This window comes from Rhinolophus sinicus, chromosome 1, assembly GCF_057876585.1.
Source record: "Rhinolophus sinicus isolate RSI-liver-muscle chromosome 1, RSI-T2T, whole genome shotgun sequence".
Lineage (NCBI taxonomy): Eukaryota > Metazoa > Chordata > Mammalia > Chiroptera > Rhinolophidae > Rhinolophus > Rhinolophus sinicus.
Window position 1 is genome coordinate 125,039,792 of NC_142501.1, and position 123,902 is coordinate 125,163,693.

The window sequence follows — 123,902 nt, forward strand, 5'->3', positions numbered from 1 at the left end:
ATTTCCCCCTTGGGATATCTGGGTGTGGTTTATTTTCTTCTCTGGATGGAACAAAAATATGCAGGAAAATCTTCTTTTACAACTAAAAATTCCTTGTGCTTACAAGCAAGTTTAAGGAGGAAAAAAAAGCAGCAGATCAAGCCTGTCTTAATCGTTTGCTTACACTGGTGCATATATTGGATTTTTTCCAGGTTAACAAAAATAAAGCCACAGGGAAGATATATGCAGTAGTATATTTAAGCTACCAGCTCCCACACATTTTAATGGCTGAAAGAATATAAAAAATATGAAGGCAGAAGAAAAACAGTAAGCAGTTATGAAACATAACAAGGTTTCTTATTCTTTATTAGTTTAAAGGAAGCTAGAACCTGATAACAATAGGCTGCATATGGTTCAGAACCAAACAAAGACTGCTTAATTATTTATTTTGCATTTGCTCCTTTTAGGAAGTGAGAAAAAACAGCTCAATTGGCACTCAAGTTTATTTTCAATTAAAATCTCCATAAATTAGAAAACATCTCATAAAACAGGGAAAAGGGAAAAAACGTTATTCAGAAAAAACTTTCTTATGTATGCTTTTTTTCTGTAGTGCCTTGGATTGTGTGCTCAGTCTCAGAAGGCCACTTAAAAAATAATTCAACCTCTGTGTTCCTGTTTAGGATAATACATAATAGTGTTTTTTCCTTTGGTGCAAATAAGAGGAAAAATTTAAACTTGCTTAGTTTTGAGCATTGAAAACACTTGCCCCTCCCCCCAAATTCTGCCATTTGCTCATGTCCCACATGAATAAAAGGATGCCACTTAGAAAGCAGGGCCTTGCTGCCATTGTATTTTTTCTAATTAAAATTCAGAGTATTAAGCACAGTTGAATACATCCATGCATACATGACATACCGTTATTACATACCGGAAGCTCTACTCAAGAGCACTGAGCAAAGCCTCATTTCATAACATCATTAAGATTCATTGTATGCTGCGGTTCAGAAGGGCTTTGTCAAAGCAGATAATAATGGCCTGTCAGAAAAGCGCAAACAGAAATTTATATTAAATTGTCCTTCCTCTCCTGTTTTAGTATGGAACTCTAGTTCCCAGTATATGGATTCAGAGCTCAATTTCAAAGGCTTCCAGGTACTTAAGACTGTGAAATGTTACCAAAATAGAGTATATACATATATAAAAAAAAATTAAGTGCGAAATATTTGAGTAACTAGGTGGGGGTACAGCAATCAAGCACAATGACTGTATCGACACAAAAGAAGGTGTGGCTCAGCAGTGTGAAGGTAGATAGAACTCTTAGTCACAAGGTGGAGTGTTTAATTTGGAACAAGTCAAATAAAAGTCTTGCTTTCTTTTCCTTGAGAACCTTTGATACTCTTTATGTTATAATCTCAAAAAAGAAAGCTCTCTCATTAAAACATTTTTTTTCTTTCCTGTCCTGCTGAGTGAAGACGCCCGGGGAGACAAACTTTACATGCTGGCTTCCTGAGTGCAGTCGTAAGTCATGATGTTATCTGGAGATTCGATGGGGAGAATTTCATTCTTTAGACTCGATACTTTTCTTTTCCATGTTCATTGATCACACATATGTGCTGAAACAATAAAGGATTAATTGTTTCAATTAATTCTTTTTCAATTTCAGTTGACATACAATATTACATTTCTTTCAGGTGTACAACATAGTGATTAGACATTTATACAACTTACAAAGTGATCACCTTATAAGTCTAATACCCATCTGACACCATACATAGTTATTACAATATGCATCAGTTTCTTAACATGAGATGCAGAAAACTTTGTGCAGTAATAACAGAATGTCATCTGGTAATTGGTTACTGTTCATTTAAAAATACATGTGTGTATTTGAGTGTGCGTGTGTTTATGTAAAATCTAAAGAGACCCATTCAAATGCTTGACAAAAATTTCTTTGTTGTTTTAGTTTTGAGCCCTTTTCTGAATTTAGCTCTCTGGGTCTATGACAACCAGAAATGCTGAGGGAGCAGTATTGGTTAGTAAGAGTGGAGATAGAAATCTCTTACTGGTAAAATTACAATCTCTAGGCTGAATGGAGAAAGAGCCATAAAAAAATAATATTGACTCTTATTTGACCCTTTTTGGGTAGCAAGAAATGTATCAGGAATACTTTGATTGCAATAAACAGAAATGGAGTCAGGCTAATAATGTAAGTAAAAAAGGGGGTTTTATTGGTAGGATACTAGGGTAGCTAATAGAAACAAAGGAAAGGCTGAGCAAGAAGCAACTGGAAAGCAGGAACAGGGGTAGCTCTGGACCTTAGCCCATGGCTTAAGCCCAAAAATCCCTTGGCCTCTGTGACTTTTGGGTTAAGTTTCTAATTCTTAGGAGAGAGAGAGAGAGAGATATTAAACCATTGCTCCCAAATTGGGAACAGTTATGAGCTGCTGCATGCCACTGTAATTGGCACCTGCTAGATTTCAAGCACAGACACAAAACAAGTTATCGGATGTTGAGTATTACTATGGATGGGTGGGCATAGTCAGTGACTTGGAGAAAAATCAACATCAAGCCATAGTTCTGCTTTTAGCTTCCTTATTTCTTTAGTATAAAATAGAGATAATCATAATGGCTTCTATCACCCTAATTCCTATCTTGTGGGATACAGGAGGAAATGAATTGAGATTATGCATGCAAAGTGCCCAGAATATTACTGACATAAAAGATAATCAGGAAATGGCAGCCATCGTTACTACTATTTCAATATTTTTTAAACTGATAAAACTGTTTAAGAAAAGGAAGGTAGAGATTTGCACGCAAGACTTACATTCAGATCTCTGAAGTATTCATTGTAATCTAAGGCATAACCCACCACAAATAAGTTCGGAATCTCAAATCCAGCATCTGAGGAGAGAGGGGTAAAAAAAAAAAAAAAAGAAAAGAAAATTTAGATAAGTATAAATGCTATTGTTGGCACTTCAACAGTGAGGACTTTTTATTTAGGCAGAAGCAAGTGAGAAAAGTGATGAGCAACACATAGGATGAGCCCAGTAGGGACCTGGACCAGAGTGAAGTACTAAGGGAGACAAGACAAACAAGCAGATATACAATGAAGAATGACTGTACCCCTGGTATCCAGAGCTGAGGAAGGGCTTGGGCAGCCCAGTGGGTAACAAGAAGTATGCATGAGCTAGTCATGTAGCCCTGTCGTTCCAAAGCAAGCTGTAGCCAAAGACACAATGCCAAAGGAAATACTCTGGAAAGCCCAAAGTGCAGAAGGTATTATTACAATACTGCAGTATGTGGACAGGTAGATGCATAGGCTGTTGCGACTAGGAGGTGATCCTCCCACTGTACTCTGTGTCCTCAGCCAGATAAGGGCTGCAAAGCAAAACTTGGGAGACAAGATGAAAGGAAATGAGATTGTTCAGCTTGAGGAAGAGAATGCTAAGTGTTTTTCCATGCTAGTCTTGGAGTCCACAACGCAGATGACACTAATGCGTGTTTTATCTCTGTTAAGGGCAGAAGGAGAGTAAATGAATTTAAATGCAGTATGAAGTACTTAGGTTAAGCAAAGGAAGAATGTATTGAAAAGATGACATTTATTGAAAAGGATCCTTAAGGAACAGACAGTAGCTCTCCTTCTTTGGAGGTCTTAAAACAGAATAAATGTGCTTATGGTCCAGTGGTTTTCCAAAATCAAGTTTTTTGGAATCTATGTTTGTTTATACAGTATTGCAGATGAGAGATGTTCTTGCTTACTTTTACAAAACTGTACTTTGGTGCAGCCAGTGGACTTACAGCACAGAAGAAGTTACCTCCATGGTGACTGCTCACCGCCATTTTGATCCCTATGACCAAAGATGCTTTCACATGGAGAAACCAACTGGTTCCTGCTCACAGAAAGTGCTAGAGGTGAGGGACTTATTTTCTAGGGGATTGCATTATGTGTCACTGTTAGAAAGCCCCTTTGGTCCTTTCAAACTGTAGGTTCTTGAGAAAAATAATCAAAGAGGAGATGCACAAGCAGAAGAAAAGATTGTCATTGAGCATATAAAAGGTGTCGAGTATATAGGAAAGAATCAAACAGGAGAAAGAAACAAAAAGCACAAAGTCTCAGAAATCCAGGGAGAAAGAAGAAACAGAGATTCTGAGCTGGCTAAAAGAATATTAGTAACCCCCAGGGAACCCCGGTTGTAACGATAATGACTTTACAGTGAGCAATCAAACTTGAGACTAGGCATGGCAACTCAAACTGGGAAAAGCTAGTTCAGAAAGCTAAATCTTCAGAGCTTTCATGGAATAAAAGAAGGGCATTGTTGGATGAGTAGGACTGGAGAACTGTCAAGAATCAGGGGGATCTATCTCTCGCTGATAAAGGGGTGCAATTCCTACACTGATATTTGCAATTGCAGATGTTACTTACAGATATAGCGCAGCCAGAAGAGCAGTGATTGGAACCAGACTGGTTGGGTTCAATACTGACTTACACCTATAGCTATATGACCTTGGCAGGCGATTTAACCTTGCTGTGTTCAATTTCCTCATCTGTAAAGTGGGCATAACAATAAGAGCAATGTTGAGAGGATTACATGTGTCAATCTCTGTGTAGCTCTTGGAATAGTGTCGGGCACATCACAACCTCTTACTAGTGTTTACTGTTACTACTTTATTAATGTTGTTGCTATGAGCGACAAGAAATTTGTAATTAGTTGGATGCAGCTGAAGTGAGTACCTTTCAATTTCAGTTAAAACCTTTTCTGTATAGTATCTTACATTATTTCCTTAGAAGATTTCTGTTTATTAACCTGTCCAAGCTTAACTACATCCAGAATATATTCCCCAAGCCAGTAAAAGGACAGGAATACACGAATACGTCTATCTGCCCAGAACTGACACTGCCTACATTGAATACATCCAGCGTAGGAATGAAACTTGTTTTTAGAATAGAGTCACTGGCTAAATGTCACTGGCACATTACCCATCCATAGCATGCTTCTCTTGCTGTAATGTTTGTTCAGCTTGCTGATGAGAACTGTAGCCAAATTATCTCGGAGGCTTTAGAGCAAATGGAAGTTATAAAAATCAAGCTGAAGTCTGCCTATGCAAGTGAAAAAAAAAATCACCTCCAGTGTTATAATAATAAATAATCAAGCTGCTTGTTTATCCTTTTTGCCCTAGAGGAGGAAAGTCTTTCAGAACACATGTCTGAAGTCAAGTGTGAAGATAGTATCTAGAGATACTTGATCTGCTAATTCTCTGTGTTATTTTTTGTGTGTCTGTGAAGTTATATTTTATTTTAATTTTTTATAGAATTATAGTTGACATACACTATTATATTAGTTTCAGGTGTGCAACATAGTGATTTAATGCTTTTTTTTTTTTTTGGTAAAATAGTAATTTTTTCTTTTCTTAATTTTATTTTATTAAATTTATTGGGGTGACAATTGTTAGTAAAATTACATAGATTTCAGGTGTACAATTCTGTATTACATCATCTATAAATCCCATTGTGTGTTCATCACCCAGAGTCAGTTCTCCTTCCATCACCATATATTCGATCCCCCTTACCCTCATCTCCCACCCCCCACCCATGATCACCACAGTAAGTCTAGTTATTTCCTGTCATCAAAGTTATTACAATATTATTGACAACATTCCATATACCGTACATTTAATTCTCTGTGATACTAAACTTTTGTTTGGAGGTGGTAGGGAGATGTTTCAGATTTCCCTTTCTGTGTGCTAAAAGTTAGGCTCACTGAAGGTCAGCATTGTGCACTGTCTGGTTGTTCCAGAGATGGTATATGAGAATCCCCCTAAGGGGACAGTGGTCATGGCAGGATTCCTGTGTGTCCGAGTGAGTCCAGCAAGATCAAGTCTCCCTCCACCCCCTAAAACTTATTAGCTGAGTTCTTTGGAGGTAAAGGGCTATGAAAAACATAAAAATCAAAATGTCCATGCACACAATCGAGTTCCTCTGAAAGATGTAAATTAGAATTAAGCCCCTGTTGTAAAGAGTTCTATTCTCACTGGCAAGGCTGGGGAGACCATAGGGAATTTGTGGGACTACCAGTCTTATACATCTCCCATTTCACATAGAATGCCATAAAATAAGAATTTCTTAAACATAAACCACCATAGCCAACCAACCAACCCATCAACGAACAGAAACCAGAAACACTTACAGTCAGGTCTAAAGCCATCACTTCTAGGTGTTCTCTTCACCAACAAACTACCGTTAAAAACAAAACAAAACAAAAAACTTTAGTGATCCAAATAAAATCTCTGTGAATTGCAAATAGAATCAAACATCATTAAAATATGTATTTAAAATGTGTTCTTTTCTCCTTGAGCAGGTGGGGCATGATCACAGCCCTCTAACTCATGCTTCTGCTACTGCGGCACCACCGCAGTGATTCTGGATAAAGGGGGGTGGAGTGAAGGGCACTGGCACCACGACCCAGCCAGCTGCTCCTGGAAACAGCTAGAGGCACAGCAAGGAGGGACTGAGCCACCGCAAAACACGTCCTCTTCCCTTTCCTCTCTCTCAGGCAAGCTGTCAAATCGGATATTTGTTCAGTGTGGTCAAACCGGCTATTTGTTCAGTGTGGTCAAACCATAACACTCCAGAGCAAAAGGTCGCTGGTTTGGGGTAGACTGCACTCTTTGAAAACAGCACCCTGTGTTAGCAGCCCTCTTGGACAGGTTTGAAAAGACAGAAACAATGATGATGTGATTGTCCTACTCACCTGGCCACCTTAATCATGTTGGGCTTGTATTTCTCTAAGCGACTGAGCAGCGCTTTCATGGTCCTCCCTGTTCCAACAACATCCTTTGCAAAGAGGACAGACAAATTCAACCAAATGCATTTGGGCAGCATAATAGATTTTTCATCCAGACAGGTAATTATATTCCTTATTAATAATGCATCGTAATTAGAATTGCCATTGAATTGGAGTGAAAGGAGGAGGCAGAGTTGGTTATATTTTTTAGACAGGTGCTTCCTTCTGGGCTTGGGAGAATATATTGGTATTTCCTCGAATCCTTGAGCTGTGTTAAAAGGCTAAATTCGGCCTTTGGAGAGCATGTGGGGCTCCTCATTGAGTACATTTGGACTCGTGCACGCATATTCAAGGACTAAATTTGGCCCCGAGGTTATGTAATACAATACAGGACGCATGAATTTTCATGGACATGGGATGTACATCTGAATACACTGAATGGATAAACACCTTCCCCTTGCCCTCCCCATTCAAGAGGGGACTCTAAGCCTGGGAAGTGAGATGTGTCTGGACGGCAGCTGGTGACAGCCCTTGAATTCTGAGGGTACGAGGCTGCAATAAGCTGAGGCTCATGTCCGCTGATGAGCTGCTGAGCAATTAGAGTAGAATGGGCAGCACAAATTTATTGTCCTTGGGACAGAAATCAGCTGTCAGGAGCTGATTGTCAAAACAAGAGGTCTGAATTTAACCAGGGTCGGGCAATTCATTTAGCTAGAGGGTCTACTTCACGGGTTATGTCTCAGCCAGAACTGCAGATACATATGGCACACACAGGCAATTGTGTAACAAAAGCTTGAAAACAGGCTCCCTTGAATTTTTGCCATCTGATAAGCCAGGTGTGCTCTTGAAGGAAACATGGACATTTGCTATATTAGTCCACTGCTGCCATAAAGTCTGTTTTTTTGTCCTCCCTTCCTCCTTCTCCCGCTCCCTGTTCCCTCCCTTTTGTTCTTTCTTTTTTAAAAACACAAAAAACAATTAAATTAAATCATAGCTTTCCTTTGGAATGCCATTCTAAAATTGACTGTATTTTTTATTTGGATGCTGAAGGTAGAAATGATCAAAGTCATTAGAGGTTATTAGCAAGAACACTCACTTAAAGGCGAAGAGAGTTCTAACCTTGGCTTTTCTATTAAATAAATTGGGTTCTCAGGGCTCGTTTCCTTTTCTTTAAAAATGTCTGATTCACAAATAGGCATAAGAACAAATTTAGACAGTGTGAAACTAGATATAAAAAATGACAAAGTACCACACAACTTGCAAAGCTTTTTTTCTTGGTTATTTCAAGTCCGAGATTCTAGCTGGCTCCTAGTCAACAAATCTGGACAGCCAATAGGAATCCAATAAATCCCTGGCCAATTCAATGACAAGTTCTATATTTTAAAACTCACCATTAGATTCTTTCAACTTTCAAATATGGATTAGGAAAAGTCGGCTTACCTCAACAATGAGGACATTCTGAAAAACAAACACCAGTTATTTAGAATATGATGCAAATCTGGCTCACAAGATAAACACACATTTTGCTTACAGTTAGAATTTCACAATTTGCTTAGCTGGACCGCCCCACTCTATCTAACCCAAATGCTTGGAGACAATCTCGGTGTTCCTGACTCATTTCTACGGTCTCTCTGGGATTACTTGGTGTTACAATATTAATATCTTTATTCGGGTTAGGAGCAGGCTTATCTTAGACTCTGTTACCTGTCTGAGGAACTACTCATAAAGTGACCCCACCTCCACAATTCTTGCCAGTGCCCCACCCCGCATTCTTTGAGATACAAAGCTTACTATGCCTTTTACCAGGGAAGCAAAGCTGACATAAACTGCATTGTTAATGGAGACAATGCACAGTAGAGGGATCCCATACTCAGCTGTGACAGAGCTAATCCTGAGTAGCCACCAAAATCACTGGGGATTCTGTACTTACTTTTGAATTTTCAACCCCGAGGAAGGGGGTGGGCTAGGGAGAGGGCTGTGAGGTGCCTGGTTTTTAATTTTAGTGACCTGGTGAGATTCATTGCTATGTACTCTCAATACATTCATCGACTTCTCCCCTAAGAACACTGATTATGTTTCATTTTAATTTCTTGTTTGATACCCGTCTTCCCCACTAGACTATAAAATCCATGAGGGTGGGAATCATGTTTGTTTAGCTTACTACGTATTCTCAGTCCCCAGCATAAATACCTGTAGATAGATGCTCCATAATTATTTGTTGAATGAAGGAATAATAACTGATTACACTTATTAATGAGTTAAAATCAACCAATTAAATGGATTAGTAGTTACATGTCAATACTGTCCCACCAAATTAAAATATGACTGTGTTAATATGCCATTCCAATTAACTAAATGGTGTGGATAGTTCCTCAGTGTAATGGTGCCTTTCTTTAGATGACCTTTCATTTATCCCTATGATTCATATAATACTTTAAAAAAATTACATTAAGGCTTGCACCTTAGGTATCTTACTTATATCTACTGCAAATGAGATTTAAGGAATAAAAATGTTAATCAACCAACCAAAAAGTCTGTTAAATTTGCACCATATTACTTTATGTGTCAAATGAATTCTGAGGTAGAATTCTTTCAGGAAGTGTTTTTCTCTCAGGTATGGTATTTTATTTCGTCATTAAATTCCCTGAAAATCTTAATTTTACCATTAAAATGTAAGATTATTTTGTCCACTTTTGAGGTAATTCATGCTCCCAGTATCCTCTCTACCCTAGGAATCACAATGACAGAGGACTCTCCTTGGTATTCTAACCAGATTTGCTATGATCTTAACCATGAACCCATAACATTTAGTTAGGATGCGCATTTCTGGTTTGACAGAGAGTGACCAACCATGCCTATTAACAAAAGAGAATACTGGGAAAATAATTGGTAAATTTAATCTCCTGGTTTAGGATCTCTTTTTGTTTCAGTCTGACAATGAAAAACCTTTCTAAACTGTTAGTCTGCATTTTTGCCTAATTAAGTGCACTGATTGTAATTAAATCTTTTTTTTTGAAAGTTCAGAACCTTGCAAAACAAAAGAGTCATCTTTGAGAAGATTATCTTCAACTATAAGATGAAGTGGTGGCTAAGAAGTGGGACACGGATGTGTACAAATCCAGATATATATTGTCAAAATTACTTAAACACACTTAAAAATCCACGTAATGCATACAAAAGTTAAAAATCAAATAGAAAAGTCTATTTTCTAAATGTTGATGTCTGTCTGTTTAAAGTATTTTACGATGTTTATGTACTTTAAAATAAAGGTCATCGCGATATTCTTTATTATGCATAGCTAAATATTGTCACATTTAATAAAATCACAATTTCTTTTTAAAAATATCTTTATTAAAAATACAGCTAACATACATTATTATATTAATTTCAGGGGTATACCATAGCTTTCAACATTTATATACCTGAAGAAGTGATCACCATGATAAGTCCAGCAACCATCTGACTACATACCATGCTATCATAATATTATTATTGACTATATTCCCGGTGTTGTGTATTACATTCACATGTTTTGTACATGGAAATTTGGACCTCTTACTCCCCCTCACCTTTTCCGCCCATTTTAATTTTTTCAATTACAGTGAACATTCAATATTATTTTATATTAATTTCCGGTGTACAGCAGAGTGGTTAGACATTTACATAATTTAAGAAAAGATTCCTCTGACTAGTCGAATACCCACCTGGCACTATACATAGTTACTGTCATATAATTGATTATATTCCTTATGCTATACCCTACATCCCAATAACTACTTTGTAACAACCAATTTATACTTCTTAATCCCTTCCCCTTTTTTCACCCTCACACACTACCTCCCATCCCACCCAGCTACCATCAAAATGTTCTCTGTATCTATGAGTTTGTTTCTGTTTTTTGTGTTTATTTTGTTCTTTAGATTCCACATATAAGCGAAATCACATTGCATCTGTCTTTCTCTGTCTTACACTCCACTCAGCACAATACTCTCCAGGTCCATCTATGCCACCACAGATGGCAACAACCCATTCTCTTCCATGGTCAAGCAATATTCCACTGTATATATAGGTATCATCTCCTCTTTATCCATTCATCCATTGACAGACTGCCTCTGCATCTTGGCCATTATTAACAATGCAGCAATGAACATATGGATGCACAAGTCCCTTTGAAGTGGTGTTTTGGGTTTCTTCAGATAAATACCCAGAAGTGGGATTATCGGCTTCTTCTTTGTCTCTTCTTATAGCTTTTGTGTTAAGGTCTATTTTGTCTGGTATAAATATTACTATTCCAGCTTTTTTTTTTTAATTTCTGTTTTTATGAAATATCATCTTCCTTCCCTTTACTTTCCATCTGTGTGTGTCTTTTGATCTGAAGTGAGTCTGTTGTAGGCAGCATATGTAAAGGCCTTGCTTTCTTATTTTTTTTTAATTCAGCCCTCCTATGTCTTTTGAGTGGAGTATTTAATCCATTTACATTGAAAGTAATTGTTGATAGATAATGTAGCTATTGCCATTTTATTATTCAGAATTTTGATCTTTTTCCCTCCATCTTAAAAAAGTCCCTCTAACATTCCTTGTAACACTGGTTTGGTAGTGATGAAATCCTTTAAATTTATCTTGTCTGGAAAACTCCTTATCTGCCCTTTGGTTTTAAATGATAGTCTTGCTGGATAGAGTAATCTTGCTTCTAGATCCTTGCTTTTCATCATGTTGAATATTTCCTGCCACTCCCTTCTTGCCTGCAAAATTTCTGTTGAGAAATCAGCTGACAGTCTTATGGGAGCTCCCTTATAAATTACTAGTTGCCTTTCTCTTGCTGCTTTTAGGACTCTCTCTTTGTTTTTAACCTTTGCCATTCTAATTATGATGTGTCTTGGTGTTGGCCTCTTTGGGTTCATTTTTTGGGGGACTCTCTGCACTTCCTGGGCTTGCATGTCTATTTCCTTCTCCAGGTTAGGAAAGCTTTCAGTCATTATTTCCTCAAATTGGTTCTCAATCCCTTGCTTTCTCTCTTCTCCTTCTGGTACCCCTATGATGCGAATGTTGTTACACTTGATGTTGTCCCAGAGGTCTCTTAAACTATCCTCATATTTTTTTGGATTCTTTTTCTTTTTGCTATTCTGATTGGGTGTTTTCTGCTACTTTGTCTTCCAAATCGCTGATTTGATCCTTTGCTTCATCCAGTTTCTAGTGATTCCTTCTAATGCATTCTTCATTTCAGTTATTGTATTCTTCACTTCTGACTGGTTTTTTAAAAATGGTTCCTATGTCCTTTTTTTATGCTTGCTATCTCTTTGTTGAAGTTCTCACTAAGTTTCTTGAGCATCCTTATAACCATTGTTTTGAACTCTCTCTGGTAGGTTGCTTGCCTCCAGTTTGCTTAGTTTTTTTTCTGGAGTTTTCTCCTGTTCTTTCATATGGGACGTATTTCTTTGTTTCCTCATTTTGGCTGCCTCTCTGCGTTTGTTTCTATGTATTAGGTAGATCTGCTATGTCACCCATCAGGTGGCCATATGTCCTGTGGGGCCCTGGCACCATCTCCTCCAGGTGTTCCAGGAGTGTCCCTTGATTGGGCTTTGTGTGTCCGCCTAGTTGAGCCATGATTGCTATTGGCAGGTCAATGGGTGGGATTGACCCTCAGGGTGATTGGCTGTGAGGTTTAACCACGTCCACAGCTCATGAACTGTTGTGTGGGGGACTTACCCCACTGAGTGGGATTCACCCCAGTGGGCTCTGTTACCTGTTGAGATGACTCTTTGGGTGTGCTGCTTGTGCGGCTAATTGGGCAGTGCTCTGAAGCCAACCTCCAAGTGTGTTAGTTTTGGGGCCTCTTAGGAGGGGCTCTGGTGCAGGCCCAGGCAACTACCTGGTAGGAGCTACAAAGTGATCTGCAGTTGTTTGCTGCCTGTGCTAAACCTAGAGGCATATGGGTGAGGCCACGCTGTGAATTAAGGACGTCTGCCACCAGTACCAGGCCTAGGGTTGCTCCACAAAAAGCCAGGACACCCTTAGGCCTGCTGTCACCTGCTGGCTACCTTAAGATTCAGTCACTGATAGAGCTTCATGGCACACAAGTTGGGTGAGGTAGGGTCTCAGGGAGTCACTAGAGTGGGAAGACTTGTGGTTGCCAATTAATGTAGATTCTGGTATCAGTGTTGAGACTGGAGCTACTTGGAAAACATCTCAGAGAACATCGAGGCCAGTCATTGCCTGTGTGGGGCCCAAGGATTCCAATAGTTTACCAAGGAAGAGTGTACACATAGTGCGGGTGGGACTAGCTTCTCACCAAGAAAGTGCCTCCATTGATCCTCAAGTTGGTTGAGAGAAGGGGGTCGCAGTGAGTCAGCAGGGTGGAGCAGTGGAGCTCACCAGCCCAATCAGATTCAGCTTTGGCCTGTGGGTGTGGGCTCAACACAGGAAAGATGGCGTCTGCCTGTTGGCTGCATGGAAGGAAGCCCCCTCACAGGAAAAATGGCAACTGTCCTTCAGCCCTGGCCCCATAGCCACACACCTCAGTTTGCCCTCTCCGTATGCCTCTGACTCCCCCCGAGTCACTGTCCCTCTGCTGGAGCCCAGGATGAGTGTCTGAGAGTGAGTCTGTGTGCGGGCCCCTTAAGAGGATGCGTTTCCCCTAGGCTTCTGTCCCACTCAGACAGTAGGAATCCTGTTTTTCACAGCCAGATGTTGTTGGGGTTCCTCTTTCCAGCACCAGTCCTGCAGGCTGGGGAGCCTGATGTGGGGCTGAGGTCCCTCCCTCCTCCAGGCAGTAAGTTCCGTTAACCACCCTGATTCACAGCTGCCACATGGAGGTTTGGGCCAGCCTGTTTCCTGTCTCTGCCCCTCCTACCAGTCTCGACGTGGTTTCTTTTTTATATCCTTAGTTATAAAATTTCTGTTCAGCTAGACTTGAGATGATTCTTTAGGTTGATTGTTCTGTAATTTAATTGTACTTTTGATGTGTCCATGGAAGGAAGCAGGCACAGTGCTTATCTACTCCACCATCTTGGATTTCTGACAATTTCTAAATATGATATAAAACTTAGCACATATTTAAATTTCTCCAATTGTCCTTAAAATAGCCTTTGTAGCTGGTTTGTCCAATATAAGACCACACATTGGATTTTTAATTCTCTTTTAATTCATAATAGTCTCTTTTTCTGTGTTTCTGTTTCTCAATTTAATAATTTAAGACATTATCTATTTACTATATTATATAATAGATAAGGATTTAGTTCTTTTATACTATTCCACTTCCTTTCCCCATTGCCCAATGCAGTTACTTTGTTACAACTGTATCTTATACTGCTTACATCCCCCCCCACTAAAGATAATATAATTACAGTGTACTATCATTATATTACCTTTTAGAGCTTGTTTATTCTTTTCTTAGAAGTCCTAATTGTTTTTCCTATCATCTTCCAGTGTGTTATTTTTTTTAGGCAAGCTCTTCTTTCTTGGAAGGATTAGTATGAGAAAAGTATTGGTTAAGTATAGTTTAACTGTATTTCTCAGTGGGTTTTGGAGTATTAAGAAATGGGTTGATAAGGTGCTGCAACTTATAGCTCCTTGCTGGAGCCCACTTGGTTTTGTGGCGGAGGCCACTGAGTCTCGGGGTGGGGTCCCTGTCCCCCTGCACTATGTGTCCCACACGGCGAGGCGCCCCTGCAGTGTTGCGCCTCCTCGGTGGGCTGAGCGTGTTGCTGCTGCTGCTGTGTCCACAGGCTGCGAGGAGTGACTGCAGCCTTCCCCCCCAAGGTGTACCGAATGCCCAGCCAGCTTTGGAAGGTTGTACTAGTTTTCCTGAACGAAGCACAGTAATGTACAAATGTAATAAGGGCTTTGTAAAAGTTCCTGGCAAGCCAGACACAGTGATCTGTTTTAAGGACAATGAGTGGTCACAGACTGCAGAATTCTGTAATCATAGCTGTGATGTTCCAACCAGGCTACTCTTTGCATCTCTCAAACAGCCTTATAAATAACAGAATTATTTCCCAGTGGGTTCCACTGTAGAGTATGAGTGCCATATGGGCTACAAAAGGGATCATTCTCTATCAGGAAAACTAACTTGCCTTCAGAATTTTATGTGGTCCAAACCAGATGAATTTTGTGGGGGAAAAAAAAATCATGTCCGGATCCTGAAGAAATAATAAATGGTCATGTTAATATAACAACTGACATATTATTTGGCGCATCCCCCTTCTTCTCATGTAATACAGGGTACAAATAAGTTGGTAGAACTTCTAGTTAGTGTATTCTCGTGGGAAAAACTGTTGATTGGAGTGATCTATTGCCAGAATGCAAGGAAAGTTCTCAAATTTCCAAGGTCACACCAACTTCTCAGAAAGCTACCACAATAAAATAGTCCAGGTACCGAAGCCCTATCAACTCCTCAGAAGCCCATCACAGTAAATGCTCCTGTTACAAAAGCTATACCAACTCCTCAGAAACCCACCACAGTAAATATTCCAGTTACAGAAGCCCCGTCAGCTTCTCAGAAACCACCACAGTAAATATTCCAGCCAGAAAGCCTTCACTAATTCCTCAGAAACCCACCACTGTACATGTTGCAGCTACAGAAGCCTCAACAACTCCTCAGAAAACTATCACAGCAAATGCTTCAGCCACAATAGCCAAAACATCCCATGCATCAAATGTTTTAGTGACAGAGACCCACCAGCATCCCAGACTCTCATCATGGCAAACACTTCTGCTACACAAGTCACAGTAACACAAAAGTTCACTGCTGTACATGACCCAGTGACTAAGGGTCTCCACACAACACAAAGATTGACCTTTGCTCATATTATAGCAACACAGATTTGAGCCGTTCCCAGGGCAACCACGCCTTTTTTTTATGCAAGATCCACATCTTTTCATTCAGGAACCCTTCCGGCAGGGGTCAGCATCATTGCATCTGGACACGCCTTTACAACATTGACAGTTTTGCTATGATGCTAACAATCACTGGCTAGCTGACTTAGCCAAAGAGACAAGAAGAAAGCGTACACAAGTACACAGAATATTTCTAGTTCCTTATAAATTTCTGGAGGCGTGGACACAATATATGCAGTAGTGCTTTTTGTTTTGTATATAATCATTGTCTTTTAAGGTGCGTAGGAGTATCAGTGAAGTGAGGAGAAACGAATCTGTCCTGGAATCATATTCTCAACACTCCTAACCCTCTGGGAAATAGAACAACTCTCAAGACGGAGCGTGATTCCTTTCCTAAAAGTGTAGGAAAGTGTAGAGATTTGTTCATGCTTAAAAGGTGAGCCTGAAGAAAAGGAACAAGTAACTTTTTTCCACTAGATATGTAATGCTATTTTTACTTACAAAGGAAATAAAAATTAAAAACATTAATTAGATATTGAAAACAAACAAAAAAGATATGGTCTAGTCTTTTCTAAGCAAAATTGCCAAAGAGAGATGAACCACATCATAAAATAATCTTTGTTGACTCGAAGGCATTTTTATATTCTCTAATTCTATTAACATGAGTCCGAAAGTGTTGACAAAATATTTTAAATGAAAAACATGCTAATGACCCAGAGTGTTGAATTTCGTGGGTTAGTTGATGGCAATGGAGAAATATAGAAAGAAGGAATAATTCTTTCTTTGTCACACAAGCACAGACAATTAACTAGGACTTAGCCCCTTAATTGTAAGATGTGTTAGCTACAATTTTAATTTTGTTTTTAGGATAATCCTTTTTTTTTTTTTTCAAAACAGTCCTGTAAAAGGGTGAAAGAATGGAAGGTATCTTTTTATTAACTTAATGTCTTTAAAAGTATCCAGAGATACTATAATATTAACATAAGAAAATATTCTATATTTCTGAATTGATCCTAAATTATAAATCTTATTCTTTTGTAATATTGAGATTACTTATATTAATTTACATCCATGAACACACTGGTTTTACATGTATAACAAGAAAAGTTCAAGAAGATATGTAAAGAAAAATTTATTTTCCCTAAATGAAATAATTCATTACAAAAAAAAAAAAAAGAAAGAAAGAAATGGATTGATAATATCTGTAACAATACAAATAACTCTCTGAGTTACTTAAAAAGTAAAATTATTTGGTGGGCTCATGAATGATGGGCAGGGAATACTGGTACAGACAAACCGACTGCTATTAAAAGGGAACTGTGGAGAAATCTAGAGTTCTTTAATGAGTTATATAGAGTGGTCATTACATATAGACTTATTTTCCTTTACTTAACATCACACTATGTTTCCAAAGTTTTTCATTAGTAATATATGCCACTGTCTGGATTTTCAGTGGCCTAACTGTTGTGTGAAAAGCTTACCTCCAACAAAAGCAATGCCTTTAGTCCCTTTGGAAGCTTGACTCAGCCATGTGACACAAGAGGTAGCCTACGAGGAGAGAGAAAGCGACTACCTCAACTCGGAAGCATTTTTACTAGTGTCTAAAAGAACTAAGCTATTTACATTTTCATTCATGTACTAAGAATAACTCCACAAACTAAGGGACAAAGACTAAGTCATGTTTAAACAATCAATATATAACATGGAGACTGGTATATAGTAGTTGCTCAAGAAATGTCTGTGGAACAAATCAATAATTCTGACCTTATTTCTTTCATTTTCTCTAATTCATTATGCTTTTGATACATCCCCTCCACTTTTTCCTTAATGATGTACAACTCCTCCTTAATTGAGCTATAATTAACGTTTACTGCTTAAATTGCCGCAAAGAAATCTTCTAAAATTCCCATTTTTTTTTGAGTGGGCAGCTTTGGAAATTTCTTCAGAACACACTGTGCCTCCTAGACACTTCCAATCTGATAACTCTGATCACTGAATCTGAGCTGTCCGCCAGTTTCTGTCTTAGTCATCTCATCACACCTAGCTCACTTCCTCCCAGGAAGCCAGTAAAATCTGCAGCCTGGGGGCTGCAGGCAAAAATTCTATGGGGAATCTCTGAAGTGTGTTCTTCGTCTGCTATTGTACGATCCTAATCAAAGGTAATCACATCAAGCTTCCTAAAGAAAAAGGAAGGAAAGAAAGAAGGAAAGAATCACACAAATCTAAATGATTTTCTTCAACTCGTTATTCCTACTTTTAATCTTTTAAAATGCAAAGTGATTAGCACACCACAGTCTTATCCCCAGCAGTGCCCTTTTGTGGCTGTCACACCAAGCAGAGGGATGGCAGCAGTGAGGATAAGCTGATTGCGGATGCTGAGCATGAGTAGGAAGGAGTGTGAGTATAAAGCCCATGGAGAAAGGAATGTAGTTCAGCATTTCATTTTATGTGATAATTCACAAAATTGCCAGAATCGTCAGTTGGTGGGCATTTTCATGATTATTCTCAGCCTAGTCAGATGCAATAAAAAGGAATGAAAGAGCTAAGGCAGCCAAGGAGGGAATGTTGGCAGGTTCCGATGCTTCGTTCTGGCATTTGATTAGAAACTTATTGGGGGGCGGGGGCCACGTCTCCCGAAGTCTTGTACTTAACCTGCACATCTGTGTTTTCCCGTTGCCAGATTTGAGCTTGTTTCCATGCATTTGGTTTTATTTCACCCTTTCAGAGATTTCTCTTGAACATGAATAGAATCTTCTGGCTTTAATGGATATACATATGTTATGAAGTGCCAGGATTAAATCAACTTTGAAAAAAATCCGCCAGAGAGCATGGTGCACAGACAGCTTAAACGCACCGAGTAAAATGCTTTTAACATTGTGAGCAAAGAGAGGCCATTTAACTTCATCATTGAGGGCTCCCTTTATTCAATAGCAATGACCTATTTAGAACCATGACTCAACCAGCCTCCCATGTGAGCGTCTCTCCCTTTAAAAAAAAAAAAAAAAAAAAGAAAGAAGAATAGAAAGAAAGAAAAAAGAGAGAAAGGAAGAAGGAAAGAGAGAAAAACAAAAAAGAAGCAAGGAAAGAGAAAGGTGCACGGGGGCTGTTTAGAGTCTCCCTTTTCCAAATGTTTTAACTTGCTCATCCTTAGAGGGTTTAAGAGTTACATAGGACAGTTATGGGGCTTATCATGCCTCCAACGTACAGCATGGAAAATTACACAGGTGAGCTGTTTTCCCACGTTTTAAAAAGTTCTTTTATAAACACATTTGAAAACATTCTTTCTAACCCTTCTACCTTCATTTAACCATTTAACTCTGTCGCTGCTCCTTGGAGAACTTATCCCTTCTCTTCTACTCCTGCTTTGCTCATGTAGTTCAAATACAAACTCATGCTGGCTCTCCCCACACCGCCTCCTAACTGGCTTCTCTACCTGAAGTCTCTCTGCCTCCTCTGTTAATCCTACCCTCCTGCCAGTTCATTTTCCCAAAACACAACTTTCATGGCTCCTCCTTGTTTTTCTGAGCAAGTTAAACTCTTTATTGGGACATCCAATGTATTCTACAGACCAAATCCAATTTACATGTTCAGTTTTTTAAATTATTATTTCCCTATTGCTGACGAATTTCCTTCAGTCACACTTATCCACTCCTGTCCCCTGGCTTTCCTATTCCCCTCCCTTCATTCCATGCTGCTCTTCCTCCCTCTTCTGTGTTATTCCCAGAACTGGTCCCAAAGAAAACTGCACCCTCCTCTAGATAAGACAATTACAGTCCCAAGGAGTCATTCCTTCTTGGATTTCTTTAAATTCAAGAAAGAGTCTCATTTGGAAAGACCCCTGGAGTGCTTCTCTGGGTACTGAGTACTTAAAAAGAGAACGTATGTACAGTTCATGGCAGAAAAATAATATAATGGTTAATGTAACTTCAATGTAAATTCATTGATTGGGAAATGATGTGATGACTATATGAGAAGGGAGAGATTAGATGATGACCTACCACCCTTCCAATGCAGATATTCATCCAAATGCAGACATTTATTTGCAGTTTCAGACTTTCTTCTACAGCCATTAGAAAAGCACCCACTAATTGTTGGCTGCTTTTTCCTTTTAAGTCTTTTCCCAGCTGGTGTATGGTCTGCATGATTGAAAGATTCTGAAATTTATTTTTAAAGTTCTCTTAACTCTTAATGGTTAGCCTTTCTCTGACAGGCTAAAGAAGGGGCAAGCAGGGCAGGCCATTTCATTTGATTCCTTTCTTTGTTTAAGGAAAAAGAAATTCCAAAAGTTAAGCCTTTTTTTTTTTTTTTTTTACACTCCTTCACCCTCAGCTATGTAGCATTCACCAACTCTTTCCCCCTTGAATTTCTTGCAACACTAAATCCCTTCTTCCACAAAGAGCATGCTCCCTTCTCTCCATTCAACACCTTTCTCCTCCAACTCTAAACAAAACCAGCTGGTGGAGGTGTCCTTTGTTGTGACCAGGGGGCTTCTATTTATGCCTTCCTTCCACCATGTCTTCCCTTTCCCAAACTGAGTGGAAAATGGCTTTCTGATTTCCACCTAAGATTAAGAGGAACCTGCGCAGACTCAGTCACCAAACACTTCTTGTGACCTGCCATGCATGAGGCACTGAGCACCATGCTGGAGACAGGATGGTGAGTGAGACAGACGTGGTCCTGTCTGCGTCACACTGATACTTGGGGGGTGGGTGGGGAATAGGCCAATAAAACATTAGCCCCAAAGTACACACTGCAAATTGTGGAAAGGGCTCCAACGGAAACAGGGTACTGATACAGAGAGTAGTGGGGAATGGGGGGAGTATAGAGCGGGAGAGCATGTGCTCATTTTGGACAGAAAGTCAGGGAATGCCTCCCTTATACAGGGAGACCTGAGGAATCGTTGGGAAATGGATTCCAGGTACAGCCACAGTTTGTCCAAGGTCCTGGCAGGAAGGAGCTTAGCCAGTGTGGTCATGGAGGAGAGGGTGGTGTATGATGCTGCTGGGAGAGAGGCAGGGCCAGATAACACAGGCCTTACAGGCTGTGAGAAGGAGTCTGGCTTCTAATCTCAGAGCACTAGGAGTGGGGTTGTCAGGTAAAATACTGAACACCCAGTTAAAATTGAATTTCAGATAAATAACAATTAACCTTTTAATGTAAGTATGTTCCAAATATTGCATGAAACATAATTATACTAAAAATTTATTCATTGTTTATTTGAAATTCAAATTTAACTTGGCATCCTGTTTTTCGTTGGTTCTTTTGTTGTGAAATCTGACAAGCTAGTTGAGAGGCCACTGAAAGGTTTTCAGTAGGCTAGTGATGTGATCCAATTCGTATTTGAAGAAGATCCCTCTGGCTGCTTTGTGGAGAATGCTTTGGAGGGTGGCAAAGGTTAAGTGCAGGCAGAAGGTCAGGGAGACTTGTGAGGCCATATCATAGCAAACCAGAGAAGGTACAGTGGTGGCCTCTCCCTAGAAGACCAGTGCTTCTCAAACCTTAATGTTCATAGGAATCATCTAGGGATCTTGTTAAAGGAAGACTTAATTCAGAAGATCTGGGGTTGGATCTGAGATACTACATTTCTAACACATTTCCAGGGGGTACTGACCGTCCTGGTTCCCAGACCAAACGTCCGCAAACTATAGCTCATCAGCCAAATCTGGCCCGCTGCCTATTTCTGTAAATAAAGTTTTACTGAAACATACCACTTGTTGCCATATTATCTATGGCTGTTTTCATGCCATGATGGCAGAATCAAGTAGTTGCAACTAGCCCACAAAATCTAAAAGACTTACTACTCTGTCCTTACCTGGAAAGTCTGCTGATCCCTGCCCTAGACAATACTTTGAGTAGCAAAGGGTCTAGACTTGGGTGATTACCAAGGACATGGGTCAAAGTGGGCAGATTCAAGATATATTTGAAGGCAGAGAGTGTGGTTTACACTGGCATATTCAGCATTCCCTTATGATGTGAGCCTACACACCTTGAACTGCAGGATTTTAACCTTAAGCTGTTGTGACAGAGAACCTGGCGAATCTATGTTGATGCATCTTAGAAATATTAACCCAGTGCATTCAAAGCCCAAGAGGTTCTACTTGGCATGCATTGAAACACATACAGAAGTGCATCTACACATACAGGGAGGGTGTAAATATACCACAAAACCGCACCTGGTAATTTGGAAGACTCATTTGTCATGTGAGCAAAAGTTGAAGCTGACTCCTGCTTGCTCTTACTGCTGGCTGGTTTTCCATCTCTCCTACCTGAACATCCATGAGCTCTACTTTCTCATGGGTGGGGGTCTTTGCAGTAATTATAGGCGGAGATACTGAGCCACAGCACTTTCACCCCTTCTGCTCACTCCATCCCCAGTAAGAAACTACTTTTTCCTCAGCCTCCTCTCTATCTCTTAAAGGAAGGGACTAGCCAGTTCTCATCCTAGAGGGAAATCACTCTAAAAGGAAATAGAAGATGATGTTAGAAGGAAGGAGAGAAGGACCACAAGTCTGTGTGCAAGGTTTTTCTTGGAGGCATTCATTTGAGATTCTTAGAGTTGCCAGTTTGACAGACTCCATAGTAAAAGCACAAGGTGTGATATTTCTCTTGTGTAATAAATCTGTAAGGCAATGTCATACAACAAAGTACTAAAACGACTTATCATGTTCACTAGACTTATTGTGGTGATCACTTCGCCATATATACAACTATTGAATCTTTATTTTGTACATCTGAAACTAATACAATGTTATATGTCAATTTTACCTCAATTTAAAATGTGCATTAACTTAGCATACAGTTGCTATTCATAAACCTATCTACCTGATCTTTCATCTCAGATCTTAAGAGGAAAAAAGCACAGTAATAATGTTAGCTTGGTATAATGACGTAACAAATTATGTTTATCTCATCTTTCCCTAAATGAAAGGAATCCTTCAATATTTTGCACATTTTACTTCATAGTGAACTAACATCTGCATACAAAAATTACATAAAACAGAGTTTAATATTGAGCCATGCTCAGTATCACTTGCTAGCTTTTGATCTTCAGGAATACTGATGATATAAGAGGCTGCAACCTGGCTTTACCTATGATGTTTACTTCCCCAAGTGATACAAATGTAATATTTAAGTTGGGTGATCTGATATCACACACATAAGTTAACGTGTTACTATAAACATACACATACATACATTTGTAATTATAGAGATACTGAACTTATATGTGCCAATTTTCAAATACTGATAAAATTATACATTTCATAAAGATAAAGGTAAGTTAAAAGATAAAAAAAATAAATTAAATGACTTATTTAAATACCACTCCAAGAGTGTTAAAAAGTTATGATTCTCTGGAAATTGCTTTGAGTATTTTAGCATTCTAGGATGCTATTTTATACACTGTAATAGCAACATCAAATGGTGGGCTAGTGAAACATTAACATCAAGTTAATTCCAATTTCTATGGAACATAATCTACTACTAGATAGCAATCTAACACTTGAATGCAACTATGCTGTCTTCGGAGTACAGGGAAGTGAGCTATTTTGCAGGTAGAGTCTTTGTGGTGTGGGAGTATCCCTAATGTTATTATTCATCTTTTTATTAAATGTAGTTGCTATTCCTTTTCACCATCCGGGCATTGCGTAACAATAACAACCACAAATATGAGAGATTGAGCTTGTGTAACAGACTGAGCCATTTTACTTAAGAGAGCTGAAGTTGTTCAGGGATAATGAATACAAGATATGTCAGTAGAGCTGAACAAAAACAGATTCTGTGTTGTTTTCATTCACAGCAAAAATTGCATTTCAGGTCACATTTCCACAAAGACCATCTGCTTTATGAAACAACTCTTCTTTCCGAAGTATGTATTTATGTCTGAATCCAAACAATTTTTTCACTTGATTATTAAGCACTGGCATGTTTAAAACTCCATTTTAAAACTGGCGGTGTATGCAGCATGATCTAACGGGTTACATTCTTTTTAATGAGGTGGAAAAAGGCAGAGGGCTGAAAAATGTGCTGTCTCGAAGTCCTTTTTATTCTAACCCCAAATTTTGTACATTTCAACAAACCTGTTTAAATGTGTTACTGAAGGGCCTGGGTGAAGGCATAGATGAGAGACATAAAGCAGACAAGTAAAGGGAAAAGCTTTCTTTTCAGGAGGTACCTGAAAGGGTGAGCAGAAAAGAAAGAACAGGAGTGCCAGTGGGGTTTTGTAATACGAGGTTGTCTGAAATGAGATTGGAAGGAAGCTGGAAGACGAAAGATTTGGTCTGCATCACATCCTGGAAGCACTGTAAAAGGAGTGTTTTATAAAGGAGAAACCACTAACAGGACTCACACATCCACTTGCATGAATTAGCAAACCCGGGACAGTGTCTGAACTGTATTGCAAGAGCTGACCTGAAATGAAGGTCACTGATTTCCCCACGACATCAGACATCAGTGTGAACCGAGCAGAGTTCCATTTACAAACCTTTCCAGCCAGTGTTGAAAGATCGTTGCCTCCAATTATCTGCATCTCGCCCATGGACTGGTCATTCTGAAAACAGAGAAGCCAGTATTTTACTGTACAAGAAAAACTGTAGAGCACATGTTCCCATCTACCCAGCCAGGGGCTAGATTGCATCTTACAAATAAAGCACAAATAGCTAATACAGGTTCATGGTTGCCTATGGTTACCAAGAGCCACTCTCCTTCTTGCTCTGGTGCTTGAGACAAAGCATTCTAATGGCTGGGGTGAGAGACTGTGGACAGCGGATGGAAGGAGTGGAGAGAGAACAAACACGCCTAATTTTGGAACAAAAAACTCTGATGGGTGCCTGAACCCCTCCTGAGCAGACAGAATTAGAGAAGACAGTCATACTCCTGGACTCCCTGAGGGAGAGAGGGCTACGGGAGCCCCAGGAGGAGGCCAAGTGCTGGTCAGCTGCACCAACATGCCCCAGTCACAGCTCTGCAGTGAGGAACTGTGGTTCTCAAAGATGTTAGAAGCCTCCCCTTCGCCCTACCAGGGCAGGTCCTCACCTGACGTCAAGGGCAATTCTAACAGGATCAAGGATGACTGCATTTAGACCTTCAGACACGAATGATGAAGCCTCAGGAACTTTCTGCAGTTCCAGGAATATGAGACCCAGAACCCTGTTTAGGAGACTTCATTCAAATCCCATTAGAGGTTATAAGCATCCATTTCCATAGTTTTTATGTATGGTACATTATCCTGTCCTAATTAAATCATGCACATGCGCATGTGGACACATACACACACACCCCTACACACACCCCCCCCACACACACACACACATCCTACACACACACCTACACACACACACCCCTACACACACACACCCCTACACACACACACACCCTACACACACCCCTACACACACACACCCTACACACACACCGCCCTACACACATCCCCTACACACACCCTACACACACACACACAACTACACACATACACACCCCTACACACACAAACACAAAATAAAATGTAGATCGTTACTTAGTGAATGGCACCATAGAATAACATGGAGGCAAAACAGGAAACAAAGCAGGCAAGTTGTTTTCTAGCCTCATTACAGAGATGCATTCAAGGAACTGAAGCAGATATCCTACAGGCATTCGGCTTGTGATCAAGCAAGACTGCTGTAATGTTGCAACTCCTTGATGCAAACGATAACCTAAGGGAGAAGATGACAATCTCGGCACTATGTGTATGACGTGTGGAACCAGGAAACATCTTCAGTTACTGCTGTGGACAGCTGTTGCTTTTGCCAGTTCAGCGCTTTCTTCCCTTATTCTGGCAAGAAGCCCTGCCTCTTTCTGGGTGGAGTTTATTCCACACAGATCAGGTGGGGTCAGGCCTTACCCACGTAAACCAGCTATGCCTGAAGCTGTACCCAGCCTTGGACCTTCCAGCTATGTAAGCCACTTTATTCTCTTAGAAATTTTCTTGGGTTGGCTTGAGTTGAATTCTCTCACTTGAAACTAGGAGTCTTGATCTAGACATAGAGTTACTTTGTCATAGAATGGTCATCTGGGAAGGGGGAAAAAAGCCCCAAAGCCAATAAACAGGTTTACCAATGAAGCAGCTTTTGACTTTTTACCTTATTGCTTAAGAAGGAAAAAAAATGACCTTATAATGTTTTTACATCCACTTGGTAAAGCATTTACTCCTTACTGCAAAGGAGTGGACAGAATGCTTAAAAGTGGCCCAGTACATTAGATAAAACCAATAATTTTCTTCTTACGGGAACTGATCTCATAAGGAAAAAAAAAATCAAAGAATATCCAGAATTCCCTGATGTTTTGCTGTTTTTTGTATAGGCATATATAATCAGATATTAACAAGCAGGTATGTCAGTAGGTTAAAAACTTGTCAAAAATGTCAAAGGAAAAAATTTTCTTGTCACTTCCAGAAGTGCCGATATACAGGAGTTAACATAGAAGTTAACACAGGGAGAATTTCTGCATATTAGACTCAAATATGTTAACAGCAACAGGAAAAATAAAATTTCAGTACCTCTAGAGGACTGAAGTATGCAGAATTGGATACAACTATTAAACCACAAAGTTTAATGTAAAAAACGAGATTTGTACTCTGCCAGATCAGAGTATATTTCACAATTCTATTATCATTTCCTTTCTATTGATTAAAAACAAAAAACACAATACATCAGAAAGCTAAATAATGTGCTAGTCACACAGTAGTGTATTGCCAACCAAGTCATATTTCAGAAGGTCTTACTTAGTCCAAGTTTATAACATGTTTTTAATATTAGATTTGTCCTTAATTCATCTGGAACTTATATTTTCCAAGTGTGTATAAGTCTATTGTCCCAATACCATTTATTGAATTCTTATTTTTCCCTACTGGTTTGAAATGTCATTTTTATTGTATCTTTCATTCTCATACGTGAGGGTCCGATTTCTATATTCTTGTTTCCTTAAGCTAACATGTATATTTCAGCATCCAAACCATACTGTTAAATTACCGTAACATTTTACTATGTTTTAGTATCTGGTAGAGCAAGTCCCACTGTTCTGTTCTTTTTCAAATTGTCTTGGCTACTTTTGTGCATTTATTTGCCTGTCTGGTATGTTGTTACGAAGAGCAAATAAATTGATACATATAGAACATTTAGATAGAACAGAGCCTGGAACATGGCAAGCACTCACTAAATGCTAGTTGTAATTAATTTCCTTCCCTCTGTTCCTCCCTCCTTCTCTCCCTTCCTCCCTTCCTTCCTTCCTCCCTTCCTCCCTCCCTCTCTCCCTTACTTCCCAGGAAGGTCACTCCTCAGGCTTTCCTGGTACAGTGGAGTCTAGAGCTTCCCCGGTTTAATGACTCCAGAGAATAAGCCTTTGTCTCTTGCCTGGATACAGAAGGGAACTTACAGGTCTAACTTCTCCATTCACATGCTTCCCACTGCTTTCAGCTCATTCCTCCCTCACCCCATCTTCTAAGAACCTGGTGACACTGAGCCTTTCAGGAATTCTGGCACATGAATGCTCTACTTCTCATTGACATTTCTCTCCACAGGCTTTCAGATTTTCACTTTCTCTATTCAGCTGAGTTAGTGCCCTTCCTTAATCAGTTTTGCTTCCTAAAAAACAATGCCATCTCTTACCCACAGAAGTCGTTTCCCCATCCTCTTTGTCCGTGTGTGTGTGTGTGTGTGTGTGTGTGTATGCACCTTACTTATTTTTTTTTTTTCACCATAGTTTCTGTGAGATTTCAGGAGGGAATAGAGTTAATTATATGCATTCAATTCACTATGTTCAACCATGATATTTTTCTAATGGTTCAGAAACATCCTTCTATTCCTAGAACTGATATATTTTTTGTTAAACATCATTGGTTTTGATTTCATAATATTTATTTGGGATTGTTCATCTTATCTTCATAAGTAAGGTTGGCCTATAGTTTTTTCAAAATGATACTAGCCTCATATAATGAGTTGGGTGGTTCTTTTTTTTTTCTGTGCTCTAGAAGAGTTTGCACATGAATAGATATATCTGTTCTGCTATAGTTCGGTAGCGCTCAGAATAGGTATTATTTAATACCCAATTTATAGATGAGGATCTTGAGGCAGTAAGAGTTGAAGTAACTTGTCGAAAGAGGGCAAGTAAGTGACAAAATAGGAAGTGAAGGAATGCAGTTCAGTCCTAGAATTGCCTGGTACCATACTATTCTGGTGGAACACCCATCACCCAATATTCCTAGAAGAAAGAAGCGCATAGTACATCTTGATAGTAACACGCAGAAGGAGTGGGTCCTGGTTGTACTAATGAAGTAAATACATGAGCTGAAATGTCTCTGAGAAATCAAAATCTTGGTAGAAATGTTGGATTTGTTTAAGTAGCAAAGGAAATCTCTGACATTGAGTCTAGCCATCCTTTGGAATATTTTGGAAATTATATTACCTTAGATGACCTGATCACCAGGTATAAAAAGAGAGCATGCCAAATAGCCCAGCAATGGCGATTCCTCACCCAGAGAATGTGGACTGCTTAGATAATGTTTAGAAGAAAATATAAATGAGGAAGAATAAATATCCTGAATTCCTGTCCCTTTGAGGAAACAGAAGGGGGAAAATCAAGAAAACAAATAAACAAAGAACCACTCTCAGCTATTTATCTCCAAAGTCAGAGAGACTTATTTGAAAATCTATACATGCAAAAGCTTTCTCAATATTCTCAGTCCCCACAGAAGCCTTAACTTTGCTTCACTGCCAAATTTCAGCCTAATCCTTCCTCTCAGCTATTTCTGCGCTTAATAAGGTTGTCTAGACTATATAAAATGGATAGAAATGCAAAACCAAACCAAAACCAGTTAGTTATAAGAAGTTTTAATGATCAAACTAGAGAGCTTATAATGAAAATTTCAGTAGTTTCAAACTACTGAAAAAAAATTTTTTTTAACTCTAACATTTGACACCAAGTCAGATTATGAGAACAGGTAAATTGCTATAGTTTGGTAGCGCTCAGAATAGGTATTCTCCAGAATACTTTTCTCCAGGTATTCTCCAGTTTTCTTTTCAACCAATGGTTGGTGTAGGACATGACACTGAACTGGGTGCCTTAGTCCTTTAAGCTGTCTGGGGCTAAAGTGGAGGGCACAGTGCAGTCAGAGCTGGTGTGGCTTCTGGGCTTCAACCAGACCAGCTCCACTTGTCCCTGTCATATTGAATGGGTTCAAAGTAAGATGGTGGGGGCAAAACAAATGTTTGAAAACTATCATGTTGTCTGCCCTTAAAATTGACTTACTTTCTTTTTGTTTTCCTGTTCATTGAAATATCCATTTCCTTCTGAGACTGTTTTTGTTTAGAGACTCATTCTTTCAACCAATGTGGGGTGAGTTGTGAGAAAGAATACAGAGCTAAGTGAACAGGCAGCGGGTGTCCCCTGCACTCTGGGACCAGACTGCGGGCTTCCCATCACAGCTCCAGCTTCCACCGGTTGTAGGACTTTGAGAAAGTCACTCCACCTCTCTGTGCTTCAGTGTCCCTATCTATGAAGAAAGTATATTAATATTTCCTATTTACAGGATTATTGGGAGAACTGAAAGGATTAATATGCATTAAGCACTTAGAAAAGTGCCTGCCATATAATAATAAACAGTCATAAACTAGGCACTGTCTTCTCACCATCTACATCTAAGAACGATGATTATATGTACTTGAGTTTCTTCACATTGGCTTTGTGATGTATCTTTGTTCAGCTCTTAACTTAGCACATTGCAATAATACATGTATGCCACGTGCTCTGTGGTTAGGGGTTCCTGAAGCTGACCACTACCCTTGAGGCATGTGGCTAAGAAGGACTCATGTCTTTCCATTGCCATTCTGTATCATGGTGAGAGCCCTGGTTAAAAATGACCTTGTTTGTGTGTTCCTTTGGGATTCCTCAGTGACCCCCCCAGTTCCCATGCTATGGTGTCTGGAGCTTTAAAGTGGACCATTTGGTGGGCATAATTTCCATCATCCCCTTTTCCCTCAATAGACAGAAGCCACCTGGAGATCATGCTCTGATCTACTTTGGAATCTATCATCTCTTATCAGATCCCTGATGGCTAGTCTACGGAGCCATTTATAGTCCAACTGCTTCATAAGACGGCAACAGTTGATCTGTGGTAGAAGATGAGAATGGATGGCTGGGTTCCTTCATATTTTTCCAGGCCTGGCTGCATTTTTACCGTAGGGATCATGAGATACCCCAACTATTTCCTACAAATCCACCATTTTAGCTTAGGGTAATTTAAAATAGACTTACACTACTTGTATACAAAAGAAACTTGACTAAGATATCATGCTGTTAGGTTGGTGCAAAAGTAATTGCGGTTTAAAAGGTTAAAAATAATTGCAAGAACCGCAATTACTTTTGCATCAACCTAATAATTTACAGGAAAAGTCAGTATTTACAAATTTTGGTAAATATTACTAATGACAAATCTCACTATTTTGTCAATGAATAATGCACTGCACTGAGACCCTAGGAGTTCCCGGCATACAACACTCTGCTTTATCCTCCATGTCTTAGCTCGTGGTAGTTCGTGCCTCACCTCTCCATCTTCCCTCACAAGGGTAATTTTTACTGTTTCTTCAAGACTCACTTCAGGCATCACCTCTTTTAGGAAGTTTCCCTGGAGTCCCCTGGACTTCATCTGTGTCCCAATAACACTCTATACATATCTGCATGTTAACAGACCACGTCCAACTGGAACTTTCTGTGAATGTAGCAGTTGCCAATAGAGTGAGAACTCCTTCAATGTAGCAGCCTTATTTTCACCCTAACTATGCGCTCAGTAGTTGGCACATTTTGGCACCCAATGTTTGTTGAGCTATCAGATGTTGAAGCATTTGAGTACATGGGTTAGCTATATTTTTAATACTTTTTCCCCTACCCACTTTAGACACTAATTGTTCTCAGGCAGCATTTAGTTTTTTTCTTGCTTTAAGTTCTTTCTCTGGCTGTCTAGCATCCTAAAAGAGCTTACTGCCCAAAGGGAGACAGAGAAAAAAACAACAAACACATATGAAAGAATATCTGTAAAGCTCAATTGAGAGGGACATAAAGAAAGCTAACCTGAGTACCTCGGAAGACAGAAAAATATAAACTTTCCTGTGTTAAGTCTGAGTGAGTCCCACCCAAACTGTATTTCTTTATTCTCATGACTATTATTTTATTATCTCAGTTTCCAAACAGCCTCCTCAATATTTTTAAATGCTTAAATGCGATGTGAATTCTGAACACTAAAAGTGTGAAAATTTGCATTATTAAGATATTTTAATACCAGTAGTTCATTTCATGATTAGTAGAGGATACATTTTAAAATCAAATCAGTATTTTAACCAGGAAAAAATAAATAAATAAATAAACGTTGCACGCTCAATTTAGTCAATTCAAAGTGTACGTACCTTTTGCATTTCCTGAATTTGGTGTATCTAACTTTGCAAACATGATGTGACTTTATTCAAAGACAAAATGGCTTTCTGTTTCATGACAATGATTTATTACTCTATTGTGATTGGTATTCTACTCCACCCAGTCTCCAAGAGGGGTATTGGTTAGCTAAGAGTAATCTCCATCCAATAAGGAAAGGCTCTTTTCTTATGAGAAATAAAGGGATATGGGTCAGAAGAAGGACCACAATCATATAAAGAAGCTATAGGCTAGTAGGAATAATGCCGGGTCACCAAGAAAAAGGAAAAGGGAAGGGGAGAATGAAATAGACCTTTACTTCAATTTAGTTATAACACACCCCAGGAAAGAGGAAACTCAGTTTAAAAACAGATTCGGTGACTTTGCTTTACATGAACTGTTTGAAACCTTGAAGCAGGATATCCTTCTGTTTTGAACACTGGTATGGACTTGTTTTGGTTTAACTTATGTTTTTAAATTATGGATCAGAATGACCAACAAGCCGAACCTCCTGACACATCTGAATGACCCCAGAAGATGTTAGTACAATCTGTGTTTTAAAATGTGTACCACTATATCCCAGTGGTGACTATTTCTTGAAAGGCATTTTCTCCACACAATTTTTTCCCTTAAGTTATCCAGAGAAGATTTATAACTATAACAAAAACAAACAAACAAACAAAAAAACAAAACAAAACAAAAAAAAAACTAAGTAAAAATCATTGTTCAACAGTAATGAAATCTTATACCAGCCATCCAGAAACTGTTTTAAGATTGCCAGGGGATGAGAAGGTGAAGAGAAAGGGCCAAGGGAGGGAACTGGTGGCAGTTCTAGAACACATACCACTCTGGGGCATTACACTGGAACTATCTTCATCCCTACCCAATTGTACTCTAGGTCCTAAAAGTTTGACTATCTTGTGTCATGTCTCAGCTCAAAACGTTTCTGGACATGCCGAGGCCCTCAAAATAAAGTCCAGTTTTGTCATCACAACGGGCAGTGCCACCCTGAGAGCCAGGCAAGAGGGGCTCTGCATATCACAAATACTGAAACACAAACACATTTGCTTTGTTCTTTTTGGTCTTAAAACGAAGTTTTTTGCAAAGGTCTATACCAATTTGAACTAATAGGACTTATACAACAAAGACATGTGTGCTGAACAGGGCCTTGCCCCGTCTCCCCTCACAGGACCAAATTTGTGGTGGGGAGGGTGGTAATAGAGAAAAGCACAGCATTACCTTGGGATACCAAAGAGTGGCTGATATTTTTCAAGTTGGCTACCCTAAATCACCCAAGCAGGCGACTCAGAGACCAGAGTCCCCAGATAGCTGTGTTTCCTCCTGCCTCTGCTCAGAAGGCACAGTCTGCATTAGAAGGAGGCATCTGAGTTGAGTTGGAAGAAGAATACATGAAGGAGAAGAACCTAACTGCCCAGAGCCCTGAAGAGCTTAACCAGGTCCTGTGCGGGGTTCAGGCAGGCTCAGTCGCCACCCAGGAGCTGGTCCTGGGCCCAGAGTTTGCCCTGCCCTGCCCCGCAGACACATCGCCCTGCTCAGGCTTGCAGGCTGTAGGGATGAGCGCGGCTCCTTTAGTCTCCAGCTTAGCTGATCTGGGTAGAAACATGAGCAGGCCATGGACAAAGCGATACAGTTTTAAGGTGCAATATTTCAAACTAACTATTTAGTCATATGGTTAGGGGATCTGCAGTCGTGCTCTTGCCCTGAGCCCCCTAAATATTAGAGGCAAGTCTGATGATAAGAACCATTTACTGAGCACTTACTAAGTGCCAGGCACGATGCTAAGCACATTATTTACATGGATCCTACCAAATCCTATGAGGCATGATCTAGCCACTGTGCTCCTGGGTATTTCCCCAAGGAGTTGAAAATGTATGTCCACATAAAAACCTGCACATGGATGTGTACAGCAGTTTCATTCGTAATTGCCAAAGCTTGGAAGCAACTGAGATGTCCTTCAGTAGGTGAGTGGATAAACAAACCGTGATACATCCAGACAATGGACTATTACTCAGTGTTAAAAAGACATGAGCTGTCAAGCCATGAATAGACAGGGAGGAACCTTAAATGTACATTACTAAGTGGAAGAAGTCAATCTGAAAAGGCTTCATACTGTCTGATCCCAACTGCATGATATTCTGGAAAAGGCAAAACTATGGAGACAGTAAAAAGATCAGTGGTTACAGGGAAGGGGGAAGAAGGGATGAATAAGTGGAGCACAGAGGATTTTTAGGGCAGTGACACTGGTCTTTCTGACACTATAATGACAGGTCCATGTCATAATACATTTGCCCAAACCCATAGAAGGTACAACACCAAGAGGGAGCCCTCATGTGAACTGTGGACTTTGGGTGAATATGATGTGTGAATGGAGGTTCATCCATTGTAACACATGTCCCACTCTGATGGGGGATGGTGATAATGGGGGAGCCGGTGGGTGTGTGGGGACAAGAGAGATATCAGAACTCTGAACCTTCCCCTCAATTTTGCTGTGAACCTAAAACTACTCTAAAAAATAACGTCCATTGAAAAAATCCTATTAGGTAACCAGTACTGTTATCACTCCAATTTAAGTAACTTTGCTCAAGGTTCCATAGCTGGAAAGTGACGGAGCTGAAGGTTGAGCAGAGATTAACCCTCTTTCTTGCTCCAAAGCCTCCACCTACCCACACGTCATACAACTTCTGTCCTGGGTCTGGCCAGACTTTATCTCCTCATGTGACGCACGACTATATTCCCTCCTCCCCAGTGCTTCACAATGGGCGCAGGAATCACCTGTGCAGACGATGAGCCTGTCTGGGATGGGGCCTGACAGCCTGCATTTCTAACAAGTTCCCAGGCGATGGGGATGGAGCAGGTTCCACACTCTGAGTCCCCAGGGTCTATGTCCCACCCACGCCAACCTGCTGGCTAAGTCCAGTGCGCACCCTGTATTTTATCACCTTTGTATCTTACAATGCTCCCTTCACCCAGAATGTCTTTCTGCCACATCTCTGCCTCTCAAAATCATAATCTTCCTTAGATACACAAATGAAGGTTGACTTTCATTGTCAATCATCACCGATGCTCACCTCCCACCCCATCACCATCAGCCAGAATTCATCTCTCCCACCAATGTGTTTCCTGTGCATTTAGCACCAAATGCATGCAGCACCTGCTTCTTCCCTATTATGCTGGCTATTCCTTGCTCAGTGTCTCTGCATCTGTTCATTTCTGCTATTTGGAAAGCAACTTGAGGATAGGGACTTTATATCATGCACCTTTTAGGTCCCCTGACACTGAGCTGGGCCTTGTACGCAGAAAGGAACAAGGTATGTTAAGGAAAGGGGCTCAGACCCCCTGCCCTGCCTTGCCTCTTCTTTAAGTTCCCAGATATTGGTCCCCTCTTCTATAAAATGAGGACAGTAAACCTACCCTTTAGGATTGTTGTGAGGTTTAAATTAAATGTCATATGTTAAATGCTTCGTCCTCAGTAGGCCCCTGATAAATACTTATCAAATTAGATTTTCCTCTTTTATTATCTGTATAAGGGAAGGCGGAGGACATGGGAGTGAATTAATGACAGAGCCAGGGGTAGCACCAGGTGTCTTAACTTTTATTTAAATAATTTTTCACTCTATCAAGCTCTACTTCACTTTACGTTGGTTATGTGAGTAACTCCAAGCCATTGAAGGAACTAAAATTAATCAGTATTTATGGAAGAAACCCAGAATTTTATTCCTTGGTTCACATTTTCTATGCAAATCACTGACTAAAATTCAAATAGAGTTTAGAAATAATAGGCACTGATGTATCCTTACGTCTTGGTAAAGTCAAATAACACAACATAATATATTTAATATACATCTATAATATAGCGGTATGTTCATGGTGGTATGTCTATGTAAGTCAAAACGACCAAATTTAAAAATAGGTAATAGTTTTCAGATTAAACATGATCATACAAGGAAAAACAAAAAACACAAAATGATTATGATCATGCATAGTAATTGCCTTAACCAATTACTCACCGAGACACCTTGGCAAACTCACCTGATTTGTCATTGACTTTACCTGGAAAATGGAGACACTACTAACTGCCTTACTTGCTTTTCATAGTTCATGTGAGGAGCAAACAAATTGCCAATATATGCGAACACTATGGAAAATACAGCAAAGTTTCTATGCAAAAAACTATTAGCAATATCTTTAGGCATAATACAGAGCTGTGGGTAAAAGCAATTTATGTAAAAGATACAGAAAGTGGAAGACTCGGGGAGGGCCAAATAGCAAATGTTTCATCTACTATTATTGTTTTTTAGATTCAGTCTTTGCTCAAACTTCTCCGGGTAGCTAATGAGACATGAGTAATATGTAAAGAGGTCAGAGAGTAGACTGCTTCTAGAGCCACCTTCCACTTTCCAGAATAAGATGGTTTATTTGATGTAGGCATGTTGATTGGCAGTGCAGGCTTGCAAATTCCTTCAGTATTAAGTCATGTCTTCAAAACTGGGTGGGGCGCTGGGTTATTATTTTTTTTTCTTTTCCTCTGGAGGCCTGGGCTTGGAAGTAGCTGAAGACTACATGTGAACAGAGTTGGGTGGTCTCGGGAAAATTCTGTGTAAACAGCATTGCTCATCTAAAAGTAACACAAAACACTGCACATCTGTCTGTCCATATTATACAAACAGAATCTGGACTCCATCAATGTGCCTGAGGAATAAATTATTCTCTAATAAATGTTTTTATAATCACAGTGGAAAGGAAGGTCCCGGACACCAAAGGAAATGAGACTCCGCTGTACCAATTTGTTGGTGGAAGCCTGGAAGAGGAGTGGCAGATGGAAGGAGTCCATAGCTATGTGTGATGTAGAGTGGTGTTGCTTCTTCAATGTGGGAAATGTGGGGTTCAACATAAGAGGCTACTATAGCATACCTTACTCTAGACTGCCAACGAGGAATGCCTAATCACTGAGGGAGGGTGGCTTTTGCTCTCAGCTTCTGCTGAATGATCTAAGAACAATGCTTCAATGAGACATTCGGCTGAGGCTCCAGACCCGACAACCTCTGTGCATGTCAGAATGTCCACATGACCTGGGCTAATAGGGGCCAGCAGCTACGGAACAGTGCATGTGAGCTGTCTATTTCTTGCCTCTAGATATTGCTCATGCATAAGTACCTACTACTTTCTCTTTGCCCTTGTCAAATATTTGCTGTCATTGGCTGATGAGCACAAGGGCCTTTGTTTTGTAAGGGGGAGTGGGTTGGGGCAAGAGGAAAAGTTTGATTGAGTCGGAGGTGGCAGGAAAGAATGAAGAGGGTAGCGGGTGATAAGAACACTGTTCCCTGTCTCGTTCCTTTGACTACCTTTGAGTCCTGATGCTAGAGGATTAAACTGCTTTCACTGGAGCCTGTAAGATTCTGGGAGGGGTGAAGGGTCTAAAGCAAAATTTGGTAACAGACTTAGATAGACATCTCTCCAAAGAAGACATATGAATAGCTAACAAGCACACTAGTCATTAGGGAAATACAAATTAACACCACAATGAGACAGCTCTGTTCCCTTGAATGGCTAAAATTAAAAACCATACCAAGCGTTGGTGACGGTGCAGAGGGACTGGAACTCACAAACTGCTGGTGGGCTATGAAAGGAACAGTAGCTTTGGAAGACGTAGGGCAGTTTCTTATACAATTAAATATGTATTTACTATAAAGTCCGGCCATTCACTCCTAGGTGTTTACCCAAGAGAAAAGAAAGCATATATTATACAAAGATCTGTTACAAATATTCATACCGGCTTTATTTTATAATAGCCCCAAACTTGAGACTATCCACATCAATAGGTGCCAAGGAGGTGGGCTCAGGAGATGCTAACACTAGACAACAGAAAAGCCTCATGCTCCTTACTGATTGGCCATTTTCAAGGAGGATTGAACATCAGGTTTAAGTATTTGAAAAGGTTAAAAAAATTAAAAAAGCTCTCATTAAAAAAAACCTCAATAAACAGACTGGAATAATGTTAACTAATTTACACTCTACTGTAGCCAAAAGTTCTAGGAACTTGCTCCAAATCCTCACAACCACCCCCCATAGAGACCAACCTCTTTCAGATGTCTTTTAAATCAGGTCAAGTTACCAGTGTTCTGATGTAAAACTCATGTAAAACTCCTAGCCTCCTTCTCTTTTACTCATCACCCCCTGTTTCTTCTGCATGTCCATCCCTGCTTCTCATCTGCTTAGATTGGCTATGCACTATTATTTTTGCCCCTACAGTTAAAATAAAGCCTCTTTTTCCATTTACCATATGTGGGGGCAGAGCCAGGAGTGCAGTTTCCAGGCTCTCGGCCTCCATGCAAAGGTGCTCACTCGGGTAGTAAATGGCCATCAACTGTGATTGGATGGCCATCAGCTGTGGCTAGTTGGCAGTCAGCTGTAACCAGTGAGCCACTGGCCACTAATATAACTGACGTGGCTACGCTAGCAAGAAAAATGGGGGCTAGCAAGAAGATGGTGGCTGAGCTAGCAAGAGCGGATTGCAGCTAGCAAGTGAGGTTGTTTGGCAGAGAGAAGTGGATGGCAGGTTGCAGATAGTGTGGCTCCTGCTTCCTGTGTCTCCAACCCAGCCACCAGCGAGACTATAGTGCTATGACTCCCCTATCTATGGCTCCGTGGGTGTTCCTTTTTGGCCTAGCCATATCCTGCGTTCTTATGTGGGGAGCGGGAGCAGAGACCCCGCATGACACCATAGGATGAATGCCACTGGGGCCAATTAGGTGATGCAGCCGTGGGTCTATGCTCACACGCTCTCCCAGCAGACCTAACTCAACAACTGAAATTCAATAACAAAGTGTGGGTACTATAACCACACTGGTTCACAAGTGGAAAGGGACTGAGTATTTCAGGAAGCAAGTGCTAATGAAAGCAATATTCTTTACTAGAAAACTGACATTTTTGATTCTATTAAAAGCATTAGTTATTTTTGGAGCACTGAAAACCTAAAAGCAAACTTTGTTACAATTAGATAACCTATATATTTACAACATTTTTTAAAACAGTGGTTTTTCTCATTTTCTTATAAAAAGAATGTAAGTTTCGTTAACTTATAATATTACTATTAATAGCTAACCTTTATTGTGATAGATACTGTGCTGGGTTTTACTTATCTTATTTTCTAGATGAGAAAATGGTGTTCGAAGCCTATTCAGTAATTGGCAGGGCCAGATTGGGAACCCAGGCCTGCCCACAGATAGCAAAGTCTTCCCACTTGTCCTTATGTTGAACTTCAGGAAAACGATACAAATCAATACTAACTGAGTTGGCAATGCGAGTGGCAGTGGTGCTCAAAACTGAAGGCCCACAGACTCCTACCTTATCATGTCTGTTGGAAATGTGATGGGGTCGAGACAGAGGAAGTGCAGAAACTGCTTGTCTCCTGATAACATGACTGTGGCCCTCAAAGGAAGCGTTAAGATAGGGCAGCTCTGCTGGCACTTTAGCTGTGAGTCATGCGGCTTAAGCTGTGAGTCATGCTCTTGAGCCTCTGGTTCTGTGGCCTCTGACCACTTTATCTTCACCCAGAAACTCTGAAGAGGAGGCAAGGTAGGATTTGCTCTGTCATGGTTGTGCCGAGTCCCGGGAGTGTCCTGGTGTCTTTCTCCACTTCATGCAGCTCGGGGTTCTGTGAAAGCACCTAGGCTTGCAGATGAGGCAACGTGGCCGACACCCAGGTCCCACTCTGCTTTACCTAGAGCAGCTCCACTTTTGAGGTTTTATGGAAGATAGCACTTAAAAAGTTTCAGTGCTTAAGAAACGTTTGAAAACCACAAGCCTGCTGGGAGACGGCACAGCACAATGGTTAAGACCATAGCTTTGGAGCTTGATAACACGCGTTCAAATCCAGGTCCAACCACTCCTGGACTATGTACTTTCCAGAGTGAATCACTCCACCCTTTCTGAACCTCAAATATATATTCTGGTGCAGAACTGACACAAGAAATGTTAGTTATTTACATTACTGTCTGGTCCCGTAAGTGGGTGAGGAACTAGAGCGGAATCCGGTTAAAATCCAGAAAGTGAAGGGAAAATACCTAGTGGTTTGTGAAAGATAGTGGTTTGTGGGGGAAGACAGGTCTGGAGTAAGGAGGGGAGGGTTTACCTGTGTTATGTCTTTTAATTATACAACTGGATGTCACTGTAGAGAGAAAATCCAATCCCTCTCCTATTATAAATGTGAAAACTGAGGTCTAGAAATCTATGTGTCCTATAAATCATTCTATTTCTGTATCCATGTGGTTTTTCTTATTTCTTTTGGAATCTCTAAACTTTCATATTCAAATAAATAGACTAGATTTCTATACATTGGGGTGGGAAACTGATGTGAGCTTAGGGAAAAGGTACAAGCACTGGAATACAATTGAAAGAAAACCTCAAAAGATTAAAAATGAAAATCAGTATGCCTTAATGTAATCGTTTTAACCTGTTACTACCTACATAATAATGATATGTTAATACAGACCCTACTATATTCAAAAAATTTTTCACTTAATAATTTTCAGACCATTGGAAGCTAGGTCAACACATACTTATCCCCTTCTTTTACTATACTGACACAGTGAAAAACCTCAAGTTAGCTGAAAAATCTCAGCCACATCACACTCGTAACACATATGTACAGAAGGGCTTTTGGTCCTGGCCCCCAGGGGCACAGAAGGGAATAGTACATGCGCTGAAGGGTGCTTCCTCAAGCCTTTAATTACAAGACGCGGCCTGTCTTCAGTGGGAGCCTCTTGATGAGAATCTCAGAGTCCACTAAATTCAAATTTTGACAACGTAATGCTAGTTTTAGTCTGATTCTAATGGAAGGGGAGAGAAAGATGAGAGCATATGTACCCTATTTGGAACCACTACAGAGGAAAGAGGAAAAGTGTGTCATTCGGTTTCTTGTGAGAAGTACTGGGCGGTCAAGCTTTGCAAATGCTTTGGAAAAGGATGACATGGAAGCGTCCTGAAAAGGGCCTCTGGGAAATTCAAGGTCATTCCAAGTCCTCACCAAAAGACAAACTATTGTGAAAACAATTTTGAGAAACTCTGAGTCAAAAGAAAGTCTCCTTAGAGTCAGTTTCAAGGCTTTCCCATCCACCTTCAAATTGCCAAGTCTAAACTTAACAAAACCAAACAAAATAAATCGAAAATACTCCTGCTGCCTGCTATCATCTCTTAGGATGTTTACTGACTGCTTTCTCTTCACGTCCTCCCAGAATGAAGAAGGTTGTTGGTATTTTGGATCAAAATTAGCCAATGTGATGTTTTGACAAAACCCTCCAATGGCAGGAAACTGTTAGCATTTTGACAGAGTGAGTCAGTCAGCAGTTGAGACTCAGTGCAGTGATAAGGGTGCCATCAGCATGTACTCAAAAACATGATGTCCATCCTAGGCTTTTTTATAAGAATGACCTCTGTTTCCCAAGAAATGGAAACTGAAAAAAAAGAAAATGAGGTAGCACTTTTTGCCTGTAAAATTGGGAAACATGTTAAAGAAACAGAATGATCATATCCTGGGGTGGTGACAATGAGAAAAAAACAGACACTTTCGGAAACTGCTGTCAGAAAAACACTTTAAATACAACTGACAGGGAAACCTAGTGATACAGTATCAAAAGCTTTCAAGGTACACACAGTTGTAGGAATAAGTCTAACAAAATGACCAGAGATGTGGACATCATTTTATGAAGGATGACATCACATTATTTATGATACAGGAAGACTCTAAGCAATCCAAATGCCCAACATTAAAGAATTATTTGAAAAATTTGTAAATATATGCATGTAACAGGATGCTTACTTGCCAGTAAAAGTGATATTGTAAAGTACTTTTTGATATGTGTTCAACTCAGGATTTTCTTGAGTGAAGTGACAGGAACCTCATTTGAACTCATTTAAATAGAAAGGTGACTGAAAGGAAGAGTTGAGCAATCAAGCTTAGGAAGGTAGGACACAGAGAAGTTTGTGGGACAATGAGACTCTAGAACCAGGGGCTCAGATGGCCTCAGGACCCTCTCTTGTCTTGTTTCTGGGCTCACATCCTAACAACCAAATCCACCCAAGAGAAGAGGATTTTCCCCTGTAAACTCCAGTGTGAAAAATCCCAAGGAAGATTTGATTGGTCTGGCTTGGATCACATGTCTATCCCTTGGACCAGTCACCGTGGCCAGGTATACTTGAGCTCTAAGGATTAGCTGCCTTGTGTCAGATACCTACCCTTAGATCAACCGCTGTGATGAAGGGGGCAATGTAGACGCCCTGTGAGAGGAGTGGACAGACGGACTAACACAGGGTCACTGGGGCAATGGCTGGGACTGGGGGACCCACTCCAATTTGTCTCCTATAGCTTCAGTTGATAATATTATTTGCCAATGCTTTCTTTCCACAATTGTTGACCTTAGTCTTCTTGTGGGGTTAAAGAGTAACTTTGTCTTAGTTTGTTTCAAGAAAAAAGAGTCCTGTGTGATTCTGTGGTGGGGAAGTACTCTGGAGTACAGGGCACTGGGTAGGGGTTATGCTGTTGTTCCTGTATATGGCTAGCCCCAGCCACATGGTTGGAGTGGGATGGGACAAATGAGCTGCCACCCTGACAAAAGACTTCATATCCCCCAGAAAGCTTAGTGGGTAAGAAGTGGTTATGGGAAACAACAATTTCTCTATTATACAGAAATCTAGCAGAGCATTTATAAAACATACTGATTCCTAATTAACTAGAAAATGGACTCAATCATTCTATCATTAGAGATGGCATATGTGAACCATATACTTTACAGAGAGAAATACAACATGAGCCTTTAAAAATCCAAGCTCTCAATATAATAGCGACAGATGGCTATGACAAATGATGGTCATTTAAAATATGTTACCACAACAATGAGATGCACTGATTCTGCAGAGAATAGCCAACAATGTTGCAAGCGGTATTCTGAATTAAAGGCTGCCTTTATGGATTTTCTTTGTGATATAGACATGGATATCTGTGGATTATCACCTATTAGAGATACTTACTGCCCATCAATAGGCAGAAATCCACAGTTCACCTAATTTACTGATGTGACCTAAGTCTCCCTTTTGAAAACCATTGATCATATATCATTTCTCATATTGCTAAGTTGAGAGAGTTTAAATATTTGCCCCATAAGAGTTTCTTTCCAAATATAAGTTACTGTGAAAACCTAAACCAACATTGAGCAGATGTGAGAAACAGAACATGGCACTGGTGTTGACCTAGAGCCCCTTCACACCCAGGTGTGTGTTTCACACGCCATTTCACACCTAAGTTCAAAAAAGGGATGGAAACCAAAAAACTGAAACTCTAAAGCACGACTCTGTGGCTGACTTTTTACAGAAACTTAGGTCACTTGGCATTTTTGTAATTGAATGTTCCCCCATTGACTTCTGCAGCTCCAGAGAAGTTGCTCTCCTATTCTGGTCAATTAACAGAGAGCCAATACCTCAGACCCTTCTAGAATCTTGAGTAAAGATAGAGAAGAATATGCTAACCAACCTGTGGAAGAGTAACCTGGTGAAAAAACATATATGCTCTTTGGGATACGTAGCTCTTTATTCGTTTAAATATTCTCTTCAAATCCATTCATTGGATGAAAAAAAAAAATCAGCTGTTTCTCCTACAAACCAAATCAACAAAGCTATATAACATTACTTGCAAGACCAGTGAATTTGGATTTTAATTGCTAAATTTTGTGCATGCTTATTTTTAGAATTAAAAAACCCAATAACTAGGGTGAGTGCTTTTTACAAAGACTTAGGATGAACATTTTATATAAATAAAATCTATGCATAAAGACTGTTTTTAAAAAGGAAGAACCCTGCTTCCTGTGCGTGTCTCTAAAAAAAGAAATTTCATGGCCACCTGTCACTAATTGGTGTTTGAAATTAGAATTTGAAATTTCTGGTCTGAAAGTTGAACCTCAGATTATTATAGACAAAGTAATTATAACCTAGAAATCATATTTTAGCATTAGAAATGTGCCTAAGTCTTCAGAATTTAAAATGCTTCAGAATCATATGTCTCAGTCATCATCACACAATTTAATAGAAAATTGTATCTTCGTTCCTTTATGCATGTGTAGTTGATCACAAGGCCACAATTACAATACCCCAATTTGTCACCCCAATAAATTTAATAAAACATCAAATCCCTCAATTGTTAGGCTCTTGTTTCTTGAATGACCAAGGGTTACTTCAAGACCCAAGAAAAAAGAAACTATGATGGTGTGAGAATGAAACTAAGTGGGTGTTTAGTTTTTGGCTTAATGTCAGCAATTAGAAGAAGAGTGAGGGGAACCGGCATGGGTGAGAGCATATGCATGTTGTAATCGTAAGATAAAAATAGAAGTTATAGATGGAAAGTTGTTTTTAAAGAGAAATGACTACCATGGCCTAACCTCCCTAATACACACTAAAATGTGTTGCATAAAAGGCAGAAAAAGACCATTTCTAATCCTTCCCATGTTGTTGCCTTAGCCGTACCTACAAGGTCTTATTGTTATATTGAGTCACTGCATTTGCAGTGAATTTCTCTTCCTGAGCCCTTATGACTATCCAACTCCCCCAATAGAGATGGTCTAAAGGCGTGGTGGCTTGTCACAGGTGTCCATCCACCAGGGACAAAGCCCCGGCATCTCCCTTAGGAATATCACTGCAAGTCCTGCACCAGCTATCGTGGAGGGGGTGTGTGTTAGGTAGGCAAGACTGCACTGCTTTTGGCTGTGAAAATTGCTGCAGCAAAGGATGGTGAAAGAAGAAAGTTACGGCTTAAAGCTCATCAAAGCTGCCCATTTAGCTGGATGGTGTAGAGTGATGTGACTGGAATTTTTTTTTCTTAATGTTTAAATTGTTCTTTTGCAAAGCAACAATTCACATTCTAGTTAGGCATTAATGTCTTACCACTGCGGGGCCCCAGTTCATTTTTATGTGCCCCGTGGTCACAGACTGCACCCTTAGCTCTAGCCAATCATTGTGAAAAAGTGTGTGTCCTTGGAATCTTAGAGTTGGAATAAATTCTAGTAATTGTCTAGTTCTGTCCTTTCACAGATGAGAGACCCAGTCAACTTGTGTCCATGAGTTTGTAATGCAATAAGTCACATTAGAACCAGGACCAGAATCTAGAATGCATGAATCTAATCCAGAGCAAACTGCCTCTCTTAGGAAAGGAGACTCTTCCTAGAATAGAAGCCTTAGGGGGAAGTTGACTTTTACATTTTTTCTTCACACTTTGGACCAGAGAGAGTGACACGGAAGCTTAGAGCTTTCTTCTCTCACCACACAGTGTCAAGGTGACAAGAAATGGGCACCGTGTGAATGTAAGCAAAACGTAGTCTAACGAGATTACAGTCAGATTTCTTTCTTCCTTTTGGTGCTCTGCCATAATTGTTTCTTAGGGAGTCATTCATTTATCCTTTCAACAAATCTCTGCTGATTTCCTAAGACTGTAAGAGGTTATAATAGGTTATAACAGATTATCTGGCACAAATTCCCCACTATGAATGGAATAACAGTTATAGAGAGTGTTGTAAGATTAGATTATTTTCATAGACTACTAAGTAAACTGCTAGTTATTGAGCATCCCCTATAGGTTGAAAACTAATAATGCAAACAGTTGGTAACAGTCCTATTTGCTGTTAACTGGTAACGATTACACGAGCGTACTCATACTCACTTGGTGAAAACTTCACTGAGCTGTGCACTTACAATCTGAGCACTCTTCTGTAGGTAGCTACACTTCAATAAAGTTTTTAAAAGATACAAACAATAGGAAGCAATTATTAGGTTGGGGCAAAAGTAACTGAGATTAAAAAGGTTAAAAATTGCAAAAACTGCAATTACTTTTATACCAACCTAATAATGGACACAATTCTATTTCTCAAGGAGCTTATATTTTAATGTAATCATCCAATGATATTTATAGAAAAAGAAGCCCCCTCTTTCACTTTACAAAGGAGAACACTGAAGTCTAGAATGGTACATGGCTGGTTTTGACAGAGCCAATAGAACCTGATTTTCCTGGTCCATACTCTTTCCACACTGTGCTTCCTCTCTTTATCGGTATGGTATTCTCTTCTAAGGGCCGTCTTCGAAGAGGGTCGCTGAAAAAAATAGACCCTTTTATTTCTTCTTGGCCTCATTCTAGTCTTTCTAAACTGTAATTTAAAAATTTGGTCTTTCTTTTGATTTACTAAACTGTAAAGTTCAGAAATTTAACAGAGGTCCCTCGCTTCAATGAAGTTTATCTGATGGGAACAAAGGGGGTTGCCTCTGTACCCCAAGTGGACTGCAAACATATACCACTGAGATTCTCTTTCATCTTTCATCTGAAATGTTTCTTTGTTTACATTTGCAAGTCTGAGATACTCATCATTTCTGAAGTTGACAAAAACTTGTATGTGGGATTACCCACTTCTGAGGAACAAGTCACACTATTACATATCTTCATTGAGATATCTCTCCCAAAAAAGTGTGGGCAACCAACCATGCTTCTCTCACCAAGAGTGAGTGGCCTCCAGAAAGCCTTCAAAGTGGGCATGTGGTAACTGTGAGGGCCCGTCAGGGGCAGTCCATGCTACATGGGAGTCTTGGCACACCTCAGACCCACGGCGCTGGCCATCTCCTATGCTACCTCTTGGATCCCTTCTCCCTGACTTAATATTAGGGCCGTCTCTTCTACAAACGCTAAGAATACATCTAAACTTCTAAGGACCTCTAACTATCTCCGAAGCACAATTTATGGACACCACTCTTACTTGGTCTTTACCTACACTACTGATCCTTTCTAGTGGGCCCCTCTTCCTCGGCCCACCCGTTATGTAGATACTATCCATGATCTTACCTCCAACTTTCAACCCAAGTTCACATTTTCTAGGCAATCTCTTCCATCGTATCAATTCCCACCTGTAAGCTAGTGACACTCTGCTTCATTTTTACCTCTTGCCAAGATACCTTTCCAGTGCCAAGGCTGATCTTCCTAATGGCCTACTGGAAATCTCCACAAGGGTGTCCTATGGGCTCTTCAAAGTTAGCATTTAAAAAACTGCCTGAGGGGCCGGCCTGGTGGCTCAGGCGGTTAGAGCTCCGTGCTCCTAACTCCGAAGGCTGCCTGTTCAATCCCCACATGGACCAGTGGGCTCTCAACCACAAGGTTGCCAGTTCAACTCCTCGAGTCCCACAAGGCATGGTGGACTCCGCCCCCTGCAACTAAGATTGAACACAGCCCCTTGAGTGAGCTGCTTCCCAGATGGCTCAGTTGGTTGGAGCACGGGTTCTCAACCGCAAGGTTGCCAGTTCAATTCCTCAAGTCCCACAAGGGATGGTGGGCTCTGCCCCTGAAACTAAGATTGAACACGGCACCTTGAGCTGAGCTGCCGCTGAGCTCCCGGATAGCTCAGTTGGTTGGAGTGCGTCCTCTCAACCACAAGGTTGTTGGTTCTACTCCTGCAAGGGATGGTGGGCTGTGTCCCCTGCAACTAGAAACGGCAACTGGACCTGGAGCTGAGATGCGCCCTCCACAACTAAGACTAAAAGGACAACAACTTGAAGCTGAACGGCACCCTCCACAACTAAGATCGAAAGGACAACAACTTGACTTGGAAAAAAGGTCTGGAAGTACATACTGTCCCCCAGTAAAGTCCTGTTCCTCTTCCCCAATAAAATGTTAAAAAAAAAAAGAAAGAAAAAAGATATGTTTAAAAAACAAACAAACAAACAAACAAAAAACTGCCTGAGATCTTTTCTGCTGAATGGTGTCTTCCTCCTGTATCTCAGTAACAATACATTATCTATCAGATGCCAAACCCAGAAACCAAGAGTCATAAAATTCTCTTCTCTGCCTTTTATTAACCATTTTCAATCAATTATATATTAATTTAATCACGTAGAAGAATTAGTAGCTATTAATGACCTATTTCATAATATTATGAAAATTAAATGGGAAAGTCCACGTAAAGCACTTATGTGATCCCTGAATAGTAAATATCCAATGAATTACTGTTGTCAGTCCTAGTAGTATTATTATCCCCACCATTACAGCTGCTTTGATCAGATGGATGGATGAATGGATAGATGGATAGATGGATGGATGGATGGATGGATGGATGGATGGATGGATGGATACATACATACATACATACATACATACATAAATACATACATACATACATAGATACAAAAAATGGCTAGATGGATGGATGGGGGGAGGAAGAAAGGAAGGAAGGATTCAGGTATTTGGCACTTGACATTCATTATTCATTCATTCAAAAATATAGGGTACTATACTAACATTCTGACATGTGGGTTCTTGCCCACATCCAGCAATTCTCTGACAGTAGCAGGGTGTCCTGCAATTCAACTCAATTCTGACACTATCTAAGATAGCATCAGGTTCCACAGGTTAAGGCCACAGGTTAAGGGCACAAGGTAATCCCACAAGATTACCCTTACTTCAGATGCCAATGCCAAATTGAGGCATTATAGCTTCTGGCTGTAAATCAGATGTTCCCACTCCCTCCTCTGTGGATTTGATTAATTTTCTAAAATAGCTCAAAGAAGTTAGGAAACTGGTTTACTCACTAGACTACTGGGTTATTACAAAAAATACTGACGGATATGAATCAATAGCCAGATGAAGTGATACATGGGGTGAGGTCCTGAACACAGGAACATGGAGTTTGGGGCCAAGCCGGGCAGTATGTGGATGCATTCTGATTCACCAACCTGGAAGCTCTAGAAACCTGTCCTTTGGGTTTGGATGGTGGCTTCATTACATAGGCATGGTTGATTGGCCATTGGTGATTGAACTTAATCTCCAGCCCTTTTCCCCTCCCAGGAAGTCTGGGGTGGGGGAATTTGGAGGTGCTAAAAGTTCTAACAATCTAATCATATGGTTGGTTCCACTGGCAACCAGACCCTATCCTTAGGTGCTTTCCAAAAGTCCTCTCATTAACATAACAGAAGACACCTTAACGGCGGCCTCACAAGAAATCACAAAGGTTTTAGCAGCTCTGTGCCAGAAACTGGAGGAAGACCATATAAATACATATTTCTTATAAATCACAGCATCACAACTGCTATGTGCTAGCCAATCTTCTAGGTTCTGGGGATATGGTAGTATCCAAAACAAAGTATCCACTAGTCTCATGGACTTTATATTTTAGTGAAGAGAGACAGGGAGTACATACATATATATCATGCAGTGATAAATTCTATCAAGAAAATAAAGCAGGATAAGGAGGGAAAAGGATGGGGGGTGCTATTTTAGATAGGGCAATGAGAAGTACAACTCTGATAAGATGACACTTAAGAAGAGGTCTAAAGGAATGAGGGTACAGTATCCAAGCTGGGGGAGCAGTGGCTGCAGTGGCTTTGAGTGTGAATGCACAAGTGTACTTAAGGAAATGCAAGGCGGCCAGTATGACTGGAAGAGTGGGGAGAGGGAGGGCTCACTGGTTGTAGTCATTATGTCATCTCATTCCAATTATAATTTTTCAAAGTAAGTGTTATTAAGTCCACTTTACAGGTAAGAAACCTGAGGCTCATAAAGATTCAATTATTTGCCCAATAGGCTTCAAAGTATTTTCACAAAGTCTCAGGCTAGGCCTGTTGTATCTGTTGCTTCCTCTCCATCTTTGCCTTAGTTCAAGGCCCTCTTCATGTCTTGCCAGGACTACTGCCAATAGACTAACTGGCCTCCTTGTGGTCCAATTGCCCACACCTCCAATGGTCCACACCACCCTCAGAATGACTTTCTATGATGCAGCTGACTGCATCAATTCCCTGCTTATCATCCTTCCATGGTTTCCCATCCTCCAGACCCGGAAGGTCAGGGCCAACTCCTCAGAGGCAGACCAGGCTCATCTCTGCAGGTCTCCCCAACTCTCTCTCTGTTCCTACACTTTGTGTATATGCCATTACAGTTCTGATGCATTGTGACTGCTAGGTCCTCTCTGAAGGCAAGAGAGGCCTGGGCCACCCATCTTATGAGCATCCTGATATATTGAATATGAGGAAATATAAGAATCATATAATTTGAATACTTACACAACACACACACACACACACACACACACACACACACACACTCCTAGATGCAAATGACTTCTATGAATGAATAAACGTGTCTTGCCATCGTATCTCCCTTGGTAAGTGGACAGAATATAGACCACAGAAGGAACACAAAAAACTGTCTTTAGTTGTTTGACATCCTTGCCATTTCTGCTAAGAAGCCAGTGAACTGGAACATTTTTATTTATCAAGGAAATAAAAATGAAATTGCTACAAGACCTCAATTTACGGAAGCAACTGGCCACGAAGGTCACATGTAAGTTTTCCTCAGCTGCTCTTGAGAGCTGTCTTGAGAGCTACTAGCTGCTTGGTCTGAAAGGCATGGGGCCAAAGGAGTGGAGAAATGGACAAGACAGCTAAAGACCTTAGCACTTTTCCTGGTTTGGCTGCTCACTTATCTTTCCTTAAGTGGATTTCTTTGGAATATAGGCATAGAGTCATGTTATGGTTATATTCATTTAGGGTATAAAGTAGGTTATGTCTTACCTTCCTGAATAGAAAAGTCACATGAACACATTACAGAAAAATGGGATAGTGTAGATAAGTATAAAAATGGAAAATTATCCAGGAAATGGAGACTGACAGAGAGTGAGTTGCATGAGTTAGAATTTCCACAGATAAAAGCATCTGACTTGAATCCCTTCAAGGCAAATTCTTCAAAGACAAAAGTCATTTCTATGAAAATAGAAATATGGTCATTTTGGGAGTTATTACATCATTTCACTTGAGTTCTGAAAATCCTCACCAACTTCACTTGGGTTGGCAGCTTCACCAACACCACTGAAGAATTTAAATTCTTTCAAATACAATGTCTGACAAAAAACAAAAAAAAATCTTTGGAGTAACTGATTTCTTTCTATCCTTTTTCATTTTAAAACGACAACCAAATACATTTCAAAGTAAAGTATTCTAACCCACATAAATAGAGAACACAGAATAAAAGACTAATTCATTTTTGAACCAGGCAGCAAAATGTCATGACCTTTGCCCTAAGAGTTTGATTTTCCAGTAAAATTTCTTTATAGAGTTTTCTAGCAACCAAGTGTTTTGAACATTAAATGTGGGAAAATTTTACTTGAGGGCAACACTGCTTTCTAGGATTTGGTCCAAGACATTGAAAGTGAATGTTGAATAGGGCCTTTTAGAATGAAGTTTCAGTAACTACTGCTCAATCTGCAACAAAGTCCCCAGAGGTCCAGAGCTTTGATGCATGCTGTATCCCCATCACTGTGGTGCAGAAAACCCTCAATACTTTTTTGTTAAATGCATTTAATTGAACATGCCTTTTACCTCAAATAAAGAGTGGGAAGACAACCACAATGTAATATTTTTAATGTCTAAACAATGTTTCTTTACATGTTTTGGTGGTTTTCACAATCTCTTGAATATACCATCAAGTGACAAAGTGTCCAGTCCCTCCCCCGCCACTCCTGCTCCCAGGACTGCTGGTATAGCCAGAGTTTGAAGGGACTGGGAAGGGATTGAGCGCTAGAACTTTCTATGTGCTGCTGTGCACCTCACTGGATCTGCTATCCATTTCTACTTTGACCTTGGTAAGCAAAGTGGGGTGTGACAGCAGGAGGTGAGCATTTGGAGTTAACCCCTCTTGCAAATAGCCCCTTTGATTTCAGCTACTTTGAGAAAAACAGAAGATCTCTCTGGCTGGGTATGCAGGACAGAGGGCAGCTGTCTTAAGCATAAACTTCCATCCTGGGATAATGAACTTTAAACAGGGCACCTAAACTTCCTGAGCCGAAGTCAGCTTGTATTTTAAGTGGAGATAAGAATATCTACCTCAAAGATTAGAATGCGATATTGCAGGCCCTTGAATAAGCAGCTGGGATGCAAGCTGTCTTTTTATTATAAAAACATCCATTACCCATTATCTCACGGTTAGCATACACTCGCACATCTGTTTCCCTTCCTAGGTAGGCTATGGGCTCTTTAAGGACAGGAATTGTGTACGGCTTATGTTTCCCAAATTCACACTATCTACCAGAATCATGAATGCACAAACTTTCAGCAAACATCAGCTGAATGGATGGATTTTAGAGTATTACATATATTTGTTCTTAATTTTTATAGCTTTGTATAGCAAAAAAAAAAAAAATCCCTTTCTCCCAATAGTGAAAGACTAATAGGCCGCACCTGATACTAAATTTAGATTTCTAATGTTCTCAATCTGTATTTTACCCTCTATTTTGAAAAATGACACTTTGTTTCATCTCACTTCTTTCTAAAACTCTATGAAGCCTTTAACACCTCAATAAAATTGGGTTGGGGTCTAACTTAGCAGTGCAAGAGCCTTTCTCAAGGCCAGACCTTAGTGACATTGTTGGGTTCCCATGCAGATATATTCCAAACATGCATAAATTTGTCCAATAAGCTGAACAATGGTGGAAGCTGGGGAACCAGCAAATTAAAGACAACTATTATCTTCACAACTTACATACGTTTTAAGGATTAGGGGAATAAGGCAACTTTGGTTGAGGAAAAAGCATAAAGCCAGAAAATCTAAGATTTAATTCTAGTCTTAATAGTTACAGTGTATGTGAAAATGCAGTAGATGATCACAGTAAATACTATAATCAATATTAGTTAAGTGTGAATTAACTAAGAACATAGAATTTCTGGTTGTCAGTATGAGAGCAAGCATTTTTCTCCCCTCAGAAATATGTAATTATAGATCCATCCAGCTTCAATAAAACCTAGTATTCAATAATACAAGTCTATAACATAATTCAATTTCACTTTAAAAGGATACTTTACAAAATGAATCACCATTCAATTCCATGAAATAAAAATGGAACTTGAGGCAATTAAAATTCAATACAATTTACAAAAAAAAAAAAAAAAAAAAGCTTTTGGAGAAAACACTAACTTTTCTAGGACTACTCATTTTCCAAGGCAGTTACCTAACAGAGAAACTCTATGTTAAAAGAGAGATAACCCCGTAATTGTCTTTCTTTGTTAATTTAAAGTTAGGTTAGCTAAGAGATGGAAGTGTCATGCTGTCAGGGAATAATGTCAAGCCATCTTACTGTTCCTTTTAGCTTGACCCTTTAAGTAACTTCATGTGTATACATTAGGTTTATGAGTTGATTATGGAGTTTTTAATTGTAATGGATATCTCTGTTGGGTGGTATCATTGACATGTCTTGTTCCCGTGACTCCAAATACTTTTAACATATTTCAGGCCCAAACTGACAATTCTGTATTCCCAGAGAATTTGTTAAGTACAATCCTGCTATGATCTTCACAACAAAGAAAGGTTAGAATCAAGTCAGGCTTAAGACATCTGAGTGTTTAGGAACTGTCATTTCTGTCAGAAATGGTCCTAAGTGATTTTCAATGCCCCTATTAGGATGTATTTTCATTCAGATTATTGTCAGATGCTAATAAGGGAAAGGCCACTCAGGCAAAGATTTTAAAGCAATTTTTAGAATCTATTTACCTCTAATATAGGGGCTAGAACTCATATTAGTAAAGATCAGGAAACACAGCAGCTGTGCATTCAAGATGCAGAAACAAATCTTTTGAGTCGCATGTGAAGAAAGAGGATTTCCATGGTATTTTTAAATAGGGTTAGATTTTTTAATATGGGAACTAATAAAATTTTATTTTCCCTCTGAGGAAATTACTTGACTTCTGGGAATATCATTTTGTTTGAAAAATGTTTTTTATGTTGATAAACTGAATGACCACCAACTGCAGTACAAAAATGTAATCCAAAACTAACACTGCCCTATGAATCTCTTGGCTAAAGTGCTTCATGCGATAAAGTTTCATGGTCAGGTCAGCTAGAAAAAATAAATCACAGACTCAGGACTCAAATTATATATATTTAAATAAGAAAATGAAGTTAATAATAGCTACACGTAAACATTGTTTTAGGACACAGAACCCATTTGCTAAATTTCCAAATATTTTATTCAAGTGTGAGGAATGTGACTACTTTTCCAATTTGGTCTGAGTTACTGTGAAAATAACAAGAAAGTCATGATGTACTCTCACAAAATTATGTCTTAGGCATTTGCTATCTGCTTTCCAGTTTGTGAGCCTATGAGAACAAAACCAACACCCATGTGTACGTAGCGTCCTAAAGCAAAAATACATAAGGGTGAGAAGAAACACATAGGATGAAGGTGAACTTTGGGTCATTTAGTTTCTCACACAGATGGACTTCTTGGTCTGGCAGCATTCTTAGGCAACAAGGTGTTCTCTTTTCTACCCTCAGAGTCCCAGGGGTGTGGTATTATCTTAACCTTACACATGCTATGATCTGGTTTGAGAGAAGTCAGTGAAATTTGTTTTGGAATGTATCAAGAAAATATGGCCTTGAGCCCTGCTCTGCTTTTTACAAGGTCTAGGCCATAATAAATGCCTTTCAAAGAACTTTGTTAAAACTGCAGGCATAGCCAACCCCTTCTCCAGCTAGATTCATATCAACATATACTTCATCTTTTCCACATCAAAGCAAGTGGCCTGTACCTCAGGGCTAACTAGGATCCAATAATAATAATGATAATAACAATAGTTTGTTATTTATGTATCTTCTATTTACATGATCCTGTACTAGGGATATGTCATTTGAATTTATTGCTCACCAAATCTTCTCATGAGATAGGCACAACTAGACTTATCTTACAAATGAGAACACTAAGATTAAGAAAGGCTCAGTAACTTGGTGTCAAAAATTAGTATATGACACTGGAATTTGTACCAGATACATCTTTATTCTAGAGTTTGTGCTTCTGGAGTCCATATTACTTTTTATTATGCTTGCCTTTTCAAAGACTTCTGGCAGTTGGACAGTGAAATGGGTCATCAAGCTTCCTTTACCATGCTTCCAAATAAATACAAGCTACGAAGAGCATACCTGTTCAACTTAAATGGTAAATCCAGAGCTCCTCATTTTCATTTTAATGATCCTTTCCCAGATTTGGCTTCCGTACCCCTAAAGGCAATGTTAAAATAGCACACACCTCCCAGGCAAGGAGCCATTTTCAATGTTGCATACTACTTCCTATGACTGGTTGTCTAGATTAGCTGCTATTGTTGACAGATCATCATTTACTGAAGCTGTCCTTCTCTCCTTGTTTCTAAAGACACCTGGGCCATTGTCAAGGCCACTAAAAATTCCTCTTGCTAAATCAGGTGGTTGGTCAATTTTTTCAGTCTTCCCACTTGATCTATCAGCTGCATTTGATGGTTGACCAGCCCCTCCTTCTCTAGCTGCTCCTCCTCAGACTCCTTTGCCAGTTTCTTCTTGCCCTAGTTTCTACATATTGGGATGTCACAGGCGTCAGTCCTTAGATCTTGCCTCCATTTACTCTCACTCCTTGGGTGACTTCATCCTTTAGCATGGCTTTAAATCCCTTCTATATATTGGCCACTTTAAAATTACCATTAAGAGAACAATTCAAGATCGGGGAGTAGGTAAACGTTGTGCTTGCCTTATACCACGAACACATCAAAATTACAACTAAATTACAAAACAATCCAACCAGAGAACCATCTGAAGTCTGGCTGAACAGAAGTTTTCTAACTAAACATATAAAGAAGAAGCCGCATCGAGACTGGTAGATGGGGTGGAGATGCGAAATGGGCCGGCCCCAAACCTCCAAGTGGCAGACGAAAATTGGGAGGTATATCTCGGCCACAGAGGTTCCCCACGAAGGAGCAAGGGACCCCAACCTCATACCAGTCTCTCCAGCCAGGAGTACTGGCGCTGGGAAGAGCAGCCCTCACAACATCTGGCTGTGAAAATTAGTAGGGATTCCAACCATCAGGGTGGGATGGAAGTCTGCAGGAAACGCAGACATCCTCTTAACACGTTGCCTACGGCGGGGTTTAAATCCCTCGTGAAGATTCTTGTGATCCATACACAACGTGTTAAAGGGCCCATACAGGCTCACTTGCAGGCACTCACCCTGGGCTCCAGTGGAGGGACAGTGACTTGGAGGGCGTTGGGGAAATACAAGGGGTAGACTGAGGTGTGTGGCTTCAAATAAGGGCTGGAAGGACAGTTGCCATTTTTCTGGTGTGGGGTTTTCTCCTGTGCAGCTGGCAGGCAGTTGCCATCTTTCCTGTGTTGAATCGCCCCAATGCCCATGGCCAAATCTGAATCTTAATTGGCCTGGGCAGCTCCACAGCTCCTTCCTGCTGACTCACTGATAACCAACTCTGTACCACACAAGGCTTTATCAGCAGTTGAACCTTACCAGAGCCAGCAACTGGCAGCAGGCCTTGTTGTGTACTGGCTTTCTGCAGAGCTACCCCAGACCCGGTACTGGTAGCAGCTATCCTCAGTTCACAGCATGGCCTCTCCCACAAGCCTCCAGATTCATCACAGGCAACAACCAACTGTGGATCGTTTAGTAGCTCCTACCAGGTAGTTCCTGGCTGATCACAGGCAGTGGGTGACCCAGGACTGCACTGAAGCCCCTCCCAAGAGGCCCCAGAACCAATATACTTGGCGGTTGGCTTCAGACCACAGCAGAGCACCAACCTATTAGCCCCACAAGTGGCACACCCAAAGGGCAGTATTAATAGGCACCAGAGCCTGCTGGGACAAATCCTGCTCTGTGTGGTGAGTACCCCTTGCACAGCAGTTTGCAAGCTGTGGATGTGGCCAACCCCACAGCCAGTCAGTCTGAGGGTCAGTCCTGCCCACTGACATGCCAATAGCAATCAAGGCTCAAATATAGCAGAAGGGCACATACAACCCACACAAGGGACACTCCTGGAGTACCCAGCATCGGTGACAAGGAAAAATGTTCCACCGGGCCCCACAGGGCACCTACTACATAAGGCCACCAGGCAAGACTGGGAGATGTATTAGGTCTAAGTAATACATAAAAATAAACACAGAGAGACAGCCAAAATGAGGAAATAAAGACATACATCCCAAGTGAAAGAACAGGAGAAAACTCCTGAAAAAAAACTAAATGAAATGAAGGCAAGCAACCTACCAGAGACAGAGTTCAAAACAATGGTTACAAGGATGCTCAGGAACTTAGTAAAAACTTCAACAAAGAGATAGCAAGCATAAAGAAAGATATAGAAACCATAAGAAAAAGTCAGAAGAATACAATAACTGAAATGAAGAATGCACTTGAAGGAATCACCAGCAGACTAGATGAAGCAGAGGATCAAACCAAAGATCTGGAAGACAAGGTAGCATAAAACACCCAATTGGAACAGCAAAAAGAAAAAAGAATCCGAAAATATGAGAATAGTTTAAGTGATCTCTGGGACAATGTCAAACATAACAACAGTCACATCATAGGGGTACCAGAAGGAAAAGAGAGAAATCAAGGGTTTCAGAACATGCTTGAAGAAATAATAACTGAAAACGTTCCTAACCTCGCAAAGGAAATAGACATACAAGCCCAGGAAGCGCAGTGAGTCCCCAAAAGGCCCACACCAAGACACATTATAATTAAAATGGCAAAGGTTAAAGACAAAGAGAGAATCCTTAAAACAGCAAGGCAAAGGCAACTAGTAACTTATAAGGGAGCTCCCATAAGACTGTCAGATGATTTCTCAACAGAAACTTTGCAGGCCAGAAGGGATTGGCACAAAATATCCAATGTGATGAAAAGCCAGGATCTACAACCAAGACTACTCTACATAGCAAAGCCATCATTTAAAATCGATAGACAGAGAAAGAGCTTCCCTGACAAGAAATAGCTAAAAGAGTTCATCACTACCAAACCAGTACTACAAGGAACGTTAGGGGGACTTCTTTAAGATGAAAAAAAAAAGATCAAAAATTTGAATAATAAAATGGCAATAGCTACATATCTATCAATAATTACTTTCAATGTAAATTGATTAAATACTCTGATGAAAAACAAAGGGTAGCTGAATGGATAAGAAAACAAAACCCTTACATATGCTGCCCACAAGAGACTCACTTCAGATTGAAAGACACACAGAGATTAAAAGTAAAGGGATAGAAAAAGTTATTTTATGAAAATGGAAATAGAAAACAAAACAAAACAAAACTGGGGTAACAATACTTATACCAGACAAAACAGACTTTAAAACAAAGGCTATAACAAGAGACAAAGAAGGATCTAGTAATCCCACTTCTGGGTATATATCTGAAGAAACCCAAAACACTACCTCAAAGGACATGTGCATCCATGTGTTCACTGTAGCGTTATTTACAATGGCCAAGATGTGGAGGCAACCTGGGTGTTCATTGATGGATGAATGGATAGAGAGGAGGTGGTGCATCTCGTATACAATGGAATATTGCTGGGCCATGAAAGGGAATGGGTGTTTGCCATCTGTTGTGGCATGAATGGACCTGCAGGGTATTGTGCTGAGTGGAGTATGTCAGACAGAAAAAGACAGATGCAATGTGATTTCATTTATATGTGGAATCTAAAGAATAAAATAAACAAACAAACAAAACCGAAACACACAGATACAAAGAATATTTTGATGGGTAACAGTTGGGAGGGGTGTGGGAGTGGGTAAGAAAGCGGAAGGGATTAAGAAGAACAAATTGGGGCGGTCAGATAGCTCAGTTGGTTACAGCGCAAGCTCTTAACAACAGGGTCGCCAGTTCAATTCCCACATGGGCCAGTGAGCTGTGCCCTCCACAACTAGATTGAAAGACAATGACTTGGAGCTTATGGGCTCTGGAAAAACACACTGTTCCCCAATATTCCCCAATAAAATAAAGTACAAATTGTTTGTTACACAGTAGCCATGGGGATGTAGGGTACAGGACAAAGAATATAGTCAATAATATTGTAATAATTGTGTATGGTGTCAGATGGGTACTAGATTTATCAAGGTGAGAGATGGGAGGAGGTTTGGGGAACAGGGTGAAAAAGGTGAGGGGATGAAGAAGTACTAATTGGTAGTTACGAAATAGTCATAGGGATGTGAAGCAAAGCATAGGGAATATAGTCAATAATAGGGTAATAACTATGAATAGTGTCAGGTGAGTACTAGACTAGTCTGGGGGATCACTTCTTACATTATACAAATGGCTAACCACTATGCTGTACACTTGAAACTAATACAAAATAATACCGAATGCCAACTGTAATTGAAAAATTTAAAAAGGGAAGGAAATGTGAAGGGGAATAAGAGGTTCAAATTTCCAGGTATAAAACAAATAAGTCATAGGGATATAATGTACAGCATGGGGAATATAGTCAATAATATTGTGAAAGCATAGTGTGGTGTCAGGTGGTCGCTGGACTTAACGGTGATCACTTCTTTAGGTACGTAAATGTTGAACAACTATGCTGTACACCTGAAACTGATATAATATTGTTAGCTACAGTTTTAAATAAAAATCTTAACAAATAAAAAAATTTATCTATAGTGTTAGAAAAATAAAATTACTGTTAAGTCCTTACTTAACATCATCAATAGGTTCTTGGAAACTGCAATGCTAAGCAAAATGACATATAACAAAACTAGTTTTACCATAGGCAAATTGATATAAACAAGAGTTAAGTTTCGATGGCATATTTCTGGTCACAAAAAAATTACCAAACTTCTAAATAGAGACCCCAAACATTTCTAATATTAAACATTGAAAAAATGGGAGCTCTACATACATTTAAGAAAGATGAATAAAAACAAATACGATTATTTTCCAACCCACTTATTCCAGTTCCTGTCACAGGTGGCCGGAGTCTATTCCAGCAGCTCAGGATGCAGGCGGAACGACAACCCTGGACAATATGCACCTTCCATCTCAGGGCCGCTCACACCCAGACTCAAAGTCACTCAAACTGGGACAATTTAGACACAGCAATTCACCTAATTGGGGAAAATCCATGAAGACATGGGGAGAACATGCAAACTCCACACAGACTGGCCCCAGTCGGAAATAGGATTTTTTTTCTTCTTCTTCTCATCAATTTTATAGTGTTGTTATTTGAGGACCTGCTGTAATATATTCATCCTCAACCTCTTCCCTGAATTTGACTGGTATATCCAACTGCCTGCTCATCCTGGATGTCCAAGAGGAAAAATAGTTCAAAACCAAACATATAAAGCTTCTTATAAATTTAAATATACACAGTTTTCCCCTTCCAGACCTCCTCTTTTCACACTCCCTCATTTTAGTAAATAGCAACTCAGTTCTGACTTTCCCTTAGGCCCTAAGCCTTGCAGTCATTCTTGACAAACAATGTCAAATCCATCAGCGAATCTGGCTAATGGTTCTGGCTTTACTCTAAGATACATACAGAATCCAAATACTTCTCACCACCTCCTCTGTAACCATCCTGGTTCAAGCTATAATTATCTCACACTGCGATTATGGCAGTGGCCTTCCAAATGTCCCTGCTTCAACCTTTACCCCCTTCATTCCATTCTCAACACAACAAACTTGTTCTTTAAAACATAACTAAGATCGTGTCACTCTGCTCAAAGCCCAACAAAGTCTTCCCACTTCTTCAGAGCAAAGAGCAAAGTCCATACAATGGACATGATTTGACATGGTTCCACCTTCTGTTACTTCTCTGAATCTCCTCCCCTCTCTTACTCTTCTCTGGCCTTCGCTTTTCTTCAGACATGCTGAGCACAGTCTCACATCGGCAGCTGCATTTCCCGTTTCCTAGGCCTGGAACTCACTTCCCCTGTCCACATGGTTTGCTCCCCTTTTTCTTTCAAGATTCTGCTTCAAACAACCCCCAGTTAGAGACCACCTTCCGAGACCATTGTTCCGACAACCCCCTTCCGCCTATCCCATCTCTCTGACCCAGCTTTATTTTTCTCTACAGTATTTTTAATTGTTTGACACATTTCATATATTTTTGTCTTTGTTTTACTTTTAATTTCCTGTCTGTTTGACCTAGAATGTAAGCTCCAGAATGGCAAGGAATTTGTTCACTCCTATCTCCCTCATACGTAGAACAGGGCCTGACTCATAGTGTAACTCTTTGTTGAATGACTGGGATATGGCAATTTTGTGCGCATAGAACCCCCAACAGCACCATCTCTGATTTCCTGACAAGGCTGTCTCCGCCACCTAAACTTTAGACCGTACCTTATGGCCCAACTGCCATATATTCCTGTCTTCCCATTGCCCTACAAACCAGTCAGTCACTGGGTTCAGTGGTGTCATCAAAGACCTAGGCTCTATCCCCTTTCTTCTGCCATCTTCAGTAATCAGCCGAATCTTGATACTTGTCTTCTCGTGGTCCCAAGATCGCCACAGTTCCAGGGGTCACTTTACAACAAAATAACATCTTACTGAAAAAGAGAGAGATTTCCTCCCATGGCTTGTTTTTCATTAGGGAAACAACCATTCCTTCTGGGAAGATGTGCAGCAGGCTTCCCTTTACGGTGTCAAATGCCCATTTCTTAAGTACAAGGAAGTCTGGGAAAGCAAGCTGCTGGCATCAGAAGCCGTGGTAATGAGAGGCAGAAACGTTGTGGTTGGGAGTAGAGATGGTTGTTAAACAGGCAAGCAAAAGCATCTGCTGTAGTGCACGTATTTTTGACCGCCAAGGAATTTTCTTCTCCTCTTGTTCATCTTCTTCTGTTAGAATCTTGCTTTTGCTTTAGAGATACAATATCTTATTTGGCCTCTTATGTTTAATGTTTTAAACATAATATTTTAAAGTTTTCTTTTGTTCCCTGCTTTACCTCTATTTTCTTGGAGTTCCCTTTATATTATTTTGTTTTTCTTTTGTCCTGTTTTGTGTGGTCTTCCTCATTCATGTTAGGGACTGTTTTCCTTGCTCGTCTTTTCCTATTTAAAAGTAAGACATCAAAAAGCCAATTGGAAACAGTTATGTGTCCATCGGAGTGCGGAGAGTGATGACAGATGAACTTACTAGAGGGTTCCCCTGGGGAATGATGTCTTTTACAGTAGGGGACTCCCAAAGGCAATATGTGGAGATCTTTTCTTTAGGACTACTCAGTTTCTAACAAAGAAGAGCATTTACTCTCAAACCTTACTGTCTTGTTGATGGGGGTGGGAGGTGATCACATGCCTGGCTGCCAAGAAAGGGGGTGATGTTCCCAGAATTTCATACAGAAATTTTACCTTAAATCCCCAAGGTCTCTGCTTTGCTTGGTGTCCACCCTTTTGGTCTCTTCGGTTTAATTTTTCTGATAAATGAATATTCAATTTCATGCAACAGTGGAAGAGGAGATGAGGGCAGGTCGGGAGGGGAGGAGAGCAGTCACCTGACGTCAAACAAGGGAGATGGGGCAGGAGGACCAGGAAGTCCAAATTGCCTGTACAGACATCAGCCCACTATTTGCTAAACCTGACATCTCTGGTGTGCTTTCTCTCAAGACTCTGCTTAAGTTGTTCTTTGGTGTCATTATCTGCAGGCACTTGGGTTCCACTCACCTACATGACATTAGGTCCATCATCTCCGGCACTGTTATCGCCTCTCCTGTTCAGTCACTTGAGTTTTCATATATACATACAGTGGGTGCCAAAAAAAAATGTATACACATTTTAAGAAAGGAAAAAACTGTATTAAAATTGTAATACTCACTATATACCAATAACAAAAGATGAATATAAGTCACGTTTGACTTCTGCAATGACAAGAGGTGCTCAAAGTGGTTCCCATCAGCGTCCAGACACTTCTGATTATGGAGAACTACTGCTTGACGTGTTGCTGTGCGAGGCGTCCCGGATCTTCCCTTGTGCACGTCACACACAGCACCGTGCGTCTGACTTATCACGAATGTGTGCAATTGTTAGGTGTGTTGGAGGTTCTGTTGCACACTCACGCCTCCATTGTCGTCATACTTCCACAACGTTCTCGAATTTCAAATACCTCTTCAAAATGGTCTTGCGCACCTCAAATGACAACTGTGCTTCTACCATTTTCTTTGACTGTCCTGCCTGTTGCATGGTGACACTAGCATTCATTTGATTAACGCCATCTTTTGAGCAAATGTCATCCTACACATTGCTACCATAATTCAATTCAGCTTCAAAAAGTAATACATAGATACCGTGTTTCCCAGAAAATAAGACTTAGCCGGACAATCAGCTCTAATGCGTCTTTTGGAGCAAAAATTATGATATATTATAGTAAAATAAGACCGGGTCTTATGTTAATTTTTGCTCCAAAAGACACATTAGAGGTGATTGTCCGGGTAGGTCTTATTTTCGGGGAAACACGGTAGCATCTCTTAAAATGTGTATACATATTTTTGGCACCCCAGTGTGTGTGTGTGTGTGTGTGTGTGTGTGTGTGTGTGTGTGTAGTCATTTAAGTGGAGAATGCAAATCAAATGTGTATGGTCAATCTGTCATTTTCATACAGACATTCCAGAATTTTAAAGGTTATATATATTCAAATCTGTCAGGGACCCTACTGATCTTGAAAGTTAAATTCATCATTTTATAAGAGAAGAAAGGAAAGCCCAGAAAAATGAGTTCTTTGCCCAAGTGAACTGTAGTAATGGGGTCCTCCTTCTGGGAGGCAATGTGGAGACACTGTCAAGCCTTCATGCTGTAGTCAGGTTTTGCTTTTTCATCTCAGCCCCTGTCTCAACCTGCTCTGTGATCTTGGAACAGTTTTTTAAACTCTCTGTGGCTCACTTTCCTCATAGGTAAAATGGCAAGAATTACAGTTACCTAACTCATCAGGTTCTCATTGGCATTAATATCTGCAAAGCACTTAAAAAAGAACTTAACACAGTACTCAATTAATCAATCTATTATCTGGATAAATCACTTATATGGATAAAGCTAACTCAACTTAAAAAAAACATGCACAGTTATAGTAGAAAGAGATCTTAATTTAAGAATTTGTACAAATGAAAATAGGGATAATTTATTGTAGTATATGTGTTCTGTATGTAGAGATTAGCCTAACAATGATGCTGACAAAAAAAAAAATCATTATCCCTAGAAAAGTCCCCATTAATCTATCCATTTGAAATATGTTTAAATTTATTCAATAAAAGAAACAAACTGAAATTACATAATAATGGTTTTCAAATTAAAATATACTCTGTCATCTAAAATTACTAACAATTCTAATTCTTAACAAAAACACTGCCAAAAATCATCTAAAATTTTATCCCTTTTGACTGGTCCAAATTGATCTGCACTAAAAGTATGTGGATTTTGCTTTAAATAAAGAAATAAAACAAGGATATGCTTCTTTCATAGTTAAGTATTTCCTTGTCTACAGTCAACCACAGTTAAAAGTAATTTAAAGACTTTAACAATAGAGGCATAATTAATATCTTCCTGAGTGACGTGGGCTCAGAAAGCAGCGGAATAAAGGAAAACCCTATTTTCAGCTTAAGAAATTATCTTAATAGGAGGAGAATACCACTGTACATTTTCATTTCTTAGATCTCTCAAACACAGGCCACGATGAACTTCGGAAGTGCACCCATACCAGAATTCTAGTTGGGGCAGTTTCTGAGTGTCCCTCCAGTTGCCTTTTCTAATTAGAAGAGTTTCCACAAGGAAAACAACACACAGAGGTTAATAGGGCACTAAAGCCCATCCCAGTAATTCAGCACGGGCTCGTGAGAGAGGAAGGAGTAATTCCGGGCTTCTACGTGTCACATGTCTACCCATACTTTCCACTACTGTATTAGATTAGCATTTTTAGCAAAGGCATTGCTGATTCATCAGACTACCCTGACTGCCCAGCCTTTTTCTGAGGCATCTCTGCCTAGTCATTTCTCTCTGGTGGTGTGAGCTTTGGGCCCTTGACGTATTGTTGTACCCTTTTTCTCACTGAGAGTCATCCTGTTTTTATGGTATTATTCTCTAATTTGTCAGTGTCTGTTTGGATTCCATCATTTCTGTTCTCGAAGAGAAAAATAATGCTATGCAAGCAAAAAAAAAAAAAAAAAAAGAAATATTTTCAAAACTATCCTCCAACTGAATGCCAATAAAAAGAAAGTTAAATAACTATTGTCCTAGAAAGCTATGGATCTCAAGCATTTTAATATATATGGAAATTAGCTAAGTTAACAATATTGCATTTAATATTATTGCCATAAAGTAATCCATACTATAATCTAAAATGAGAATAAAAACATTAAATTCAAACCGTATTATAGCACAATGACCATCATAAAAGATTTTTAGAGATTAACATCCCATATTTTGCCTTAGTCATTTTATCATGTCCTATATGTATTTTATAAAATATATATGGAATATGTAATTTCATAAAGATTTTTATGGCCTTGATGCTACGTTTTATATTCTATATTAGTTACAAAATGTTGATAAAAATAACCTAACTTATAAAGTAAGGGCAAAAGTTTTTGCTGCCTGCAATTATTTTTGTATCCTTTTTGGGAAAGGACAGGTACAAACAAATGAAAATGATTAACAGCATGCTTACTGTGTACATGCAGCATGCTTAAGTTCCAGGGGTCCAGAGCATGCGCGTGAAAGATACACAAGGCAACACAGGGACACGAGATATAATTGCAACCCTGGGGCATTTCATGCAATCAGCACTCTTGTACAGACTCTCTGCTGGGTGGGTCAGGCCCTGCCTTGTTCCTAGGTTCTGCAGCCTCCTCTCCTAATAGCCAAGTGACCCGGCCCCACCTCACCAATTGGCTCAACCTCAGTGAATCTCTAGGAACAAACCCAACCTTAGATGGTACTGGAACTCTGCAACTGATGGGCAGTCAACCGGAGCCCAATGCCCCATGACTCAGTACTTGCTGCTCCTGTTGGCTCTGGCACCCTGCCTTGTTCTCAAGATTGAGGGCCCTTCACATGTGCTGGATTTAAGCCTCGTCCTGCCTTCTATGCCCAAGGCCCTTCCTGGAAACTCACCCAGCACTCCTAAAGAACTGGGGCACTCCCTTCTCCTGCCTGTCCACCTCCTAGGCAGTGGGGTCCTCTTCCTCACCCACAGCTCCAAGAGGCAGCGTGGTGTGTGGTCCAAGTCCTTAGTTTGGGAGTCTGACCGACCTCCACTTCCCAGCCATGTGTTCTTGGGGGTCCAACTAACCTCTCTGGCCTCAATGTCCTCACCTGTGAAAAGGGGTACCAGTAGCACCAACTTCATAAGGGTTCTTGTGGGGGTGTAATGAGTTAATACATATAAAACACTTAGAAGAATAGCTGGTCAAAATATATAAGTACTCAGTAAATGTCAAGTTTTATTAATAACCGAGCCAATAATAGAAAACAAGCTGGCTGATACTACCAGCCTAGTGGTAGGAGCTCTAAAAGCCATGGTCTTTCACCCCATCTCTCATCTACCTGTTACACCTGCTGCACTGGACTTCAACTTGCCCTGGCAGCAGTCTGTTCTCCAATATGCCCCACTCCAGTCTGGCTCTTGTTCTTTATTCTGGATTCAACCCCAGCTTGAGGCAGTTACTGAGTTAAGCACCGCTCCATGCCCAGAGAGGTGTCTGAAAACTTGGTTGCCTCTATAATTTAATAACTACTTCTGTATTATTTTCTTACTTGACCTCTCAGTGTTTGTTTCTCATAAGAAAAGACAAATCCTAATAAGCATCATTATAGACAAAGACATTTGAATACAAAGAATGTACATTAATAAAATGCATAGGTATTTTCAAAATAAGGACTATAAGGAATAACTGAAAATGTTGTTATAAACCCTATCATTAACCTTATTATAAAAATGGGCTTTGGGTGGGGGATGGGAGACGAGGGTAAGGAGGATCAAATATATGGTGATGGAAGGAGAACTGACTCTGGGTGGTGAACACACAATGGGATTTATAGATGATGTAATACAGAATTGTACACCTGAAATCTATGTAATTTCACTAACAATTGTCACCCCAATAAATTAAAAAAAAAAAAAAGGGCTTTGGTTTCACTTTAAAAAAAAAATCTTTTCCTTGATAGAATTAGACATCTCAAAGTAAATGTTCCTAAAGCAATCTAAGAAAAGTTAAATGATCTCCTTTAAGGTCAAATAGATATTTACTTCACGCCAAGTTTTTTCATCCTTGCTGAATGCCAGCAGTAAATATATCTTAAGAACCAAAGGTAAAAGGCAAAACAGGTAATGTCAACACTCTTTGTTTCAGTAACATATGAACATGACAGATGTTTCAGCATGTCTATCTGGAGGCCACAGATAAATTATGTTCTGGTTTTCATAAATGCTTTTGATTAATTTTAAGGATTTATGTTGATTGATTCAAATTATCCAGGCCTCTCCCTGATTTATCCTTTAGTAAATAATTCTCCCTTTGAAGTCTGCAAAAGTGTTTTGCGGAAGTTAAAAATATTTTAGCAACTGAGGTGGAAAAAATCTGCAACCTCAAAGGAATACTCCACCATTTGCAAAAGAGTATTGGAATAATAAATATTACAGAACCCAAGACTTAAGAATAAGCAAAGGGTAAAGACCATATTTTCAAATACTTGTACATAGTACTGCAAAAAAAAAAGGGGGGGAGGGACTACAGATTCATCAACTTCAAGTGCTGCATTTCTTTCACATTTTAATATACTCCAAATCGGGAGGCATCTTATAATCCATGTCAGTTCATGTTTTAATTTATAGCATTTTTATCTTTCTTAGTGGTACATACAATAATGGTGTACTTTACAATCCATGATGTCTTAGATTTAGTGAAAAATTTCTTTTGTCTCTAATCTTCCCTTTTCTATTCCTTTATTGTCTTCTATTTTCCTATTCCTTTATTTTTCCTCCCTTTCTTTATATATAATATATATATTAATAATATATGTAAGTTATATACAATATATACACATATTATATATAATATATATTTATATATACACAAATTTTACACACAAACACACACTAACACACACACACACACACACACACACACACACACACAAAGGGCCAAAAAACTGTACACACGTTTTAAGAAAGGAAAAAAAAACTATTAAAACTGTAATACTTTATACTGATAACAAAGGATGAACACAAGTCACATTTAACTTCTGCAATTACAAGAGGTGCTCAAAGTGGTTACCATCAGCGTCCAGACACTTCTGATTATGGCGAACTACTGCTTGAGCAACATTGACCAAAGTGTCCACTTGTACACATTTTTTGGCACCCCCGGGGTGTGTGTGTGTGTGTGTGTGTGTGTGTGTGTATGTGTAGAGAGAAAGATGGTGTCAAAAAAATTTATACACTGTATTACAGTGTATAAGATAGGAAGAAACTGTATTACAATTGTAATACTCAATATATACTGATAACAAAAGATTAATACAAGTCATGTGTATACATGTTTTCGGCTTTCTCTCTCTACACACACACACACACACACACACACACACAAATTATACAGATGTATACAAGACATAAATATATACCTATTTTGGACCCATCCAGCACCCACAAATAACTGGGGACCTCTCTTTTCTACCTGTCCATCTCCAAAGAAATGAAATAAAGTCCTTTTCCTCACTCTAACCCCAAGCTGGGACTGCGCTAAAGGTAGATTTCCTGTCTCAGAAACAAAAGGGGCCTTCAACTCAAGGCCCCCTTACTACAAGGAGAGGCCTGCTGTAGGGCGAAGGGAGAACTACTCACTAAAATGAAGGATGCTGGGTCTGGCTTGTCTATCCTGTCCCCATTCCTCACTAGCGTGGATCATCAAAGACTGACTTAAACCCTTTGTTCTGAACTGTGGGAATGAGACAGAAGAAATGCATTTTAGCTTGTTCTCTTCCCTCATGGGATTACATTTGCGGCCAACACTTAGCTCTAGTAAGCCTCTAATAAAGACGCCAGCTTCCTCAGGGGCCCACATCCCCAGCATAGCAAACCTCAGTCTTCCTGCAGCCACTCTTTAGATTGTATTTTATCTCCAGAAAGCTTTCTCTTGATGCTGCCAACGCACAGAATTATTAATTAGTACAAAGCAGTGCAGGTTCAAACAGCAACTACAACTGGCTTAAAATAAAATTTCTCTTCAGACTTGAGAGCCTCAAAGTTTGATGAAGATTTTGCTCTGCTCACAGTAAAATTGGTGGAAAACAAAGACATCAGAGTATTGCACTGAACTGCACTGTATCCTCACACTGAATTGTACATAAATGAATGAACTTCTGATGCAGGGCAACATTTAAGAGGGAATAAAGGAAGAAAACTTGGCAAATAATACATCAACATACAAACACCTGGCTGAAAAGTCACCTGCTGGCACCTACCAATACTTCACATCACCTTTTGTCAAATCCGCCTAGGTCTCTACTCCCAAACCCCTTAGGAGAGATAATTCCAAAAGGCTTCTCACCCCTCCCGACACAGCTTTCTCAGAATACACTAAATTGGGAAGCTGAAGAAGCAGCTGAATTACACCTGTTCCTCTTCCATTCAGGTCTCTACACTGCCCCCACCCCCCACCCCCGGGAGTTGTTAGGGCGCTTGGCTCCTGTACAATTCTGCTGAAATTGGCGTCCAAAGACCGGCAGCTTTAAGTGAATCCAGAGAGTGGGCAGGTGTTGTCAAGGTTCGTATCTGGAAAATCTCCATGGTGTGTGGGGAAAGATGCAAAGAAAGTCCTAGTTTCCCAGAACTTACAGGAAAACTAAGTGTCAGAATTTATTTTTTATTTCTTGGAAGGTACTTCTTCATAGTTTATTACTATAACATACAAAACATTTCAGAAAAATAAGCAGTTAACTGTCTATTTACAGATAGTGCCGTTCTTCCATAAGTTATGGGAGCTGGCTTAACTGAGTTCAGTAAATATCAAAATTAAGTTCAGGAAAAAATGATGCTGATTCATTTGCTGAAATTTTCCTCCTTTTAGCCTAATACATCTCAGCACATCAGCACATCTCTAGAGAGACAATATGTTTTAGTGGTCTCCGTCTTGGGCTCTGGAGTTGAACTTGGGTTTGAATACACCATCTATAAGCTATTTGACTTTGGACATGTTATTTAATATCTCAGGTCTCTATTTCTTTATCTGTAGAATGGGTATAATAAGGTTATCTAATTGTTTCTCATTTCCTGTGTACTATTGAATCAATCAAGTTTTCAGTTTTCCTTACTCCTTTTCATCTTCTCTACTTACTGGGAAGTTATACATACGTATGTAATATTCCTATTCGTTCAATAGTTACGCTTAAATTTTTAAAGACATACCTAACTTAAAGTTTGCAAGTCTTCAACATCTCTGTGCTTCTCCTAAACAGTAACAGGACAGTAGAATGTTTTTATTCTGATCATTTACATCTGAGTATGAACTGGTATTTTAATTCTGTCTTGTTTGTTTTAGCACCAAAATGTGTCATAATCAGTATTATTATCTTATCAATTATTATTCTGACCAATCAAAACTTTTTTTATTACCTACATTCTTGTTCATTTCTTTGCATATCATTCATTCTTTTGGGTTCAATTTCCTTCTTACTAAAATATATCCTTTAGGAGGTACTTGCTATCAGGAAACTCAGAATGAGACTACTGGTGTCATTAGCTGGCACTCCCACTTGAGCTAAAGAGGAGTTGTGGATGAAAATCTATGCTAACAGTTATTGTCCCTCAGTGTGTTGATAGTACTGTTCCATGTCTTCTGATTTGTTGTTGCTTTTGAGAAGACTGTTGGTGGGATAGTGGTATTATAATTCCTTTAGAAGCAATTTTTCTTTTCTCCTCATTTGCTTTATGATCTATTCTTTGACACTGGTGTTTTCTTTTTCAGTTTCACTAGGAAACATCTAGGTGTGGTCTCACTGTGATTCCTGAATCTGAATATTCACGTCTTTCATCAACTCGAGAGTATGATTAGGCATTATTTTATTAAAAAATCGCTTCTCTTCAATTCTCTCTAGTCTGTCCTTATAGAATTCCTAGGTAACATACTTTGTGTCTTTTCATTCAATCTTTCTTATGCCCTACCTTCTCTTTCTTATATCCGTGCCACCTTCTGGGTAATTTTTTCAGATCTATCTTCCAGTTCAAAATTCACATCCATAATAACATTCAATCTGCTGTTTATCCTATTGTTTGACTTACTATCTTATCCATCCAATTACTTATTTTTTTCACCAAAAAGGTTTATTTGGGAAAAGAAAAGAAACAAAACCACCACAGCAATGTGGGGACACATACCTCTGGTTGGGGCTGCAGCTGGCTGCACACCGTGCAAAAGAAAAGAGGAATTACTATCTTTTTCATTGCTAGACATTCTATTATTTCACTTCTAAAAGTTCTTTTCTTTTTTGTCTCATGTTGTCTTACCTTTTCTTTAAATACTGTCATTTATGTCTTCAGTCATATTAGAATTATTTAATATTCTCTTTCAGATAGCTTGTTTACCTGTTGCTTCTATTTATTTTTGACAGCTGATCTTGCCAGTGTGGATTGCTTCCGCGTATCTTTTGTGCTTTGGGTTTGTAAGCTCAAGTTAAGCGAAGCTTATCTGTAGGAATCCTGCTTAGGATGAGGTGCTCCCTCTAGAGAGGTGTTCAACTTGCTTCTACCAGGTACCCAGGGAGTATTGCGGTCTGAGACCAATTTTAATACTAAATTCTCCAGTTCGGGTTTCCCAGACTATGCAGGTAAAGCACATTCAAAACCTCAAATTCACATATGGTAGAGACTCATGTTTAAAAATTCCCACAGGATATTTTACCTTCCCACTCCAGCCCATGCCAAGAAATACAAGCTAGTTTCTTTGGGTCTCCCATTACGAATAGGTGAATTTTTTCTCCCAGGGCATACATCTTTGAAGATACCTTTAACTTCCAATTTCATATGGGTCCAAGTCTTTGTCATGTGTCTCTGCGTGGGTGTGAAAACCTGAAAACCAGATTATTGAGTCTGACACTCCTTCTCGCCAACCCCTGCTCCTGGGAGGTACCAGTTCACACACTCACACTCTTCATTTCTACCCCTAAGGATCTCTTACCTTCTTGTGAGCTGCAGTATTTAAAAGGCTTTTAAATTATATTTCAAGTAGCATTTTCAAGTTGTCTATTCCATAAAATTGCCATAATCAAATTCTCTCTGTTCTGTCTGTTAATCAACATGAATGTATTACTTTGAGAAAAAGAAAATATTTTTAAAATGCGTAATGTAGTGATATAACACAAATAGCTGCTCATGAGATGTAATGTATCCTTGGATTAGAGCAGCTGAAAAATTAGACCCCATGGGTGAATACATGCTTGTCAGAAATAATTGATATCTGATTCTTTGTTAAATAAAACAAACACTGAACACTTTCACAAATTTTGTTGATCTTATAAGACAAGCTACAAAGTATAGCCACTTACATGCATACAAGCTGTCATACATGTAATAAGTTCTCCATCTCATGCAACTTCCAGATTTTCTCAACTAAGGTCATGATTTCTTAAAGGCAAATTATTGCATAATAATAATAATTATATATATGTATTTAATATTTATATTACATCTAGTATAGGAGTCAAATAAAACCAACTTCCTTATTAATGTTAGCAAACATATTAATATCTATGAAACATTAAGTTTTATGGAAAACCTTAAAGAAATCTATGGGAAGTGATAGGCTGCAAAGGGCACAGACTTGAGAGATAGATGGGTGTGGGCTCTGAGGCCATCTGTACTATTTATTGGCTGTGTGACATTAGGAAATTAACATCTCTGAGCTTCCTCTTCATCAATAAAAGAAGCGATGAGTGACACCTTGGCAGGGTTGCAGTCAGGATTAAATGAGATATTGAATTCATCTAGCAAATGCTGAATAAACGTTAGTGGAAAGACTAAGGAAAAAACGAAAAGGGGGGGCTGAGAAACTTGAAATATTAAGGAAGTCAGTCATTATTTCATTAAATAATAGGAGTATGTTTGCCATGCTCTCCAGTGAATTAGCCTAATGCTAATTTCTAAATAATCATTGTCTAGACTGCTATCATTCATGCAAATTCATTTCATGTTTTATGGGAAGTTTAATACAACAATAAAGACAAGTCAATTTTCCTAGAGCCCAAAGATGTTTGGAGCCAGCCATCCTTCCGGAAGGTCCCTTAGTAAACAGTGGAGGGCATCAAACAACAAGATCTCTCCTGGAAAAAGAGTTCCTAAAGTAACTTATGAAAGGCTAAAATAAGTGAAACATTGCCTCTGAGTAAACTGAACTTTCAACTTTTTTTCCTCCAAAAAGAAATGAAAAAGAATCAGAGCAGAAGGGTAGGAGAGAGTAAAACTACACAAATGCTTTTGACCAGCACCCACAATAGAAAAGAGTCCTGATCACCTTCCAGAAATTTCTAAAGGAAGAAAAAGAATACTTTAGTAGCCATTGTTTCTGCTGAGATGTTTTCAGATGTCTGTTTCCTCTGAATATGTTTGGAGGCATGGAGGAGCACCAAACACCCTCAGAGGAAGATGACCTAATCCTATATCCTATTCCCTGTATTTGGTGATGTTTATTAGTTTTGTGGTTTTTTTTAGTAGGTCTCTGCCATCAGGAATGTCGAAATTGCTCAAGTAAGTAAAGGGATGGTCCGCTCCAGCCTAACCTGACATAGCCATTAATTCATCTCTGGATGAGGACAGTGTATGTGCTGTTCCTGTCATACCCCAGACTATAAACATCGTTTTCCCATCCATTCCTGAGGATATTTAATTGGGGGAAAATCTAGCTCTGAGTGAACAGGTAGGCTTTTATCTCAGGTAATCTCCCAGGAAATGATCTGTGTCACCACGGTAATAGACAAGAGAAAGAAAAGGACATTTAATAAGAAGGGAAGAAACAAGACACCGCATCATTCTTGGATCCAACAGGATTTAAGTGTGAGACAAAAGCTAAAATACACAGTGTGTGAGAATGGATGAAGGTGATGAAGATTTTTTTTTAATTTATTGGGGTGACAATAGTTAGTGAAATTACATAGATTTCAAGTGTACAATTCTGTAATACATCACCTATAAATCCCATTGTGTGTTCACCACCCAGAGTCAGTTCTCCTTCCATCACCAGATATTTGATCCCCCTTACCCTCATCTCCCACCCCCAACCCCCCTTACCCTCTGGTAACCACTAAACTATTGTCTGTGTCTATGAGTTTTTGTTTCTTATTTGTTTGTCTTGTTCTTTTGTTGTTTTTGGTTTATATACCACATATCAGTGAAATCATATGGTTCTCTGCTTTTTCTGTCTGACTTATTTCGCTTAGCATTATAATCTCAAGATCTAACCACGTTGTCACAAATGTTCCTATATCATCTTTTCTTACCGCCAAATAGTATTCCACTGTGTATATATACCACAACTTCTTTATCCATTCATCTATCGAAGGACATTTTGGTTGTTTCCATATCTTGGCCACCGCAAACAAAGCTGCAATGAACATTGGAGCACACGTGTCTTTATGTATAAATGTTTTCAGATTTTTGGGGTAGATACCCAGGAGAGGGATTGCTGGGTTATATGGTAATTCTATTCGTAATTTTTTGAGGAACCTCCACACTGCCTTCCATAGTGGCTGCACCAATCTGCATTCCCACCAACAGTGTATGAGGGTTCCTTTTTCTCCACAGCCTCTCCAACACTTGTTACTATTTGTCTTGTTGATGATAGCCATTCTGACAGGGGTGAGGTGATATCTCATTGTGGTTTTTAGTTGCATTTCTCTGATGATTAGTGATGTTGAGCATTTTTTCATATGTCTATTTGCCTTTTGTATGTCCTCTTTGGAGAAATGTCTCTTCAAGTCCTCTGCCCATTTTTCAATTGGGTTGTTTGTTTTTTTGTTGTTGAGTTGCATGAGTTCCTTGTATATTTTGGATATTAGCCCCTTATCGGAGGCAATGTTTGCAAAAATCTTCTCCCATTCAGTTGGTGGCCTCTTTATTTTGTCGATGGTTTCTTTTGCTGTGCAGAAGCTTTTAAGTTTCACATAGTCCCATTCGTTTATTTTACCTTTTATTTCCATTGCCTTTGGAGTCAAATTCATAAAATGCTCTTTGAACCCAAGGTCCATAAGTTTAGTACCTATGTTTTCTTCTATGCAGTTTATTGTGTCAGGTCTTATGCTTAAGTCTTTGATCCATTTTGAATTAATTTTGGTACATGGTGACCGATAGCAGTCCAGTTTCATTCTTTTGCACGTGGCTTTCCAATTCTCCCAGCACCATTTTTTGAAGAGGCTGTCTTTCCTCCATTGTATGTTTTTAGTTTTTTTGTCAAAAATTATCTGTCCATATTTATGTGGTTTTATTTCTGGGTTGTCAATTCTATTCCATTGGTTTATGTGTCCGTTTTTCTGCCAATACCATGCTGTTTTGATTATTGTGGCCCTGTAGTACAAGCTAAAGTAAGGGAGTGTGATACCCCCATTATTGTTCTTTTTTCTTAAGATTGCTTTGGCTATTCGGGGTCTTTTGTTGTTCCAAACAAATCCGATGGTTTTTTGTTCTATTTCCTTAAAAAATGCCATTGAGATTGTGATGGGGATTGCATTAAATCTGTATATTGCTTTGGGTAATATGGCCATTTTAACTATGTTGATTCTTCCAATCCATGAGGATGGAATGTCTTTCCATTTCTTTGTGTCTTCTTCAATTTCTTTCAAAAATGTCTTATAGTTTTCAGCATATAGGTCCTTCACATCCTTGGTTAAATTTATTCCTAGGTATTTTATTCTTTTTGCTGCAATTGCAAAAGGAATTGTTTTTTGTATTTCTTTTTCTGAGATTTCATTGTTAGTATATAGGAAGGCAATGGACTTTTGTGCGTTGATTTTGTAGCCAGCAACTTTACTGTATTCGTTGATTGTTTCTAATAGCTTTTTGGTGGAGTCTTTAGGGTTTTCATATATGGCATCATGTCATCTGCAGAGTGATAATTTAACTTCTTCATTCCCAATTTGGATGCCTTTTATTTCTTTCTCTTGCCTGATTGCTCTGGCAAGGACTTCCAACACTATGTTGAAAAGCAGAGGTGATAGGGGCCAACCCTGTCGTGTTCCTGAACGTAGAGCAAAGGGCTTCAGTTTTTCACCATTAATTATGAGATTAGCTGAGGGCTTATCATCTATGGCCTTTATTATGTTGAGGTATTTTCCCTCTATACCTATTTTATTCAGTGTTTTAAACATAAATGGATGTTGTATCTTGTCAAATGCTTTTTCTGCATCAATTGATATAATCATATGATTTTTGTCCTTTATTTTGTTTATGTGATGTATCACACTGATGGACTTCCGGATGTTGAACCATCCTTGTGCCCCGGGGATGAACCCCACTTGGTCGTGATGAATAATCTTTTTAATGCATTGTTGTATTTGATTTGCTAGAATTTTGTTCAGGATTTCTGCATCTGTATTCATCAGATATTGGTCTGTAGTTTTCCTATTTTGTGTTGTCCTTACCAGGTTTTGGTATCAGGGTAATGGTGGCCTCATAAAATGAGTTAGGGAGTACTATCTCTTCTTCAATTTTTTTGGAAGACTTTGAGCAGGATTGGTATTAGATCCTCTTTGGAGGTTTGGTAGAATTCACCAGTGAAGCCATCTGGTCCCGGACTTTTGCTTTTGGGAAGGTTTTGGATGACTGATTCAATTTAATTACGGGTGATCGATCTGTTTAGATTTTCCAGTTCTTCATGGTTCAGCCTTGGAAGGCTATATGTTTCTAAGAACTTGTCCATCTCTTTTAGGTTATTGAATTTGGTGGCATATAGTCCTTCATATTATTCTTGGATGATCTTTTGTATTTCTGTGGTGTCCGTGATAACTTCCCCTTTTTCATTTCTGATTTTGTTAATCAGTGTCTTCTTTCTTTTTATCTTAGTGAGTCTAGCCAAGGGTTTGTCAATTTTGTTAATCATTTCAAAGAACCAGCTCTTTGTCACATTAATTTTTTCTATTGTCTTTTTGTTCTCTATTTCATTTAGTTCTGCTCTGATTTTCGTTGTTTCCTTTCTTTTGCTGACCTTGGGTTTCACTTGTTCTTCTTTTTCTAGTTCTTTAAGGTGTAACATGAGGTTATTTATTTGGGATTTTTCTTGTTTCTTGAGATAGGCCTGTAATGATACAAATTTCCCTCTTAAAACTGCTTTTGCTTGCTGCATCCCCAAAATTTTTGTAGGATGTATTTTCATTGTCATTTGTTTCTATGTATCTTTTGATCTCTCCTCTAATTTCTTCTTTGACCCAGTCGTTCTTTAAAAGTATGCTGTTTAATCTCCATGTATTTGTTTTTTCCTGCTTTCTTTTTGCAGTAGATATCCAATTTCAAAGCCTTGTGATCAGAGAATATGCTTGGTATGATTTCAATCTTCTTAAATTTGCTGAGGCTGATTTTATGTCCCAATATATGGTCTATCCTTGAGAATGTTCCGTGTACACTAGAAAAGAATGTATAGTCTGATGTTTTAGGATGAACTACTCTATATATGTCAATTATGTCTATTTCATCTAATGTGTCATTTAGGGCTGCTATTTCATTATTTATTTTCTGTTTGGATGATCTATCCATAGCTGTCAATGATGCATTTAAGTCCTGTTAGTAGTTGCTTGGAATATTTCGGTGCTCCCTGATTTGGGCCATAAATATTGATGACTGTTATGTCTTCTTGTTGTATAGTCCCCTTTACCATTATGAAATGTCCATCTTTGTCTCTTGTTACCTTTTTCACCCTGAAGTCTGTTTCATCTGATATCATTATGGCTACACCTGATTTTCTCTGGGTACCATTTGCTTGGAGTGTCAATTTCCACCCTTTCACTTTGAGTCTATGCTTGCCCTTGTAGCTGAAATGTGTCTCTTGGAGACAGAATATGGTTGGGTTTAGTTTTTTCATCCAATCTGCTACTCTGTGCCTTTTTATTGGTGAGTTCAGAGCATTTACATTTAGGGTGATTATTGATATGTGAGGATTTCCTGTCATTCTATCTTTAGTTTTCTGGTAAGGCTGTGTCTCCATTGTTTCTTTGCCTTTTTGTCTTTGTCTATTATTTCCGTGTGGTGGTATTCTATGATGTTTCCCTCTGTTTCTTCTTTTATTACATTATATATTTCAGTTCTGGATTTTTTTTTGAGTGGTTACCCTTAAGTTTATGTAAAAGAAAGTTTGATATTTAGAGTATTCCATTTTCTTCAGCACACTTACTTTCTCCATTCCCATATTCCAGTTCAGGCCTTTACTCTCCCCCTTTTTATGTTTTGGTTGCCACAAATTGTCCCTGTTGATGGTGGTTGAATAGCCTCCTTTAGTATTTCTTGTAGTGCAGGTCGTGTATTAGAAAATTCCCTCAGCATCTGTATGTCTGGAAAGGTCTTTATTCCTCCTTCATATCTAAAGGATACCTTTGCTGGATATATTATTCTTGGCTCATAATTTCTCTCTTCCAATAGTTTGAATATTTGGTTCCACTCCCTCCTGGCTTGTAGATTTTCTGCTGAAAAATCTGATGATAATCTAATGGGCTTTCCTTTGTAGGTTACCGTCTTCTTTTCCCTGGCTGCTTTGAGGATTCTTTCTTTGTTGTTGATTGTAGACAGCTTCAATACAATGTGCCTTGTAGAAGGCTTGTTGGGATTGAGGTAACTAGGTGTTCTATTTGCTTGTTGGATTCGAGGATCCATTTCTTTCCACAAGTTTGGGAAGTTCTCATCAACAATTTGTTTGAATATATTTTCTGTTCCCTTCTCTCTTCCCCTTCTGGAATGCCCATTATTCTTATATTGCTCTTTCTGATAGAGTCAGAAAGTTCTTGTAGAGTTCTTTCATTTCTTTTAAGCCTCAAGTCTCTTTCTTCTTCCATCTGTGTAATTTCCAGATCTCTATCTTCGATGTCACGGATTCTTTCTTCCATCTGGTCAACTCTACTACCTAAGCTGGTTATTTCATTCTTAATTTGTTCTATTGAGTTCTTAATCTCCAGAAATTCTATTTGGTTCTTTTTTAAAATTTAAATCTCTTTTGTAAATTGTTCATGTTGTTCTTTGATTGTGTTTCTGCATTCATTAAACTGCCTTTCTGTGTTTTCTTGCATATCGTTGAGTTTTTTCAGAACTGCAATCTTGAATTCTCTGTCATTTAAGTCACATATTTCCATATCTTTAAGTTCCTTTTCTGGAGACTTTTCACTTTCTTTCTGAGCTGTCTTGTTGCCTTGGTTATTCATAGCAATTACTGATTTATTATTTCTCCTCCTAGACATCTACAGGAGTGGCTTCTGCAACAGGTTGATAGGAAGAGGTCTTTCTTTTGTTTTCCAGTACTTGTTGGTAGAATGTTTTTTCTCTCCGACTGCAGCCTTTTTTTTCTCTCACACGGTAGTGCTATGTTTTCTCTGAACTATTCCAGCTTCTCACACAATGGGGGGATTCCCTGGGAGATGGGCTTCTCCTCTGTTAATAGTTCACCTGGGTCACAGGGCGTAGTGTCTGTGTGGGTATGCGGAGAGCTTTTGAAGTTCCAAAGCTCTTCCTGCAGCAGATTCAGAGCCCGTATGTTTCAGCAGTTCTGTTTACTGCTGTAGGGATCCGCCCAGATAGGTGGGGCCAGGGGCGGGGTAAGTTGTGAGAGGTGGTCCAGAGCAATGGCAGCGACCACCACCACAGCCGGTCCTGCTTCCACAGCACCCTCCCCTTTGCCGGAACTAGTTGGGCTGCGAATCTGTGTCTGAGGACCACAGTTCTCAGAACAGCAAATATTGTGTTCTTTTGATCTGACACTACTACTGTTCGGCTTCTAGCACCGGGCAGGTCGGGGTGGGGTGAGCTCTGGAAGGGTAGGGAGGGGGCATCTAGTCTCTGTGCCTAAGGCTTCTGTTCTCTGCTTGGCAGTGAGGGTTTAAACCACCGTTTTCAGCTTTCTTCCCTCAGTCTTTTCTCCAAGGTCTCTGCCATGAGCGTTGGGTTCAGCCGTGTTATATGCTGCCCCCTCAGCCCTGTGGGCCATAAGCAGAGCCCTAGCAGTCCGAGTTCTTCCCTCTCCGGCAGCTGCGGTAGTTCCGGGATTCAGTGAGCTCGGAGCACCGAGCAAGCTCTGCATCCTGTGCCCCCGCAGCTCCGTTTCTGCACTTCTCCCTTCCCTCCCCTGCTCACACGATTCGCCCACCTTTAGGTGAATTCAGTAGTAGGCCTCTTTGTTTTGCCTGTCTGCTGTACAAGGAGTCCTTTGTGGAGTTATTGTTGTTCGATTAGTTGTAAATTCCAGGGGAGCTTTACAGAGGCTCACCTCACACCGCCATTTTGATGACGTGTCCGAAGGTTTAAAGTCTAGTATTGCCTTTCTCCTTCATCAGAACCCTGGGTAGGGGACCCCCACATCTCTATCCCCAGGAACAATACATTGCTTTGAAAATATCAGTCTAAATGTAGCAATAATGATCACAATGTTACAGGAGTTTTACAAATGCAAATATCTGTTCTGAACTAGCATCACATAAACAGGAGTTAATTGCAGTAATAAGTTAATGATTGTTAAGAAGTGTTAGAATGTGTGCCTTTAAGTTAAAATAGTGATAAAATAGAGAGGATGTTTAGAGAAAGGGACAACGAGGATAGCAGTATTGTTTAATCTGACATGGATTACAATGCTGTTAGTTTCAGCAAGATTGACCATATTGTATAGGAAATCCTAGCCAGGGCAATAAGGCAGTAAAAAGAAATAAACAGTATAGAATTTAGAAAGGAAGAGGTAAAACCATCTCTATTCACAGAAGAAATTATCTTCCCAGAAAATCCAAAAGAATGTATAAAAAGCTATTAGAATTAATAAGAGGTTTGAAAAGTCATAGTTTTCAATATACAAAATCAACAGTATTTCTATATACTAGCAATAATCAATTGGAAATTAAAATTCAACGAAAAACTTACCAAATATAATAGGACCATGAAACATTAAATATTTAAGTATAAACCTAAGAAGTATGTCTAAGATCTGACTCTTGAAACAGCACAAAATACTGATATTAAATAAGACCTAAGTAAATTGGAAAATGTACCCTGTTCGGGGATTGTAAGACTAAATAGTGTTAAGATGTTAATTCTCCCCAAATTGATCTATAGATTGAAAGCAATCCCAATAAAAATTCTAACAGGTTATTTTGTGGAAATCAACAAACATGATTTTAAAATTTATATGGAAAGGCAAAGAACTAGAATAGGTGAAACAGTTATGAAAAAGAACACAGTTGGAGGGCACATACGACCTGGTTTCCAGACTTCTAATACAGCTACAGTGATCAGTACAGTAACGGTGAAGTACTGACAAAAGGATAAGCAACAGAGGAACAGAACTGGACAGAGTGTTCCGAAATAGACCCACACTTATATAGTCAATTGATCCAGGACAATCGGACATTCACTTGCAAAAAAAAAGAACCTTGACCTTGACCTGTACCGTAATAATTAAAACAACAGGGATCACAGACCTAGATTTAAACCTCAGACTATGACACTTCTCAAAGAAAACAGAGGAGAACATCTTTGTAATCTAGAATTAGGCAGAGATTACTTAGATACACAAAAAGCATGATCCCCCAAAGAAAAGCTTGATAAACTAGAGTTTATAAACATTTTAAAATTACGCTCTTTGAAAGAAAAAAAACACTTATGGAAATGAAAAAACCCACTGGATGGAAAATATATCCAAAACACATTAAAAAATGTATTCTTTTATCTAATAAAGGATTTGTGGCTAAAATATATTAGGTTGGTGCAAAACTAACTGCAGTTTAAGAGGTTAAAAATTGCAAAAACCTCAATTACTTTTGCACCCGCCCTAATATAAAGAACTCTCAAAATGTAATAATAAGAAAACAAACAACCTAATTTTAAAAATGAGCAAGACATTTGAAAAACACTTCATCAAAGAAAAAATATGAACAGCAAATAACCGAAGAAAGTATGCTCAACATCATTATTCATTATGGAAATGCAAATTAAAACCACAGTGAGATACTGTCACCTACTGAAATGGGAAAGATAAAAAAAAAAAGAAAAACTGGCATATCAAGGGCTGCCAAAATGTGGAGTAACCTGAACTCTAATATACTGCAGGAGGAAATGCGAAATTATTCCATCACTTTGGAAAATAATCTGGCAATTTCTTATATACACTCACCATATGACTTAGCAATCCCAAGAGAAACTAAGACATAAGTACACACAAAAACCTCTGTGTGAATATTTATAGCAGCTTCATTCAATCACCCCAAAAAGGAAACAAACTAAATATCCTCCAACTAATGGATGGATTTAAAAACTGTGGTATATCCATATAATGAAATCCTACTTGACAATAAGAAGAAATGAATGGTGCACCTAACAATATGGATGAAACTCAAATTAATTATGCTAAGATTTACAGATTTACTAAGGCTACATGATATATGATTATGTTAGATGACATTCTGGAAAGAACAAACCTCTAAGGACAGAAAATGTATCAGTGGTTGCTGGGGCTGGGTTGACTTCAAAGGATCACAAGGATATTTTTTGTGGTAAGGAAGTGTTCTACATCCTGAGTGTGGTGATTTACAAGCCCACATGCTATTGTCAAAACTCACAGAACTGCAAATTGAAAGAGATGAATTCTCCTGTGTGTAAATTATACCTCGATAAACCTGAATTTAATTTGTAAAAGATTTTTAAAAAGCTGTTTGCTGGGGGAAAATATAATAAGGATCAGAGCCAAGTCAATGAGAAGAAAGAAAATCTTATAAGAAGAAAGCACAGCTACCTAACCAGAATGAAAGGAACTTGAAGAGAGAAAAGGGTTTCAAGAGACGATGAAACCAAAAAGTTAAGGTTAAGATGTCTCCAAAAGATAGCTTCATCCTCGCCTGAGAGGTCATCGGGAAAATAAGAGTATCTTAAGAAATAAGAAATCATTTGCTCTAGAGCAGCTGAGGCAACTGAGTGACAGAGTAGTAGGTAGAATTCTAAAATGCCCCCACTTCATTCCCATCCCATGGTGTACACACCTTGTATAATCTGCTCCACTTGAGTGTGGGTGAGACTTGTAAGTAACATGGGAATTCACTCCCACGATTAGGTGACTAGTCAATTGACTTTGAGTTTATCAAAAGGGAGTTTATCCAGGGTGAACCTGACCTAATCAGGCTAGCCTTTAAAAAAGGGGGACTGGGCCCTCTGTGAATGGAAAGGGTCCCCTACCATGTTGTGAACTGCCTGTGAAGGAGTCCATGAAGCACAGACCCGAGTGACAGCAGCCTCTCGTTGCTGAGAGCATCTCCAGCCAAGAGTCAGTGGGAAATGGGGACTGATTTCTGCCAACAACCGGTGATCTTGGAAAAGGACACCAAACCTCAGATGAGATCAAAGCCCAGGAAAACACCTCGATTTCAGCCTGGGAAGACGCTGAGCAAAGAACCCATGCCCAGACTTCTGATGCAGAGAAACTGTGAGATGATAAATGTGTGTTGGTTTAAGCCACTGAGTTTGTGGCGATTTTATCATGCAGCAATAGAAAACCAATTCAGAGTGAATTAAAATGTGTCAAGCTAGTTTAATCAACGCAAACACTTTTATGGTTTTGACTCCAACAGCTCCTCACCCAATAGTAAGCTAGTTTTCATGATTTACCGTACATTGACTCAAGCATCACAAAAGGTAATGTCATAGAAGAGGGGAAGACTAGAGGGACGACATTTTTAGAGAATAATCTCCATTAATTCTGTTAAGTGGCGGCCAAGAGAGCACGGCAGACTGGTGGAGGGGCCTTCTGCTGGCGGTTCCCTGCTCTTGTCTCATCACACTTGATAATTCACGGTCCCTACAGGCTTCCCTTCTCTATCTTGGGGCCATGACTGCAGCCACCAAGGTATTATCCTTCTCCTCTCTGGGCTGGACAGCCTCATACAGGTCTCCAGGGCCAACAGTGGCAACCAGGGCAGAAACATGTCAGTGTTCACTGGACTTTCTTAATACTCATTCTTAACACATTTGTGAGGCTGGGCACCAGGAAATAACCACTCAACTTCATAACCATAAAAGAAAGCATAACTCATTCCTGAAGCACCTTTCCATATATGTGAAAATAGCTAGGAGGGTCCCTCCCCCTCCCCCCGCCAAAGAATACTACTTGAATTACAGGTTGCGATATCTTGCAAATTAAAAAAAAATTATATTCTTCATCTTCAGAACATTATTAGTTGTTTATATTATTCAATAAAGCTGTTCATTCTAAATGTCATATAACGAGAATGGAACAAATAGTAACTTACCCTGTAACTTTTTAGTCTGATGAAATCGACCTTCATAGAGACAAATCTATCTGAATTTCGACTGATGCTCTTAAGGTGTTCTACAAGGTCAGCACAGAACTTGTAACCTCCTTTTAGCACACACAGGACCATAATGTCACAGTATCCTATGTCTTTCATAATATCCTTAGCCAGCCGCTCAATTCTGAAAGAAGGGATTAAAAGATATATTAAACCATAACCACTTCAGAGTATTTTTTGTTCCTTTCAGAAAAATGCGTGATGTATTATGCATATTAGATTATGCAGGGGAATGTGGAGAAGAGCTTGGGAGACAGAAGCCTACAGATAAAGACGCTTTGTTCAAGTTGGACAAAGAGAGAGTGTTCAAAACATATTTCTGACAACCACATCGTCAATAGTACATATTTGCTCCTCTGCATCACAAAAAATACTTAAGGTGTAAAATATAAAGTCAAAGATCATGAATGCTATTATTTTATCACTACAGAGCCTGGCAATGCTGTGATGGCATTTGGTGATAATCACGCTCACTTTATAGCAGAGAGCAAGGACATGGAGAATGACTCACCCACCTTACATTAGAGGAGCCCTTGGTAACTATCAAAAGAATAACATTTGCCTTATATTTGACAAAGATAGCACATTACCTATGTGAAAGGTGCCCCAGAGTACAGTTCCAGTAGACAGCATTTCCATGGAACAAGATGTGAATGACGCCTCCTAGAGTTATGCAATGATTGGGCTGGCACCCAATACCTAATTTGGAACTGTCATTGTGTTTTTTTCTAATTGCTTCATGTGTATAAGTCCATTGACCATACAACCATACATTAAAACCTTGAACGCAGGCAGGATCTAAAGTACATTTTTAAAAAATTCCCACTGGCACCTCAAGTAGAATTAGATTTCAAATAGATAAATTGAATGATCTGAAGACATATGCATATATAAAATATATTACATGTGATCTACATATATAATATATAATTGCATAATGAATTTTATATGATTTGATGTTTCTTTTATTTTTATTTTATTTCTAATTAAAAAATGTTTAATTAAAAAATTTTTTTTAATTACAGGAGGCATACAATATTATATTAATTTCAACACAGTGATTAGACATTTATATAACTTACAAGTTGATCACCCTGATGATTCTAGTACCTCCCCGACACCACACATAGTTATTACAAAGTACAGCATAGGAAATACTGACTATATAGTGAATAATATAGTCAATATTCCCTATGCTGTCCTTTACATACCTGTGACTGTTTTTACAACTGGCATTTTGTACTAATCTGAATCCCTTCACCTTTTTTACCCTATTATATATGTTTTATATAAGTGTGTGTATACATATGCATACACACATATACACATACACATATAAAGTGGCAACCATGGTTTCAGGCGATGTTTCTCAGAATATGATCATCAAAAAATGTACACCAGCATGCCAGATACTCTACAAACAGAGACATCCGTTTCCATCCTGATGGAGTGAGGAGGTCAACACATCCTCTCCATAAACAGCAACTACAAAGCTGGACAAAACTGTCAAAAACAACCATTTCAGCACTCTGGAATCAACCAAAGGCATACAACAAACTGAGAACGATTTATTCATGAAATCACTGAACACTGGGTAGAAACAGGACAAGTCTGTGGCACTCTTGCCCAAAAATGCCCCGTTGTGTCCCTCCCCCATCGACTCTGTTGCTCAACAAGGTAGCTCAACCCGAGTGGGCCACTGCCAGCGGGAACCCACCTGGCTGGGAGCACCGTCAGCTAAAACATGTTGGGAGCATGTGAACAGGAAGGGCCGGTGGCTCCACTTTCCTGTATTCGCAGTCCTGTTTGAGCAACTACTAACTGGTTAGACCAGTCTGGGATTTGACAGGGAATTCTGGGAAGTGAGAGTCAGAGGAGAGGGGTAAACAATAAACTCGTCACAGATCCCAAATTGACCAGAAGTTATGTGTATGCGCAGAAGAGACTAGAGTGGGCTGACACCGCCCACACATCCCTGAATGATGGAGTGTGTAGGCATGTGCAGAAGAGACACATGAAAACCCAGTAGAATGTAAAACCCATGAAAGCCAAGGAAGACTTGAAAAAGGCCAGAAATTTGAATGTGCCTGCAAACCATACATTTATCAGCAGAGAGTAGAAGCCTTACTGGCTCAAGGTGCCTGGGTACAATCTCTAACCAACCTTATGCTGAAGACTAAGCTATTCAGACAGAGGGGTGAACCCTAGTAAGGAGGCTTAAAAATAAAAATGAGAAAAATAAATTGCACATCATCAGAGGCCACACATTGTGGGGGAGACATATTTCACAGAGTGGAAGACAAAAGAAAAACAAAAACAGAGAAAAAGAGCAATGCATACAAAATAGTTGGTCAATAGTAAACCAACTGTATCAATAATCACTTTAAATGTGAATGGTCTAAGTATACCAATTAAAAGGCAGAGACTGTCAGAGTAGATTAAAAAAAATCCTAATATACGTTGTCTAGAAGAAATTCACTTTAAATATAAAGACACAGATAGACTAAAAGTAAAAGGATGTACAAAATATACCATGCTAACATTAATCAAAAGAAAGCTGGAGTTGCTACGTTAATTTCAGACAAAGCAGACTTCAGAGCAAGGAAATTATCAGGAATACAGAGGGGCATTACATAATAATAAAAAGGTCAATTCTCCAAGAAGACATAACAATCTTTAACATGTAAGCACCTAACAACAGGGAGTCAAAACAATGATAGAACTACAAGGAGAAATAGATGAATCCATTACTGCAGTTGAACACTTCAACACCCTTCTCTCAGTAATTGAGATCCAACAGGCAGAAAACCAGTAAGGATATAGCTGAACTGAACAGTACCATAAATCAACTGGACCTAATTGATGCTTATAGAATTCTCCATTCAACATTATTTCTCAATATGAAAATGAAAAGACAAGACACAGACTGGGGGAAAATAGTTGCAAATCACATATCTGATAAAGGACTTGCATCAAGCATACATATATAAAGAACTCTTACAACTCAATAAGATGACAACTCAGTTTAAAAAACTGGCAAAAGAACTTAAATAGACATCTCTCCAAAGAAGACATATAATAGCTAACAAGCACACTAATCATTTGGAAAATACAAAGTAAAACCACAATGAGATAGAATTATACATCTGCTAGAATGGCTATAATCAGGAAGGAGGACAGACAATGCTAAATGTTGGCAAGTAAGTGGAGAAATTGGAAACCTCATACATTGCTGGTGGAAACGTAAAATATACAGCCACGTTGGAAAATAATTGGCAGTTTCTTAAACTTAACATAAAACCTAGAATTCCACTCAAAGGAATCCATCCAAGAGAAATGAAAAGATATGTCCACACAAAGAATTATATGTGAATGTTCATAGAAGCATTATTCATAATAGCCCCAAACTAGAAATCCAAATGTCCATCAACTGTTGAATCAACAATTAAATAATGTATGTTTTAAGTTGGTTTCACTGTTAAAGTCAATCAGGTTTCTTTCTTTGTTCAGGAATTTCTATATATTTAATATGAATTGTCAACAGAAATTAAGCAACTTGGGAGATGCAAAATTTCCCAAATTTATTTGATCACAAAATTGTTTTATCCCTCTGAGGATCAGAATTTTTTTCCATAGAAAGTCATCTTAGGCCGTGAGAAAACCCAAGCTAGACCTTATTTTAATAATATACTATAATTTGAGAGCATATACAATGGAAAATTTTAGAATTTGAGTGAAAGAATGATATTTCCTTTTGCTTACAGACAGAAATTGATGGAAAGATAATGTCTTGGGAATAGTGACCACCTAGTGTTTTTCAAACTTTCTTTTGGAGGAGGGTCTATTTCACAGTTAAATTTTAACTCAAAGATATAACACACACGCACACACACACGTGAAGTAGAAGCAGAAGCACGATGGTTTAAGGAAAGGGTAGAGTAGGGCCCAAATCTCCATTTGCTCCTACTCCCCAGTACTCCCCCCACCATCCCAATTTCTGGGTCTCTGAAGAATCTCTAAGATGCCTGGGAATGCACTGTGAAATACACAAAGCTTGCTTTCCACATAAATGTGAAGGCTAAAGTATTTGACCCTTGTCAAAGGCCCTGGAAAGGTAACAGTCTGGGCATGAGGACTGTTTTGTGCAAGGGGTATGACCTATAAATCCTGACGCTTGTGGTAGCCCGAACTGGAGGGGGCACTCTGAAAACCAAGGGACAAATGGGGGTGACTTAGGGGCTTACAACAGGTGAGAAAATGTTGGCTTTTGGAAAGCCAAGCAGCTAGGAAGCAGCCAGAGGACATCAATGTAGATGGGTCAGAAATAAGTAGAAATCATATTCTAGAAATAGTTCTGTACAGATTTTTTTTAAGCTGCACATATACCTATTCCCAAAACTTTATTACTGGCTGGAAAATATAATCGCACAGACTGGGTGACCTCTGATACATTATTTGCTTTGAAATAAATGCAAGTTGCAGGAAAAGCCAGGGCTTTGGGGTGTGTCCTATGAAAGCAAAGGTCACTTCTTAACTGGTTAACTCAAGCGTCTGTGGAAAATGTGAGACAAAGGTGCTCAGGTGAAAAGCAATGCTTTCCCATCTCCCATTTTCATCAGTTTGTACAGGACATTGTTATCTTGAGGCTGTTACTTGTAATGTCATACTTTATGTATGTATGTCCTTCTTACCATTTCTCCTGGACAAATGTAAACAGTTCCAGTTAAAGCACAGATTCTTTTTATTCCAAATTCTCTGTCCTACAAAAGTTCTGTTCACTGCTATATAAAAGTGACTCAGGAATAGGGTCGTAAAATTTATTGCCCGATTCACACGAGAGCCAGCCCAGCACAGGACTAAGACCGACACAGGAAGTAACACTCACCTGTCCACAATGACGCCATGAGGTATGAGGACATATTCCAAATCTCCATAATAGTGCTGTGGGTATGTGAATAAATTCAAGTCATACCCTGGCCAATCGTCCATAATCTGTGAATCAAATTATTTTGGTTATGATATTTTTCATTGGAAATTTTGAAAACAAATACACAAAAAGAGTATCATTTGAAAAACAGAATAGGTCTGACAATCAATATGGCATTAAATTATATTCTGTCAACTTATGAAAAGCTCAATGGGACCAGGTAATTTGTTTCACATAACCTGATAAAGGACCTAGAGCTGAAGTGAGAGAGTACGTACTCCCTTCCTAAAACTTGACATCATGCAATAAAAATATAAACTCAGTGTCGTATAGCTAACTTGATAGTATTGTTTCTAAGAGTGCATATGTGTAACTATATAACATATCTAAATTATAAAAATTATCATGAATGTAACATGAATATATATAACATGTTTGTAATTATATTAATGTAGACAGTATCATCATACATTACTATATTATTCCGTGTTTCCCTGAAAGACCTAGCTGGACAATCAGCTCTAATGCGTCTTTTGGAGCAAAAATTAATATAAGATCCAGTCTTATATTATTACTATAATAATATAATAATATAAGACCGGGTATAATACAATATAATATAGTACAAGGTATAATGTAATGTAATATAATATAATATAATATAATATAATATAATATAATATAATATATGACCGGGTATAATATAATACCAGGTCTTATATTAATTTTTGCTCCAAAAGACGCATTAGAGCTGATTGTCCAGCTGGGTCTTATTTTCGGGGAAACATAGTATATACCATTACATTTCTAGGCATGTAAATGCCTCATCGGCCTGGGAAAGACAACCTATTAAAAGTACATGTCGGGGCTGGCCCAGTGGCTCAGGTGGTTGGAGCTCCATGCTCCTAACTCCGAAGGCTGCTGGTTCGATTCCCACATGGGCCAGTGGGCTCTCAACCACAAGGCTGCCAGTTCGATTCCTCGAGTCCTGCAAGGGATGGTGGGCTCTGCCCCCTGCAACTAAAGATTGAACATGGCAACTTGAGCTGAGTTGCCACTGAGCTCCCAGATGGCTCAGTTGGTTGGAGCGTGTCCTCTCAACCACAAGGTTGCCGGTTCGACTCCCGCAAGGGATGGTGGGCTGCGTTCCCTGCAACTAGCAATGGCAACTGGACCTGGAGCTGTGCTGCGCCCTCCACAACTATGACTGAAAGGACAACAACTTGACTTGGAAAAAAGTCCTGGAAGTGCACACTGTTCCCCAATAAAGTCCTGTTCCCCTTCCCCAATAAAATCTTTAAAAAAAAAAAAAAAAAAAAAAGTACATGTCTCCCGGGATTAATGAAGACCCAAAATTCTGAGTCACCTAGTCCTTCTAGTAAAAATTGCTACAGGATGTACTATGGTCAGTACTGAAGTCAGTCTTATTGGGAAACTGTTGCTCCAGAAAAGTGGCCTATTCCTGTAGTAGGAAGACTGCTAGCAAGCCTTCCTCTTGCTTAGGATGGGATGTGCAAGTTTTGTGGTTCAAGCAGTAGAGGTAGGAAAGAAAACGAAGCTGAAGGTATTACTGTTACTTTCAGAGCATCAAGGAAGGATGCAACACGAAGGTATTACACATTCTCAAACCGTACTGTGGCTGCACTGCAGGTTCTGGTTCTCGTAATTACTCCTGCACACTTCCATCAGATGCCTCTGTTGAGCTTCCGAGGCCCTTCCTCACGCAGACTATCGTAATTTTCCAGTCCAGTTCCCTTCACCATCCCCTTCCCATCCTCAGATTGCTCTCCAGTCAAGTCATGATCCTTCCCAGCTGTGTTCTGTTCACGTATGTCTTGCACCTACAACCTGTCCCTCTCTTCCCCCTCAACCTCTGTATTCCAAGCTCAGCTCCCTTTGTGGAAGCTCAGGTCAGGCCCCACTTCTTTCTGGAGGCCTGTTTCCGCTCTCTGATCTTCTCTCCCAAATCCCTGGTGCCCCTAACAGCTATCTAGTCTCCCAAAGGCTCCCGTTCAGGTTCCTTGATTAGATTCCTATCCCTTCCAGCCTCTGGCTCCCTCAGTCTGGTTTGGTTTTTGTTGTTTTAGAACCCATCTGAACTTCACGTAATCCTGGGACACTCTCCTGCTTTCCATTCTTCTCCTCACTAGGGATTTAAAACCACTTCTCTTTTTGCTCAGATTTTGGAAGGTCATTCTACCCCACACCTGCTCCCCAAGTTCTGGAATGCCAGCCAAATGAAACCTGTGGTTATTGCTCCCCAAATTTATCCTTTCCTCCCAGGAATGGACAACTCATTTTCCCAGTTCTCAGGTCAAAACCTTGGAGTTGTGGTCGACTCCGTTCTTTCACCCCATTAGCAACTCTTATCATCAATTCCTTGAAAATGGAACCAGGACCTCCTGTCAGCATCTCCACTGCCTCCCCCCATCCGTGCCATCATCATTTCCCCAGGGACTATTGCCACAGCTGCCAAACTCACCTCCTGGCTTCCACCTTGGCATACACACCCCGGCCACACATGGCAGCTGGAGTGCTCCTTTACAAAGGTGCGTTGTATCATAGCAGTCTTCTGCTGCAATTTTTTTCAAGGGCTTCCCATTTCACTTTGAGTACAATCCAGAGTCCTCACATGGCTTCCCTCTCTTCCTCCCTCACTCTGCTTCTGCGACTGTTGTCCTTGCTGGTTCTTGAATGTGCCAAGCATGTTTCTGCCTCAAGAGCTTTGCACCTGCCATTTCTTTCGCCTACAATACTCTGCCCCCAGCTATCCACTAGCTTACCCTTCACTTCCTCCAAGTCTCTGATCACCTATATAAAATAGCACCCGTCTTCTTCACACTCATCCTCGTAGCTCCGTACCCAGCTTTACTTTCCTTCATAGCATGTATTCCTACTGGATGTGGCCCGTGGTGTGTGTGTGTGTGTATTTTGTCTTGTCTCTTCCCACTGAAATATTAGCTCCTCTGGCAGAGACCCTGCCTGTCTTATTATTGAATCCCCGGTACCCAGGACACTGACCTGGAATATGGTAAGTGTTCAAAAATGTTAAAAGGGGGAATAAATGACACATTCTCCATCCACAGATTACCCACAACTATCTGAACTCCAGCCTCCACCCTGGGTTTGTCTCCATTTGATAAAGAGCACTGCTGTTCAAGGCTCTGGAAATTCATGGGTAGACTGATAGCCAACGGTGTATGTCATCTGCATAGTTGAAGAGTATCACATCTGCCCTGCCTCTACCAGCAAATTGGCTGGGTGTAAATTGTTGAATTTGCACAGAGCAACTCTGGTTTCCACTCCTGAGGCCTGCTGTAACCATCAATAATACCACAGCGGCTGAACCACCAGCTACCCATGGGCAGCTTCCAGAAGACCCACTGGCAGGCCAAGGTAAAGACCAGACAAGAACCCTGACCAGTACTTTCTGGCTCCCCTTCCAGACCACACACTCTACCCTCTCAACTTCTGGGAGCACTTCCAGGTGGTGGCATCATTAACTGATGGTCTTCTGTGCCCATTCCTCCCACTATGCAAATGATTTACTGCCCTCTGCTCTGGCGACATCTCAGAGACTACTCTCCACTCCATGTCCTAGAGCTCGGCTCTGATACAAGCTGTGGTGTTAGGGAAATTACTTAGCCTCTCTGAAACTCAGTTTCCCCCTCCTTTAAATAAGATACAATAAAACCTACATACAGGGTAGTTATGAGGACTAAGACTAGAACAGATAATGTACTTGAAGTTCTAGTACATTTCCTAGTGTATAATAAATGCTTAATAAATGACGCCCCCAAAAAAGGAAAAAAATGATAAGAAAGTGACAAATAAACCAACCTATAGATAAAACCTGTAGTGGTAATCCGCAGCTCAGAGGCAGAAGGAGTAATGGTTACGAGCACGGACTTAGAAGTCCAACACACCTAGAGGTGAGGTAGCTAACTGTGAGAACTTGGGCGCTTGAACGTCTCTGAGTCTCAGTGTATTCATCTGTAAAGGCGAGTCAAGGACTGCCTCATATGGTTACTGTGAGAATTAAATAAGAAAAATAATGGATATAAAGTTCTTTTATCCATACTTAGTCTATAGTACTTATGCAAGAAATGTTAACCATTTATATATGCTGAAACATCAATAGTTTACTTACAAATTATATATTTTACTTAATTTAAAGAAGTGCTTCCAACCTCCTTGCCAAAGTCTTATTACTCTAGGTAAAGCTGTAAATTTAAAAGTAGAAGACATACATTTCTCTAAAACTATTATATAATCCAAACTGGCCTTATTTCCAAAGAGTCCAAAATAGTAAGTTTTCCTGGTTGAGATAAAACACAATTAGAGATAAAAGAACTACTGGTTTACTTTGTTATTCTTAATGGTGCATGCAAATTGCATTGTAAATAAGTCCTAAACGTTAGGAATGGAGATTGCTATGAACTGTAGATAATTATGTTATTAATCTGCTTTTAAAAAAATCAAAACAAGAAGTCTTTAAATAGTTTCAGTATCATAGATAACATGCTCTAATTTTATTCAGAACAATGCTCTCTCTGTTCAAAGACACAAAAACACGGCCAAGCTGGGGAAGTGACAAACACATTAACTGAGCCATTTCACACAACATCAAATCCCAGAACTCATTCCAATTCTTTTGTCTCATTTGAAGATACACTGAAAATCTTTTTTCTAAGTCGTTAAAAATACTTTGCTGCTCAGAATATTTCTTGCATTATTTTTCAAGTGGTTTTCCCCAGAGACAAAAATAGTTTGGAAACATATAAAAAGTGAATCTCTGCTCTTCTCTGCTGCGGCGTCCCATATTCTGGGCCCCTACTCTCTCTTGCAGGCTGTGACCAGGGCTGCTGCCAATTTCAGGCTCACATCTACCCCTCCACCATCAGAAAGATATGGAGTCCTACCCCTCAGCTCTGTTTCCAAGAATCCCACACATGAATCACATCAGCACCTTGACCCTGAACTCACTTGGAGTTTGCCTCGCCTGCCTATATCCAACTGGACGTTAATCTAATTATCCTGTGTTCTACTGGAGAAAAGGACAGACATGCAGGAACTATCTCCCTTCTGCATTATTTCCAGCCTTGGTGGGCCCTCTCACTACCTTCCTGCATCTTTCAGAAAACTGCCTTGTTTTTGAAGGCTTTTTTGGACACAGATTGGGCTGTTTACACTGTTCCATCATTTGCTTTTTAGACTTTAACAATCTACCTATCCTATTAGTCATACAGTTACCTCACTCCTTTTTAAGAGTACCTATTATTAAATAAGAGTGCTATATTTTAACCATTCTACTGATGGGATGGCTTTGTTTTACAGATGGCTTTGTAATTGTTCAATCCACTGGCCACTTTTCCATCTTGGTCCTGCTCCTTCTGTAGTATCTAATACTCTTGATAATCTCTTAGTGTCCTCCCCACTCCCGGCGCCACAAAACACTGTTCCCTGGGCACCCACCACCCTTCCTGCTCTCTACTACTTTGCTACTCATTCTTGGTCTCTTTATCTGGCTTCTCCTGGAAACTCTGCCTCTTACATTTGGGACTTTCCAGGTTTCTACCCTTAACAGTACTTTTTCATTTTTTTCCATTTTCACTGGGCATCCCTATCCACTCCCAAGTATCAGATATTTTTCTATTTGCTAATGATTTCCAAATCTATCCAATCACTCTCCTGAATTCCAAATATGAATTTTAAATTGCCTATGTTGCATCCTGACCTGTGGGCCCTATGTGCACTACAGACTCAATCTGTCCAGAATTGAACTTATTTCCCTTTTTGCATTTTCATCCCTCCCACCCAACCCCAGGCCTGACCAGCCTCTCCGTGGCAATTGGAGTGTTTTTTAAACCATAAATTTGGTGTAATGATTTCTTCTCCGGATGTAATGATTTCTTTACACTTGGTATGTGCCGTCTTGGAGTACTCAGCTTCCGGGGGGGGCGGGGGGGGGCTACCCCTGCTTACCCTTCAGATCTTGGCTCAAATGTCACTGAAAAGAGGACATCCTGACCACCTGAGCAAAAGTAGTGCTCCCCAGCCCTTCTCCAACCACTCTGTTCTCCTCTTTCTTTCTTATTGCATATATCACTATCTGAAATTCTCTTATTTGCTTTCACACTGCCTGCCTATGACCTTTCTGTAGAACGTAAGCTCCATGAAGACAGGGCTTTGTCTTGTTCCCTGCTGTATACCTAGAACCTAGAACATGGCCTGGAACCCAGCACCATCAAATGTGTCGAATGAATGAACTCATCCTTTAAGAAGGAACTGCCCTGCTGTTAAATTAAGAGCTGAGCAACACATTTCAATCCAAATAATTCTGTTGGAGTATGAGGTGTTTCCTTCCGCAGCCCATTTACTCATTCAGTCCATTCATAATCATAGATTATCCGTGAATTACAGGCTAATCTCTGAAAAAAGAATCTTAATGTAGTAAATTAGCCCCACCTGCCACCCTCACCACTGTTCTACATTAAACCTGACACAGGAATAATCACCACCTTCCAGAAACCATTCTCCATGGGAGCCATGAGCAGAAGTTGCTGGCCACAGGGCAAGACCAGATTTGAATCCAGGGCACTGAGAGATGGGTACCCGCTGGGCTGGCTGACTCCTCAAGGGATTGCCAAGGGTACAGAGGCTCTGTTCTGGAAACTCATTATCCTACATCCTACCGTCGGGACCCACAACTTGATATTTTACACACGTCCTCTCCAATTCGCTCAACGGGCCTCCGGTGCTGTGGCCCTTTTGCAGACAGGGAAACTGGGGAAACTTTCGCTGGAGAGGCACTGGCTTGTCTAAAGCTTGGGCACAGACCCCTACAGACAGGGTCCCAGCGCAGGTTTTAAAGCTCAAACTCCATCCACTTGAGCTACTTTAGCTGCCTTGAAGAATCCTTAGTATCTTTTTGGATAACAAATGTGAGGCCCGGGCTAGAGGACTCAGGAGCAAGCACAAAGAGAAGGAGGCCCCCAAGAGTAGCCCGCGGGGGTCTTCACAGACCCACGCTGCTCCCAGGGGTGACTCCTGGCGGCTGGCAGGAGTGGGACCCAGCACCACACAGGCTTAACGCTGGAGTAGCGGATTCCTGGCTGGGGGGCGGGAGTTGAGGCGGAAGGGGGACACTGAGAACACCGGGTGAAGGGACGTTAAGTATTTGGTCAGATTGCGCGGGGGGGGGGGGGGGGGGAGCGGAAAGGGGAGGACTGGGTTTGAGGACGAAAGCGATCCTCGCCGAGAGGGAAGAACAAAGCAGTGGCCGGCCCGCGCTCACCCGAATGCACTTCAGGCATTGAATGTAAGGAGGGTGACAAGAAGGAAGGGGTAGGGAGAGCGCCGGGAGCGCACGACTCAGCCCGAAATAATCGGGAGTTTGCATTTACCACTACGCCTCGCCCGCAGTCTGGCGCCTCTTCACTGCTCCCGGCCATGTTTCTCCTGGGGAAAGCGGGAAGGGAAGAAGGCCGCGGGAAGGATCTGGGAGGGGACGGGGGGGTTGGGGTTGGGGTGGGGCCGCCCCGCCCCCAGCCCGCGGGCTGGAAAGCTCGCCGCGGACCGGTGTCTGGCTGGGCTCCAGCGCCTCCACCACGGCGCCCCCTCCCCGATCTCCTTCCTGAGCTGGTCCACCGAGTGAGGACACCGGGAGCAATTGCGGAGCAGCGCTTGCTCCACCTGAGCTCAGGCCCCGGGCGCGTCCCTCGCCGCCGCCGCCCGTCTGCGAGCTGGGGACCTCTCCTGGTCCGCGCCCCCCTGGGACTCGGGAGAAAGTGGTTGCCCGCGGCTCGATTTTTACCGGAAGAGAAAGTGTTCGCTTGTCCCCTGCCACCCTGAGTATGTCTTCCCAGCTTTCAGACTAACAATGTCGTGGAGTCCTTCCTGCTAATTTGTATGCACTCTTGATCCCAAGTAAACCTTTGAAGAGGTCTGCATTCTAGGACGTTCTCGAGTAGGGCAGTGCATGAAACGCTCCCGGATGTGGTTTTTAAATCCTCGAGCTGCCAAACCAGGAGTTTGCAAGAGCCACGCTATTGCTTTTACCTTGGAATGTACTGCGATTATAGGATATCTGGGCTTTGAATTAGGGCATCTTCTTAACCGTATTCAGCGGGGGGGGGGGGGGGGGGGTAGGAGAGGCTGAGATTTTTTACAAGTTATCTGCTTTACTTTTTGTAAGAATAGATGGTTGGATTTCATTGTTTCAGGTTGCAGTTTAAAGCAATTATTCTCTTCAGATTAGAAATCATTTTATGAATCTTTTGTTAATTCCAGCACGAATCCCAGCCTTCCCCAAGTGAATGTCCCGGGTCTTTGTTTCTCCAAGGCCCTGCTTTCCCTTTATGTATGTATTCATTCCCCTGGTCTCTGCTGTCCTGCCACATCCTTTGCGGCCCTGCTCTGGGTTTCAGCGCTTCAGCTGAACACAGCTCTCTGACTCGGGCCTCTCCACCTCTCCAAAAGACAGTTTTGTTAATCTTCGGGCTCCGGCACAAGACAGAGAGAGGAATGCTGATTTTGCCTGGTTTGAGGGGCATACTGTTATCAATCAGTTAATGTCGCTCTAGGTTGGAAAAATAGTCCTTCAGACGTGGTCCCTGGCTGTGCTCAGCACTGCTTGGTCTTAGTGTCTTCTAAATGCCAGCGCAGTGGAAGGAAGATAGCTCCGTGGATCACTCAGATTACGCATCACACTGGTCACCTGGCTCCTGTAAACTGGGTGATATTGTTTCCTAGCGCACAGGTAAACATTTTCTCTCGGTATTGTCAGAGGTCCTTTTTTGGGGCTGTTTTACAGTCTGCCTCTCACCTCATTTCCCAAAGGTGAAGGATCATCTCCTATGTTTCATTGTGAAACACCAAGCCCAGGAACCATCTTAACACTACAACTTCCAGGAACTGAAAAATGCTATCTCACCCCGGGAATGATCAAACATTAGGGTTCATAGGAATCTCTTGGGGGAGCCGACCACCACCCTACCCTGTAGGCTTTGGTGGAGAAGCTGTGTAGTGGGACTCAAGGCTAAGACACAGGTGAGTGTGATGCAGGTGGTTGATGAACCATGCCTTCACTTTACCATCTTACTGCTGCAAAATCAGATTTATCCATAAGAGACTGATGTGGGTGTTTGGGCCAGAGTAGGGGAATGGTACTTCAAAATAAGTTACAGATATAGCTGCCATACACAAGTCAAATAGCAGCAACTGTGTGCCACGCCCAAGCACTGTGGAAGATGTCAGGGAAATGGTAGATAAATCTTCTTTCCTCAGGAAAGCCATTAATTTTTTTTTAATTAAAGTTTATTGGGGTGACAATTGTTAGTAAAGTTACATAGATTTCAGATGTACAATTCTGTATTGCATCATCTATAAATCCCATTGTGTGTTCACCACCCAGAGACAGTTGTCTTTCCATCACCATATATTTGATCCCCCTTACCCTCATCTCCCACCCCTCACCCCCATTACCCTCTGGTAACCACTAAACTATTGTCTGTGTCTATGAGTTTTTGTTTCTCATTTGTTTGTCTTGTTCTTTTGTTGTTTTTGGTTTATATACCACATATCAGTGAAATCATATGGTTCCCTACTTTTTCTGTCTGACTTATTTCGCTTAGCATTATAATCTCAAGATCCATCCATGTTGTCACAAATGTTCCTATTTCATCTTTTCTTACTGCCACATAGTATTCCATTGTGTATATATACCACAACTTCTTTATCCATTCATCTATCGAAGGACATTTTGATTGTTTCCATGTCTTGGCCACCGTAAATAAAGCTGCAATGAACATTGGAGTACACGTGTCTTTATGGATAAATGTTTTCAGATTTTTGGGGTAGATACCCAGGAGAGGGATTGCTGGGTCATATGGTAATTCTATTTGTAATTTTTTGAGGAACCTCCACACTGCCTTCATAGCGGCTGCACCAGTCTGCATTCCCACCAACAGTGCATGAGGGTTCCTTTTTCTCCACAGCATCTCCAAGAAAGCCATTAATTTAAACTTAAAACCCAATAGGTTCACAATAAAAAACAATGTAACTTGCTTGGATGACAACAGGAATCTTACAAATGCACACTCAAGAACATCCTACAGGGGCCGGCCTGGTGGCTCAGGCGGTTAGAGCTCCATGCTCCTAACTCCGAAGGTTGCCAGTTCGATTCCCACATGGGCCAGTGGGCTCTCAACCACAAGGTTGCTGGTTCAAACTCCTCGAGTCCCGAAAGGGATGGTGGGCTCTGCCCCCTGCAACTAAGATTGAACACAGCACCTTGAGCTGAGCTGCCTCCCGGATGGCTCAGTTGGTTGGAGCATGGGCTCTTAACCACAAGGTTGCCAGTTCAATTCCTCGATACCCGCAAGGGATGGTGGGCAGCACCTCCTGCAACTAAGATTGAACACGGCACCTTGAGCTGAGCTGCTGCTGAGCTCCTGGATGGCTCAGTTGGTTGGAATGCATCTCTCAACCACAAGGTTGCCGGTTCGACTCCCGCAAGGGATGGTGGGCTGTGCCCCCTGCAACTAGAAAACGGCAACTGGACCTGGAGCTGAGCTGCGCCCTCCACAACTAAGACTGAAAGAACAACAACTTGAAGCTGAATGGCACCCTCCACAACTAAGATTGAAAGGACAACAACTTGACTTGGACAAAAGGCCTGGAAGTACACACGGTTTCCCAATAAAGTCCTGTTCCCCTTCCCCAATAAAAAAAAATCTTAAAAAAAAAAAAAAAAGAACATCCTACAGAGACCTATATAGGACATGCTATGAAGAGTACAGAATGATGAAGAAATCTTTTCTGAAAATGGAATTCATTTTATTATCATTTTATATTTTGATAACATTTGAATTACACTTCTATACTTTGGACATCATTACTGTAATATAATAGAATACTTGGTATTACAAAAAGTATTCGCAAGGACCAATATCCAAGAATAACAACTCATCTTTCCAGGCTTTATTCTTAACCTTGCATTGTGAGGATTTAAGAGTTAAAATTCTTTGTAGATGTTAAATTTCTGTTACATGTCTAGTGGAATAGCTTTGGATTAGTGTGCCAGTTTCTCTAGTAATAATCCGTATGACCTTAGCCAATTACATCAATGTAATGTGCCTCAGTTTTCTCATCTGTAAGAGGGGGCAGTACATTTCTGCTCTGCCGCATATGATAATGAAATTAACATGAGATCACCTGCAAGAGAATCCTTTCAAAAATGCTATAAAACTGTAAGGCATTACTAATCTGAGATGCTGTGAAAACGTATAACCAAATGTTTGTAAAGTAATTTGATGTGAAAATGACAGGTTAACTACCTTTTAAAGATGAGTGTAGATGACCAATGAGGGACAGTTATAATCTAGGAACAAGTTGGGGCTGGTATGAAAATGGATATAGTGAAATGAGAAAAGTATTAAAGTAATGGAATTTTCCATAAAAAAAGAATATTTTAACTCAGCCGTTTTATGATATTCCTTTGAAGAAGCTGTAAGAATAAAGACATATATCTTTACAAAGTTAATAGCCAATAAATATACTTGCATTTTTCTGTATTCTCTTTATCCCCTTTTAGTTGTAGGTTGCCTGCATTTTAAATTCTGAAATTATCTTGTGCCACTACCATAGTGAAAACATAAATATTAATATTTATACTTACCTGAATTCTCCACCAGGCTAAAGACTTTTGTCCTGAAACTACATACTAATCTTTTGACAGTTTGGTAATTCTTTGACTTTGCCAATACTAATCTGTTATTGAAGGCACAATTCAATCTATGCACTGAGTTCCTCAGAGCCAGTCACTTAGTGACACTACAGTTATTTGAAACACAGAAGGGCATTTCATTCTTTCTGAGTCCTGAAACATGAAAATAAATAAAAAACTCTCAGCCTGCAAATTGTGTTGAAATACATAAACATATGAAACTTAGTGACTCAGATTATTAGTCACAGAGTCACTGGTTAGTCTGGATGAGATCCACTGTGGACAAAGGCCAGTCATAATGATGATGATATTTTGCTTTTCTGTAATGCTGAACAAAACCCTTTACAAATATTACAAATACAAAAGAAAAAGTGGCAAGATCCTGTCTCCCAAATATTCAGGCTAAGTAAAAATCTTGCTACCTTTGAGGTATTTTTTCCCTCTACATAAATACAGAAGAAATCTAGTTGCAATTAATTATAACACAAAACAACTTAAGCCAAAGCCTTATTTGTATTCAATTAGCATAGTAAGCCCTGTTTCCTGGCCTCTTGTTTGAAGCAGACTGAATCCAATGTGTGGTTTTAGAGTAAAGAAAATAATGGCTCCATAGTAGCCCTTACAAATAAAGCCAGGAGCTACATTCAGAATTATATTCTGTATTATTAACTTTCATTAGTAATTAACCTTCTTCCACTGAAGAACGTAGGTAGTGCAGGGAGATTTAAGCCTGTCCTCTTGCAATAATGTCAGGCGTGAGTAATATCATCAACAGTAAGTGCTAGGCTGTTTCAGAGATATCCTCCCACTATCTCCCCATCTGACCGGAACAGGAATTGGATAGCTTCAGAGCTAAAGAATAATATGTCCATGTGTTCCTCCAGATCTCAGAGTCCTGGCAGGCGACCTCGACTCTCTTGGCCACCATAAAGCAGTCATTGAAAGGACACAGCTGCAGAAACTAGCGGCTAAGCACTAAACAAATCCGCAGGGCTGGAGGCACAAGTCATGTACATGACCCTAGCACAATACCTTGTGGTTGTGAATGAACGGATTAGCATCTAATGGTGCTGTGGTAGCTTATGCAAAATTAATTGGTGCCTCAGCCAGTGCTGAGTTTCTAATGGAAAGAAGTCCACTTAAAAAACAAAAAACACCAAAAAACAAAACAACAACAACAAAAAACCAAAACCCTCAAGGGACCTGTTTAGTTGACAGAAACTTTGGCTCGTGTTGTGGGAGACTAAGAACCAGTAGGGATGGGAATGGGAACTGAGCTCTTTATTCTCTTCTTTTTAAAAATATGCACCAAGAACTTAAATGGACATGGCTAAGACCTTTCCCAACGCTGAAAGGGCCTGGCTTTACAATTTGTGCCATCCTTCAAGTTGATGTGAAACTTTGTATTGTCCGAGAACATAAGGAAGGATTCCCACTCACCTCCACTCATTCTTTCTCCTTTTCCCCAGGTATGAACAAGATCAGCCTTCTGACTAGCAAGAGAGATGAAAGCCATCTCACTGTGGCAATTCCCTTTTGTCTTACTGAGTGATGGTATGGTGACTTCCACAGGCAATTGTTTTTAAACACTGCCCACATATCTCTGTAAATAGGGAAGTAGAGTTGGGATATAGCAAGCCATCCAAGGGCGTGGGCGTGCTGGGCTCCTGCTTCTCTCTAGGGAGCCCTCTATTACATCTGGGTCCATGGACATTTATTGCAGCACCCATATTAATAGTCCTGTGATTTGTTCTTGAAGGAACTGAGTTCTTTGTGTTTTCTATCTAAGGGTCTCTTAATTACACTCGCTATTTCAGCTGTACCTGTAGGATTCATGGCTAGTTGAACCTGACTTCCAGATGGTCAAATTTGATAAGTTTTAGCAATTCTGTTTATAACTTTTCACTTTGATTTTTTGTTTTTGTTCCAACTTTATTGAGATAATAACTGACAAATATAATTGTATATATTTAAGTTATGTAAAACAATAACTTGATATAGCTATACATTGTGAAATAATTACCACAAACATGCTAATTAACACATCCACGTAGGTATCACACAGTTCTGTGTGTATGGAGAATGCTTAATATCTACTCTCTTAGCAAATTTCAAGTACACAATACATACAATATTATTAACTACAGTCACCATGCTGTATATTAGATCTCCAGAACTTATTTTATAACTGAAAGTTTGTACCTTTTGACCAACATATCCCCATTTCCACCCCCCACCCCCACCCCACAGACCTTGGAAATCACCATTCTATTTTCTGCCTTTGTGAGTTTGATATTTGATTTTTTTTTAATTACACATATAAGTGAGATCATACAGTATTTGTCTTTCTGTGTCTCTCTTATTTCACTTAGCACACTATCCTCCAGGTTCATCCATGCTGTTTCAAATAGCAAGATTTACTTTTTATGGCTAAATTTTACATATATATATATATATATATATATATATTCACATTTTCTTTGTCCATTCATCTGTTAATGGACACTTAGGTTATTTTCATATCTTAGCTTCTTGTGAATAATGCTGGAATGAACATAGAAGTGTAGATATGTCTTTGAGATACTGATTTTGTTCACTTTGGATATATGCTCAGAAATGGGATTGCTGGAATCATAAGGTAGTTCTATTCTTAATGTTTTGAGGAACCTCCATACTGTTTTCCATAATGACTGTACCAATTTACATTTCCACGAGCAGTGTACAAGGGTTCCATTTTCTTCACATCCATGACAACATTTGTTATCTATTGTCTTTTTTTGCATTTCCCTGATGATTAGTAATGTTGAGCATCTTTTCATGTTTGTTGGCCATTCATATATCTTCTTTGGGAAAATGTCTGTTCAGATCCTTTGCCCATTTTTTAATCAGGTGATTTGTTTTTTTGCTACTGAGTTGTATGGGTTCCTTATATATTTCGGATATTAACCCCTTATCTAATAAATGGTTTGCAAATATTTTCTCTCATTCTGTAGGTTGCTTTTAATTTTGTTGCTTGTTTATTTTGTTGGGCAGAGATTTTTATTTTGGTGTCATCCCACTTGTGTGTGTGTGTGTGTGTGTGTGTGTGTGTTGCTTTTGTTGCCTGTGCTTTTGGTGTTATATCAAAAAAAGTATTTCCAAGACCAATGTCAAGGAGATTTTCCCCTGTTTTTTTTTTTTTTTTTTTTTTTTTTTAAGGAGTTTTATGGTTTAAGGTCTTATTTTTTAAGTCTTTAATCCATTTCAAGGAAATTTTTGTTTGTGTTGTAAGATAGGTGTCTATTTTCATTATTTTGCATTAATAGATATCCAGTTTTCCCAGTACCTTTTATTGAAGAGATTATTCTTTTTCCATTGTGTATTCTTGGTGTTTTTCTCATAGATTAGTTCACCATATATATACAGGTTTATTTCTAGGCTCTCTATTCTGCTCTATTAGAATACTTGTCTGTTTTAATGCTAGAACTGTATTATTTGATTGCTATAGCTTTGTAATATAGTTTGAAATCAGAAAATGTGTTGCCTCCAGCTTTGTTCTTCTTCCTCAAATATGCTTTGACCATTTGGATTCTTCTTTGGTTTTATATAAATTCTAGGATTGTTTTTCCTATTTCAGTGAAAAATACTATTGGACTTTTGATAAGGATTGCATTGAATCTGTAGGTCACTTTGGGTAGTATGGACATTTAAACAATATTAATTATTCCAATCAATGAACACAAGATACCTTTCCATTTATTTATGTCTTCTTCAATTTCTTTCATCAATGTCTTATAGTTTTCAGTGTAGAGACCTTTCACTTCTTGGTTAAATGTATTCCTAAGTATTTTATTATTTTTGATGTTTTTGTATATAAGATTGTTTTCTTTATTCTTTTTCAGATCGCTCATCATTAGTGTATAGAAAAGCAACTGGTTTTTGCATGTTGATTTTGTGTCCTGCAACTTCACTGAATTCATCTATTAGTTCTAACAAGTTTTTGGCATAGTCTTTAGGGTTTCCTATATATAAGATCATGTCATCTGCAAACAGAGACAATTTTGCTTCTCTCTTTTTGATTTGTATGCCATTAATTGCTTGCCTAATTACTTTGGCTAAGACTTCCAGTACTATGTTGAACAGAAGTGGTAAGAGTGGACACATTTGTCTTGTTCTCAATCTTAGAGGAAAAGCATTCAGCTTCCATTGGGGCTTGCAGTGTTGGTGGGCTTTTTACCAGGGGCTCAGGAAGGCATGGGTTTTGTCTGGTCCCTGGATATATGGAGCTACTTCCAGGACTTGGGTCAGTAGGGCTGGTGCTGGGACAAGGATCCACTTCAGTGTCTGTGATTGGATCTGCAGATAGTGGGACTGTTAACCAGGTACACAGCAGACAGGTATGGCTCCCACCATGTCTGTGGGAGGGCTCCTGCCAGGTCACTAGGCAGGCTGGTCCCAGACTGAGGCTGAGAAAGACTGGTATTGAGATACAGGACTGCTTCCTGGTCCACAACCAGAACCGAGGTTTGCAGGCCTGCCTTTGGGGACATGGATAGGAGTGCCTCTTGCTGGCTGGCTGGGTGAGCGGGACTGCCTCTGGAATGTGGGTTTGCAGGGGTGGAACCAGGTCACAGGGCTGCTTCAGGACCTGAAATCAAATCTAGGTTGGCAGGCCTATCTTCCAGGGCATGGAAGACCGTGTCTCCTACCACGTCCCAGCTGGGCAATACCCCTCCCAGACTGTAGCTAAGAGGCGCTAAAGCCAAGTTATAGGGCCACTTCAGGCTCCAAAATCAGACCCAGGTGGGTGGGCTTTCCTCCAAGGGCACTGATGAGCATGTCTCCCAGTGGGTCTCTGGGTGAGCAGCTGAGAAGGGCTGGAGCCAGGTCACAGGCCACTTCAGGGTCCACATCTGAGACTGAGGTTGACAGGTCTGTTACCTACAGCATGGGCAAGTGTGACTCCTCCTGTGTCCTTAACAGATGGCTGGTGGCAGGAACATGGCCAAATAGGGCTAGAGCAAGTCCATAGGGTAAAGACCCATTTCTGGGTCTGTAACCAGGACCGTGGTCAGGAACCTGCCATGTGAGTGTCGGTCTCCTCTGTCTTCTCAAAACGGGCCTTCTCTGTCTTGGGCTCCACTCAGGTTTCACAATGTCGTACCTGGATACAAAGCTCCCACAAAGTCACTTTTGCCTAATTATTGTTGCTATGGGGTGCTTGATATGTGTGGGACGGGGGGGGGGGAGGGTGATCCTCCTATTCTGCCATCTTGCTAACTTATAACTTTTTAAGAAGAAAATTATAATGTTTTCCCTATGCTAAAATTCGTATGTGCAAATGAATTTAAACTGAAAAATATAGAAAAGAGGAGTAAAATAGAAAGGCATTTTAAACATGTTTTGGTGTCTTCTAGTTTTGTGATTTTGGAAAGTTTATCTTATATAGTTGTGACTAAGTGCTTGCTCTATATTTCTATACTGCTTCTCTGCTTTGCACTCTTAAGTAAAATAAACATATAACACAGTGTTTTTCCAATGAATAAGAAAGATCACCTGAAATGATAATGCCATTATTTATTTAACCATTCCCCAATGTATTTTTATTACTTCCAAATTTTGATTTTAGAAATATATATAAATAAATATTTTTGTAATAAAACATTTATATGCATTTTAACAATTTCTGGAGGATAAATTCTTCAGAAATGGAATTTCTAAGAGGGTATAAATATTTTAAGGCTTTTGATATATATTGCTAAATTTAGCTTACCATGTTAATGTCTGTGTTCAGTGGAAAATTATAGAAAGTCTTATGGGGTTTTTAACTGAACGTGAATAAAATTTTACTGCAAAAACACTTTGAAGTTTGAGGGAAGAGAGTATTAGTTAACATATGTTAAAAGCTTAGTAATTGAAACTAATAAGGAAAGTCAGTTTGAATTTGTGATTAAGTCTTAACTATAAACTGCTTTAAACAATGTGCTTTTATTGTCGTAGTCCATAAAATAGTACCTAGACTAATGAAAAGTTTATGGTGTTCTGTTTAAGGCTTTTGGCTCCAAGTCAGGTAGACTGAGCTTTAAACTCAGATTTCACCACCTATCACCTGACCTTAGGCAAGTTTCCTAACTTCTTTGCTTTATTTTCTGCATCTGTTTAATGAAGATAAGTTAATTCCTACTCCTTAGGGTTAATGTGAGGCTTAAATAATGTGTTCAAAGTAGTGAGGACCTAAGAAGTGCCCAATACACTTTATCAGTTATTAAAATAGAATCATTTTAAATGGAATTCCTGGTCAGTGAGAATTTCTGTGTCAATAAACAGATCAGTTGAAGAGTTTTAAATAAATAAACCTGCAATCTATACAAGTTTCTTCATGTAAAGGAACTAACATTTTCCATGAAATTATATTTGTTGTGTCATCAACCTGTTCTCTCTTTATAGTGTGTGTGTATGTGTATGTAAAACAAAAGTAAGCTAATAAGAAAAGCCCCTGTTAGTACAAATAGTGATTGATTCTGAATTAATTAAGAGGTCTATTTTTAATTTATTGCTTTAAGTTTTTAAATATTACAGTAGAAAGAAAGTAATTTTCTTGATTTAATGCCATTAATGTTTGGAATATGAAGAACAACAATAAATGTTTATTTCAAAATTAATGAATGTACTTCAAATAAGCTTATATCAAACATATATACACCAAAAATCTCAATATTTATAGTTTATACCTAAGGAACAAATATAAATGGATCAAATTTAAAACTCAGTTAACATTTTTCTAAGTGTTTCTCTAAGGAGTGATTGGGGAAAATCTTCTAGTGAAAAGGTGTCTCTTGATGCAGAGTGGGTGTTGCATTCGGGACTTGGGTAAAGCAGTATTCTGTTTCCATAGGCCATTTTAGATACTATTCAGTTACTGTGGTTAGTGGTTTTTTGCTTTAGCACTCACTTTACCTTAAATGCTCCACTATTTCTTAGCTCAGCAAAACTATCATGATCCTTTTGAACTCAAAGCTCAGGCCAACACTGTTGTTATCTGACTTTGTCTCATGGCTTGAGAAATAACCTTCAGATTCTCTTTGGTTCATACCAAATGCAGAAATAGCAAACAATCTTAAGTCACAGAGGTGAAAAATTTTCAACACATCTTTTTAAATTAAAGTCATTCAAAGAAATAGGAGACCAGAAAAATCTAGTTTGTATGGTAAGGCCAAATGCTTAACCAAGAAATCATTTCTCACTCCAGGATTGATGTCATTGGCTTTTTATTCTCAAATTTCTCAGCATGTTCAGCACAGTCAGTCACGGAGTATACACCCAGGTAGGTCACCTTTTACAGAGTGTAAAGGAATGAGAGATGGGTGACTCAGGCTTATATGTGGGTCTGGGGATTTTGCCAAAACTTAAGTGATATAGACAGACTGTCTTAGAATTATAACTGTCTACCTGGACTTTGTACTCATTACCTTTTCACCTTGATAATCAAGTTATATTACCTTTTATATTAGGATTTTTTTGTTGTTGTCATTGTTATCTGTGATTTTTCTGCATTCTTTTTCAACATTTTTTTCTAGGTCTTAAAACCAGTTTGTGTTTCTAAGTTCTTGCTTTAGAAACTTAGAAACTTAGAAACTCATACTTCCTGGCTTCATTCCAGTTGTTTAATCAACTAGATTGAATTTTCAAAAATAACAAATTTTACAAAATTATGAATATTTAGACTGGTTACTAAAGTAGTCATTTGGTAGTTATTCAGAAATCTCGTGTTAATTCAGAAAACCTGAAACATAGGTTTCCAATGCTTTTTCTTACTTTTAGAGAGATTAGACATTTGAAAAAGCGTTTTCTGGATCTTCTTCCACATTTTCTTCTTATAAAAGAACAATAAAAAAGGAAAACTCTGGTTTTAAAAGTAAATTATGAAAATGATGTAAAAGGATAGACAAGCAAAAATTCCCCAAAGTCAGATTGCTTTGCATAATGATCAAAATAGAGAAAGAAGATGGTGGAAATAATTATGTAAGAAGTACTCCCCTGTTCCACACAGCCCATTCTAGGAACTTGTGAAAATGAATGGAGAATGCAGGGAAGATGTTCCCTCTCCATCTGGGAAAAGCTCTAGGTAACACCATCATGCTGAGATTCTCTGGGTTTAGAAGCTTAGAAGATTTTTCCAATGGGGTTGCTCAAGTGTGCAAAACCCATACATTTTACCTTGCCTTAGACCAGGGTTTCTCAACATTTGGGACCAAATAAATGTTGTGGAGGCTGTTCCGTGCATGCAGGATGTTTAGCAGCATCCCTGATTTTTACTCACTAGAAGCACTCCCAGTTGTGATAATCAAAAATACCCCCAGCAAGGGCCAAATGTCCCTCAGGAGGGAGGAGGAACAAATTCACCCCCGTTAAGAATCACTGTCCTAGAGTAACAACAGCTCTTATGCTGGCCTCGACTGTTTCCTACTCTGTTTTGAAAAGGTAAAGGAAAACATTCAGCCAGTAGCCAAAACCCATTAACGGTAAGTCTATAGCCTCCTTGGCTATGGATTAATGTGAGATTGTGGGAGGATTTTCTTTTTTCGTGCTTCCTGGGATAGAGAAATATAACCAAACATAAAGAAAACATCGATTATGTTTCAAACATAGGGAACCATAAATCTGATAAAGTTCAGGTCAAAAGCAAAACCAATATTTGGCTTCTGCACTGTCTTTTTAATATAGGCTCAATGGTTTTTCATTTTCTCCTAGTTTATCAACACAGGAATTTGAGTTTATAATATTCATAGACCTCTAAGGTTTGTTAATTTGATTTCCATTTAATATCAAGAAATGTGAGCCTCCAGAGAGGCTGAGAAACATACTAAGATTACCCAAAGTAGTCATATTTTAAATTAATGAAGTGTATGGCAAGATTCTGAAGTGAGCATCCCTCCTGTGGCCTGTCTTGAATATATAGCCTTCCATGCTGGGCCCACACAGGTGTGTGGGCCTGACAATGTGGGCAAAGCTAGAATCAGATGTCACAGCACTGAACTCATACAACTCAACAACAAAAAAACAAACAACCCAATTGAAAAATGGGCAGATGAATTGAAGAGACGTTTCTCCGAAGAGGACATACAAATTCCCAATAGACATATGAAAAAATGCTCAACATCACTAATCATCAGAGAAATGCAAATAAAAACCACAATGAGATATCACCTCACCCCAGTCAGAATGGCGATCATCAACAAGACAAATAGTAACAAGTGTTGGAGAGGCTGTGGAGAAAAAGGAACCTTCATACACTGTTGGTGGGAATGCAGATTGGTGCAGCCGTTATGGAAGGTGGTGTGGAGGTTCCTCCAAAAATTAAGAATAGAATTGCCATATGACCCAGCAATCCCTCTCCTGGGTATCTACCCCAAAAATCTGAAAACATTTAGAGATAAAGACACGTGTGCTCCAATGTTCATTGCAGCTTTATTTACGGTGGCCAAGACATGGAAACAATCAAAATGTCCTTCGATAGATGAATGGATAAAGAAGTTGTGGTATATATACACAATGGAATACTATGTGGCAGTAAGAAAAGATGAAATAGGAACATTTGTGACAACATGGATGGATCTTGAGAGTATAACGCTAAGCGAAATAAGTCAGACAGAAAAAGTAGGGAACCATATGATTTCACTGATATGTGGTATATAAAATTGGAAACAACAAAAGAACAAGACAAACAAATGAGAAACAAAAACTCATAGACACAGACAATACTTTAGTGGTTACCAGAGGGTAAGAGGGAAGGGGGGTGATTGATGAGGGCAAAGGGAATCAAATATATGGTGATGGAAGGAGAACTGACTCTGGGTGGTGAACACACAATGGGATTTATAGATGATGCAATACAGAATTGTACACCTGAAATCTATGTAACTTTACTAATAATTGTCACCCCGATAAAATTTCATTAAAAAAATAAGTAAATACAAATAAAATAAAATAAAATGAATGGGTTAATTAAAAAAAAAAAAAGTGACAGCACCGAAGTCTGTGCCCTGCCTCTGCCACTTGCTGCTTGACCTTGGGACTCATGACCCTGAGATTCAGTTCCTCCGTGTGAAAATGAGAACAACCAAGATTAACTGTTGTGATTGCTGTGATGATTACATTAGTATCACGATCACTGTCACTCATATCATTCCACTTTTCCTCCTTTCCCTTCACTCCTCTCCACTGGCATTGATTCCTTGCGTACACCCAGGCCCTCAGGGGCCACAGTTTTGTGAACTCGCTCAGCCCAGATTCTGAGGCTCAGCACTGGAGAGCTCACCAACATATCTCTGAAGTTTTAGAAAACAAAGTTCACATGCTTCATAAAATTAACAGAGAGCTCTGTGTGTCTTTTAATTTCTTACTACTTGAAATGGTTTCATTACATTTCCAAGTGCTTAGATGTCTATGAATATTAAAAATTAGGTTCTCTGTGAAAATAATTACCAAATTCTTAGTGCTGGGGCAGGAGGAATACTAGAGGTCATCTCGTCTAGCAAGGATTCCTAGTCAGGAATCTTTCACTGATGGGGACTCAGCCCTTTGCAGGCACCTCATGTCATTTTTGAGAAGTGCTAGTTATTGGAAAGTTCTGATACTGCCCTATCTGTACCCTTTGGGTGTTCTTCTGGAACAGCACTGGTTGCATCTCCTTCCTCATTCCCTAATGAGCTATACAGCCATCAGCAAATCATGGGCCTGTACGTTTGCTGCATTTAAAGACCTGGCATGTGAAGATATCAAACACAAAACAATGAAACTAATTTTATAGGCACCTGAAGCCTAGTCTTATTTCTTGCATTAGTGGGGGTTGTGTAACTTGGAAGACTATAGAAGCTTCAGGTAAAATGCAGACAATGAGTAGGGCTATGGAAACTGCAGAATAAGAGATCTAACTGGCAGAGAAAATAAATTCTATTTGGTTTTGCCTGTAGTCATATTCAGTTACTGACTTCATAGATGATGCCTATAAGAATAGTTCACCCAGCATACATTCAGATTCACAGCCTCCGTCCAGAAGAATAAGTGTCAAACATACACAAGTATGTTTTGGGAGTATGAATTAGAACCTCCATGGTATGGCCAGAAAATAGCAAAAAAAACTTGAACATGACTCTTAGGTAATTTGCATATCGGCATGTATGCCACCTTTGTAATTAGAGAAGAAAAATGAAATATGTGCAAAGGCCTTAAAACTAAAGTGGCTAATGAGGGAGAGACCCCGTTATTTGTGGTATGTGCAGCTTTTTCATTCTCTTAGACCGTAACATCCTGTAGTTTCCTTCCCTCCTTCCTCCCAGTGCCATGGCTTTTTCTGGACACTAGAAATGTTTTCCTCTGAGGCACTTTCCAGGTTCTCAGATGCCTTTTCCATCATGCAATTGCACTCTGTTAAAATGGGCCACTCCATACACATAGGCATTAAAGTAGATGGAATATGGTACAAGGAAGATGCTAGAGATTAAGTGAAATCTTTGGGAAGTGTATGTCAGTTGCCCGTCAGGTGCCTGAGTGTATGCTTTTATTTACGGGCATAAATAAAAACACTCTCCCTTATCAACTCTTCCACTGCCAATCATTAATGGTGAGATTTTGGACAATTTCCTAACCTTTCCATGTCTCAGTTTCCCTATTGCTAAAAGAGTATGATAGTCATAATGTTATGAGGATTAAGTGAGTTTAACTTAAGCACGTAGAAAAATATGGACCCTAGAACTGCCACATATATTTCCTGTTGTTATATTATAGAGAAGAAAATGGGGTGATATCTGTTTCTCATTTTATTGGCCATTCATCACTTTGAAAAGTCATATAGTAATTTAGTTTTTTAAAATCTAATTTAATAAGCAGCTTTACTCTCCACTATGAGCAAGACTCGCTACTCTGCTCATCATAACAGACCAAGAAGATTTTAGATTCTGTGGGTGCCAGGTTCAATTTCTGCATCCACAAATTCAGAGCTTCTGAATTCTTTTTCTGGAGTGTGTGTGTGTGTGTGTGTGTGTGTGTGTGTGTGTGTGAGTGTGTGTGTGTGTGTGTGTGTGTGTGTGTGAAAAGTGGCAGAGATGGATCCAGCTGGTTTGGACTGCCCATTCTTCTGTCATTACTCTACATAATGAAACCGTGTGATTTCTTTCATTACGTGCAGCTGCTACCACCTGGTCTGCCTTTAATAGATCCCATGCCCAGAAATGATGAAAGCCTTTGGCTCTTACAAATGAGAATATCTCTCCAAATGCGCTGAATACTTGCCGTGGACATAGGACATGAAAGGTCACGAATTCTATTTTTTTTCTTTCAGTTAAGCCCTGGTATTTCTCATTGCATTACTGTTTGCTTAATTCTATATTTAGATCCTTGAACAAAAATGTTACAAGCGACTTTTTAGCAGTCTCACCACGATCCTGAACCTCCTTTATTTCCGTATTTGGATAGTAGTGATACCTATGTTTATATACATGATATATACAGAGGGTGCCTAAAAAATGTATACACATTTTAAGAAAGAAAAAAACTATTAAAATTATAATGCTCAATATATTAATATACCGATAATAAAAGATGAATACAAATTGTGTATACATTTTTTTGGCACCCCCGCATACGTATGACCAAATAATTATGGTTCGACACACCCTCTCTGAAATAAATTAACCATAGCCTAAAGATACAAGGAATTGTAGTAAAGCAATACATAATTTTTAAAAAATGATTTTAATAGCTTCCCATAGACTAGACTTCTAGTATTTCTGGCCATCAACTATAACATCACTGGGATAAGGAAAGAGTGGGAAATATTGATGAAAAATGTTGTTACCTGGTAGATTATTTTTAAAAAAACCTATTTTCGAGTAAGATGTTGAATTACCATTCCTTCTTCCTTCTCATCCTGATATAGGCAGTGGGGTTTTCCCAGGCCCGAGAGGAAGAAGAATTGTCTTTCCTTTTTCTCTGATAAGAATCGTTTTCCACAGTTGATGAACAGGAAAACAAAGCATAAGCCTAGCCACTGTGAGGTGTTCCTGCCCGTGAGGTCAGAGATGGCACAAAGTTGTCTTGCAGAGACAACAAGGCAAACTTAGAGAACAGGAAAAGACTTCCATGTTCTCTACCAATCCTCCTTCTCACAGATGTTGACACCTCCTTGCTCATCAAACAGCTAACATCCTTCATAATATCCTGTGCTGTCTGAGCTCCCCCAGTGCTTCCATACCCAGACCTACCTTGAATGGTATTACTGCACACCCAAGACTTTTTTCAGTTCCTTACGCTGCCCCTACTCCCTTGTGTGCCTTCTGACTCCTTCAGTTGGGGCCCTCTGTGCTGTCTGAGTCATCTAATTCAGTAGTACCTGACAAGACTTGATGGTGAATTTCAGCCACTGTGGCATGTTGATGAGGGATGCTTGGAAACGCATAGTATCTCCTGGGAAGCCTGTATCTTATCCGGTTCACCTGTACACAGGGATGGATAACTTTGGAGGCACAAAAGTTGAATCATGCATGATCATTCATTTTCTACTCTCCCAACCCTTGCCTTTCAGCTTCTTTTTAAGTAGCAAGATGGCTGTTTCCAATCTTTAAGTAAGCCATGCTGCCCCTTTGGTTATGAAGACTTGTTGTTTCAGAGTCTATAAGTCAGGTTTGCTGAGGATGGGGCTTACGTGCTTAAGATATTATGAACATATTTTGTAACTTCTACATGTCTATCACAGAATTACAGAATCCATAGATCTTTTTCTGTGAGTAAGCTCTGAAGAAAAATTCACAAATGGAAAAACAAAGATAAAATGAAAACATGATGCAAACTTTTCTAACAAATACTGTAAGTTGTAGTTTTGGTGTATTTATTTATTTTTGCTTTAATAAAATCGTTATCATATAATTTTTAAAGGTAAAAATATGTAGAGATCAAAGAATTTGAAGAAAATATGGAGAGTTCCTCTTGCTTACAAAAATAGAAATAAGAGTACTTTTTAAAACTGCGGTTTAAATGACATCAATAGTTACAAAGCCCCTGGAACAGATGAATTTTGTCACATGGAATAACGTTTTAGGCCATTATTGTCATTTGTCATTTCTTATCATGAACATTCTTAAATCATTCCCTAAGGAATTCTAAAATTTTTCTAAGAAACTTTTGCCTCATCCTAAAGTAGCATTTGTTAAGCTTGATTACTTAGGAAAAAACTCACCCTTTTATGTAATTTTGCATAGCAACATTCAAAACACAGCAAACATGATGATGCATGGAAAATAGAAAGAGTCTGGGACACATACAGCCATGGAGAGACAGGTCATGTGTTCCCAGAAACCACTTGGGGATCATGGTGCAGCTCTCCCATGACAGCTACAAGGGACCAGGCCCATCCATGGTTCTCATTTCCTTAAGCTCTTCCTTAGCAATTCTTACAAAGAAAGTTTTATTTTATTCTGAAATTAGGTAAAAAGTAAAAAATGAATGTTTATAGAAGGGGGAAAAATCCTTTCAAGATGATGTATACTCCCATAAGGACAGGCTGCATATTTTAGAAGTATAGTAAGTATGCACTGTTCTAAAGCAGTTACCATAGAAACAAAACTTTTTCCCCATTAGATGGAAGGGTAATTGCAGCAGTACATTTCCACACAAATATCTAAGCTACACAAATTAAACATCGGTTGGGAGTCAAATCCAACAGACTGGATTTAATAGGCAGGTGTAAGTGGGGGAGGATAAGAGCTATAAGAGAAAATGTTTGCACATCAAACAATCAAACCATAAGTTTGCTTAAAAAAAATCCATCAAAGTGGGCACTGGGAAATTAGAGCAGAATAAAATTAGAGCTTTTTATTCTGCTCTAATTTCCCAGGAAGGCATCACCCAGCTCTTAGCTGAAAGCCATGCTAAGCAATAGCAAAGAGGATTCTTCCAGCCTGGTTCATGAGAGTTTATTCTGAAAAGGAGAGTAAATGTGACATGCCACTGCATACGTGGATATGTAGGGTTGCTGAGCAATGTGATGTGTCGAGTAGGGTAATAATAATCATGGAGGCTTCCGCAATGAGCTGGATTTGAGTCAGGAGTCAGAGCGAAGTTTTTGTAGAAGGGCTACTACCATGTTTCATCTATCTTAAGATGCACATTTGAACATCTCTGAAATGAAGCTGCCTTAGAACTGATGGTGTCACATGGTCACTATCAACCAGGTTGCAGCTGTGATGTGACATCATACACACGTGAGCAATCTTGGTCATTGTAGCTTCAACTGAGTTTTATGCATTGTTGGCTCTACATATGTTGAGTTTAACAGATATTTAAAATGTCTTACAAAAGATTATACTACTATTAATCCCTGAAGTGAAAGTTGTTGTGTACACTGAAAAGTATGGAAACAGAGTAGAGTGGCAAGTTAGATACTAGTTGAAGGAAGTCATTGTCATTGGATGTAAGACCAATATTATCAAAACTTGCAGAAGAGGAGTCAGTAGTTTGGAATACCATCTCAGAGACAATATTGGAGTTCTCTAGTGTCAAATGTATCACCCACACTCCTGACTGCACACAAGATGGTAAGTTATGGACATTGACAATTCTGAGTAGAAAAGTGATAAAGTTGAGTCTGGCTGTGAATGTAAAGACGTTTAGGATTACCTTAACCTTCATCGTTTTATGTCACATAGGAATACATGAAAAAAAGTGTACATTTAAATCAAAAAGAACTCTTTCTAGAAGTCTAAAATAAAAATTCTTGGTGATAAGCATTTTGACAGTTTGTTAGAGTTTTTCCTTTCTTAGTGGCACATAAGATAATGGTACATCTTACTATGATAGTATCTTAGATTTAATGAGATATGGGCATGTGAGAAAGATGAGTAAGATAATTATGATCTTAAGAACATGCAATAGAAAAGCAGAGGTTCAATATGGGGGGGATCACACTACATAAGACCCCCAGAAAAATATTGGTTAACAAAATATAATAATTTTAGAATTAGTTTCTCTTAAACATTTGAATAAACAATCTAGAACATGTGAATTTTGATGTAACGTTTAAAAGAATCTAAATGTTTAAACAGTTTAAAAATCTATTTTAAAAAAACTATTCTCAATGTGTTTATTAAGAGGATTATAATAATATCAATCTCAGCATTCATAATTTCATCCCATTTATATGAAATATACTTGTGTTCTTTTAAAAAATCCCCAACTATCATATGATAATTACATAAAATGCACTTAAACTTATTGGATAATATTAGAACCATAAGACTAAATAATGATAGAATAATGCATCTTATTATTCTATCCGGTTATTATTCTGGTTAAAGCTCTTGGATTATATTTTTCCTTTTGTGAATTTTCCATTTTATTTAATTTTTTAACAGCATAAGCGTCAATTGTCGTCAACTTGTTTGGCTCATGCTGCAGTAACTAAAAATTTTGAAAACTTAGAATCTTGGCACACTCTTGCACACTTTTTTTTTTTAATGTTATAAATTATACTTAGCAGAATCAAAGTCTTTTAGGCTTTATGACTGTATTTTAATTCCCCAAGGGGTATGTCAAGGGATTTTTTTTTTTTTTAAAGATTTGGGTGCATCACAAAAGGACGATAGCAGTTTAATGCTCTATAAGATGTTGAGCAAATTCTAAGGTAATATTATAATTCGAGGCCTAACTCACCAATCTCACTGTTTATAACACCCATACCCTATATGGCCCTCATGTTAGTGCTAGTCCTCATCTTGCTACGTGGGTGGCAGCTGCCTGTCATCTTAATAATTCTGAAGAAAAGCCAGGAAATTTGTTTTAAAGTGTTTGTCCAGATGAAACCACATATGGCCTCCAGGGTGCTCTGGGCCTGAAGCCTAAGCCTGCTGGCTGTGTAGAACCATAGAGTTTATCCAGAAGAAAGTTTGACTGTCTCCTCAAAGCCAACAAAGATAAAAGAAACCTGCATTAGTCCAAAACAGCACAGCTCATGTGTGGGAAATGCACAAGATTAAGGTTTGTCCTCTGAGACGGCCTCAGAAAGACCAAGGGAGAGAGAGCAAAGTAAACAGCTGCTGGGTCCCTCAGTTTCGTTGTTTTGCTTGCTTAAAAGAATGGAACCCATTTTGAACCGGAGAGTTAACTTTGTCTTGATTAACCCTGTTGGTGAATAGGGGGACTTGAGCACGTAATCGCAAACTGGTTATTACGTCCACTAGGTGATACACTAGCAACATCATTGGGACAGAATCCTATGAAAGGTAAAACTTAACAGGCATTCTGTGCCTTGGAAAGGTCCAATTCCTCTTAATAGTGATTGACCAGGGTGGCATATAGATGGCAGGAAAGGTTCTGATGCAGGCTGGAAAGCTGTTGACCCTTGTTATTCCATGACAAAACATTTGGTAAAATTGTCACCTGTACTGTCACAGAAGTGAAACCACATGCTTATTTACTACACCCTTGAGGGGAACTGTTTGGAAAAACTCAGAATATTGTGGTTGTGTTGGCTGCTACGTGTTGCTTTTAGCAAGATACTATGAAAGGAGGAACTCAGGTGAGGGATGTACAGTTTGCACAGAGAGATGGGAGTGAGTAGAGTTGTGTCGAGGGAGGTTAAGGGAAAAGCAGCAATGGAAGAATGAGGAAAGATCACCAAAAACAAAGATGTGTCATTAGAGACCAAGGCAAAGATCATCGACACCCTCGTATTCCCAGTTACTATGCATGGATGTGAAAGTTGGACAGTGAAGAAGGCTGATAGAGAAAATATTGATTCATTTGAAATACGGTGTTGGAGGAGAGCTCTGCGGATGCCGTGGACCACCAGGAAGATGAACAAGTGGGTCCTAGAGCAAATTAAGCCTGAAACATCACTGAAGGAAAAATGACACAACCGAAGCTGTTCTACTTCGGGCACATCATGAGGAGGCAGGGTTCTTTGGAAAGGACAGTAATGCTGGGAACAATAGAAGGCAGCAGTGCAAGAGGAAGACCAGACGTGAGATGGACTGGCTCCATAACGGAAGCCACAGGCATGGAGTCTACGGGAGCTGAGCAGGGCTGCTGAGGACGGGACACTGGGCATCGCTCATTCATACGGTTGCCAGGAGTCAGAGCTGTTCAGTGGCACATAACACACAAGGAAGCTTCTCTTAATGTGGCCTGTGATCTAAAGTTAATAAATGTGTAGACTTTCAGTGTTGGAAAAGACAATCAAGAGAAAAACACAAAACACAGGAAACAGTAGACCCAACACAGGTGCCACCGCTAAGGAGCTGAAAGCAGATCTCAGATGGTTGCAACGAATCCAGACTGGAACATTTGATGTGGTGTGGCCAAGGACAGGGCAACATCCCGGGACGTATCCATGGCCTCTCTTCCATCCAGAATGAACACACGGGCATAGTGAGTCAATAAAACCACTGCAGTATTGATGGTGTGTGGCTGATGAAGAATGATGAGACAGGAACAAAGCTATTCCTTATATGAATGCTTGCACGGATCTGTGATGCCTCTCCGGGCAAGAGTCTTCTGATCCTCATAGACTGTGACAGAAGAAAACCACGGATCTGTCAAATTCGAGTAATTCTCCAGTAGACACATGTATCATTATTTTTATATTATGGATATAATCAATAATGTTGTAAAGATTCTGTAGGGCATCCGATGGACACTTGTCCCATTAGGGAGACCACCTCAGGGATGATGTAGATGCCTGATCACTGCACTGTACACCTGAAGCTGAAGTTGAACAATAATGAATGTCAACTATAATTTTATATATATATATATATATATATATATATATATATATATAGTCACAAGAAATGGAGTACTCAGAGTAGAGACAGTGGAAATGTAATGGCTGTATGTGATGTCAGAGGGGTAGTAGATGGGGAGAGGGGGGTTATCACTGTGTGAGGGATATAAATGATAAATGTCTATTACATTGTTTTGTACACCTAAAACTAACAAAAATAAAAATATATTGTAGATATAAATTATATAATTTTATTATATAATATAACATATGCATAGAGTATTATTTGGACAGATACACAAGAAGATGGTCACAGTCGTTCCTTCTGGGAAGGGGGATTCAGTGACTATAGGGAAGGGGTATGAGGGAGATTTATTTCTCCCTACTCACCTTTGGGCACATTATGAACTTTAGACAATGAATGTATATATGGTCTAACAGAGAGAGAGAGAGAGAGAGAGAGAGAGAGAGAGAGATAAAACATTTTTAATAAATTTCTAATAAAATTACAAATGTACATATTTTTTGACCTAGTTATTTCTCTTCTGCGAATGAGTTCCTACAAATATAATCAAATGTGTGAAATGATGAATGTTCAGAGTCACTGCAGCATTGTTTTCAATAGCAAATACTGAAAACAACTTACATGAAATAACTTAAATAGCCATCAATGGGGCACTGATGAAATATATTATATCCACCCATACCATTTAATACCATGTATCCACAACATAGAATGAAGAACATTGTTTTAATAAAAAATGAGCTCCACAGTATTAGTGAAAAAAGCAAGTATTATTGCATGGTCTCATTTGAGTTTTTAAAAAGTGAGAGAAATGTATGTGTATATAATATATCTAATTATGTATATTTTGTGCAAACATATATATTCATGGCTTTTATAAAATAGTTCTGAAAAATAGATTAAAAAATTGATAACATTGGCTATTCAGGAAAGGAGAACTTGGTGGCAGAGCTGTTCAGGGGTGGGGTGGATACTTTTATTCCAAAAGAATTCCACAGATGTTTCCACATCAGAGGATCATTTAGATAAGAGTATATCCTTTCTTCATAGACGACTTTAATTTGAGTGCCTAAAAAGTATGTATCACCATGCAGTCTTATTTGCTATAGAATCAGCATTCTTTAGAATAAAAAGTCTGCATCTACATGCCATATCTGCATGTGCAGTTTAAAATTAATATTGGCATGACCTTTTTACACCAATCTTGTGAAACAATATCTTCAGTTTTCAGGGATAATTAGCATTTAGTCTGTTGCTAATTACAGTTCTTTCTCATCAAGCACATTAGGTGTGAAGGAAAAAAATGTTGCCAGCTCTGACCTCATTTAGCAATGAATGAATCAATCTATTTTATATTGTGAAGACAAGATTTCTTTCTTCCCTTTTTTTTTTTTTTTTTTGTCACAGATATTGTCTAAGAGCATAGAGGCTGTGACATGGTCAGAGAGAATGTTCTTCTATAATTGGAACCAGTCTTTCCAACTAAAAGACATATCCCCTTTCATTTTAAAATTATCTCCTCCTATTCCTCTTCCCATCCTTTCTTCCTTTTCTCCTGTCCTCTTCCTTCCTTTTTTTCAGCACTACTTTTCTAAAGAGAACATCTATTTAAAATCCTTAGAGTGAAGAACACCCTGTAGTTGAAAACCTCAAATGCCTATAATTAAGAAAGTTTTCATCTAAAAAGATCTGAAAACTAGTGATGGTTTTCACTCTACTTAACATTCTTTCCAGTATGTTAAATGGTGGGTTGGGCTGATGAGTGTTGGTGCAAATCATTGGCTCTGAATTCTCTAGTGCTTATCTGCATTCTGATCGGTTTGGAGACCAAAGTTTTGCTTTAGCTAAGTTGAAAATAGTCATATAGTTTTATAGTGATGGACAATTAGAACTGAAAGGAGGGTCATACAAAATCCAGGCCAGTTTCTTTGTTTCACAGATATAATTAAGGCTGAGAGACACTAGGTGATTTCCCAGAGATCACATAACTTACTGTTAGAGTCAAATCTGCTGACTTTTTTCACTACAGCACATCTCAACAGGAAGAAACTAACCTTCAGAAAAATTATCTTGCTCTTTTTGTCCCTTACCTATGTTTGTCTCCTACTTGGAGTGACCAGTGTTTACGAATGAATCACCTTCTGCGGGTTACTAAGAACTTGGAAATGAGAGAAATTAAAATGCCCTCTTAAGAGTTAATTATGATATTAACCAGCATTGGCCTCTTTAACTGCTGAAAAATGTCCTTGCGCTGTTGAAAAGTTTCTTTCACATTGGTGGTCAGACTGTACTCACGTGAGCTGTATTAATAGGCACATTAAGTCACATGCTAATGCGGTGACATTGATCAATGACATGAATGTATCTAGAAAGATAAAATGATTTCAACATAAGAGTTTGGACTGCAAATATAGAACAGGAGCAGGGGAGTCAATGTAGAAATTGACCTGTATTCTGCTCAGAGCAGGGGAGAAGTAGGTTTGACAGAGGTACTGAGAATTTCGTTCCCATTGTCAAGTTTCTACTTTAGGGAAAGGGGGCTCCTTTCTTCAATTTTCTTGGCTTCCTGGTTTTCTTCTGACCTCTCAGGACACTCATTCTTTCACCTACTTGCTCCTTCCTGCTTTCCCATCTGACTTCTAAATGAAAGATTTGCTGAGTGCTTATTCATTGTCTTCTCACTCAATACTATGTCCCAAGGTGATCTCATTCATGCTGTTGAATTCCCAGTTTTATCCCTCTACCCCAGATTTCTTTTCTGACTGAAATATCTATCTATCATCTATCTATCTATCTATCTATCTATCTATCTATCTATCTATCTATCTATCTATCTATCATCTACCTAATCATTTATCTATCATCCAATTTTCAACTAGATGTCACAAGATTGTAGTAAATACGTCTAAAATTGTGTTCTTGATCTCTCCCAATCCTGTCCGCCTTTATAGACTTTCCAACTCAGAAAATGGCACCTCCACTGCTCAGTTCTCAAATCAGAAATGTTCATCTTTGAAACCTCTCTCTTCTTCCCCTTTTAATTTATCGCCAATTTATATTCCCCCCTCGACAGGCCAATAGATTATTTGCTTTAATTCTCTCACTATATGAAACTCAAGCATTTGATTTTTGGGTAGGGTTAAACTGTAACTTCAGTAGCCTGCAATACATAAAGATTTTGTCAGAATAGTTTCCATTTAGTCTTTCAACTGTGTCTAGCTATCTCTATCAGGATAGCTGCATTTACAGAACTAGCTGTGCTTGGACCATCTTTGCAAGCAAGTTTAGATCTGAAATGCACTTGGCAATTGTCTCCTTTTCTTTCTGCGCAGATGCTCTGTACCACGTGCTTCTCCACCCAGTTTATCATGTACTCTTGTTCCTTTCCACGCATCATATTCTGCACAGAGATATGATAGTCCAGGCTATTCTTTACCTCCTTGTATACTCTATGCAGCTGTTTCCAGTAAGTAACCTCCAAGGCCATAGCAAAGTTACATTTTTACTTCATAAATGTTTATTGAACCAACAGCTAATTTTTGTTTCCACTACCACAGCCTTAGTCTATGCCACTATCTTCTACCTGGAAGATTATGATAGTCTCCCCCATTCATTCATTCTTTTGCTTCAATTCATGTAGCAAGTGATCATTTAAAAATACTGATTACATCATGCTACCGCTCTGCTTAAAAAATGTCAATGCTTCCTTCTTCATCTTCAGCTTGCCTTTGTCCCTTCTCTAAGTATAATTCAGCTCCAATGCTGCCTTCCTCCTATGAGTTGAGGGTTTCCTGCCTGAGATCCTTCATAGATTTTATTCTCTTTGCTTGGACTTCTTTTTCCTTCTCTTCCCCATGTCTCCCAACTTCTATTAATTCGTTAGTCTATTTTGAAATGTTAGATCCTGAGAAAGGCATCCCCTTAACTACGAAATCTGATTTAAGAATCCCTTGATATTCTCTTATGTAGCTTCCCATTTATTTCTTTCAAATCACTAATTTCAATTTCTAATTATAAAAGCATTTGTGTGATTATTTCTTCCAACATAGCTATTTTGTTTATGCTTCTGCCCAGCAACCAGAACAGTTCTTGGCATGTAGTAGACAGTATTTGTTCAATGACAATGAATGAGTTCGATTAGCTGAAGATATTTTTATAATCTAAATTTCTTTTTTTACTCTGTTCTAGCCAAGGTACCCTTTTGATTATTATTTGTCTTCCCACATAGCTTGAACTAGGAGAGAATGAATTCAGGTAAAAGATATTTCTTAGTTTAAAACATTGATGTTCATAACAACACCCTTTCATGATAAAAACATGAAAAAAAAACTAGGGATAGAAATTATCTCAACATAATAAAAGTCATATATTAAAAACTCACAGTAAACATCATATTAAATGGTGAAAGACTGAAAGCTTTTCCTCTAAGATTAGGAACAAGGCAAGCATGCCCACTTTTACCACTTCTATTCAACACAGTACTGGACGTTCTACCCAAAGCAATTAGATAAGAAAAAGAAATAAAACACATCCAAATTGGAAAGAAAGAAGTATTATTGTCTGTTTGTAGATTATACGATCTTCTACGTAGAAAACCCTAAAGATTTCACAAAGAAAACTGCATTTTGTGAAACTGCATTTTTATACACCAACAATGAACAATCTTAAAGGAAAATTACAAAAACCATTCTATTTACAACAGCATCAAATATACTTAGTAATTAACTTAGCCAAAAAAGGTGAAAAACTTGTATAATAAAAATTACAGAACATTGCTGAAAGAAATTAAAGACAAAACTAAATGGAAGTATATCCTATGTTCAAAGATTGGGAGGATCAAAAAGAAAAAGAACATCCCATTTTAGTGAAATACAAGTTTTTAAAAGTTGGATGTCAGGAGAGAGGCTATTCTCTGTAATCCCCCCCCCAATGCATTTTATAAGTTGTCTTCTTGATTTTGTTATCTTCTTAATATTTCTTCCTTCAAATACAGAGGGTGCCAAAAAAATGTATACATATTTTAAGAAAGGAAAAAAACTATTAAAATTGTAATACTCACTATATACCAATAACAAAAGATGAATACAAGTCATGTTTGACTTCTGCAATTACAAGAGGTGCTCAAAGTGGTTACCAT

At 39.4% G+C, this 123,902-nt stretch overlaps 1 protein-coding gene and 1 pseudogene across 5 annotated transcripts; one reads left to right on the forward strand and one right to left on the reverse strand.

Annotated features, from left to right (window-relative positions):
• Positions 1 to 328: 328 nt before the first annotated feature.
• Positions 329 to 96,152, reverse strand: PRTFDC1 (phosphoribosyl transferase domain containing 1). 5 transcript variants are annotated; one of them, XM_088789239.1, is made up of 11 exons: positions 95,665 to 95,763; positions 92,099 to 92,287; positions 90,741 to 90,947; positions 88,217 to 88,323; positions 83,272 to 83,455; positions 24,076 to 24,141; positions 8,199 to 8,216; positions 6,726 to 6,808; positions 6,162 to 6,208; positions 2,801 to 2,877; positions 329 to 1,589 (listed from the first exon to the last, which is right to left on the reverse strand). In XM_088789239.1, exons 3-11 carry the CDS (start codon positions 90,819 to 90,821, stop codon positions 1,542 to 1,544), a joined length of 711 nt encoding a protein of 236 aa, XP_088645365.1. In that variant the 5' UTR covers positions 90,822 to 90,947; positions 92,099 to 92,287; positions 95,665 to 95,763; the 3' UTR covers positions 329 to 1,541. The 5 variants fall into 5 exon arrangements, with proteins under 5 accessions (XP_088645365.1, XP_074181031.1, XP_074181034.2 ...); XM_074324930.2 differs by lacking the exon at positions 90,741 to 90,947; XM_074324933.2 differs by lacking the exon at positions 2,801 to 2,877.
• LOC141568546 (complement decay-accelerating factor-like) lies at positions 13,157 to 15,489 on the forward strand (annotated as a pseudogene).
• Positions 96,153 to 123,902: the final 27,750 nt, after the last annotated feature.

Excerpts from the sequence above, each read along its gene's own strand:
- PRTFDC1 (XM_088789239.1), bottom strand. The coding sequence starts at position 90,821 with ATGATACAACGCACCTTTGTAAAGGAGCACTCCAGCTGCCATGTGTGG. Across the intron at positions 2,878-6,161 it reads TGATGGCTTTAGACCTGACT|ATGCTGGATTTGAGATTCCG; the intron begins GTAAGTGTTTCT and ends CTCTCTCCTCAG. Across the intron at positions 1,590-2,800 it reads AATACTTCAGAGATCTGAAT|CACATATGTGTGATCAATGA; the intron begins GTAAGTCTTGCG and ends TTATTGTTTCAG.